Raw genomic sequence first — 141772 nt, 5'->3', positions numbered from 1 at the left:
TTTTGCCCCCTCCTTTCTGTGAAGCAAGTGTATAAGCCCCAGGCAGGAAGATGAATTAGGAGTTTGGCATCTCAATAAATTTGTACCTAAGGAAGCTATTAAAAGCCAAGAATGTCACTGTCCTGCAGTTAAAGGTTGATGTCAGCCCCAAGGTCGTCTTCTTCTTCTTCTTCTTCTTCTTCTTCTTCTTCTTCTTCTTCTTCTTCTTCTTCTTCTTCTTCTTCTTCTTCTTTTTGTCTAAAGCTTCTATGATTCACACACACACACACACACACACACACACACACAGAGCCCATACTTTGAAAAACCCAAGATCAAGCATGCGGTGGCACACAGCTTTGGCGCCAACCCTCTGGTGGTGGACGTGTCCAGACTTTCCGAGTTCGAATGCCGCCCCAGTGTCCCCGTGTGACTCTCAGTGAGTCTCATGGAAAAAAAAAAGAAAGAAAGAAAAAAGAAAAACCCAAGATCTGGTGGCTATTGTCAAATTCACCTTGTGTAACCCATCTTCATGAGCTTCACAAAATTTACATTCCCCAAGGTAGCTGTGGTATAAGAACAAATATTTATAGATTCGTACACATGAGGACCAGAGTTTGGATTCCTAAAACCCACATAAGAGCTGGACAAGGCAACACCAGTCTATAAGCCCAGCGCTGGGGGTGGGGACACAGATTCCCCAGAGTTTACCAGCACAGCCTAGAGCTCAGCTCCAGATTTTTAATAAGAGACGCTGCCTCAAAAAATGGGGTACAGAACAAACAACAGAGGGGGACACCCAGTGTCAACCTCTGCCCTGCACACACACACTCCCACCCAAAGACACACAAGCACAAATACACACAAAAAAATAACAGCAACAAAACCCACAGGTGGGCGTGTGTTTCTCGTCCCTCCTGAAATGACTGCATGCATCCTGGTGTGTATCACTCACTGAGTGTGTCACTCACTGAAGCTTGTCCTTCCTGCTCTCCATCCGACTTTTGATTATCTCGGTGTGGATTACTCAATTTACAGTTTATATCCACCGCAAATTCCTAATCCCCCAGGGTCCTTTTTAGCCAATCAGCACATATTTAGGCTATGTCCTCTTGCTTCAAGTTAATGTATGTTTGGTCATTTTAAGCAATATTAGCATTAGATATAATTAGGAAGAAAATTAACTTTTCCCCCTAATCATATAGGAATCGTTGTATTCTGTGCTACATTTAAACAATTACCCTTCTGTACTCCATCATTAATGTGACTAATCTAAAGTAGCTTAAATGGAAATTCTATCAGGTTTAAACAAAGCATTTTACCGTTGTACCTTTTAGGAATAGAAGACATCTTAAGAGGGGCTCAAGAGCTGGATAACGTCATCAAGCAAGGATACTTGGAGAAAAAAAGCAAAGGTATTACTCAGACCCATGAAGAGCAGAACATTTCAGGAGAAGAAGAGGGAGGGACGGAGGAAGGGAGGGACCGAGAGAAAAGGGGAGGGAAGGAGGGACGGGGAGAAGACAGGAGGAGACGTTGCTAAAATATAGGATGTCTTCCTGGGGCCCAGTACTGTGCTAGGCTCACATAAGGCAAAAGCCAGGAAAGGAAGTAAGTGTGGTGTTAGTGTGTGTCAACTAAAGAGAGAAAGCTCAAATCTTCAGCATATTGTGGGCTTCGCTGGCATTGTTTCTGGCCAGTTTTGGTAGCAGACACCTTTAATCCTAACACTCTGGAGGCACAGACAGGTGGATCTGTATGAGATGGATGGATGGGTGGGTGGGTGGGTGAGTGGATGGACGGATGGATGGATGATATCCTTGTCCTCATCTCTCAGTGTGCTCCTATAAAGAGTCAAACTGTAGCAGAAGGAAGGAAACACACACGCCTTTGATCCCAGCACTTGGGAGGCAAAGACAGATAGATCTATTGGTTCAAAGCCAGCCTGGTCTACAGAGTGAGTTCTAGGACAAGCAGGGCTACACAGAGAAACCCTGTCTCAAAAAAAAGGAAAAAAAAGTGACAGTGTTTTTGTTAAGATGTAGTCTTTCCACATGTGAAGCAGCCGGGCAGTGGTGGCGCACGCCTTTAATCCCAGTGTTTGGGAGGCAGAGGCAGGCGGATTTCTGAATTCGAGGCCAGTCTGGTCTACTGAGTGAGTTCCAGGACAGCCAAGGCTATACAGAGAAACCCTGTCTCAAAAAACAAACAAACAAAAAAAAAAAAAAAAAAAAAAAAAAAAAAAAAAAAAAAAAAAAAACCAAAAATTCACGTGTGAAGCAGCCTGCTTCCAAATTTCACAGATGCCCAACTCTGTATGTCTCCAAAAACAAAGATATCATAGGAAATTTGAAAACAGCAGGGTGAGGTTTCATCCTAAAGGATAGAAAGTGAGTTAGATAAAAAGACAGCCAAAAAGCACGGAGAAGCAGCCTTACTCAGAGCCTGGGCCTGTGATGGAGTTCATCCTCGCCACTCAGTCAATATGGGATAACCTGTGGGAGTGAAAAGGAGGGTTTTACAGTCCATTAACTTGGGAAATAAAACAATAACCCACTCGACTGTGTTGTTGGATTTTACAGACTCTTGGGCGATTCTAGTTACCTGAATTTATGTCTCTTCTCACTCCTCTGTGTAGATCATAGCTTCTTTGGGTCGGAGTGGCAGAAGCGATGGTGTGTCATCAGCAGAGGGCTCTTCCTCTACTATGCTAATGAGAAAAGTAAGTGTGCTCCATTTACACAGCGGCATCTCACTCCTGGATACAAGCACTTCGTAAATTCTCAAGCACTTAGATCTCTAGATAACGGTCCTTAACTAACACCTATAGCGAGACATGCTTAGGAAAGAAATAGGTTTGGGTAACTAATACCTTGCCCACCACCAATAACACAGGCCAATTTAGCATTTTTTTTCCTCCTTAAACACTAAGTGTGGTCAACATATCAAAGGGTTATAGTCTATTATGACTCATTACACATTATCAGAATGGTTTAGCCTTCATTGAAAAAATAAACCTATGGAAGGAAGCCTTGGAAAATGGCTCAGTGGACAAAGTGCTTGCTGCATAACCATGAGAACTTGAGTTTAAACCTCCAGAGTCCTGTAAAGCTAAAGTAATAATACAGCTCTGTAACCCAGTGCTCTTACAGTAAGGGGTTGGAGAGATGGCTCAATGGTTAAGAGCACTGACTGCTCTTCCAGAGGTCCTGAGTTCAATTCCCAGCACCCACGTGGTGGTTCACGACTGTCTGTAATGGGATCCAATGCCCTCTTTTGGTGTGTCTGAAAAGAGCAACATGAACATAAATATACATACATATACATATATCTTGCAGGGAGGGGGAAAGAAAAGAAATCCCAGTGAGATGGGAGGCAAGCACAGGAGAATCCCCCAGAACTGTTAGACCAGCTAACCTGACATACACAGCAGCATGAGAAAACAGGCCTCTAGTAGAGGGAAGACAAGAACAGACATCAAAGGCTGTGCTCTGACCTCCGTGTGTGCACTGTGGCATGCATACCCCCTGTACTCACATATGGGACCACACACATACATACTTGCGTAAGTGAGAACACATACACACACACAAAGATATTAAGACAAAACACAGTAGCAATGGTATGGTAGCACGCTCCTCCAATCAAAGCTGAGGCAAGAGGATCACAAGTTCAAGGCTTGCCTGAGATATAGAGTAAGACTCTGTCTCCAAAGCCAAGAACTGGAGATATAGCTCAGTAGCAGAGCACTTGCCTGGTGTACACAAGGCGCTGAATCCAATTCCTAGCACCACACACAAAATAATACAGTAATATACTAATAATAACTCTGAGAAAGATTTAACTGGTGTTAACAATGGCCCAGAACCTTAAGGTTCAAACTCTCTTAGAGTACGCTCATGACTATTGGGAAGTAGTGGTCTAGTAGACATCCCTAGAGCCATGGAATGTTAAAATCTAAATGGTGATTGTACCCAAGAGACACTCTTCAGCCAGATGACAGCTGCAGCAGCCAAGTGTTGACTAAGAGGCAGTTTCTTAATGAGCCACCACGTGCTAACACACTTGCTCAGTCCCTGAGAAGAGAGAGAGGATTTAAACACAATTGGAGGGAACTACATATAATAATAATAAAGTTAAAAGTTATTATCGTAAATGAATGCTGTCTTACTGTTCTGTCGCTATCAAGAGACACCATGACCAAAGCGACTCTTACAGAGGAAAATATTCAGTCAGCAGGAAGCATGGCAGTGAGCTGGAGACGGGGCTGAAGAGTTAGTTCTACGGCTCATCCATAGACAGCAGAAATGAAGGCCACACTAGGCCTGGCTTGAACATATGAGACCTCAAAGCTCTCCTCCACAGTGACACACTTGCCTTAAATAAGACCCCAACAAGGCCAGACCTACTACAATAAGGCACACCTCCTGATAGTGGACCAAGCAGTCAAACACTTGAGTCTATGGCGGCCCTTCTTATTCAAACTGCCACAAGGCCAACTCCCTGGGAGAGGATACTCTTCTACAGATTGGGATCAATAGGAAGAGGAGATAAGTGTTGGAAGGGGCTCCCCTGGGGCCTCCCACCTTCATGCAGAGGCCAGTGGTGGCTCTACTAAAAAGGCCTCTAATTTACCCTCCAGCCTGTTCTGGTTTCCTTCGCCTCCTTTCTAAATTGTGTCTTCCTAGCCTGGAGAACAGTCTCCCTCACCTTTGATACAACCAGGGAGCTGCAGTTTGCTAGGGACCTGGGACCCTTAGGATTTATTTGCCCCTGGCTTGTGGCACTTGCCTCACTCTACCGCTCTTCCTGCTACGGTGGCACGGATTTCACCTTGTGGCCATCTTGGATCCCTCGGAGTCCTTCCCATTGGAGCTCACCTCGGCATGCTCAGAAAATTCAGCAACAAAAGTACCCTGTCCTTCTAACCCCAGTCCAGTTGCAAGTCCAGCAAATACCAGTTCTCCCCTAAATTCTAGACCTGGGCTAGTGGTCTGGCTCCATTGGTAGGTGCTTGCCTGGCATGCATGCCTGGCAAGCCCTGGGTTTGATCCTCAGGCCTGCATAAAACCAGTGTGATGGTGCATGCCTGTGACCTCAGCACTCAGAAGGTGGAATCTGGAAGGTCAGAGGTTCAAGGCCATCCTCAGCTATGTAGGGAGTTAAAGGCCAGCCTGGACTATGAGACTCTGTCTCAAAAACTAGGAGAGTCAAAAATTTGATTAATTAATTAGCAAATTAGTTAATTAATTCTAGACCTACAAGGCCAACAGCCATCCTATTCTTCAAACTAGTATGCTATCTGGACCACTGTGAAACCACTCATCATTTCCCTTGTGTTTAAATAAGTAGTTGGGGGACTGGTGAAAAGGCTCAGTGGTTAAGAGCACTTATCGCCTTGCAGAGGACCCTAGTTCCTAGCACCCGTGTGGTATCCCATAGCCATGTGTAACTCCAATTCTGAGAGACCCAACATCCTCTTCTGGCCTCTGAAGGTACCAGACATGCACATAGTACACATATTTACATGCAAGCAAACCATCCATACACACAAAATAAAAACAAATAAGTCTTCAAAAAACAAAGGTGACGAGTGTTGTCGTCTCTGGGTACAAAGCCATGTGTGTTCATTCAGAACTCGGTCTTACGGTGAGAGAGGAGGGGGCGACGAGAGAGGGAGAGGCTTGGAGACTTTTATTGACCATTTTGCTGTCAGGGTGAAATAAAATCTGGTGACCGAAGAAACAACAAAACATTTTAGTGGCCAGTTAGAACAAGGAGGGATACTTTAACAAAAAAGATTCTGGTGTCAGAAAGCACTGTTGCATGGTTCCCCTCTCGACACTTACTCCTTATTGTGCCCAGGACATTTTCTCCGTAGTTATAGTGTTTGTGTGTTTCTTTTAGCTCAACCAGGTAAAAATAGAACCTTTTCTGTCTCCCTCACTCCCTCCCATTCTCCCTCCTCATCTTCTCTCTGCATCTCCATCTTTCTTCCCTCCCTCCTGACCTCCTTCAAATCTTCCTCCTCCTCCCTCTCCATCCTCTTCCCTCCCTCCTCTCTCTCCTCCTTCCTCCCTCTTCCTCCTCCCCCTCCCCCAGTTTGTCCTTCATTTGCTATCATTATCATCCAAAGGCATCTGAGGCCCCGGGTTCAATCTTCAGCACTAAACGAGGTAAGGGAAAGATTCAATATCAATTCACTCCACTTGACAGAGGGCACCCTCACCACCCAGACCCTGCAGTGGCTGCCCTCTGTCTGAGCTACAAAATAGACACAACCTCTCTCAGGAAAACGGGGAGGAGCCCAGTGTTGTGTTTTGTTTTGTTTTGGAACAAATGTTGGGCTTCCCCCATCCCTGCCAACGGAAGTGACAGGCAGTGTGGTGTCTTCTTTGCCTCATTTGAGGTCTGTCTGTCACCTTCCTCATCCTCTGAAGATACCAACACTACTTGGTTACTTCCCAGTTTATCTCTAGGAAGACGATGCTACGTTTGAATCATCCTTCCTCTAGCATAAGTTCCCACCTGACCTGCAGGGGAGGGTGGGTATTTGAAGTAGGGTATGGAAGGAGATTCCAGGACTTGGGAATACCCAGCTGCCCCGCCCCTCCTTGAAAGTGAACTCTGCTGGCCCTGGTAATAAGGGCTGGGCTCTGTAATAGCTTTCAGGAGCCCCACTTGTGCAGGCTCTCTCACTGTAGTAGTAACTCCTGCTGTCTGTTATTGTAGATCTCTTAACATTCTAACACATTTCCCATCTTCCTTGTACACTTTCGGTAAAATAGCCTTTTGTGTTGCATTTCCCTTGCTTGGCACTGATCTCTGCCTGACGATGGCAGTAGCCTCTTCCCAAGCACCCCTAAGAACCTTTCTTAGACAATCGTGATTCCTCGAGGATGCAACAGCTGTTTGGTGCTTTTTATTTTCCATCCCAGAAAAGATGCCTTCCCTTCGCTGTTGTGTCTCTCTAGAGACACAAGGAGCTTTGCTGTTTTGCAGGCAAGCAGCCCAAAGGGACCTTCCTCATTAAAGGCTACAATGTCCGGATGGCCCCTCACCTGCGAAAAGATTCCAAGAAAGAATCCTGCTTTGAACTAACCTCGCAGGATAGGCGCAGCTATGAGGTAAGCCTGGTATTTTCCTTGCTGCTGTGTGTGAGCCAAGGTGGCTGGTGCTATGATGGATTCCACCCACTGTGCTACCCGCTCATGTCTCCCCACCAGCCCTCCTCCTGCTCCTTCCTTTGTTATGCAATGCCTTTTCTGTCTGTTGCTATGTTCTTCCTTGATACCCCCTTTACTTGTCTTTTATGGCTTCACCCCTCTCCTGTCTTCCCACTCTCGTCCCACAGGTGAGATTCTTGTGTATTACAACCCACAGTTCAGTTCTTTATGCACATACTGCTTTCACAGCTATAGCCCCTATTCTGTCTGGTTTTCCAACTGGTCATCCTGATGTCCTTCCATGAAATCCAAAACATGTTTGTTTGCATTATGCAACAGATGTATGAACTCAGCCTGTTTGTAAGTTGTTTTTATTATTAAATTATAATACTTATCCAGATAAAATATATATCCAGATAAAAGTTTTATGTGAGAAGTTCAAACCATTGTCCATAGAAACACTTTATAGAATTGTGTGGTTTTCAGGAACTATGACTATGCTGGAGAGATGATTCAGATGAAAACCTGAGTTCAAATCCACACAACTCATGGAACAAGCACGGTCTCAAGCACAGCTTATCTGTGCACTGGGGAGAGAGACCCAAGGATTGCTGGGGCCTGCTGAGTGCTAGCTGTGCCCAAAAAAACAGGAGCTCAAGGTTCTAGGAGACACTCTGCCTCAAAGGGAATAGTGAAAGAGGAAAACACCAGTGCCCTCCTCTGGCCTCTGCTTGCATACAAAAGAATATATATACTTGTGTGGTGTGTGTGTGTGTGTGTGTGTGTGTGTGTGTGTACACACACAGAGAGAGAATAACAATAAAGCATGAACCTACGTTTCTTACGCACCATGAACCTTTATCAAACCGTAATGATCATAGAATTAAAATGTTCTTTCATTTTAAGTTGACTCATTTTTAAGATTACAAAGGGTTAGTGCTTGACTGCTATTTGGCGAAACAATGCGGTCTGTTTTGATGCCTATCTCTGGCCCATTGAATCCAAACCATCCCTCTGGGCCATGGAGCCTTTCTTTGGCCCTTTCCTCCTCTCCTTATTTAATCCCACAGCCATTGCAGTAGCTAAATTCCTGTCACTTCAGCCAGCAGGCTACTTCAACAGCTTCCTAATTGCTCTCCAGTCTCCAGACACCCCCATTCAAACTCCTCCTAGCCACAGCTACTGAAAGAATCACCCAGTCTTCGGTGGAACTGGTAGTGGCTTCCTGTCACCTACATTTTAAGTCTAGTAAGAGCCTTCCTGTCCAATCCTCTGCTCCCCACCTGTGCTTGTACTTCAGCCCACCTGATCTGCTTAGATGTCACACATGATGTTTTCATGCTCACGTGGCTCAGTGGTTAGGAGCACTGACTGCTCTTCCAGGGATCCTGAGTTCAATTCCCAGCAACCACATGGTGGCTCACAACCATCTGTAATGGGATCTGACGCCCTCTTCTGGTGTGTCCGAGGACAGCCACAGAGTGCTCATTTACACAAAATAAATAAAATCTTTTTAAAAGGAAGAAAAGAAAGGAAAAGAAAAGAAAAACAAGTGCCCCTGCTGCCAAAGGCTCCTCCCTTGTAGTATTCTGGTCTCACATCAATACCACTTTGCTTCTCTTTCCACAAACCTTTTCTTCAACAAATCTTTGATGAAGAAGTGATTGAGTGAGTGGGTATATGTGGACATCCACGTCTGGACTTAAAGAGCTGTTCTCTCTGGTGTGTGAAATTGTGGAAGGCACAGCGCGGCTGCGTGAGATGTTCTGATGTTTTTGGTTTTGGTTTTGGTTTTTCTCAATGGCAAGAAGACAGAGAACCCTGAGGTCTGGGCTCGATTCTGAAACTCAGGCTCCTTTGAGTCTGTCTAGCAGCAGTTGTGAGCACTTTTAGTGATGGATACATGAATCCTCTTGTTTTTCCTCTAGTTTACAGCTTTTAGTCCAGCTGAAGCCAGAGACTGGGTGGATCAAATAAGTTTCTTGTTAAAAGGTAAGAGGCATCACTTTAAAAATATATGCTACACGAGTGGGCTTGCAGGTGAAGTTGTATTTTAAGAGTTTAAGCTAAAGGTTTCCGTGTGTGTTTTTCTCCTGGCTCTCTTACCGACCCTACATGGCCTTTAAATATAGCAACAAATAGTATCCTGTATGAATGGGCAGACAAGCCGGGCGGTGGTGGCGCACGCCTTTAATTCCAGCACTTGGGAGGCAGAGGCAGGTGGATTTCTGAGTTCGTAGGCCAGCCTGGTCTACAGAGTGAGTTCCAGGACAGCCAGGGCTACACAGAGAAACCCAGTCTTGAAAAAAAAAAAGAAAAGAAAAGAAAAAGAAAAAAAGAATGGGCAGACAAGGCAACCATCTGCCTGGCGGTCACCCTTGATGTCATTGCCTACTCACTGACACCGTGTAGAGAAGCCACTAATCATCATTTGGGAGAGGTTCAGAAAGCTGCTTAGCTCAGGTCCCTGTCCTACCCCACCCCACCCCTTTTATCCTGGAAAGGTAATTAATTCATAATAGCCATCATGTCATTGAGATCCAAGTCCCTCCTCTCCTCTTTTATTTTTTCCTTTTTGTTTAAAATTTGAGTTTTAAACTCATCTAGGTGGCTGTCAGGGACCTTGGACATTAAAAATAAATGGTGGTTTCCCAAGCCACAATAAAATATACCTTGCCTTGGGATGGCCTGAAGAGGTCAAACGGCTGTTCTTAGAGTGCCCTCTGCTGGCCAGCCTGCAGCAGCCACAGTGGCCCAGGAAAGCATCCCCCTGAGAATAGCCAAGCAGGTAAGCTTTGGCCTAAGGAGGACCTTCATACACCATCGTAGCAGGACCCTGCCTCAGTAAGTTGCAAGAACAGCAACTCCATATATGGCCCATATCTCAAGGAGAAACACATCCACCTAAAAACACCAAGCTTTCTCATCACGGTTTATTATTCCGCTGTAAGATTTTATGGTGGATAAAAAGAAGAAAGCGCCCCAGCCTTAATTACAAGAATTGCCTCTTTTCCTCAGTCTTACCTCTGCTATCACAAAAAACAAACTACTGCGTGCACCAGCAGCAACACGTATAATAGGCTGGAACTAGGCAGACACGAGCGTTGATGGTGAGGCTACAGGGTACACTCTCATCTAGGTGCCTAGGATTTATGCGTGTAATATACCCCTAAGTGTGTAAACCTCAATAAAACTCAAAGCAGCTTTATTGAGCTGTACCCTGTGGTACTTTCAGAATCTCACATTGAAGAAATTATTCATTCCATTTTATTTTAAAACAAACAAAATAATAACATATGGTTTAAGCCGCAAATGTGCCTTTGATCCTTTCCTCCTATGAAGTCGCCAGAATTCAGATGAAATTTGTTGGGGAATCTTTATTAAAAGCCTAATCAAGCCAAACAGTTTTATTGCGTTTCGAAATGAACTGTTCCTGTCTCTCCATCCTTCCCTTCCCCAGAGTATGTCAGTGCGCACACGGGGTCCTTGCAGAGGCCCCTCAGTGGGGGTTTCCGGGAGCTAGCTGAAGGCAGACACCGAGTTCCCAGCCCCCTACCAGAATTGAAACCAATCTTTCTCCCCGCCCTGGTGCTCACCAGTGCTGTAATGGCTAAACACCCTCTCCTCAGTGACCCACTTTAAGGTCAGCCAGGCCGTAAAAGGACATGGTAACTGCTGTTTGGCCATTCCGTCCGGTCACACCACTGTGGTGTTTTCCCATGCCCCTATTTCTTTCCTTCTGCTGCTTTTTCCCATTTTTTTCTTCCCTCTCCACAAACAAATTTGTCTGAATTCCACAGTGAGACGACCAGGAGATGAGCATCTGAGAGCTCAGACACCACCATATTGCCCTGACCCTGTCACCCTAGCCAACTTAGAGCCATCGCTCACCCATCCGGTTTTCTGCTTGGTGAGCAGAGCATGGCACCCAGGCAGTGCCTCGTCTGGCCTATTTTCTTCCCTTCACCTTGCGTTTTCATTCACACACCCATACTTTTCAGGGCTGCTTCATCCTGACCACATTTTATTGCCAGGGAGGATTTATGTTGGTGGGTTAAGTCTGACACAGTACCGGGCTGGCCTTTTCTGTAGATTTCCTGCCACCGAGGCCCGCATTAGAAATAACAGCCCTTAACCTAGTGTTTCATTTTCTCCTGACATGTTTTATTCCCATCCCTCCTCCTCCCTTGCCTCCTCCTTTCCCAGCCTTCTTCTTCTTTTTTTTTTTTTTTTTTTTTTTTTTTTTCTATCTTTGCTCATTCTTATCTTTGCTCCGGTGGCAGATCTGAGCTCCTTAACCATCCCCTTTGAAGAGGAGGAGGAGGAAGAGGAGGAAGAGAAGAAAGAAGAGGAAGAAATGTACAATGACATCGATGGCTTTGACTGCCCAAGGTCTGGTTCCCAGTGCAGAGCCGTGGCCTTGCCTGAGCCTACAGACAATGAGGAGGACATTTATGAAGTCCTACCAGGTGAGAGACTTCACCAGCTAACTACCCACCTCCCGATACTAGCAAAAACTCTTGACCTAGTGGAAGAATGAAACAGCCCCCAAGGTTATCCCCATCTAAATGTCATTGTCTGAAGGAGATGGTGTAGGAAGCCCTGTGGCTCTACCGTGTTCTGGGAACAAGATGAAATACTCTTTCAGCTGTACCATGTGATGGGACATCACTTACCAAGGGTAAAGGCTAGAGACCACTCCCTTTGGTTTTCATTGACTCACTGTGAGTTTGGGGGTCCTTCTCATAACTCTCTCTAATCCCTGGCTTATTTTTCTGTAGAATCCAGAGAAGGACAAAGCATTGTCTCAAAAGGAAGGGAGGAGTTCCAAAGTCTGCGTTGTGCAGATGCCAACAAACCATTTTAGTAATAATGTTGTAATCTGATAGAACACAACCGGTTATCACCCTAAGTCAAATCTCATCTCCTAAGAATAAACCTACCCTGCTTCCCCTCTCCCCCTGCTAGGGCAGGTTGAGTCTGGAGCCCTCTCCTTCAGAAGAAGGCGGGCTCACTAGCATCTCAGAAAATGCAAAGTCATCACTGCTCCCTCGGAGCCACTTCTGGTGGGGATCCAGCAGCTGGTGAACAGTACAGAACACAGTGGGGGTCAGACTGGAAAACCAAAGCCTGAGCCTTTTAATTGCGAGGTATTTAGATAATGGGAAAGTTGAATCTTCCAGTCCATTCAGGAAGTGCTCCTGTGGAAATTTGCCAGGAGTTTAGTACTCTGCTAAGAAATTCAAATTAAGCCAAAATTTATAGCAATTTAAACCTGCATCCCAGATGAACCTGGGAACTAAGGTGAATCCAACACTTAGGCCCCTGAAGACAGGGCCCCTTGCTAAAAGCAGCATCAGTAAATAATTGCATTTCAAGGCTCCCTAAGAGGAGGGCCCAGCCCTCTTAAGTAGGCATTCCCTATTTGTCTCTTGCCTAAGAGAGAAGCCACGTCATTGCTCTCTGAATTAAGTTGCAAGTCTGTGTCCACACAACCCCATCAGTCCTTCCCCTCCATCCTCCAGCCTCTACCAGACTCCACTTCCGCAGCTTTTTTGGTTGTTGTTGTTGTGTTTTATTATGCAAATGATATCTTGGTTGAGGTCGAGCCATTTCTTGTGTCTGAAGTTAAAAAAAAAATGATAATTTCCTCAGCAAGTCATCGTCGTTAATGAAGTTTTACAAAAACAGATACAACCAAAGGAAAATAAAATTTCACAGGTGATAAATTTTTCCAATTTCCCTGGCAGAATTCGATAGGATTGTTAAATTAAGAGTGAAGGTGTCTGTTAGGAAGCAACGAGCAGTGATGGGTAATTTTATAGAGTGGAAAATTGAATCAAATTGCTACATTAAAACAGAGCTCCTCTGAGAATCTTCCTCCACAGCCCATGCCATTGCAACAGCAGGGTGCAGAAACGGATCTAATTCACCACACTCCCTAAAAGGAGAGGCACTCCCCTGCTTGGCCAGAATCTTCCTAGAGAGCTCACACCAGCCCAGGTTCAGGGAAAGATGCTGGTGAGGTTCCAACTCTTGGAAGAATGTTCTGGGGAGCATCTCCCCCAAGCCACTGTGCCTTCTGGGATGCAAAGAAAAGGTGTATGGTACTCAAAAGAAGCCAGGGAGGATGAGTCTGATGCTCTAGGACGGGGAGTGGAGGGAAAGAGACCTCAGAAAACAGGATGGGTTTGAGGCCATCCCCTTACTCAGGGTCAGAAGCAAGGACTGTTCCACCAACCTCTGAGTGACCAAGTCCATCTGGCCTCCTACACTCCTACACACAGCTGAGGTCTTGGGAACTCCTCCAAACCTCCCACTGCTTATATACAAGAATGGACCCAAGGGCATAGAGCTTAGTCAGCCTCCTCAAACAGCTAACCCTGTGCCCACAACTCTGATCCACAGAAACTGAGGGAACCACACTACAGAAAAGGTGGAATCTCTTTCTGCAGGTTAGAGGGATGGCAACTACCTTGCCTGTGCATCCAATGAACGAAAGCCACTATCCAGCACAGCTCTCACAGACAGCATGGGGCGGGGAGGTATATAGTCGTTTAATTATCATGTGATTATTTAGCCACGTGTCTCCATCATCCAAGCTTTCTAGCACCCCACCATTGGTGCTTCTGAAATTGCTGTATGTGTTCTGCATGTGCCACACCACTGTCCTAAAGAAACAGAGAAGGAATGTGAGGGGACCAGCATCATCTCCCCTTCCACCCCACCACCCAAAGCCCCCCCCCCCGCATGCCAGCCACTACCTACTGAAAAACAGCATGTGAGAGACAGCTAGATACACCAAGCACAGAGCTGGCTGTAAATGTGCTAGCTGTGAGAACTGGAGTAAGCTCCTTGCCCTGTCTAATTGTCTACTTGTGAAAAGGGCAAAGTGACAAGGTAGCTTCCTAAAAGGATTTGAGGAGGAGCCTGGGAGTGTTATGTGTGCACTTAGCGTGGAGCATGGGCAAAGGGACACTCCACATGTGACAGTAGTGTGGACCTGGTGCCGTTTAATAGGAAATATTACTTCCTCAAAGAGTTGGGGGATGGCTAAGGTCCTACCCTCACCAGCCAGACCCAAGACACTCTAGCTAGACACTTGTGGCTATATGGGTGAAGCAGGTGTGAACCCGAAAATCCTGAACAGATGGAATGTGGAGAACACCTTCTGCTCCAGCCCTTTTTTTAACCAAGAGGCCAGGTGCTGGGTGGAGGGACAGCCAGTAGTAATACTGGATTGTGCAAGCACTGCACACTTACCAGTAGTCAAATGGCTTGAATCTCTAGCGTCCATTTCATTATAACAGGTGAACATGCTTTGTGAAAGATGTTTAGTATTGGCAGGCATGCTGGTCCTGCTTTTGGGGGTGGAGCCTATGGGAGTCCTCACTGTGCCTATGGGGAAAGCCATGCAAGTGAGTCTTCCCTAACCCAAGTGTATTATAAACGGGCATCTAGAAAACTGAAAAGAATATGCAAAATAACAAGTCAATAAAAAAAAGTTTTCCTAACCAAAATAATATATGGGCCATCAAATTAAATGCGTGATAACCCATTAGTCATGAGGTGATTAGCGTTTTACTATATGGCTAGCACTCTTGTTCGCAGGAGGGAAGCCAGAGCACTCAAGGTTTTCAGCCAGACCACAAAAAAAAAAAAAAAAAAAGTTAGTCCAGGCTGGAGAAATGACTCAGCTGTTAAGGACACTGGCTGCTCTTCTAGAGGTCCTGAGTTCAATTCCCTGTACCCACCCACAGAGTGCCTCACAAGAGTCTATAATGGCCAGGCGGTGGTGACGCACGCCTTTAATCCCAGCACTTGGGAGGCAGAGGCAGGCGGATTTCTGAGTTCAAGGCCAGCCTGGTCTACCGAGTGAGTTCCAGGACAGCCAAAGGCTATACAGAGAAATCCTATCTCGAAAAACCAAAAAAAAAAAAAAAAAAAAAAAGAGTCTATAATGGAACCTGATGCCCTCTTCTGGTGTAGAGACATACATGTAGACAAAGCACCCATCTGCATAAAATACATAAATAAAAAGAGAGGGATTTGCAGGGGCTTGGGAGCTGGAGAGATGGCTCAGAGGTTAAGAGCACTGGCTGATCTTCCAGAGGTCCTGAGTTCCGTTCCCAACAACTGCATGGCCGCTCATAACCATCTATAATGAGATCTGGGGCCCTCTTCTGGCCTGCAGGCACACATGCAGGCAGAATGCTGTATACATAATAAATAATAAAATCTTTATAAAAAAAAAAAAAAAAGTTAGTCCTGGAAAATATGGCTTCAAAGTTGGTATCCACTGGGATTCTAAGATTCCTGTTGAGAATATGGGGGCCCTTGAGTTTTACGATTTCATTTGTAGTAGATTAAATTTCAGAGAATGGCCTAAATGCAGTATGAAAGCCAGATGTTAAACTTACAGGCTTTGGAGCTGGAGAGGTAGCTCAGTGGTTAAGAGCACTTGCTGCTCTTCCTTCCATAGGACCAGGGTTCAGTTCCCAGCACCCACCTTGGACAGTTCACAACTCCAGCTCCAGAGGCCTTGATACCTTCTTCTGGCCACCATAGGAACTTGTACATGCTATACACATCACACACACACACACACACACACACTAAAATAAATCTTTTTTAAAAACATTTTTCTAAACATTTTCACATCTTTTTTGAAGTTATTCTGCAGATGAGCGCAGTCCTAGATTCAAAATTCCATATAAGAACATTTTTTTTTATCAGATCCTGCATTGTCTGGGGCCTCAAAGGTAGAAGCCAGTAAGGCATCTGAGACCTTGGGGAGCAGTAACACTGCCCCACAAGTTATTTCAGACACAGAAGCTAAACTGCTTTATAATAAAGCATATAACTAGGTTTCTTTCTTTCTTTTTTTTTTTTTTAATTAGAGACAAATGGAAACAATATTCTGTGGGATTATCTTTCCCCCTGCATAGTTGTCCGGACACATAGGAAGAAGGAACAGTGATAGCTAAAGATCTAAAGAAAGAAAAATGCAAAAACAAACGCAAGCCCAAAACACAAAATATATGAAGAAGAGTCAGTACAGTCCCCAGCCTCTTTCTAGTCTCTTGGCCTCTTTTTTTCCTCATCCCTGGTTACTCTATCTTAACTGTCTGTCTGTCTGTCTGTCTGTCTGTCTGTCTGTCTGTCTGTCTGTCATTCTGCCTATTACCTCACACCCTGAGCAACAGCCAGCCACAGGGGCCAGTTGGAACCATGCTATCTATGTCTTCTACCTAGCATGCTCCTCTAGTCTCTGCCTGTGAAGTGCTGCACACTCTGCTCAGATGTGTCCTCAGATGTGACACCTTCTCAGATGCCACTGCAATTAAGCTCTGCCTCTGACCATGCTGGTTTGTAGCCTTGTGTTTCTCCCCAGTTAGTAGGTATTCAGTTATTATTTGTAGAATTAAATTCTGTGCCTCCCAACTGTTGGTATTAACACAAACTGAGTTTGATATCTTATAGATCAACCATATCATAGAGATAGGATAGATGTGTTGCGAGGTAACAGTTGAGATTACCCAATACACAGCAGAGAAGAGATGTTACAGCATACAGGGGTCTATGGCTTGTCTGGGCATGCCAGGGAGTGGTTCATTCCTATTCTTCTGGATGGCCCCTTTACATATCAAGTCTCCTCCCTGTATTTCTCTTGCATCTGTCACCAGAGCACCTTGACATCTGGCTGCACATTAATACACTAGGCATTTTCTTATAGCTGTTGTCACTGTTGGGAAAACTGCTTTTCCCTCCTTTTGACGTAATCATTTTTTTCTCCTGTTATTCTTTCTGGTATCAGTTTCATGAATGTCAAGGGTGGGTGCCAGAGCCACACTTCAGAAAGGACTTGGGTGTCAGAAGCAGCTAGCACCTCACTGTCCCTCCTAGGTGGACTCAGTGTCCTGTTCCTCTCAGCCTCTCATTAGTGTCCCTGACACTGTGCCAAGAATGTTGATTGAAATCGACTCTCCCAATTCAGATGCTCATTTGTGATGCCCCATGGTTCCCTCACATGTTCACACAGTTAACAGAATCTTCTTCAACTGTTTTCCCAACTGAGATGAGATATTTGGGGATCAAGTGGAGCATTTAATGTAATAAGTGGGCAGTAATCTTCAGAGGTTAATTTGTTTAAAGCCTGTGTGAGATTGGGGTCCCATATGCCCCGTTAGGAGCCAGGACCGTTATAATCTATTACTGTTTAAAGTTGAGCTAGCACATAAATTTTAATTCTCTCTTAAATGAAGATGTATTTCCATGGATGTGATGCTAAAACGCCCAAGAATATTCTTATAAAGAAGTCCAGTGAGCTCTTTAACCTAAAGAAAGATTTTTTTTTTCAAAATGGGCTTTTAAAATGAAACCCTCAGGCCAACAAGATGCCTCAGTAGGTAAGCATGCTTGCGTATGATCCACACGGAAGAAGGAGAGGAGCAACTCTCCCAAGTTATCCTCTGACTTCTGACATACACCCTGGTGCGTGTGAGCACACGTGTATGTACACACACACTTAATAAGTAAAAATAAAGCTTCTTTTTGAGGAGTAACAAAAACAAGAAAGTTAACTCCCTAACCCACCTGTATTTTTAAACAGGAAGCCTTTTTTAAAAAATCCCAGTTACATGGTAATTGTCTTGACCTTGGACCTTGTGAGATACCAGTTTGGCTTCACAGAAGGGTCCGAAATCAATTGTATGAAACCCTCTCAATCTAAGAAGGTACCAAGAGCAGTGCTCGTCATTAACCAGCTGTAGAAGGGGCTTCTTCTACTGTGTGACCCCCAACCTCAGTCCCCCACTGTGTGAAGGGTTCTCAGCCTCAGTCCTGCAGTGACCCCTGAGACACAGCCCACGCCCAGCAGTAAGAAGGCTTCTTAATGGAAGGCCAGTTTCAGCCACCGGAGGACAAGGCAGATAGAACAGAAGTGGGGGATCAGAGCTTCCCGTTCACATCCATCCCTGTAAGGCCTGGTAACGGTGGCAAATAATACACATACTTAATGGCCAACATTTCTCTTTCTTTCTAGGTGACTCCAAAGTTACAATGGAAATCAGAGAGTCTGTTCTGAGACTGAATAATGCACATTTCTATTTTTTCCGTTGGTTTTTTTTTTTTTTTATCATGACTAGATTAAGTGCGATTGCCTGAAAGGATAAAGGAGTCAGGTTTTAGTTTTCATTTTTATCATTGCAAATACATTTACATTCTCCTTTTTTACAAATGCAAAGAGCAGGCAGGCCACTTTCAATAATTTATTTTAAAATCAATGCTAATGAGGTTATGTCTCGTCAGTGGCCGAGTTTTACAATAAAGTCTGATTTATTTAGAAAAGATCTTTGGTGTAGCTTCCCATCTAATGGCGGTGGGAAGGAGGTGGAGCAGCAGGCACGGTGACCCTCCAACTTCGGATCCAATTTGTAATTCACAGCGGAGATCTGACCCAATTTACATTGATTAGACTTGGGAGGAAGAGACAGCTGCGCACGGACAGCAGAGGTAGAATAAACGCTCTCTGCAAAAGTGCCTAAGCACAGCACATTATTGGTCCTTGTGATTGAGTTGTCTGATACCAGGAAAACAGTCGCTTGCTGCCCAGATTATTGGGCATCTCTACAAGGAGGATGCACCAACTCACGATGTAATATTGTCAGTCCTGAAAAATTAGCCCCACAGAAAAAAGGAAAAACATCATAGCAGAAGAAAGGAGCAGAAGAGAGCACGGGAAAGACGGTGTGAGAAGAATGGGATTTGTTTCTATGTGCCCTGTTCCCTACATTTGACGTCACACCTCCCTTACTTCATGTCTTTGTTCTTGAGGTGGGATTGGGGAACTGTACAGGCAGTGACAGGGAAAGCCCTTACTGATGGACTCTACACAGAAATAAGAATCCTTCAAAGAGATGGAGAGCTGGCTCAGAAGTTAGCACTGACTGCTTCTCCAGAGGACCAGAGTTCAAGTCCCAGCACCCACATGGCCACCACAAATGTCTTTAACTCTTGTCCAAGGGGATCCAACATCCTCTTCTGCAAGCACCCAGCAGCACGCATGTGGTACACTTACATGTATACAGGTGAAATATTCATACACATAAGATAATTTAAAATTTTTCTTTCAAAGGGGTCCCTTTTCTACAGGTCTATAGGGCAAGCATGTGAATGCATGTATCTTAAATCTTGGTAACAGGTGAGTTACTTCTCCAGAATGTTAAACTCTTAATTTTTATTTTTCAGAGGACAGTATCATTTTTATGAACATAAAATCAGGAAGTGGCTTGTGTTTCTTTGTTTGAGACAAGGTCTTACACATAAGCCCAGGCTGGCCTTGGACCCACCTTCTAAGTGGGATCAAAGGTGAGAGCCGCCACAACCCTTTCTAAACCAGGCATTTTCAATGCTCTGTAGTAGCCTAACACATTTTGTGCTGTTTCTTCTTCCCTTTGACCTTAGGACTTACTTACTTAAATTTGACATTTTTTAAAAAGCTAGAGGGAGACTGTCCCCTGGCCATCTCTTCGAAGATTCCATTTGTGAAGAAGTAAGGCCAGTGTGTGAAATAAAACCTAGGAAGAGGAAATCAAGTGTGCTCAGGAAAAACTGAGTAAAAGGCTCTCAAAACATGGCTCACTGTGCCCTATCCCCCCCCCCCCGTGTGTGTGTGTGTGTGTGTCTGTCTGTCTGTCTGTCTGTCTATCTGTCTGACTGTGTGTCTAAAAGAAAAAGAGAGGTGGGCTAGTTTATGAAAAGGCCAGTGAGCCTATTTCTGCCCCATATCTATGTATACATGCATTATAATTCTATCTCCTAAAATAGGATTATTAAATGTGGCTCTAATTCTCATACTTTCTTAATAAAGCTCCAGTTCCCATTATATCACATAGTATGAAGCCTGAGATGAAACAGGTTAATGAGGGTAAGAAACTCAAGCCAATCACATTGTGACGTTGGCCATATAAACACTTGACTGGAGTTAGACACTAGCGTTGACTTAGAACCCATTGTGAATCCACAGCAATTAATTAAAAGACCATTCCATCTGCCCTCAGGAGCCTATACTCTAATGAACAAGGCAGGCTGAATAAAACAGTAAAAGAATAAAAATAAAAATAACTACAGGCCTCAAGTACTAGGAACATAAAACTATGTTCATGACCAGCCTCCGAAACAGCTGAACAAAAATGGGTATGTTAAAGACTAATTAATCACAGAAGGTTTAAAACCCACTTCCAATCACACACGTGCATGCACGTGCACACACACACTAACTCACACATACTAACTCTGGATGACTAAAACCAAGATGTCTACATGGAGATAACAAATGCAAGCAAGAATTCCACAAAGAGAAGTGAGGACTGAGGAAAATAATCGGGTCCAATAAAAAGCCCCCTGGGTGATCCAGTTGGAATTGGGTAGGAAGTTCCACCAAGACAGGAACCTTGGCATGCTCGCCTGATGCATCCCTGCTCCCAGTGCAGCTCCCCGTATACAACATGTGCTTCAGAATATTTCAAAACCAGCAATGAATAGAAGGGGAAGGAGTGGAGGCCCATTCGAAGGTGAGAGATAACTGAAGGGAGGAAAAAAAAGAAGAAAATGTGTTAACTAAACTTCCCTTAAAGGAGAGTGTTTCCTAACTTGACGTGATAGCACAGTCCTATAATCCTAACTCTTGAGAGGCTAAGGTAACCGGATCATGAGTTCAAAGCCAGCCTGGGCTCCATAGCAAGGCCCTGCTTTGAAACACAAGAAAAAAGAGGGGGTCAGTGAGCTCAGAGAAAGGTGACACCCTCAAAAGAAAGAGCACGATAGACTGACACCCCACACACACTGACGCTAATCCTGATTGTTTGTCCCCTCAGATGAAGATGATCTAGAAGAGGATTCGTGTGGCGCTCATCGGCGACGAGGTATAAGACAGGGTTGCACAACACTGGGTGGAACCATGGGGCTTCTGGTTTGAGAACGCACTGTCATTACTGGTCCTGGTACATGACCCCAAAAGCCCAAAATATAGTGACTGGATAGAGAAGTGCCTTAACTTTAAAAGCGGACACCCAGTCACTTTAACCGATGTCCTAGCACAGCCAAGATTTGTCTTCAGAAGGTAGGAAGCCAAACCAGATATTTATTCTTTTTCCTATCAGTATTTCTTATATCAGTGCAGTGAAAATAGAATTGTCTCATAGGAGATCAGAGGATTGAGAATGGAAATGTCTCCTATCTGAGAGGCCCGGAGATTGCGAGTTGAGAAGGGAATAGAAATGTGTCAGATCTGAAAAGTGAGCCTGGGGTGAAGGATAGAACGACGGAGGGATGCTGACCTCTGATGGGCTGGTTTGATTCCAGGCACATTTGGAAATGAATATGTAACAGGTTTGTTGAATACAAAATTACATCTTATTCATCCCTGCCTGTTAACCATGCTTCAGGCTCTTAGTGAGCCCATCCCTCCTAAGGTCACATGGGCTTGGGAGTCTCCTTAAGTGGACCAAGGACTCACTCCTTCATTGTCAGTGAAGGAGTGTTGCACGTTGCTTGGGCCACCTCAAGGACATTCATTCTATCAGCAGAGTCGGATTCAAGAGTGATTTAGATATGAGCAGATTTTTTTCCTTAGAGTCTGAAATTCGTAAGTTTAGGAGTTCTTTCCCGTTTTCCCTCCCTGCTCTCGGTTTCTCTGGCCTTTTGCTTGTTCTCTTCTTGCCTCCCTCCCTCCTTTGCTTTAGACTTTTCTTCTCACTCATAGTCACTTAGTAAGTCCTCTTTTCCCTTTCCAGTCGCTGCAAGAAATGGGCGCACGTCCATGCGTGCGTGCGTCCGTGTGTGTGTTTGTGTGTGTGTGTGTGTGTGTGTGTGTGTGTGTGCGTCCGTGCGTGCTTGCGTCCATGCGTGCTTGGGAGCATGCGAGCATGCATGAGAGAGGACAATCTCTGGTCTTGGTCTTGGTCCTAGCCTTATACTTTGTGTGGCAGAGTCTCTTTGTTGTTTTGGCCCTGCACCATTTGCCTGACCTGCTGGCCCACGACCTGCTACCCAGGACTCTTTAGTCTCTTATCTTGCTATGGAAGCCCTGGGATCACAACCATGTGTAACCTCTCCTGGCTTCTAGATAGGTCTTCATGCTGGCTAGACAAGTGCTTTCCCCTGCAGGAAATGACTCTTAAAGGATTAGCGAAGAACTCAGGTTTGCAAAGACCCAACTTCTCCCTGGGAAGAGGGAACACAGAGGTCATGAAGCGGAAGGGAGAGCACTTGGGATGCGTACACTTGGATTCGAGGATGTTAGCTCCTAATGATAAGCCCATGACATTAAGCCCTCTAAAACCGCATTTCTGAAGTTTGGTTGTGAGCCTTAGCCTTTAACGGCTGAGAGCTCTCTCTAGCCCTGAAACCTAATTTCTATTGTTCCTACTTGCCATACAGAATCCCAACAGAAAATCTGTTCTGACCTAGAATATCCCAAATAAGGCTTTTCTCTACCAACTTCCATCACAATCATAGGAAGACACTCCCTCATCATGGACACCTTGGGTGGGATAACTAGAAGCTTTCTGTGGCCAACACTGTATTAAACTCCAGGAAGTGTCAGCATCCTAGCAAAATCTCACTTTCCCTCCCAGACTCCTCCCTCCTCTCATTTTCTCCTGCCTGCCCCTCCCCTTCGGTTCTATCTGGGAGGTGCAAGGAGATTTATTTTTTTAGCTATCCCAACAGGTATAATTCAATTAGGATTTTTTTTTTTTAAAAAAAGAAGTCTTTTGTTCCTCATACATCCTGCCTCCGGAATAGGTGTCGTTAACATGAGGCTAGCTCTATGTTCCCGAGGCTTGTACTTTCCACCACTTATAATGATTGGTGACTCGCTGATTAAAACACAGGAGGACTTTTCGCTCTCTCTGCAGAATCCGAGGCAGTGATTTTTATTATTTGTGTTTACTTATTTATTTATTGAATTTACACAGTGCCTTTTCTCCAAAGGAGCTATAGAAACTGCAACACATATGTAACTTCCCAATGTCATCTCTTAGTTTTATAGCCACAAAATATAGAGATCTGGGGGAAGGGCCAACAGCCTGAATGAAAGCATTTAAAAGGCTGGGACAGAGTAAATTCTTAGGTCATAGAAAAGCAATGTACGTTTCCGTGTCTTTTCGTTTTTCTCAGGTGTTATGTGTTTGCAAGGGAAAGGCCTGTCCCGGCTGCCTTTCCCCTTAAGGTCCTGTGGCTGACGCATCTAGGACTCTTCTCTATCCGACAAACCCTGTCACTTGATGCTGCACTTTCTCTGACAGAACTGCTAACATTTTTCAAACCCACCTCCAGATCTTATCCAAAGAGGGAGAGAGGAACAGAATCCAGTTTATCCTTATTGAGTGTTAATGACCCTGTAGGATGCAATTTCTTTTATTTTATTCTGTTACCTAGAAAATCTATCACAGCCTTGTAGTATTGATTGCCCAATCTATAAAGAGCTCGCTTTACAGCGTGACTGTTAGTAACACGGTTACTTTAATGAGTGACTCTTCAACACCTCAGATTCTCTCTAAATTCCAGTTTGGCAGTCCCACAGTGGATCTAACACTGAAGGTCTTTAGTGGTGAGATCGTATTTTCCTGCTTTGCTGTGAGAAACTCTGGGTAGCCCAAAGCAGGACTCACTGTGAGCTGTTGGTATAAAATTTTCCTTTGCTTGGGTGTGCCATGCCATAGAGACAAGTCACCCTTAGACACATAAAGTCGCTAGCCAAAGGTCTTCCTCCCCCAACCCCCACTCTCTGTCTCTCTGTGTTTGTCTCTATGCCTCTCTGTCTCTGTGTTTCTCTTTGTCTCTGTGTCTCTGTGCCTCTGTCCCTCTTTGTGTATCTCTGTCTCTATGTGTCTCTGTCTTTGTCTCTGTGTGTCTCTCTGTCCGTCTGTTTGTCTGTGTGTCTCTCTGTCTCTCTGTGTATCTCTGTCTATTTGTTTTTCTCTGTATGTCTCTGTGTACCTTTATGTGTCTCTCTCTCTTGTGTCTCTCTCTGTGTGTGTCTTTGTCTCTCTGTCCTTCTGTTTGTCTCTGTGTGTCTTTCTCTGTCTCTCTCTCTCTCTCTGTGTGTCTCTGTCTTTCTGTCTCTATGAGCATACCAGGCTTGGTCTTATAAACATCGAGTCATGTTGAAAGAGCAAAAGAGTGGTCTTTCATAGGCTTTCCATCCTGGAGACCCTCTGCTGGCCCACTGTGGTGCCCGCTGACAGAAAAGTCTTACACCAAACCAAAGGGAAGACACAGGCTCCAGTAGCTCTTGTCCTCTGTTTTTCCAGGACCAACCCTGAGTTGAGCATCACCCGCTAACATTTTAACCCAATAAAAGGAACCGATGAGGTGAGAACCAGGACCTGTGATTGTTCCCCATTCATAAATCATACTTACAAAATTAAGGGGCATAGTAATTTCATAACTCAAGATGAAATGGGCTTGAACATAAGCAAATGGTATGGAAAACGAGCAGAAAATATTCTTCCTGCTCTGGTGTCACAGTGAGTGGCACCTGGCAAGTTTCTTCATCTCTCTGAAATCGTTAATAAGGTAGCAGTGGGTGTCTGCTTTGAGTGTACTTACCATGGCGGCCCCTCCTGGCTTGGCTTAGACTAGAGCATTCCAAGCCACTGTTTACAGAGTTGGTCCAACTCTCACTGGGCCCTACTGTGGTAGGTTTGTTTTCAAGGCTTTGTCTGGTATCCCTAATTTAAACAGCTGTGCCTAATGCCAGACCTCACTGACACGGCCCCTTTACTCATCAAGAAAATGTAAACACCACATTGACCTGATTTAGCCTCTTCTCCCTGGTCACGGCTCGAATTCTGAAGCTACCCAGTGCCCCGCAACAACTAAGCTCTGGGAGAACAGTCATCTCCTGTTGTCCCTGAAGACAAGGAAAGCCAGATAGGTGTCCTGGTCCTTTTACTTGGTGCTTCCATTGACTCTGTCACCAGTAACACCAGCCTGGACTTCATAAAAGGAAAAATGCCTATCCCCGTCACAAAGAACCAGGTGTGGAGTGACATATGATTTCTTATGACCACCTGGAAAAGGGAAAGACAATTCTGTCAGTTGTCTTTGTAATACTTTGCTCACTTGAAGCTTGGCTCCCCTCACATGGGATTAGAAAGAATAAGACACTCCTACTCCCACCCCACCCCACCCCCACTCTCTCTAGAAACACTCCTTCCCAGCTCTGCTTGCAATTTAAATGCAGTGATCATAGCCATTAGCTTCCTATCATTGTAATTGTTGTTAATTGTTATAACTGTTTTAGTTATTAGTGTTGTCATTATTGCTCTAGGTCCTCTGTCTGTTTTATGCTGAATATATTAGAGCTTTTGCTTTTGAATTACCAGGCTTTATTTAGTGTAGAGTTACTTTTTTTTTTTTTTTTTTTTTTTTTTGAAAGACATTGAGAAATGCTGGCATTAAGCTTTCATTCTTTTGTCTTTCATTCCAAATGGACAGACTAGGGAAAAAAATAATTAGATGGAATAATGTCCTCAAAATGAGAATGAGGATGTTTTGAATTAATTAACTGGTCAGAAGATTGCATCATTTCTGACTCAGGCTGTTGCCAGTATAGTGGAAACCTATACTGAGCCAAAATTTACGGAGTCCACAGAGAAAACCTTGCTCTCAGGCTCCTAACTCCTTTCATTGCCCTATAGGAACCAGTATCTGCCCTCGTTCTCCTGTCTGAGGATAAGCAAGCCTGGTTTAGGGCACAGCTGGAAGTCATGGTGCAGACCTGCAGACCTCCAGGCCCTTCCTAAGGCCAAGCTTCAGGAATGAAGTCTTGCTCAGTCTCGCCTCCTCCCAACTTCAAGATCTCTGTGATGCTCTGCAGCTCAGGCTTATGTAGACAGCTGAAGCTTCAAAGAATCTTCCCCTGACCACTAAGACTCTCTGCTAAGTTCTCTCTTACACATAGCGACCTCGACCTCCTCAGTCCTGAATGCTGGTATAATAACTCTGGGCCACAGCACCTCCCTAACTAGAGGGTAGCCTTGAGAGCAGGGACTATGTATGACCCGTGTGGAATCCCCAGTATCTAGCACAGCCCCTGGTGTTTAGTTAATTGTTATGCACAGGCCTGATGGATGCCAAGGAATGAATTCATGAAGTTGCCTATACACATATGCATAAATATGAATCTCATGAGTTAAACAAGGACCTTGTACTATGGGGGTCCAATCCTATCCAGCTAAAGAATGACTCCCCTATTGGTCTCCTTAATACCAAAATACTCTGTGGGCAGCAGGTTGACTGTGTTCCCCAGTTTTTGCTTTATCATTCTGCTTAACTGCTCAGAGCTGTTTGTCATGGTCCTTAAGTGTGGGCTGGGCTGTCTCCCGGGTTCCCGAACTCCAAAGACCTTTCTGTATTTTTTTTGTGTCTTAGAAAGCTCAGGTCTATGGTTGATATCTCCCTGTCTGCCTGTCTGCCTGTCTGCCTGTCTGCCTGTCTGCCTGTCTGCCTGCCTGTCTCTGCCTGTCTGCCTGTCTCCCTGCACCCCAGCTCCCTGTTTTTTGAGACAAAGTCTCTCTTGCCATATAGCTCAGGCTAGTCTTGAACTTGTAGTCCAGTTGGCCTCAAACTCAAATCAATCCTCCTGCCTGAGCCTTCTGATTGCTGGAATTATGGGTGTGAACCACTGTGTCTGGTTTGTAATGTGCCTTTAGCTTAGGTCTTTCCCCACGTGGTCTCCTCCACCATTATCAAGGTGTGGTAGGAATCTCATATTTATCCAAAAGGTACCTTAGGAGCTGTCTCACACCCAAGCACACTGTGGGGATCAGAAACTCAAAGTGACTACCCACTAAGCCAGAGAAGGCCAAGGTCGCTCTGCCAGTCTTCCTACCTTTCATAAATAGCCAAATTGGGGTTTTGATATCTGTTTTTTATAAAAAACAATTTTTTTCTCTGCCATCTACAAATCCACAGAGAATATTGATGTCAAGTGGCTTCTCATTCCTAGACCTAGTCAAAGTCTCGGGATGATTTATAAACTCCCTTACAACTGAGAATGTATAACATAGCCTCTGGGGAAACCGCCGTCACTTTTTAAGGTTGATATTTCTCTATCATTTCATGCACTGATGTCCCCCCAAAATATATGCTTTCTCTTTTCAACAGTTAGCATTTTTCTCCCAATATATTTTTCTTCCCGACGTGTTCTTCAGTCGATGGCAGCCGGTTTCCTTGGCAGTTACTTTGTATGCTGCCCTCTATTGTCTGCTGCAGAGACAGACAATTCTCTGTGTAAAGAAAACACACCCGGGTCTCTATGGTTGACATTTTTATTTCTGTTTGCAATCTGCTCTTACCCAAATGAGCCAATCTCTCCTCGGCTTTTGTGCACTTTAAGATGCGTAATAAGAGTCTTTTACAAAGACGTAACAGAAATCTGTTCCACTGTGCCTCTGTTATTTGAATTATTCATAAGTTAGGAACAAACCGGAGAGGGAGCAAGTACAGCTAGGTCCTCTGTGGTGCCTCACCGGCCATTTGCACCCCATCTGTTGCTGTCAAGAACAGCCTTAGAACCATGGATGCTCATGAGAGAATCCAAACAAATTCAGACCAAGTAGGAATCAGTGAGACAGAGTCCCTAGAAATCACCAAATTTTTTTGTTCCATATTTCAAGACAGGGTGTCACAGTGAAACCCAGGCTGGCTTAGAATTCATGATCCTCCTGCATCAGCCTCCTAGCTGAAAATCACATAGATTTTCAACTACATCTCAGGACTCCTGAGTCCCGTCATTCAAATTTCACTTTTGCCAGGTGCTTGGCTCACAGGTCTAGCATGGAATATTCTAAGAAACTTTAAGTATCCCTGGTCCAGTGGGCATTAGCTCTCCCACCATTCAAACCCCCACATGTTCGCCCACTGTGTACGATGGTGTTTAACCTTTCCGGGTAGAAGAGGATCAATACAAATTCTTCATTGTTAAGAATCGATGGCTGTCCTGTGGCATCACTGCCATCTAGTCTGGCTTAGGAGCCCTGTAAATCTCTCCTGTGTTGTCTAAAGCTTGGTTTGGTGTCTTCAGTTGCTTTCATTTTTAATGCAGATCAGTTTGGTTTCTGTTCCCCGGGGGCTTGCAGATAAATCTTGGCAGACATGTTCAGGGTCTACAAATGAGATGCTGGGAAAGGGCCAGCCCAGCCCACCCAGAATTTAGTTGTAATGGATGAGACACCCCCCATGGCTCCACTTAAAGACTGGGCTATTCGTTTCAGTATTTATTGGTGACTATCTCATAAGGTACCTGGAATGAAGCTCCTGGGTAACAGAGGAGGCCAAAATGTGAGGCATGATGCAGAAGAACGCTGGGTGACTCAGCCTCTCTTGTGGCCAGGCAGAAGGATCTGTTCCTTCAGATGCTTAAAGAAGAGATGCACTCTGGTGTTTGGATGCCCTGGATCAAGAAATCTAGTGGGAAACATCTTTGTGCTGCTTGTTTGCAACCCAACTGAGAAATTATGTGCCTGGTTTTCTTCTATTAATAAATACATCTATTACCATATTGTTGAGTAGCATTCCTACTAGGGGTGATCTGTAAATATTTCATGTGAGTTAATGATCTTGTCCTCCCATAGTCCTTTGCTCTGCGTGTTTGTCTTCTGGGGCCCCCTGAATCTTAAGTTTCCTGGAGGCTGTATCAGAACCTCGGTTTCCATTTGCAGCCAAACTGATTCCTTTTATCTTTGCTTTCTCTTCTCTTTGATCAGTGGACTATGCCGATTATTACCAGGGCCTATGGGATTGCCATGGTGACCAGCCAGATGAACTGTCCTTCCAGCGGGGTGACCTCATCCGCATTCTGAGCAAGGTAAAGATGTAGACTATAGGGCTTTGGGTCCAAAGCTATGTTTTCACTCCTGTTAGTGTACTTAACGTAACCATAATAATCCCATGCTATTAGACCTCTCTCTCTGTATATTACATGGCTTTCCTTACACACAGATCAAAATCCCCCTTAATGTAAAATTGTTTGGGAATTTTTTAATTAAAAATTGAAGCCCAGGAATCATTTTTTTCACATTTAAAGATACACTAAAGCAAATTTATATGTATATATATATATATATATATATATATATATATATGTAGATACAATACTAAAATTATGCCAGTCAAAATTTGATGTTTCCTGAGAACTTATGATCTTATGATATACAAAGGTCACACTATGTACATAATTTATTACCATATAATACTATTGAAAACATTCTAGCTAGGTAAACTAGATTCTTATTTCATTTCTAGATAAATGAGATGATAACATAATTACCTGTGGGAGGAGGAGTCAGAACCTGTTAGCTCAATTGGTTTGAGCCGGTGCTGATAAGGCCAACATCCTGAATTCAATTGCACACAGGCCAGCTAACTTTATTCTCTTCTTCAAGCATAAGCCAGCCCTCGACTCAGCTAACACATGCTATTGTTGACCATAAAGCAACAGGGCTTTTTTTTTTTTTAAAGGGATAGATTATTGCCTGCCTATCATAAAAGAATTTTCTGGAGTCACAGGCTACAGTTTGAAGAAATTATTCATCATCATCCTGTAAACAAACCAACAAAAAGACCACACATATTATGCAGCCAGACTAAGACAACCTGTTTTATTCCTAAGAGAATTTATCACAGAGGCTGTTCTCTATGTAGCCCGTCAATATCTACAAATACAGTTTTGAAATAGACATAATTTGCTCTTTAATTGTTGAGTACATGAACGCCATGGAAGTGAAAAAGAAACCCATTGTGTTATGAACATCACATTTGCTGTTTCTCTTAGTCTATGACTGGTACTACTTATACCAAGGGTCTGTTTGTGCTTGAGATATGCTGTGAGCTCCTTTACAAAAGACCAAGGGGCAGGCGAAATGGCTCAGTAGGTAAAGGTACTTGCTGCTAAGACTAAAGACCTGAGTTCAGTCCCAGAGGTGATGTGGAAGGAGAGGACTGACTCCTGAAAGTTGTCCTCTGACTTCCACATGTATATTGTGGCATACACACACACAGCAAATTAGTGAACAAAAGTGTAATAAATAAATAAATAAATAAATAAATAAATAAATAAAATGTAATTAAAATATAAAATGTAAAGCAATGAAATAAAATGTAATAAAAAAAAAAAAGAAAGAAACAGACCAAGTCTAACTCCAGATGTCTTCCAGAGATTCCAATGAATCAGGTCCCTTTAAACAATAACTAAATTCAGACCTAGCCCTTTGCAGGAAGTTAAGGGCTTTGTAGGCCCTGCTGGATGAGATCTCGATGTTCTAGTGATTTCTCCTGTGACTCTAACTCAGCACCACCCTTCCACAATTTCGGTGCAGCTCCAATACACCAAGAATAAATTGGAAGCAAAGAAGGGAGTGGACACTGGCCCGATTGGTATTTCAAATGCCCGAAAGCAAGGTTTGCCGTGTAATAGAATTTGTGTACATTACCGTGCTGGCATTATGGGGTAATCGAGTTATCCACTCAGGTGTGACCAGGCCTCTGTTTGCCCAGAGCCTGCAGGTGAACAAATTAACTGTTTACATTGTCTAGAGGTGCCTGCAGCAGGAGGGGGGACTGCAGAGCCAGACTGGCGGCTGGCCTTCTCTCCATCGTGATTATTTTGTTTGTTTTACATGTCTTTTGCCTTTGTTAATGGCTTCTCACTGGGGGTCCCTTCCCTCCAGTTAGATCTAAGGGGCTGTGCAGTGACCTGTCCCGCAATATAGAGTGGTGTGTGGTTACCATGGCTGTGGTATTTCTATGAGATGCCTAAGAACGTTAGACTGGTCTTTTAAAATCCACCTCTGTTCCCCTCCTCCATGACTACATGCTAATGCATCAGAGTTTAATTCAGCGAAAATGCCTCACTGCCTTAATTCTATCAGCTTCTTTCTCCACTGTTCCGGAAGGTTCTAAGTCTATCAGTATTTCTGCCCCCTAAGCTATGCCAGGTGCCTCCCTTCCTCATATTGCTAATCCCTGCAAATCAGAGGGAATGAGAGGGTTGTAGGTCAAGGAACATTCCCTTTGCAAGCGTCATTCTGTTTAACGTTGGTTTGGGGAGTGTCTGGGATTGGATTTACCTTGATTCTGTTAATTACCTAACTCGATCAGAGCCCTTGGATACAAAGGTGCCTCAAAAGACCTCCCTTCCTATTTACTTGTCTCTAAAAAAAAAAAAAAAAAAAAAAAAAAAAAAACCCAACACACACAAAAATGAACCAATTCATACAGATAGAAAAGGAGATTCTGGTACCATCTAGATGTTCAGCCATTCCCTGCTCTCTGGAATTCTCTCTCAGGTTCATCCTATCTCGGCCCCAGCTGGCTTTCTTTGCTGGAATGAGCCTGCCTCTCGAGCCTGGAGCAAAAGAACAAACTGACACACACTGAGTTTAGTCCAAGAGAATGGCATCTGGAGTACTCCATAGTTCTTCCCTCCGAAGGCCAGTAGCCCCTTGGCTGAGCAAGGAAGGCCTCTGTCTGGAAACCTGCAGAATGTTTCCCTGCAGGATGCACAACACTGCTGTACAGCTCAGCCCAGTGGACTTGTTTCCTCACCTGTAAAATGAGGGAGTTGTTATTTCTCCCACCCTAGATACTTCCATTCTAAACACGGTGGGCCTGACATTGCAAAGCTGCTCGAGAAATCCACACGGCCCTTGATGGCAGCTTTAATTACTTGCTCCATTTGAACGACAAGCATTCCAACCGCCACCTGTTTTGTCTTCACCCCCATAGGTACATCTGGTTTACCTCTCTCAGAGTAAAACTTACAGTGCTAAGGATCAAATCTAGGGCCTTATGCATGCTAGGCCCTGGATAGTCTACTACCAAGTTAAATCCTTATCCCTTTATTAAGGAAACACTGTGCTAGGCTTGGTGACTCTCAGGAGGCAGAGGCATGAGGAGCTCTGTGATTTTGAGACCAGCCTGATCTACATTTTGAGTTCCTGGACAGCCAGGGATACATAATAAAGAGACCCTGTCTCAGAAAACAAAAAAGAAAAAAGAAAAAGGCTTCGAGGAGAGTCTGGAAGAAGGAGATTCAAGGCAGGGAAGTGAGATGAGCAGAGAGAAAGAGGAGGATGGCAGCTTTTAACCCTGGGCTCCTGTTGTCCCTGCTGGGATTGGGGATGCATACATGCTTGCTTGCTTGCTTGATTGATTGATTGATTGATTGTTTTATTAAACATGTATTGGTATTTTGGCTGTACATATGTCTATGCCCTCAGAGGCCAGAAGAGGGCCTTGGACCCCCTAGGACTGGAGTTACAGATGGTTATGAGTCACCATGTGGTTGCTGGAAATTGAAACTGGATCCTCTGGGATGGTAGGCAGTGCTCTTAACCATGGACCCATCTCCAGCCCTGTAATACACACATACACACACACACAATATATATATATGTGTGTGTGTGTGTGTGTGTGTGTGTGTATATATATGTGTATATATATATTGTGTGTATATGTGTCTGTGTATATGTGACTGTGTGTGTTGGTGTATGGATCACTTTTCACAGAAAAAAAATAAATTTTAAATATATATGTATATATACATATATATATATGATACATTATATATATGGTACATGATCTATAGATAGATAGACAGACAGATAGATAGACAGATAGATAGATAGACAGACAGAGAAATGCACTTCCTAGTTATCCTAACAGCCTACCACTTGTCCCGTTCTCAGGTAGGTTATTTGTGTAACCTTGAAAAAAGTGACTTAAACTTCTTAGGCTTAAATGTCCCTCTCTGCTTACATAATGACAACTTCTATATTCTTCTTTCCCATCCACTAACTCTAACACTAAAGCAACCCTCTGTGCTGGGCATTTCCTTGTCATTTCAATAAATCATTGATATAGTAGAGCAAAATGAGGGCCAGAAAGATGGCTCTGTGGGTGAAGATTCCTGCCACCAAGCCTGCCCCTTGAGTTCCATCCCTGGGACCCACATGGCAGAAAGAAAGAACCAACTCCGAGAAGTTGTCCCTGAGCTCCATATGCTAGAATGTTGGCACAGGCACACACACATACACACACACACATACACACACACACATACACACACACACACACACACACACACACACATACACACACACACATACACACACATATACATACACACACACATATACACAAACATATACACAAATACACACACAGACATACACACATATACACACACACACGCACAGACACACACATACACACATACACATAAATAAATTTAATTTTTTTCTGAGAAAAGTGATCCATACACCAACACACACAGACACACACATATACACACACATACACATAAATTTAATTTTTTTTCTGAGAAAAGTGATCCATACACCAAGAACCCCTCAGAAGCTCCATTAGTTGAGACACAAAGTTCTCTCACATAGCTCAGAACACTCGCTACCCAGTGAAGAGGCCTACGTGGAAATCCACTGTGTCTTTGTGGTTTAGAAACATCATCACTGACACCAGAAAGTCTCCAAACCTCTCTTCCAGAAGAGGTTTGAGCCATGTACCCATCTCAGGAGCAGTAACAAGGACACAGCCAGCAGAGAGCCCTCCCGCTGAGGGCTCCTCAGCACATCCAAACATTCCGAGGCCCCATGCAGCTTCATGCCCACTTAACTCGCTGACTTCTAATTTGGATCTTAAAATATATTAGTGAAAGATTTTAATAACGAAGCGGATGTGAACATCCAGCGGATGCTCCTGCAACTCCTTTTGGGCCCAGAGATTTCTGAGTGGCTTTTTCTGGTAAGAGCCTCCCTCCCTCCCCCTGGAGGAGCCAGGACACAGCTCAAGCCCCAGCAGGGTGTTTAGCGCTTTTTCAGTGGCTCCAGATTGTGGCTCTGGTGCAGGTCTCCTCATACGTAACGGATCACTCCTGAGAGCCTGCCTCTCGTAAATTACTTCCCACGATGCCGGCGACCACCGCAGAATTCAAGTTTGAACAGAGCAGGGAAAAGGTGTTTGAGAGGCCTGTTCACTCAGCTGCATTTTAATTTCCTTTTCAATCTTGTCCCAATTAATTTCACAGAATTAATCTCACAGAAGCAAACTCGGCGGCACTGAGGCTGTGTGGTTTTAGTGTGGCGGTCGCTCTGCCTGAACATGAAATAGGAGCTAATATAAAAATCCATCTGCTGTGTTTGAAATACACACCGGCTGCCGCTCGGTCCTGTCTGACATTCCAAGCATCAACAGCAGGGGGGAAAGTGATTTGGGGGTTAGTGGCCATCAGTACCTGGCAGGGGCTCAACAACAGGTGTACTCCAAAAATCCATTCTGTTTGAACACCATGCATGACAGGGGAGGTGCTGAATCACTCGCAGTTCGAGGACACCATGCCCTGGCTTAGCTCCTTGTATCTGAGGACTGCAAAGCCCCCTCTGGAATCCAGCAGCACGATGGCCTGCCTCTCAAAGGATAAGTAAGATGCCTCTGTTTGGATAAGAGAAGTCACAAGCTTCCTTTCAGGGAAGTGACCTGACTTCGAGCCAGTAAGGTTTTCCCCTAGAAAACATTCCTTCTAAACAACATAGGTGCTTCTGCTGTCTGAGATACCACATAACTGAATGGCTATGATGGGTGGGGGAGTGGAAATCAGCCTCCAGTTTCAGAAGTAATTTATGGCAGTAACATGAGCGATCCAGCAAATAAAAAAGGAGAAACTTTATAGGGTGTGGAGCCACATGCCTTTAATCCCTGCATGCTGAGGCAGAAGCAAGCAGATCTCCGTTGAGTCGGAAGCAACCTGGTGTACATAGCAAGTTCTGGGCTACCCAGGGACATTTATTGAAACTGTCTCAAGAGAGAGAGAGAGAGAGAGAGAGAGAGAGAGAGAGAGAGAAACTAGGTTAATTGGAAAGAAGAACCACATACCCCTTACCTGACTCAGTTTAGGTAAACTGAGTCAGAAGGCTGCATCTCCTGAGCTTGTGTTGTGTCCTGCACCAGTGGATGTCAGAGACCTCTAAGGCCTCATCCAGGCACTTATTTGCTTGGAGATCAGCATCAGAGCAACAAATTGAGCATTCTTTAGGGTTGATACTTACGGCTTAGCCAGGATAGGAAGGTCTTTTCATGGCTCCACCATGCCAGTCTTTGGGCTGACCTGGTGGAAACAGTTTATCATGAGGCACTTCATGTGGGTAGATGGACTTTATATGAAGAAGGATAGATTCATTTGTCACCTGGGATGGAACAGCTGTTTCTGGCTCCAGCCACCTGAGTGCAGCAGGGCCTGGCCGGGCACACCTGGGCTATGTTAACATAATGCTTGTTATAATGGGATTTTAAAAACCCAAGGTCCCCCCCCCCCTTACCTTCTCAAAGGACTACTTAAGAATATAGACTTTTCTCACCAGACAGTGGTGGTGTACACCTTTAATCCCAGCACTTGGGAGGCAGAGGCAGGTGAATTTCTGAGTTCAAGGCCAGCCTGGTCTACAGAGACCAAGTTCCAAGACAGCCAGGGCTACACAGGGTAAACCCTGTCTCGAAAAAAAAAAAAAAAAAAAAAAAAAAAAAAAAGAATATAGACTTTTCTCTTTCCTTGGGCCCTTCCTTCTTTCCTTTCTATTAAAAAAAAAAAAATCTGTATTTGAGAGAGAGAGAAAACATGCAATGATACTTCCTCTTTGAGGTGTGTTTAGTTGAACGTGACAAGACCACTCATAAAAACCGCTAAGTTAATCCCTTCCATTGCTTTCAAGGAAGGATTTATTTATTTATTTATTTTTAATTTCAGGGCTCTGAGGGAAAAGAGGTGTTTGGTGACATCTAGTGTCCATTTAGGACTTCCTCAGGCGTCTTACCCTCTGCTTGACTGAGTGGGGGATGGGCTAAGGTTATTTGGGAGGTAATTTGGGAGTCGTAAGTGGGGCAATACAGGCCTGGGGCACAGACTGCCCAAACAGAGTGATGAAACTGATCAATGCCTGTCAAAGAACTGGTATTCACCTCTGACCTAACCAAAGGGGTAGGCAGGGGTAGACCATCAGAGAATATCTTTTCTTATTTATAATGCAATGGGGGAAACGCAGACGGTGTCCCCGCCACCCCATTTCATGTTAACAAGCAGGTCAACACCGTGCTGTGATGACGAAGATGATGATGATGGTGGTATTTTCTCTCATTAATAATCCCTATGGGAGGCAGGAGTTAGGAGGATGCGAATAGGATGTGGGGTCAGCTGGAAGGCAACGGTCATACACCGGTCAAATTCAGTAGAGGCCATTCCTTTCCCCCAGACAGGAACCAATCGTCTAGAACAAACCCTGGCAGCCTCATTCCTTCCAGGTAATTTTTATAAATGAGGGGATACCCATTCCAAGAGAGGACAAAAGGGAGAGGGTGTTTGTGTGTGTGCATATGCATGCATATAAGCCTGCGAGCAAGGGGCCCAACTGCAGGACAACACTGTCCCATTGAATCCTGGCTCTTTATTATAAAAATCCTTTAAGAGAGAAAGAGAATAAAACTGTATTTTTTCTCTTTAATCTCCTTATTTTGAAACTGTTGTCCTTCCTTCACTTTCAAAACACACACACACACACACACACACACACACACACACACCAGAGTCAGGTAGAAAGTCCCACACCAGATGTTTACACAGAACCACATAAGCCATGAAGGGGTTAGGTTAATGCTCAGAATCACCCGGTGCTTTACAAACTCCAGCAAAAAAAAAAAAAAAAAAAAAGCCAGCCATTTATTTTGCAGTGAATTTATAACAAATGCTGTTAAAGGCTTCGTCTTTTGACAGAGGTAATAATAAATTCACTGTTAAAGACGGTAGTTTAATTCCTTACACCTCCAATACTGCACAGAGTAAACCATATTCATCACCAAGTAATTTTTTACCACATAAATCTTTAAAACTAACTGGCGAAGGCTGTTGAGGCTGAAATATTGTGAATTTATTAGATATATCCATGTAGTATTGGATTCAGAGGTTTCCATTCGAATATATTACAGGGAAAATTTGTGTCTTTAACTGTGACATTCCCTCTATTTCCTGCCACCAGTCCTATAACAAGCAGCTCCTCCAGAGTCAGCTACACGTCTAATAGACAGAGATTTAGTAATAAACTCCTCGCTAATCTGCCAGAGAGACTACATGACATTTCAGTGACGTGCCCTATTTAAAAGAGTCGCAAAAGCTTTGTTTCTGTGTAATTACGTTCTCAGAAGGAACTCAGTCTCTCTCAGCCTCTCTTGCTAGGGTTTCTTGATATCGTACGGATTCAGCACTCAGACCAAACTTGCAAAATACTGAAGCACATTATAGTCTCGTTGCAAATATACAGAGCAGTAATTTCTGTCGAAGTTGGAAGATTCATTACGGGAGGTCAGGGGCGACAATGAGAATACAGAAGGCAAGAAGTTGCTGACATCCATGGACATAAGATATTTAATACTAATTAAAAAGATTGTATTGATTCTCCGACCAGAAATAATAGACGATGTCTTCAGAAAACTTGCTATTTTAAAATTTTTCATGTGACAGGATATATTAATGACAATTAAATCCTCAAATCCTCAGATTTGAGCCCCCTCCCAAAAAAAGAATTCTTTTACCCTACTATATCTTGAGTGAGACTCTGAACTGATAAATGAGAAAATTTCAAATTTTTTTCATAATTTACCAATTAAGCAATGTTTAAACTATAACAAACTGGTGATATCAAATTATATTTCCAGTTCATGTAGGGGATGCTAATACACTTAAATTTAAAAGATTTTTTTTTAATTTAGAGATGCACTTTTTTTTTTTTTTTTTTTTTTTTTTTTTTTTTTTTTTTTTTTTTTTTTTTTTTTTGCATAAAGACACTTCTCTCTCCTTACTAATTCACTGTGTTTGGGAGGAGTTCCAAATCCAGAAACTTCCATGGAGCTTTTATGAACTTTGTCATTTCTTTTTCAAGAAAATGAAACCAAATAGGCTCCTAACCACTCAACAAAGAAGACTCTCTTGACAGTTCAGGACTGCAGCCCATCGAGATAATTGTTAAAAGACAGGACTTGACTGCAAAGATAAGCATAATGCCAGCAATTAATATTCAGCATTTCACATTCTAGTCGAGAGGATGTGTTTTTCTTTGTGATGTGGCTCATAAACTGAGAGTGTTTTGAGCCAGATTCCTTTTGTGCATGAGGATTAAGGGGGGAAAAAAACAAGCAACAACAATCCTCCCCCATCTGTAACTGAATGAACATCTTGATTTTATAGCTATTTGCTTTGTAAAACTGAGAACTGAAACAAAAATTACTGGATGCCTAAGTAACACTTTAATTCGGAATTCATTTGCGCCGTAGCTATGGAGTTGTCACAAACCATAATGCAGTATTTAATTAAAATAACAGAAGTGCATCTAGATATGTCCTGGGGTAGCTATCACCAAATGATAGTCTGTGCCATCAGTATTTTGTTTATGAAATGGCAGATTCTAAGGTGCAACTAGGCTGAAGCGAGAGCGTAAACATTTTAAACTTACATTTTTCGAAAGGTTCTTTTTTTTTTCCTGCTGCATCTTTAATTTTTTTTTCTTCTGTGGTGTGTGTGTGTGTGTGTGTGTGTGTGTGTGTGTGTGTGTGGTGTAGGGGGGTCGCTTCTGGGATTGTTTTGCTGTGGATAAAGGATCTCTCTTTCTAACTCTTGCTTTTCAACTATTGACCTCCCAAGTCTTCTGGCTGTGAAATCCTGTCTGTTGTCATGGAAAGGTTCGTGAGGTTCACAGGAGCCACAGCAAGTGTGGGACATCTTAGGCAGAACTTGGACGTGGATTCCTGGAGGGTAGGCTCTCTGTGTCGGTTCCCACCGTCTTCCTTACACCTTTTCTATCCGTAAATGTGCCCATGGTCGCCTGCTCTACCTTGTGGACGCTCACCGCGGACGCCTTCCCTTTTCATAAACGCATAGCATCTATCTATCTTGCACGCACCTGCCATCTATCTCCACGTTCACGTCGGCTGTCCCCTCCACCTCCTTGTCTGCAGAATTATGTTCAGCAAGGTCCCGATTTATAGGAAATAAATAATGAAAATGGAAGAGACTGGGAAAGATAATCGAAACATTCAAATTGTTATTTTTTCACTGCACTTTACACAAACGGAGCATCTGTAAACACCTAGAGAAGGTGTTGGCTAGTCCCTAAAAAGCTATGCCTCCAGAATACCCTGGCCAAGTCTGTCTCTGCCTGTATTGCTTCATCTCTGCTCCAACTCTCCTGCTCTTGGAGGCTCCCGCCATCTGACCTTTTTAAAATGGTAATTCATACCCTCTATTGTTGTCTTTCTATCTGATTCTTATTTATCCTGCTTATAATGGCATGTTTGTCACCACTTACGCTCTGTGTGATAATCCTAAAGACAGTAACAGAAACAATCATGGCAGTCACCTTCTTAAAGAAAAAAAAAAAAAAAAGTCCTTGTGGTTGCAATACCAAGTATTCAGATACTCTGAGACTGGTCTCACAGCCCAGTCCTACAGCTAGGGTCTCCTGCAAGGAGAATTTCGTCTACACTTGTAATTATTTTAGCCCCTTTCACAGGTCACATAAAAAGTTAATTTCAATCGCTGCTAATTTCCGTCCAACAAGAGCACGGTACTTTAAACCACCCAAAATAATTGGATTCAAAACAAATTTAGGAAATTGAGTGTGTTAGAAAGCAAATAAAAATATCCTTTTGGTAGGCAGGAGGGGTGAAAGTAGTAAAAATGGCCTTTTCCCCCCCCCTCTCCCTTCTTTCCCCTTCACAACTTTGCCATTAAAGTTGCACCTACAGCTAGAAGTTTGTCCGTGAAAAATGGTCATTTTGTTTCTCTGCTCAAAGAATGTTATTAAAATGCTAATTTAAAAGAAAAAGGAGTTAAATATCTAGCGATGGTGCATTCTAATTGCAGCCATAATGAGCTCTCTAAATGTGCATGCCCCTGACACACACCAAGCATAAACAGCAGTAAACAGATCATTAGTATCCGCGTTCATTTATTCTGGCGACCTTACCATGACCCCACCGAGGGTAGGGTGAAAAGCAGGTGGATCTGGCTGTGACACCCCCTAGAGGGATCCAGGAAATGAAGCTATAAGCTGTTGTCATGGAAACGCCTATGTGTGCAGATGATGTAACACACCGACAGGCTGTAGGGCCCCGGCAACTGGGACGTTCGCCTTTCCCTCGCCGGAACAATCTTGAGGATTAAATTATTCATTTCTTTAATTCACAAAGCAAAAGGAATCCTAATTTTCTTGGTGATGTGCAACTCTCTCCCATTCATCTGGGGTCTAAAACACAGTGACTTGTCCCCCTCTTTCTCCAAACCCACATTCTTAGCCCCAAATAGCTGAATTTGGCAAAAAAAAAAAAATCAGGTGTGGATATGCAGCGGTAATCCAACACTCAGTATCTGCAATTAAAGGAGAGAAAAACCTAAGGATTTATGCCCAAATTAAAAATATAAAGTGTCCTTTTCTGATGAGGGCATGTTGGACAGAGATTAAATGCGTACTGCTTTGTTTGTTGCAAAGCAGCAAGCCCTGAGAACTACCAAGCCAAATTCAGTGCCATGAGAACGGAGAGCCACAGCCCCTAATGAGCACCTCACCCTAGCAAGGTGCAAAACAGAGATGAGAAGGCAAGCAGCTGCTCACCCCTCCCACGCTCTATTGAGAGAATGGAGATTAATAAATATAATTCTTCGGAGAATGATTCCACTCTGTCCTACCCTGTTTTGCACCAAACAACCTCAATAACCTTACGGCAACAATAGAATAACTTTTCTTCTTCTTCTATTTTTTTTTAAAGGAAGCAGAAAAGACGATCTCTGGAAATTATTTTAAAATAAAAAATCTCCCAGTCTGCGCCTCCCTCCCGACCCCCCTCCCCATTGCACTTTAGATGAACCTGTGATATTGTAGCAATGGCCCTTGAAGTGCAGTGGGGAGGTGATTTAGGAGAATATTAAAGGCAATGTGGAGATTCAAGGCGCCTCTCTCAGGGAGATCTGGAGAAATACGCAGCACAGATGGGCCGAGCAGATTAAACATTTCCGTCACATTGTTTCCAAATTGTGTTGCGGTGCCTGAGGCTGGTACTGCGGTCAGAGCAAAACAGAGTGGTGGAGCTGGGAGCTGCACAGTTTATAGAATACATATTAATATGCCCGTCTCACATGGTATCACAATTCTATCAGCTCTGAAATGGGGCTGCCTCTATTGTTCCTGAATTCTGCACCCGGCACCTTGCTTCCTCCCGTCTGTAAATGTTTACCTTGCCTTTCCCCCTTTCTTCTGTAGGTGAAGTATAAGTTGTCTGCAACATTCCTGTCTCTCTTTACAAACCTACTTCTCTTTACCCCTCCCTCCATGATTTCTCTGTCGCCTCTGCTTGGACGCACATAGTTTTCCACACATATTAACATCGCCAAGAGCATCTGGTGTGCACAGACCCTACACACCTCCCTGGCCTTGACTGCACTGTCATGTGTTCACTCACACCCTCTGTAGGACGTGAGCTTCCCACTTGAGGTTGAATGTTCCCTCTCACTCAGGTGCTCCCAAGCCCTCCATGTGGATCACACGGTCTCCCCAGAGCACTCAGTTCTTAAGCTGGCCTGGGCTTTGTAGACTTGTCCTTGTGAGCCCCCAACTGCTTTTGCTGACCCACCTTCCAACGCTCCCTTTTTTTTTTTTCTTTTTTTATAATACCTATCTCCTCAGACAAGCAGGTCCATCAATCATCAGGATAGCAAGTTCCCTGAAACGTAACAATAAATAAAACTGGCTCAATTGGAGCAAATTTAATGACTCATTTGTGTTATGATCTATAGACCAAAATTCTGAATAATGGAAAAAGAGAAAATGATTGCCAAGAACCTTAACCACAGTGTAGAATAGCCTGGAGAGGCTGCCAAATGACTCAAGGTTTTAGCGAAGTGCTAGGCTCCCATCCTTTCCAGTGTCACAAAACCACCAACTAACCAGCCAACCATTTCCTTATCCCTCCAGGAAAAATCTCCTCACAGAATGGTTTGTGCTGAAAAATGGGTATGTCTGTCTTTGGTAAACAAATTCTTCTTCCCAGCTTTCTGCTTCCAGCAGATGGGAATTTGCTGAGCTAAACCCTTCCCCCCACTCCCCCCACCCCCCACACGTTCTCTTAAAGCTTAGGCTATCTCAAAGAAAATTCCCAAAGCTGAATTTTAGGAGTTCAGGATTTGTAGGCCAATCCAGTGTGTGTGTGTGTGTGTGTGTGTGTGTGTGTGTGTGTGTGTGTGTGTCTGTGTGTCTGTGTGTGTCTGTGTGTGTCTGTGTCTGTGTGTGTTGATCTTGGCATATACAGTTTACTCTGCTTAGGAATTCAGATTTCACGTCTTTACTAATGATAATGTATGCTAAGTGAACTCTATTAGGAGAAATAAGCAATCATAAACCAATACCTCCATGATTGATTGGCTTTTCCCATACATATATCAAGCACTTATTGATCTTTCGTGTTCGAGGCTGATTGACTGTTCTCTTCAAGGGGGAAGTCCCTTACTTACAACACTGGTACAGTGAACTTGGATGGTTAAGAGAGTAAAAGTCTGAAGCGTTTCAGGGACTCTTGTTGCACAGAAGCTTAAAGACCATTTTGATGTGAAAGAGGAATGTTTCTCTTAGGAACTCACCCAAGGCCCCCATAACAGAGCTTTCTCAACAGAACTAAGCACGTCAGAGGTTTGCTCCAGATGCCACTGAAAGCTATGAGAGCCTGTGAAGACAAAATGTAAACGCTGGTCCCTGGGACAGGCAAATATGGTCAGGAAAGGACAAGATGCAGGATATAGGGAGGGACCCACACCTAGAAACCCAGCAATCAAGGAACAAGGATTCTTGGTTGTTGTTAATTATATTTTGTTCAATAAAGTAGTAGATGTGTATACTAGAATGAAGTCCAGACCTAGGCCACTGTCTTTTCCTCTAGGGTGCTAGTCTGTAAACTGGGGAAGGTTCATAAACCCTTTGAGGATCTAGTGAAGACTCCAGGCATGGGACCCACATATACATCCACACAAAATTTTATGCCAATTTTGAGAATTCAAAAAGTCTTTCCCATCCATCCATAGACAGGTTAAAGGTTGACAGATTCCAGTGTAAGACTTGAAGCCTTAAGAGGCTGTGAGCTCCTTCTGTTGGAACAGCCTAGGATTCACTGAGCCTAGAAATTGAATTCTCATCCCAAGACAGGATGGTCATTCCAGGTCATGTCTGTGCTATTCCAGGGGAGCCATGGAAGAGCTTATACAAATAGGAACCAGCAGGGAGGAGAGAAATTAAAATGTAGCAATCATGGGGTAGGGGTATTTAATCTCTTTTAAGGCTTATGATAGGCGCCTGCTGGTTTTCCCCCTGATATCCCCTGACACCTACTGACAGAGTATTTACAGCACCACACAGGGGCTCAGGGCCCTGTGACAGGAGGATCACCGAGGAGGCCTATGATAGTCTTGAAACCATAAACAGCAATAGGAAGCCACTGGAGGCAGAGTCAAACTGTGTGACACGCCTCTTGTTGATGACCAGACTGCTTTTGGTTTATAGAATCGGCTGTTCTTTTTATGGTAGGTTTGGTGGGTTGGGGTTTTTGTTGTTGTTGTTGTTGTTGTTGTTGTTTCTCCTTGTTGACTGTAGTCAGCAGCATAAATCCTTTTAGGGCTGTGTGCCATTCCCCATAAACCCTTCTGATTGTGGGTGCCGGTGAGCACTGTGTCCATCTCAGGTTCATTCAACCTGCCACTCACCCAAGCCAGTCGTTCCTCTATCCTGATAATGGAGTCCAAACACCAACTTGCATTTTCAAAACCTCTTCACTGGGAGTAGAAGGGGTTCAAGGAGATTTGACAAGGTTCAGGTTGAGAGACACAGACGTTTGATCATAAGTGGGAAAAAAGCAACTTTTCACACTTATTTCTTCCAGACGAAGAAGATGTGATGCGGCGCAAGACGCATGAAGGGTTTTGTTGCGGGGACTTGGTTTATTTGTTTGTTTTGGTTTTGGGGGGTTTGGTCTTGCTTTTTTTATCTAGAACATATTCAGGTAATAATTCTGTACCATTGAGACCATTAAAGTCTCACCTTTAGCCTTCACAGTATACGGAGTCACGGAGTGGAGAACATGTATAGTTCGGATGCCCCAATACCATACACATTTATGGGTGTGTGCCCCAGTTTGAAGGTAGAGACATTCCTGCATTGAAGACGACTGCAGGTCTCCTGGGAGCCTCAAAGCACTCTTCCCATTTTTTTTTCCAAACAGCTGGGCCAAGAGAAGTTCAGATTTTATGGGGAAAAACATTGATCCCAGAAATTCAGTTCAGTTCAATCCTAAAAACTAAAACTCAAGAATCAGCAACTTAATAAAAAAGCTGTAAATTAGCACCTCTAGACAGTAGCAGGGTTCATTCAGAGCTAGGGTCTGCCTGGCTGAGCCAGTATTCTCTCCATTTTAATAGTTTAATAAAAATTAGCATAATTAACGAACATCTGTATGATCCAGAGTGGTGCAATTTGGCACTTGGAAACGAGGGCTTAAACATGATTGCTGTGAGTTTAATGTTGTTTTAATTCTTTTTGGCACTGTGCAGTGAAATAAACGTTTGGTGGTGATAGTTCTCGGCCGGCTCTCATTTGCATTTTTCTCCCTTTGATTATGAGCAATTGTGGACTCCCCAGCAATTCATCAAAGTAGAAATTATTTTAAAATACCTCGTGGTGTTCAGACTGGGCTGGAGCAATGCATGGGGGGTGGTAGTGGGAGAGAAGGCTAGAAATTTCCATTCATGCTTTAAACGCAGCCCTGCAGCCCTTTTTCGGTATCCAGCCAGGGGATGAAATCTGGAAAAGACAGTCAGATCCCAGGACCTGTAGGTGCTTTGATTAAGTTCCCAGGCTTCCACAGTGGGACACATATGGTCTTTGAGACTATGCTATCCTCTTCACTCTTCTGCTGGCTCTTTTGTTTGGAAGGGGGAGAGAGCTGCTCTCAACCCATTTATTTCTGTTCTCACCCCTGTGCTGAGGCGACTACATCTGTGGTCGGCAGGTCAGCACTCCCCTCGAGCAAGAGCAACCTGACTGGGAGCCTGGCCTTGGCAGGTGCCCTGCTGAGCCTCATCTGCTTCCAGTGGGCACCCTCTATGAGTTGGCAGAGAATACATTTCCAAGGCTCCCTACTCCTGACATCACAGCCAAAGGAGTCTGCAAAGTGTGAGTCAAAAGCCAGGGGTCATCGGTCTCAGCTAATCCCTGTAGGCCCAGTGCTTTCTGGGAAGCCATGCATACCTCGCTGACACAAAAGCTTAACTTGAGGGAGTTGACTTTGATCAGAAGACAACCCAGCAGCATCGTGCTCACCCTCCACCTCCGAGAAAGCGAAGGAGCTAAGGCTAGTTCTTATGGGTTGCTGTGAGAGAGGAAGTCAGAGGGTCACATCGAAGCCATGCAGATGGAGACATTCCCACAGCTTGGTGCACGTGGGGCAGCTCTACGAGCAAACCTAAGACAGAAGGCATGGAGATGCAGTTCAGACTGAAAAACAAACTAAAGGCAGAAACTGGCCTAACTTCAGCATGGGAAAATGGACCATGACGTCATTTGCATTGAGCTGAGCTTTGAAATGTCCTGTCTGACACAGACTGGGGAATCCTGAATATAGAGTGAGGTCGGTCACCTGGCGGGAAGAAGAAATGAGGAATAGTACAAAGAGTTGTAGACAGACGCATTCAGTTATATAAGACGTTGTTGTTGTTTGGTTTTTTTTTCTGTTTTGCCTGTGTATGTGGGTGTGTAAATGTTTCACATGGGTATATTACAGGTACACATGCAAGTGTGTATGTGTGCATATGTGTAGAAGCCTGAAGTAGATATGAAGTGTCTTTCTTCGTCTCTGTTTTTTGGTTTGGTTTGGTTTGGTTTGGTTTGGTTTGGTTCTTTGTATTTTGAGCAGGGTCTCTCTGTATAGCCCTGACTGTGTTCCACCAGGCTGGCCTTGAACTCACAGAGCTCCATCTGCCTCTGCTTCCCGAGTGCTGGGACTAAAGGTGTGCACCACCACGGCCGGCTCTGGGTAGCTTTCTTGATTAATTTCTACCTTATGCATTGAGGCAGGGTCTCTCCCTTGAGTCCAGAGCATGATGACTGTACTGCTCTAGCCAGCCTCCTGCTTCTGCTTCCCATGTGCTGGGATTACAAGCAGGGTGCCATGTGGCATTTATGTGGATGCTAAGATTGGAACTCAGGTCTTCATATTTGAAAGAGAGGTACTTCACCTATTGAACAAGCTTCCTAGCCTCTATTGAGTTTGGGTTGGGTGTGATCACGTGTATGTGTGTTTTGATTTGGGGAGGGGATGGTTTTAGGTTTGTTTCATTGGTGGTAGTTTGGCTTTTGATATTTATTTATTTATTTATTTATTTATTTGAGACAGGGTTTCACTTTGTAAACCAGGATGGCCTTGAACTCACAACAATAACAATCTTTACTTCAGGCTCTATAGTGTGAGCTATCACACTCAGCTCCTTTTAGGACCTTTTAAAATTCAGTCTTGGAGCTGGATAGATGCTTAAGCACTGGCCTGGTTGAGAGTGTCTGCTATTCTTACAAAGCATCCAAGTTTGGTTCCCAGCACCTACATGTGGCAGCTTACAACTACTTGTAACCCCAGGTCCAAGTGATTCAACACCCTCTTTTGGTTTCCATAGGCACGTGTACATAGATACATAGATAGAATGATAGCTAGATGATAGATAGATAGATAGATAGATAGATAGATAGGATATATTGCTATGATATGATTTATATGATGTCATAATCTTAATGAATTCCAAGGTAACTTAAGCTAAAAGTGAGAGAGACTCTGCTCCAAAAGGAAACAAAGTCCTTAAAGGATTAGTTCAGTAGTCACTGTCTCATGTCTGTGGCATCTGAGATTTAGCAGGTAGGAAGCCATTTGGGGCCACTGTCTCCAAAGGCAGTTGGTCTCTTTCTACCACAACCAGTTCAGTCACTGGGGGAGTATCTAGAGGTTAGTTTAGATGCAGTCTGTTCGGTTGAGAGTGCAAATTCTTACTGCCCCATCAGTTCACCAAGGCCTCACTTAAAATGCATTTCCGTGGACCCACCCTGTACTTACTGCTGAGAGCTCAACAAACAAAACCAAGAAGGGCCAGAATCTAACCCGTATCTGTCTTAGCATTAACTGTGAACTTGACGTAGTCTACAATCCTCTGGGGGTCGGGGGGAGTCTGAATTTAATAATTTTCCTTATCACATTGGTCTGTGGTCATATCTATGACAGATTGTCTTCATAGGCTTTTTATGTGTAAGAGTGCTTTGCTTGCACATATGTCTATGTACCTCAGTGGGTGCCTGGTGCACGCAGAGGTCAGAAAGAGGAGTTGGGTCTCCTGGAACTAGAGTTATAGACAGTCATGAGCCACCATGTGGATCCTAGGAATTGGACCTGGATCCTCTATAGGAGCAGTCAGTGCTCTCAACCACTGATCCATCTCTCCAGCCCTGCCTTAAGGGTGCCATCCAAAGGCAATGGTTGTAGCCGCCTGCAGCTACGGGAACCGGGTTCACCTGAGAGGAAGGCTGGGAATGAAAGGGGAATGGAGGGCGAGAAAAGCATGGGGCCAAGACAGTGTATTCTGATCAAGGCCTGAAGTTTAATATTTTGCTTTCACATATAAAGGATAAGCCCCCACCCCCACCCCCCAGAGTCTCTTCTAGGTTTAGCCCAGGGGCTGGGTAAGGAGATAGTAGCACAAAGGTGTCAAGGCAAGCTCAGCAGACGGTCCATTCTTCTTAGCTCCTGTAGGGCGCCAAGGCTGGCAATGCCATTGTCCAGTTGTTTGGTCTACTGTGGTAAATGACTTGGGCCTGGGGGAAGGGGACAAATGGTCATGGCCAATGAGCAAGCCAATCGGTGAGCCAGGAAGCAGCATTCCTCCATAGTTGCAGCCTTAAATTCCTGTCCTGGCTTCTCTCAATCATGGACTGTAATATGGAAGTATAATACAAAATAAACCCTTTCATACTTGTCTTAGTTACAATTACATAGCTAAGAAGAGACACTATGACTAGGGCCACTCTTATTTAAGAAAGACAGACAGACAGACAGACAGACAGACAGACAGAAAGAGGAGAGGAAAAGGAAAGGAAAGAAAATGCATTTAATCTGGGCTTGTTTACAGTTTCAGAGGGTTAGCCCATGATCACCATGCCAGGAAGTAGACAAGCTGGGCTCTGGACTGGAGTAGGAGCTGAAAACTTTACATCCTGATCAACAGGCAAAGGGGTAGGAGGGCAGGAGAGCGACAGAGACAGAGACAGACAGGCAGAGAGAAACAGAGACAGAGAGAGATAGACAAACAGACTGGAGAGAGACTGGAGGACCAGGCAAGAGCCTTTGAAAGCCTACTCCCAGTGACACTCCTTCTCCAGCAAGGCCACACCTCCTAATCCTTCTCAAGCAGTTAACAACTGTGGACAAAGCATGCAAATACGGGAGCATTCAAACCACCACACTCCCCTAAATTGCTTTTGGTCAAAGTGTTTTCTCACAGCAACAGAAGGAAGCTAGGGTAGTGGTAAACATCTGTAGTCCCAGCACTCAGGAGGCAGGAGGATCAGGAGTTCAAGGTCAGCCTGGGCTACACAAGCTATATAAAAAGAAAAAAGAGAGAGCACTTTTGTGGTGAACTCTTTCCTGGGAAAGCACAGGGTCCTCAATGTAGATAATAGAACAGAACCCTCAGACACAGTCAGAGAGGCAGGGGGCTGCATCTTAGAACATAACTCGGAATGGAAGTCTTAAGGCTGCTTGACATGGAGACACAGAGACTATAAAAACAGAAGACAGGCTCCAAGCAGGAGAGAACCTGTAGCCTGTGGAAGCAGCCTAGGAGAGTTCTGTTCTACTGAGGAGTTGGGTGACAACACCTAGCACCTCACAGGAGCCTCACCCACCCTTTAAGAAGTTGGAAGATGAATGCGTGCTCCGGCAGAGGGTTGTGTTGGTGCTCACGGTCTGTGCTATCACCAGAGACCATGCTGAGGTCTGTGGCACAGGCCAATGCCGGAGACCACGTGGAAGTCCATGCTCCATGATCCCACTGAGCATAAAGGGCGGGAAAGCTACTTTTGCAGTGGTATCTGCAAAATGATGACTACAGACTCACAGTTCAGAGAAGGCTTAGAAGGCTTTTGTACCAACCCCTATCTCCCTCTCTGTCTCCCTCCACTCATAAAAAGTAACAGTCTAGACAGGAAGCCATCGGAGAAAACTCTTTAAAATTGTGATAAGGACTCTGAAGTGTAGCTCTCCACAGCTGAGGTCTTTGGCAGGGATGCAGATGGAGAAGGACTCGGTTTTCTTTAAGGGTCTGGCCATGTATGGAAAACACAGTTGGACTTGTGTTTGGGGGAGGGGGTTGGAACTTGAGGGGGATCACAAAGGTGGGAGGCTGATCTAGGCAGACTGGGAAGTGAAGTGGGTATGACCAAGATACATTATGTGAAATTTCCAAATAACCAATAAAAATACTGGGTTTGAAAAACAAAGAATTTGGCAGGAACCAGGCATTGTGGCACATGCCTTTAATCCCAGCACGCAGGAGGCAGCAGCCGTGGATCGTGAGCTCGAGCCCAGCCTGGTCTACAGAACGAGTTCAAATACAGCAAAAGCGATGTAGAGAGAGACCCTGTGTCAAAAATACAAGTTGTCAAGGGGCAGTGAGAACCCACACACGCACATATATACAGTAAAAGGTTCCCATGCAGTAGCAGCATTCTCTGTGCAATTATAAGTCCTCCTGTAGGATGAAGAGTTGGTGAAGAAACTAGGGGTGCAGGCACAAAGAACAACAACTGTGGAGTGTTTCTGTATCCCCCGTGAGAGTGTAATGTGACTCTAGGGTATTGGTAATGGACAAGTGAGCAGATTTCAGTCAATTTTTGGAGAGGGAACTAATAGCACACAGGACTGATTAGAAGGGACTGGTGACATTGGGAAGGACTTGGGTTTCTGGCCTGAATAAGTGAGGGTCACTAAGACTCACTAAGGTCAAGAGCCTGGGACAGAAGCTGGGGGTGGAGCTGGGGTTGGGAGCAGGCTGATGGGTTAGATTTAGGGCAGGCTGAGATCCGGCAGCTTGGTGGACACGTACTTGGTGTTTTGCTTTCTGTTTGTTTGGATTTTGTTGTTTTGTTTTTCAAGACAGGGTTTTTCTGTGCAGCCCTGGCTATCCTGGAATTCACTCTGTAGACCAGGCTGGCCTCGAACTCAGAGATCTGCCTGCCTCTGCCTCCCGAGTGCTGGGACTAAAGGTGTGCATCACCAAGGTCCAGCTCGGCAGTTTACCTTTTAAGGTAAGCAACAGAGTAACACTAGAAACAAAAACATCACCAGTTAATTAAAGCCGGGGAGCCTAATTGGAACGCGTCCCCAATCTGCTCTTTGTCCCCTAAACCTTAGTCACAGCAGTATAAAATGTGGGTAGCATGTGCTCCCCCACACCCAGTTGAAATAAAACATCCTTGGGTCTTTTCTTATTCCCGCCAATCGTTCATTACCTTCCTGTTGTTATAGATATGCCTGCCCACCCCCCCACCCCCACCTCTTCTAAGCACACTGTCCTATCCCTGTGGTCCCACTCCCATCCTTACTACATGGAGAGGGAGATACAGCCCCACCCCTGCAGATCAGGAAGGTAAAACAAGGAGAACCTGAGGCCACATGGTTGCCAAATGGCCAACTGAGAATTTGCTCCCAGCTTATCTGACTCCAATAGCCATTACTCTATCCCATAAACTCCCAAAGAGCAAGCAGGGTTTTAAACCATCATTCTATCCCTTGAGGAAACCCAGATAGAACTCTGCACAAGGAAGACACTTGATGGATAGTATTGATTTGAACTATGACCTGTCACCCCAAATACCTTTAATGTTCTGGCATTTCAGCTAGTGTTCAGCCTTCTCTGAAGAAGCCATAGCATTCACTTGGTTAAAGGGAAGGAGTCTAGAAAGATGGGTCAGCATCTAAGAGCACATACCGCTCTTCCAGAAGACCTGAGTTCGATTCCCAGCACCCACAGCAGGTGACTCACAACCACCTTTAACTCTCTAGGAAGATCTGACTCCTCTGCCCGCCAAGGGCACCTGTACTCACATAAGTCCCCCCACCCCCACACATAAACACACACATGATTAAAAATAATAATAAACTTATTTTTAAAAGAAGAAAAGTAAGATGTAGTGCTTTATGCCTTTAAATCTGCACTGGTCTATATAGTGAGTTCTAGGGCAGGCAAGGCTACATAGTAAGACTCTGTATCAAAAAGAGGGAGGGAGAGACAGACAGAGGAAAGATTTTTTTTTTAAAGCATTTGTGTGGCAGTACGTACCTAAAACTCTAGCCCTCAGGAATCTGAGGCAGGAAGATCAAAAGTTCAAGACCAACCTGGACTGCATAGTGAATCCCTACCTTTAGAAAAATATAAAGCTGTTAGGGGCTGGAGAAACAGTTCAGAGGCTAAGAGCACTGACTGCTCTTCCAGAGTTCCTGAGTTCAATTCCCAGCAACCATGTGGGAAATGAACATCTGTAATGTCATCATATCATCTGATGCCCTCTTCTGATGTGCTGAAGACAGCTCATAAATATAAGATAAATTTGTTAATGTGTTTGTTTCTATTAAAAAACAAAAACACTTGCTGTTCTTGCTGAGGACCTGAGTCTGAGTCTGCCTCCGAACATCCTTGTAAGCAGCTCACAACCAACCAACCCCCTGTAACTCCAGCTCCAAAGGATCCAATGCCTTCTTGTGGCCTCCACAGGCACCCAAACACACACACACAGACACACACACACACGTAATTAAAAATAAAAATTTTAAGCTCTTAGGTTCAGCAGTGGCATCAAGTATGCTCAATCATGCTGCGGTGAGGATGACAACAAAATGAACATGCTTCTTTTTCTCCTCTGGATGGCTTTGTTCTAAGATGAGCTTATGTTCAATAGATAATCTTTTTTTTTTTTTTTTTTTCCAGAGCTGAGGACCGAACCCAGGTCCTTGTGCTTGCCGGCCTTGCGCCCTCCCACTGAGCTAAATCCCCAGCCCCAATTTTATGTTCTATAGATGATCTTGGGAAGGGTGTTCACAGTTCCTTCTGGAAGCCAGCAAAGAAACCAGCCACTGCCTCTCCCAGCACTGTCACAGTGTAAGATTTATACAAGTGTTTATCCAACCACCACCATCTCCTTTTCCCTTTTCAGGAGTATAACATGTATGGCTGGTGGGTAGGAGAACTGAACAGCGTCATCGGGATTGTTCCAAAGGACTATCTCACCACCGCCTTTGAAACGGAAGGAAGATGAAGCCCAGGTATCAGCGTCGGCATCTGAGAGCTGCCCTTTAGTGGAGTTTGTTGGGCATAACGTCACTAGCTGTGAGGTCGTCAATGAAGCAGCCTTTCTTTCCTCTCCAAAAATGATATTAATAAATCAGATGAAAGGGGGCAGGTGTGAACAATAACATGTATAATATTCTCAAAGATTCAAATATACTAAATAAATAAGTTAAAGTGAAGAAGGAAATGAGAGCCAGGCAGTGGTGGTGCACGCCTTTAGTCCCAGCATTCAGGAGGCAGAGGCAGGTGGATCTCTGAGTTCAAGGCCAGCCTGGTCTACAGAGTGAGTTCTAGGACAGCTAGGGGTACAAAAAGAAATCTTGTCTTGAAAAAAAAAAAGAAAAAGAAAGGAAGGAAGGAAGGAAGGAAGGAAGGAAGGAAGGAAGGAAAGAGAAAAAAGAAAAGAAAATGGGTAGACTAGAGATGCAGCTCAGATGGGTTGGTAGACTGCATAGCTGGCATGCTTGAAGCCTACGCTCATCCCCAGCACGACATAAACATAAAACTGGACATGCTGGCACACACCTATAACCTAAGCCCTTGGGAGGTAGAACAGAAGGATCAGAAGTTCAAGGTTATCCTCAGCTACATAGCAAATTCTGAGTCAGCCTGGGCTATATGAGACCCAGGGTCAGGGGAAGAGTGTAGAATTGTGTTTTCCTAAGTTTAGGGACTGGGTCACTTAGCACTGGACTCAACCAATAGTGGAAGAAAATTCAAAATAACAATGACTTGATCAATGAATTAATGTTGTCCCTTTGGATAAATTTAGAAGCAAATGGCCAGAGGCATTTGGGTTCTGTGAAGCTTCTCCTTGGGCCCCACTGTGTATGGCCAGTATTCCCCAGGCTGGCCAAGATGGATGCTTCAGCTCTGCTTCCTGTGTTGCCATCCTAGTCGGTGGAAAGATGATAAAGGCAGCGGAAGGGCAGGGCACACCTCTCTGAGGACACTTCATGGGCTTTCTACACAACTCTTCCACTCCTGGACTGCCTGACCATAGAAACACTCAAGCTGGACACAAAAAACAAACTTTGCTCTAAGTAAGCTTGTGTCCAGCTTCAAAAGGGGGTGTCTCACTACTAAAGATACAGGCATGGTGGCATGTCCCTGTGCTGCCAGTGCTAGGGAAGCTGCAGCAGAAAGATCGTGAGTTCAAGGCCAGCATAGCCTATCCTGTTGTATAACACTGGAGAGCCAGTGAAGTGTTTAAGAACATGTACTTCTCTTCCGGAGAACCTGAGTTTGATCTCCAAGACCTGTTTTAGTGTTCTAGCATGTTGGTTAGTACCCAGCAGTCTCTAAGGAAGTCATAGCATTCTGCTTGGTTTAGCAGAGAGGGAGACAGGCTGTAGAGATGGCTCAGCATTTATAAGCACTGGTTACCCTTCCAGAGGACCAGGGTTCCATTCCCGGTACCCACATGGCAGCTCACAACCCTAGTTCCAAGAGATTCAACGCCCTCTCCTGACTTCTGTGGACTCTGCACGTACGTGACACACAGATGTATCTACAGGCCAAACAACCATACATATAAAATTCAATCTTTTTTAAAGAAGTTGGAAAGCAACTCAGGAAAAAGAGCCAACACTGACCTCTGGCCTCCACATACGTAGACATATGTACATGAGTACCAGCACATACATGTGCACACACCTACACCATCACATTCATAACACTGCACACCATACCCATAGAAATTTTCAGTCTTTTATTAGGATTCCTAGGAATATAATCAAATTAACTTTTAACAGCTACTTGGGAGGCTGAGGCAGGAGGATCTTGAGTTCGAGGCCATCCTGGGCTGCAGATCAAGACCCACAATATATAGAGATGTAACTTTTAGGTAATAAAGAATATGCATTAAGCTTTATGAGCAAGAACACCATGATGTGGTAGGTTTTGGGTTTTTTTTTTTTTATTGTGTGTGTGTGTGTGTGTGTGTGTGTGTATGTGTGTGTGTCTGTACGTGTTACTGGGAATTGAATCCAGGACTTTCTGCATACTAGTAAAGTGCTCTGTCACTGAGCTGGCTGGCCCCATATGGTGTTTTAAAGTAGCAGGAATGCTTGGCTTGGGTGGGGTAGCAATGGAAGCCACTTTGGTGGTCAGTGGGCTTAGAATTTAGAATGGTAAAGGAGAGTATTCATGACTAGCTTGACATCAGTATTTCCATCTTCCGGCTGAAAATAGGGTCAGCCTTTATTGCAGGGAAATACCATCAGTGTGTCAGTGATAGGATCTATCCATGGAGTCTTCCCACCCAGGCCCCTCTATAGCTGCAACAGCGGAGTGAACTCATTCAGGAACATACATAAGACAGACCTTGCTGCTCCCGATGCTCTTGTGCGGTCACAGAGCCCCAGCTCAGGCCTGTTGTCCCAGGTTTGACTTCATGACTTCCCCAGAGAGGACGGTTTACTGGCCACAGACACACAGAGGTTGAAATTTTTCTGCCAAATCTAAACAGAACACTTTTCCCCCACTTTGCCATTTATTTAAAATGCGGCTCTTCATTCCCTCTAAACCTAACACTTCCTCTTTTAGGAGCCCGTGCCACGGCTGTCCTTTGCACACATGCCAAACGGTGCAGACCTGAGCACGGGCATTTGTATAGGAAAGGATTAGAGACAAACTGAATTCCAAAGGAACAGGCAAGAAACTGTAGGGCATTTGGAGATTCGAATACTCCCCAGCAGTAAAAGCAAAGGGGGCGCTGTGACAAATAGGTTTCAAGATATATCAGTGAGTACAAAGGTCAGCCATGGTGGGCAGGTCAACCGTGCCTCCTCGCAGCGATGGGGAGTGGAAAGCTGTTGTTTATGGCACGTGCCTATAATCCCAGAAATCAGGAGGACTGACCTAGATTCTAAACCAGCCTCAGATGTGGCTTGAGTAACAGAGCAGCTGGATTACAGAGTGAGACCTTGTCTCGAAAGACCATGCACAGTAGATCCACAGAGCTATTTGTTTATACATATATGAAACACCTCTGGAAGGAGAAAGAACAGAATCACCTCTAAGGACAGAAACACACACATACACACACACACACACACACACACACACACACACGACTCCGAGACTGGGAGTCGTAACAGGAAAAGGGTTTACTGCCATTTGTAAATCTATCTTTTAAATTTTTATTTTTATTACTTTTTAATTATGGGGGTTGTAGACATGAGTGTAGGTACCTATGGAGACCAGAAGAGGGCGCTGGGTCCCCTGAAACTGGATTAATGAATGACTGTAAGCCACCATGTAAGTGCTGGGAACCAAACTCAGGTCTTCTGCAATAGCAGGACATGTCCTTGACCACTGAGCCATCTCTCCAGACTTTTCTCCACCCCCCTTTTTTTTTGGGGGGGGGTGTTTTTTGTTGTTATTATTTTATATATATAATTTACTTTAATTTTATGTGCACTGATGTTTTGCCCGCATGTGTGTCTGTGTGAGGGTGTCAGATCCCCTGGAACTGGTGTTACAGACAGTTGTGAGCCGCCATGTGAGTGCTGGGAATTGAACCCAGGACCTCTGGAAGAGCAGCCAGTGTTTTTAACCTCTGGGTCATCTCTCTAGCCCCATTATTTTTTTGAAACATGATCTTATATATCTTAGGCTGGCTTCAGTTACTTGCTATATAACTGAGGATGACATTAAACATCTGATCCTCCTGCCTCTACCTCCTGAGTACTGGAGTGAGAGATGTGCACCCCTATACCCAGTCGGTGCCATGCTGGGGGCTGACTCCAGGGCTTCTCATGCACTAGGCAAGCACGCTAGTGGCTGAGCTGCACCCTACCCATGCTTCTATATCCTAGTCATAAAAAGAAAATTTCCCTTTCTTATCCTTTAAGGAACATATCTTCTATCCTACCCTGAGGAAGAAACAGACCATCAAAAACTCCCATTCCCTACCCTGGCCATGGATTCTTCTCTTCGCTGAACAGAGCCAAGACTCTGCTGCTTCATGTGACTTTAAGCCACTAATAAGACAAGTAGGAAGAAGACAGTTCATCAAACCTGTTCCTCAAGCAGCCAGCTTCTAGCTTATTGTCCTTTCTGTGTCCTCACACCCATAAGCCTTTTCTACAAGCCTGCTACAAAGAAGACAGCAACGAAGGGAATCATGGAAGGAAGACGTCACCGGTGGGTCGTGGCTTGCAGAGCACAAATAAAGTTTGGATTTGTTTCTTTGCCTTGTGTGATGGGGCTGAGTTCTTTCCTGATATAATATCAAGGGTTGGCAAGATGGCTCAGTGGGTAAGAGCACCTGCTGCCATGGAAACCTGATGGCCTGAGCTCAGTCCCCAGGACTCACACAGTAGGAGAGAACCTGTTCCCACAAATTGTCCTCTGACCTACACACGTGTACCATGGCACGTGTATACCCACACACATGAATGAATAAAACTAGGTAATAAGCAAATGTTAAGTTTTAATGGTATCAACATGCCACTGTTAAGTATTCTTACCATCTGCAAAGTGGGAAGGGACAGTCAGAGTGAAAGCAAAAGCCCAGACAGGGAAGGAGATTTTTTGACTGTCTTTCAGGACAGTCATCTCTGGAACCCAGGACAACTAGTGTCTGTCTGGTCAGGTCCTCAGACTGTCTTTGGTTGGCTACTTTGTTGTTTCTTCTGTGATGAACCTCTGAGACATAGCAGCGCCTGGAAATCAGCGCGTTGGAGAGCACCTTTGTGCGCACTGTGGTCTTCAGTGATGGAGTGCCACATGGGCTGAGGACAAGAGGGGCTCTCTAATACAGGGACTCCTTCTCCCTTAGCGTCACCTGCACCTAGTTCTGTGCATTGACAAGGCAACAGAACAGTGGTTGGGAACACAAACGCCAGAGCTTCATAACCTGGGAATAAATCTCATTTTCCCTTGTATGATGTGTTGGCATTTGGTGCCTCCGTTTCTTCTGTGAAGAAGAGGTGAGCTTTCCCTCTCAGCAGGTCACTGGGTAATTAGGGAGATGAAGGGGTTTGTCAAGTTCTCTGTACTTGGAGAAGAACCTGGCGCGTGGTAACCGCTCAGTAAGGGCTGGCTGTTGTTGCCAGACTCTACACGAGACATTTTGCAAGACAAGCACCCGAGCAGCTATAGAAATTGTATATCAAAACTGCATATGCGGAGCACCCCTGCATTGGCAGAGGCCTTTCCCACCTCTGTCAGGGACACATTGTAAGCAAGTTCTCATCTTGCCATCACCACAGGGGAGAATCCAGGCAGCACACAGGGGTGGCGGGAGATTCCAAGTTTGTCAAAGTGGAAAAAAAAAGACAAAAAAAACCCCATATGCTAATTACTCACTTCCAGACCCAGAGATTAAAATAAAGGGAAACAATTTATGTATATAAATAAGGAGGTAAGAAGCATGGGACAGTTTGGGTCTAGGGGGTCTCACTGAAGAAGTATCTATAACATCCCCTATTACCCAGGGTGCTAGAAGGAGAGACAACCACTAGGTGGCAGTATATGAGCAGGTGAACCAGAGAGAACCAATTGCCTACTGCTTTAGGAACCTTCCCACCAATCGCAACCCACAGGTAAGAACAATGGGTATTGTTCAGTGTTTACCACAAACATCTCCTATGCCCACCCATCCTTCCTTGGGAAACCCCCAGAGTCCCACTCTGAAAGACTAGGTAGGAAGAACATGACTGTGGGACTTCTTTGAGTCAGATACCAGAAAGGGGGATCCCCCACCCCAGGAGAGAGGGTGAAGTGGGGAGTTGAAAAGGGAAAGAGAATGAGAAGACTCCATCACTCCCTGCACTGGCCCATGCTCTTAATCACGGGGACATATGGCCATTGCTTCCGGCATTTAAAACAGTCCCTTAGTAGGGTGATGCCTTCTGCACCTTACAATTTCTATAGCTAAGGAAACCATCACTTGCCTAATTGCAAATGTCTCTTTTTTCTGTGCACCATAGGAAGATAACCATACTCAGACCTCTGGTCTTTCTAACAGTTAAAATTTAGGGCAGGAAGGGAGGGAGGGAGGGAGGAAGATATAAAGAAAGCATCATCTTGGGAATCTGTCCTCAGCAGGGCATGGTCTACAAACCTATAAGCCCAGTACTCTGGAGGCAGAGGCAAGAGAATCATTACAAAGTTACAGGCCAGCCGGGCAGTGGTGGCGCACGCCTTTAATCCCAGCACTTGGGAGGCAGAGGCAGGCGGATTTCTGAGTTCGAGGCCAGCCTGGTCTACAGAGTGAGTTCCAGGACAGCCCGGGCTATACAGAGAAACCCTGTCTCGAAAAACCAAAAAAAAAAAAAAAAAAAACAAAAACAAACAAACAAAAAAAAAAAAAACAAAGTTACAGGCCACCCTGGTATGCTGGTATGCATGGTGAGTTCTGAGCCAATCCAGCAGGGTGGGAAATCTAGCCAGCAACTGTTCTGACCCTGACATTTAAGGAGAGGTGAAGCGGGTTTGGTGAGATGATTCTATCCACAAGCTGAAGGGTATTTTCTGTTGGAAGAAAATCCTGAAGGAGGCTGATTTAATTTTTGGGTTTCCCCTCCCCCCAAGGGAGAATTGTTTTATGTTTGTGGGTTTTCCCCCCAGAGAAAATTTAGATTAAGGAAAAGTGGAGACAAACCCTCAAGAGTAAGGGGCTCCCAGGAGGGAATACCCTAAAGGAGAGTGAACCTTAGGGAAACAAACTCCTACAGCAGTTGAAACTAAATCTCACACAATAAACTACGCCCCAGGCAGCCCAAGGTCTCAACCAACCCTCTGAGATGGCAACTGCCCAATCAGACATCCATTTCTATGTTTGACTCCACTAACCCAGTCCCCCACCTTGCTACCTGCCCCTAACTGGATAACTAGGACATCTGGCCACTGAAATGGTGGCAGTACACATAGGATGGTTTCTTAACCAGTTGTCCCTGTGAGTGAAACAGAGTGAAGGATTTTCCTCCCTTGACATTATGTTAAAAAAAAATCTAAGATCCTAAATTTAGGAGGCAAATGTGTATCTTTATTTTACAGCTATTTCTGTCGTTGGGCTTTCTTTGTGACAGGGTCTCACACAGCCCAGACTGGCCTCAAACTCACTGTATACCCAAGGATGACCTTAAACTGAATGTCCTGCCTTCGCCTCCAGAGTGCTGGGATCACAGGTGTGGATGACCACGCTCACCCCACAGGCAATCTCTTATTCAGAATTTACCAACCCTCACCCTCACCAGAGACTCTAACTCAGAACTAGAGCGTTGGTCTGCATTGTTCGGGATGTTATGAAATCACCAAATATGCTTGAAATATTAAACATAGCCAAACTGCACTACATAGTGTGATTCTGTCTAGAAGAGGCAGGGAAAGTAAAGAAAAAAAAAAAAAAAGAGTAACTTCTTTGTATATTAAGAACAAAACTCGGACATCAACAGTTTTATCTTTGGCAAACAAACAAACAAAAAAGTCCCATCCCAGCCATGTGGTGCAGACTTCCTCCCCCACCCTAAGCTGCCAGCAGCAGTTCTGGAAGGATGAATCGGTAATGTTGAGTGGTGTGAATTTGTCGACTCCCAGAGCAGTGTCAAAATCTGGAGGCTGACTTCAGGAAAATCGGCCTCTGCTCAGAGGCTCGTCAGGTGGCACAGCCCAGTGACCCAAACTCATTTTCTAGTGTGTAGATTACCCTCGTTCCTCCCATCCACCTATTGGGTTTCCCATTGGGATTTACAGACATTTCGAGGGAGTTTCAAACTCCCACCTTAAAAAAGAAAAAAAAAAAAAATTCTCTTTTCCAAGGGATTTCAATTATGTACCCCAGTCAGAAAACATGCCGTTGTGAATTGATACCACCATTGAGATTGAATCGCTGACTCTTTTCCATCTTAAAATTATATTTCCCAGGGGAAGGTGTGAGGTCACAGAGCCCAAGGCCAGAGGACAGCTTACTGGTGTTTGTTCACGCTTCCCACCTTGTGGGTCCCGAGAATTGAACTCAGCAGGTTAGGTGGGGCCATCTCACAAGCCCACACCTCAGTCTAAGGTGTACCCCTTTTGGTACAAAAATTTTACATACGTATAATGAAGGAAAAACATTGTTAGGAGAGAAAGGTACAATAGAGTGTTCTTCTAGTTTCATAATTGAGACAGTTTTCTGCTGTTTTTGAGGTCTCACTGAGAAGCCCAGGCTGACCTCAAAATTTGAGATCCTCCTGCCTCTGCCTCTCAGATGCCAGAATGACAGACTCTACCACTTTGCCACATCCCCCTTTTGAGACAGGCAGGATCTAAGCTGCCCAAGATGGCCTTGAGTTGATGGTCCTTCTGTTTCTGCTCCCAGAATAGCTCAGGTGACACAGGTACACCACCATGCCCAGATCCAAACTAAGACACTTTTGAAAGTGGAGGAGGGTGCTAGTGTTTACTGGGATGTGTGTGCACAATAAAAATAAGACAAACTGAGCGTGGGCGTCAGGCACTAGAGATGACCCAGCTCTCCTGGCATGAGGCCTGGCAATGTCCCTTCCAATGAAGGAAGTCCTTTCTCCTGCAGGGCTGGCTTCTCAGTAAACTTGCCAATGAGGCTTCCTTTTCCTGACGGCCAGGCTGTTCAGAGACTGCTGTCTCTGGCATGGGGCTCTTGTGGAGCTGGCCCACAGTCAGCAGCTGTGTGTGTTCTGTTCCCTCCTGGGGTCCCATTACAACCCTCCACATTTCCACCTGGCCAAGTGCCACTGAAGGAAAATGGCTCGTGGCACCGGGCAACAGTAGGGCACTTCCTTGCCTCCTGTGACCGGAGAGCGTTCCAAGAGGTTTCTAGTGCTGCTCCTCAAAGAGGGCATCTGCTCCCCACTGCAGACACTCTCCACCTGATGGTGAGCAGCTGGTCATCATGGAACAGAAAGCAGGCTGCAAACGTTTCCCTTTCATCCAGTGGCCATTTGGCCTCGTTGTGATGTGAATTCTGAGGCAGCGTGCACACACCACTGCCCCCCAGGGCTGGCACCCTCTAAGAAGGCACCTGGCGCTTGGACACTTGGGTCATTTCTTCAACATCTCAAGTTGAGGGGCAGCAGAGTCGTGTTTCTCAACCTTGGCATGCTGAGTTGTAAAGTGTTGTTTTGTTGAGCCAGGCTAAAGTCACATTCCCTGTATTGCTGAAGATGGCCTTGACTTTTTAACCCTTCAGGCACATGCCACTACCACCCCATTTACGCAGAGCTGGGGCCTGTACCCCAGGACTTCCTACATATTAGGCAAACACTGTATCAGGCTACATTCCCTTGCTTTTCTTAGAAATGGGATTTCAGTCTGTAGTCCAGACTGCTCTGGGATTCAAGACATAGTCCAGGATAGCCTCATACCCACGGCGATCCTGCTTCAGTCTCCTTAGTGTTGGGACTGAGGGAGCCACCACATCTGGCCATAGGTCAGAGAATTCTGTTTTGTTGAGGGCTCCAGAGGACATTCAACAGCATCCCTGGTCGTCACTATCATCTCACTGCCTCCAACCCCTCACACACCCTCATTTATGACAACAACAACAACAAAAAAGATTCCAGACATCGCCAAACATCCCTGGCATTGAAATTCTACCCAGCCCCACCTGCACTTGAGAAAAGTCTCAAAGCCAAACCCTGCCTTCTAAAAGTTTGTGCTTTAGCCATGAGATGATGCTCACAGAAGTGGTTCACAGCAGAGCTTGACGACAGCACATAAGCCCACAGGTGCTTCGGGACTGAGGCTCCATGCAGGCTTCTGCTCCATGCTCAACTCACCAGCCCCGCACCGCTGCAGATTCAACCTGGGAAAGTGGCCAGGGTCTGAATGACCAGGGCCACCCTCAAGGGTTCATTCAGTGCTGCAGGCCTGTTGGTCGGAACTCTGTGGTCACTTCTCCTATCTCTCTCTTCCATGGCAGGAATTGGAAGGGTAGCATAGAACACTTGACTGGGACCGAAATACTACTTCAGAGCAAGAGGCAGAGACCCAGCAACATTTTTATGCAGCTCAAAGGATCATGTCGCCCTGGAGCCTTTCGAATCCCTGAGCTCAGTGAGACTGGTTCTGCACGTAACACTTGGGGTTGCTGACTGCAGCACCCCCCCCACACACACCCACACCCACATCCACCCCTGACAGAAGAGGGGGATTCGAGGCAGGCTTGTTGTCCCGAGGTTGTGATTTCCCCGGGTCGGTCGTCACTGTCACTGTTAGTTTAGAAGAAAGTTTTCTCATACAAAATGACTCCCAGGAGCTCTGTCAAGAACCAAAACACAAAACAAAGAAACAAAACAAAACAAACAACAACAACAACAAAAAAAAAACAACCAAAATCCACCACCCTCTCAGGAGACCCAGAGACAGGATGAGGGTCTGGTGCCTTTGTTGTGTTTGCCTGTGCAGACCACACAGGAGGGCCAGCGCCTGCTGCAATGCCAGCCAGAGCCCTGTCGATGCTGCCTCCCCTGGGCACTGAAGCTGAGGCACCTGGAAGGGTTATTAGCAGGATTGGAACTCATCCCTCTGCTGGGACTAGATCATAATTACAGTAATTTTCTAACAGAGCTCGGCAGTAGGACTGTTTAATCAGCATCTGACTCCCTGGTGCTCTCAGCCCTCATCACTCAAGGAGAGGAGTGGGATGGCTCTTAAAGAGACAGTGCCCGCCTTTCAGCATTCTGAACAGATGTGCCCTAATTGGCAGAATATATCTAAGTCTTGTAGCTTACAGCGGGCAGGTTGCACTGCCTCCAACACTGCCTCAAACAGACTGCCTGGGGCTCTTGCTATTCTAGGCCTTCTGCCTGAGGGCCTCAGGTCAGGCTTGCTGGTGGGCCAGGATTCTCCTACTTACGTAGCCACTAAGGGAAGAGACACACAAGCTTATCGTATTTATGGGAAGAACTGACACACTGGCCCCTTTGGAATGAGAGAAAAAGTGGTTAGTTAGCTAAAGTGCAGGAAAGACTTGAACTTCTAGTTGGTGGTTTCCCATAATCAAAGAAGCTCTCATGAGGAAAACCCCTTACCAACTCTCCAGTGATCTCTTACCACCATGCAGTCTGCCTCTGTTATGCTCACCCCCTTCTGTGAAGTGCTGGCCATCCTAGTACCACTATAGTAGGCTTGTCGCCTTTGCTTAAGGAAGAAGACTCATCTAGCCTGAATCGGAGGAAAGCAACCTTAGTTTCGCTTGCTGAGGGCTCTCGCTAGCCTTTCAAGTGGAGGTTGCCTGTGGATGGAGCAGTTAAAGTTGTGGAGAGAGCTGAGGTCGCCAGCTTCCCCTCTACATCTAGTCACAGCCAAGGTGGGGCTGTCTCTCTCTCTCCAGACACAATCTCTCTTATGATGTCAGGAGTGGCTCTGTTAGAAGGGCTAAGGTACACTTGGTCTCTGCAGCCATTTGCAAAGCAGTTCCTTTAGAGAGGAGCTTGTGGGGGTGGGGCAGCTTTCAAAGTGAGCCGAGGAAACCTTTCAGGAAGTACATCGAGAGACTAGGAAGCAGGGTGTTTACAGTCCAAAGGTTTCTGTGAGCCAGGCTCTTCAGAAACGACTCCCTTCTGGCAGAGGCTGCCCTCAGGCTTAGGGTCACTGCCCGCTGACCACACTTGAAGAAGGAAGTGGCTCTGACTTCCCAGAGCCTCAGCAGCCTGTTCCTCTTACATCCACAAAGGCCAGGCCAGGTGCCCCAATTCCTGCAGCCTTGGTGAGTCAGGCCAGGGGTTGCTCAGATCCCATTTCTATATTTGACACAGCCTTGCACCTTGTGACCCGTTTGGAGTCCCCCTACATCAAGAATACTAAGCAAGAGTTGTGGTATACAAACAAATTCACAAACACAGAGCTAATTTAATCTTGTCTGGTATGAGACAGAGCCTCTGAGCAAAGCTATCAGAGGTAGGAGTCATCTAGGACTCGGTGGTGGGGGACCTAAGGCCTTAGCAGCCAGCAAACCAAGGACTGTGTGAGTTTTGTTTCCTGTTGTTCACTTTCTCACTATAGCCTAGTCCTTGAAGACCCTCTGTAGCCCAGGCTGGCCTTAAACACACAGCGATCCTATCGCCTCAGCCTCTCAAATGCTGAGAATTATAGATGTGTGTCACCACACCCTAGTGCCAAAGACCTCAGAAAACACTTCCTACAGAGATCAGACAAACTGGGTATAGAAATGACACAGACAACCTGCAGGTCCTGGTCAGGCATTTAAAAACTGCCTTTTACAAGTCTTCCTCAGGGAGAAATGGAGTATGACGCTCGCCTACCCTACGACTCCGATCAAATCAAACAACTTATATCAAACTATTTTGACACCAGAACTTTCCTGCCTTCACTGTCTACCCTCTCTGAAATAACCTTCCTCTCAGTCCTCACAGGCACACCCTACCGACAACACAGTTTAGGGAGCTGACTAGACGTGGGTCATAGAACTAACTGTGACTAAAGCAGGCACCAAACTGGCCTCAGAGCTCAGATCAAAATAAAGAGCACTTTGATTCCACACAACTCAGTGGGCTATTCCCCACAACTAGCGACTCATCTCTCACTCAGAAGCCATCCAGCTGTGGAGGCTGGACTTCCGCACGCACACACTGGACAGAGAAAAATGCGGAAGGACTCAGGCACTGCCTGAATGAAAAGGAATTTTCATCGATGCTTGCTGTTTTTCTGGTACGTGGGCCCAGGCTATTAGGAAAGCTCTCTCCTTCGGACATCTCCAGCCAATACCCAACTCAGCACAGGACTGAGATGAGCCGGCGCCTGGCCTCACATTAACTGAGGTGCTGCTGTATGCACTGCTGCTAATGGATCATTAAAAAAAACAGGAGTCTGAGAAACCACAGCCATGTCTGCAGAGTGCCTGCTGTCCCCGCAGCCCAGTCTGCTGGCAGAGCTGGCTGCCTAGCACCAACTTCAGGAAGAGAGGGGAGAACAGAAGAAGGCCAACCCAGCTTGCTGTTTTTTGGCTGAGTAGGGAATTGACACAGACCACCTCCGGCTCCTGTCTGGAAGTTTTGAGATCAGAGAGCTTCAGGCACAGCTGGGTTCACAGCTGCACCATTTGGAGCATTGGACTCATTAATATTCATGAGCCATCCCCACCAATCGGCAGAGTGGATGCCATTAGCCTAGCATCTGTCGGGTTTTGTGAGGGTTGTGTATGGAGTTTTTTTCCCCCTTTTAAATGAACTTCTTTTGACATTTTGGATTTGCCTCTGTAGGTTTTCTATCCTGGCTTCGCTCTGATGCATCATATAAGGGAAAGACCCAGGGGAGGCGGGCAGGAAGGAGGGAAGAACAGCAGCCAGCGCTTTGCATCTGCCTGTTGACAAACTTTATTTCTCTTTTAGCACCTGGCACCTCAGACAGGCTTCGAAGATGGAAGCAACATCAGGTAAATTATACCTAACAAGGTTCATGCCCAGATCTGTGAGAAGATCTGCATCCTAGCTCTCTGGAAAACCGTCCCTCCTGCAGTGGTGAACTTGAGTCTCACACGCAAGGCAGGAGAGCTCCGCGCACAGTTCTACAGCGGTATTTCCACACTGATAAATTTATGATTTATGAAAGTAACTCCTGCCAGCTCTCACTCCCTCCTTCCCTGCTACAGCTTGTTAGACACAAATTGCAACAACAGTCTTAAATACTTGCATTTTATTTCAGGCCAAAGCCCCTCAACTCTGAACTAAATGCCATGACAATCCCGCAATGCAGGCCAGTAGTACCACACCTGGGGTAGACCCCACAACTGGGGTGGGTGCCCAGAGGGAGAGAAACACACACAAACCAAGAACAGAGCAGCAGCAGCAACAAGGTGAGCTGGGCACACAGCCCACCCTAGTACTCCAGCTAGCAGCCCCTGTTCTCTGCAGAGCTGATTTCAGCAGCAGGAGACAGGAATCGCACTGTCTGAAGGACAGACAGCTCATGGCTCCTTATCTCCATCCCCAGAGCCCTCACTTCCAGGCTGAAACAAAGCCTGTGTGCCCCACTGACTGAACTTCGGCTTCCCAGGACAGCAGCAGAAGGCCTAGCAGTCAAAGCCCTAGGGGCAAGGAGTTGTTATTAAAAGAGGAAAAGGATCTAAAAAAGGGAAACCACTTTAACCCTGCAGAAACACCAGCTCTGCTTTCTAAGCAGAAGATGGGCAGCCCAGAGCCACCTCCGACCCGTTCCTTTCCCTCTAGCTGTGGCCCACCACTTTGCCTGAACAGGCTTTAACTGCCTGCAAGATCTTAGGCCCCACTCAACCAGGCAAGGTCTTGGAAGATGCTGGAAACCTCAGCAAACAGTCACATCAGGGCCATTTACTGAAAGGCAAGGAGGTGGGGAACACATCTTTAGCACTCTGTCCACACAAGAAGGCAGGCAGGCAAGAGGTCAGCCTCCCACAGCCAAGATGCTCCAGGGGCTGGAGCAAAAACTGAAGTCTGCCAAGCAGGGAAGAGAACAATAGAAACTTTCTGTTGGGACAATGTTCAATATGGCAGCTAAAAATCTGTCATGAAGGGGTTCCCCAACCATTCACCCATGGCAGTTCTCTTTAAACAAACACCTGAAGAATCTCACCTCCTGGGAAAGTAAATACAGTTCTATTTAAAGCCAACAGCTTGTGGGCCCTGTGTTTAACTCACAAACTCCAGTGTGGCGTTTTTCCCAGGGAGAGATATAGCGGGCAGCCACAACCTCTGCATAACAAACCTGAGTAGATCTGACTGGAAGACGCTCAATGGCCTGACTTCCCCTACACCTGCCCTGTCCCCAATCCCACCTGAATGTGACTGCGGCCTGCACCGTCTCTGCCACGCAGGAGAACATGGAGAGCAGCCACAGCTCACCTTCCCCACGCTGTGTCTAGCTGACCAGGATCCAAAGGCACAGCATGGTCCCCTGCCACAGCCCTGCCTGCAGGCTGGGACACAGAGAGTCCCTCATCAGGTCTTGCAGGATCGCAGCAGGCTGGTGAGGAGCTGGGTGGCAGCATGGGGCTTTCTAAGGACGGGCCCTCAGAGTCGATCACTGGAGCCCACGTTTCTAAGTGGTCCTTCTCGTCACTCAGAGGCGGCGAAGGGGAGCTTCTCCTCCCCGATCTTGGAAGAAAGCAGCAACTGGGGAGAGAGAGGAAAAGAAAGACGGTGTGAAGAGATGATAAAAATGGAGACGGGCATAGACAGACATACAGATCGCACATCTAGGGAATAGAGAAACCCTGCCTCAAAAAACAAACAATTTAAAGCATTATGCTGAATACACAAAACTACCTGCCATACAACTCTGTATGTTTGAAATGTCCAGGACAGGCAGATCCAGACAGAAAGTACACTATGGTTACCAGGGGCAACGGAGAGTTGATGCTCACTGAGAATAGGAGCCTGGCCTAAGAGCTGAAGACGTGGCTTGGAGGTAGGACACATAAACACAAGTGAAGCCCCCCAGGCTTTGTTCCCACTCAGAACCACAATAATTAATTAATTTTTAAAAAGCCTGCTACGGTAGTATACACCTTTAATCCCAGCATTCCGGAGGCAGGCAGATCTCTTGTCAGTTTGAGACCAGCCTGGTCTACATAGCAAGTAGCCTACATAGTAAGTAGGTCTATACAGCTGGGGCTACACAGTGAGACCTGTAAAGGAAGGAATGGAAGAAAGGGAGGGAAGGAAGGAAGGAGGGAAGGAGGAAGGGAAGAGTGTTCTAAAATTGACAGAGCGTTATTTAGACACCTAGATCCCTGAGCTCAAGTCTGAGGGAGAAAAATCACCAGAAGAGGAAGCCTGGCATAGAATACAGTGAGCTCCCGGCCAGTATGGGCCACAGAGTAAGAATCTGCCTTAAACAGGAAGAAAAAGCCAGCCAAGGAAGCCTTCCCTTCTTTCTCCCTGAGTTTCAACAGGACCTCTAGTTTCCCACTCAAGAAAGAGAACCAGGCCTTTCCAAGGGTACCAATGCTGTGATATTACTTTCCCCAGCACGTGGGCATCCCAGTGGGTGTCAAGTGTCACTGGGCACCTAACAGCTCCTACCTGTTAAGTTGGTCTCCTTTAGCCAGGTGAGAGGAGCTCTGCCTCTCCTCCTGGGCCCAGCCACAGTTCGACATAGCATAGGAAAGAATGGCGTCAGACACAGTCATGGAGCCCCGGCCCTGGACACAGGCTTCAATCTCGGGCACGGAGAGCTGGCTTTGGAGGAAAAGATGCAACTGACTGTCTGACAGAAGAACCACGCTCTGCAGGACCCTGCAACAGAGAGTAAACCACAGGACAACACGTGACGCACAGCCTCCCCTCCCCCTCCCCCATCCCCATCCCAGCTGGGCTTTGGCTTCATGGAGCACTGGAAATGGGAGGCGTAAGGAAAAATGCTAGAACCATGGTTGTATGAGCAAGACAGGGGTTGCATACAGCCTTCTTGTGACCCAGCCTCCATAATGGCAGGCTGTCTTAATGTCCACTCACTTTTCCAGGAAATGCTGGAGACCTTGACGTCGCTTCTCAATAAACTCATCAGAGCCGCCAAAGAAAGTGGACTTCCCAGGAAGTTCTGGTACAGGTCTGTGGAATCATAGTGTATTACCCAAGGTAAATGAAATATCACCCCAACCCCACCCAAAAGAATCCCTGAGAAAGAGGGCCAGTCAGTATATTTGGCTTTTAGTAAGGAGGCTTGACAGAGCTAACACTGATTGATGGTAGGCCTTATGGCAGGCACTTTGCATGAAATGTCCACAAACATGGCTTTTAATCCACCTAAAAACCCCACGAGAAAGCTATTAGTGTCCTCCTGTTAGAAAACCAGAAAGGGGGCATGTTGGGGGCCGACTTTTAGCAGAAAGCGGCTATCAGCTTTGCAGCCATCTTGAGCCATATACCCTGACATGAGACTTGGATTACAATAGCCTACAACAGCTGAGAACACTCCGATAATCTTGGTTTAGATACCTTGAGATTAAAGGTGTGTGAGATTAAAGGTGTGTGAGATTAAAGGTGTGTGACTTAACAGTATGATTTAGGAGTATAGAGATCAGAGTTAGAGACAAGACCTAAGGGCATGATTAAAGGTGTAACTTAGAGGCGTGGCTTAGAAGTAAGACATATAAAAGGCAGAGACAGAACAGATCAGAAATCAGACTATAGAGGGAGAATCAGACAGGAGACACTTAGAGGAAGAGAGACTGAAGAATAAACGGGATTGAATCACACCCTGTCTGGTCTCCATTCTTCGAGTCTGCCCTCACCCTCGCTCTTGCTGAACCCCGACCCGCGGACTGGAGCAGCAGCTTGGGCCAGGATACAGTAGCAGGCAAACATGGGTCGGCCCAGGCCTCAACATTTTGCCTGGGCTGCGACGTTTTTTGGCCGCCCCAACATGGGGCTAGTGTGGACCCCAACATTATTTTGGCGCCTGAACAGGGACTCGAGCTTGGGCCTCAACAGGGACATGAAACTCCAGTGTCACATAACAAAGCTAGCAACCAGGTCTATGATTCCAAACCCATGCTGCTATGGCACTCCACCTAGTGTGCCACCCCCCACATCCCGGCACTCCACCTAGTATGCCACCCCCACATCCCGGCACTCCACCTAGTGTGCCACCCCCCACATCCCGGCACTCCACCTAGTGTGCCACCCCCACATCCCGGCACTCCACCTAGTGTGCCACCCCCCACATCCCGGCACTCCACCTAGTGTGCCACCCCCCACATCCCGGCACTCCACCTAGTGTGCCACCCCTCACATCCCGGCACTCCACCTAGTGTGCCACCCCCCACATCCCGGCACTCCACCTAGTGTGCCACCCCCACATCCCGGCACTCCACCTAGTGTGCCCCCCCCCACATCCCGGCACTCCACCTAGTGTGCCACCCCCCACATCCCGGCACTCCACCTAGTGTGCCCACTCCCCACATCCCGGCACTCCACCTAGTGTGCCACCCCCACATCCCGGCACTCCACCTAGTGTGCCACCCCCCACATCCCGGCACTCCACCTAGTGTGCCACCCCTACATCCCGGCACTCCACCTAGTGTGCCACCCCCCACATCCCGGCACTCCACCTAGTGTGCCACCCCCACATCCCGGCACTCCACCTAGTGTGCCACCCCCCACATCCCGGCACTCCACCTAGTGTGCCACCCCCCACATCCCGGCACTCCACCTAGTGTGCCACCCCTCACATCCCGGCACTCCACCTAGTGTGCCCACCTCCAGCATCATTTGCTTTTGTTCTTCTTTTTTATTGGTGGTTGGGGGTCTCTTAATATTTTCTTTTTTACTTATGTATACATGCTTGCTTGGTGTTGTGTGCACCATGTGTATACAGTATTCATAGAGGCCAGAAGAGAATGAGATCTCCTGGAACTATAATCACAGGCAGTTGTGGCCAACCTGATGTGGGCTGCCAAACCCAGCAAGAACAGCAAGTGCTCCTAACTACAGAGCCATCTCTCCAGCCCCTTCTGGGACTTTGTGACACATGCCTCGATAAGCTATCGCCCTGGCTGATCTAATCCTCCTGTCTTTGCTTCCTAGGTAGGAGGACTTCATGGCCTGCTCCACTTCACCCAGCTCTCCTGCCTTTGTGCTCTGCATTGGCGTGGGGGAGCGTGTGCATGCACATGCACGTGGAAGCTCAGTGTTGACACAGGTGTCTTCCCCAATCGCCTTCACGTCGTTTGCTGAAACTGAGTAGTCTCTCACTGAACTCAGAACGGATCCGTTAGCCAGCCTAGCTGGCTATCAAGGATTCACCGATTCCCCATCTCTGTCTGTCAGCTCTGGAATTACAGGCTTTTTACATGGGTTCTAAGGATGTGAACTCAGCTCATGTTTTACAACAACCATTTCACCAACCCCCACCTCCCCAGCACCAGCTCTACACAGTGAAATGCAGACTGCTGCATCCTTTCATATGAATTAGAACTACTCCAAGTCAGACATATTGTCATGTGCCTATAATCTCAGCAACTCTGAAAGCTCGGGAAAGAATCTGGGGCATTTGAGGCCAGGCTGGAGCTTTACACACAGGCTCTATCTCAGAAAACAAAACTAAATTAAACTAAAGGAGTACTCCAGCCCCCAAATTTTCTAAAAATGAGGTGAGTTGTGGCAAGTTACTGTTAAATGTTTTCAGCTTCTGTTATAAAGCATACAGAACATTATTTTAATCATTACGTGCGAGAAGGGAAGTATGTGTGTGTTCACTTTTTTTCCCGTTCATTCAGTTTTGCTAGGTCCAATGGCATGAACAGAGGGAGAAGTGCTGGTTTCCTTTCACTGACTTAAACACCTAAGTTCAAGCATTTCTCAAGCTCCTCAGCCTGGCTCATTCTATGTTCTTCTCCCTCTAAACTCTAGCTCCCTTGTAATCCATTCAGACCTGAGAAGGCACAAGAGCGAACTCACACCAAGCCCGCGTTCCTCTGTAGCTGCTTCCTCAGCCACACAAACTCACGGTAGCGCCGGCGCACACAGGAGGTCTTGGCAGTAAAGGCCTTGCTGTTCGTCTATAAGGAAAAGTCCAAAAAAGAAGTTTAAATGGGGAAAGCCTTAGTCCCACATGAGTTCACAACCACCCCACTCATTAGGGTGACAGATTATCAGGCTATTGGGTCCCGGACCAAGACGCCACCAGGCAGCCTGAAAGCAGCATTACCCTTCAAGCTCCTCCTCTCCCCGCTCCTCTTGTAAATCTTCTGTCTCACAAATCCTTTCTACCTCAGCACAGCCCATAGCCCTGCAGCTGACCCCATTACCAAAGCCTGACTCACATGGAGGAATATCTTGTAATCCACGTAAGAGTTCCAGGAGCCTTCATTCTGCACCCTGGGGTCCTGAACTCGAACTGTGATCACCTCCTGCAGGTTAGAAAAAAAAAAATGTTCCTTCAACTTTAGTTCAGCTCCGCCACACACAGAGAGTGTTGTTTGGTTTGGATTTGGAGTCCCGGCTGGCAGGAGCTCATGAGGTAGACTAACTGCCTTCATCAGGTGGCAATTCAAGTACGACTTCTGTCTCCTCAGTGTTGAGATCAATGAGGCACCACACCCAGCTAGCAAGGCAGCTCTGACCACACAGTAGCAGGCAGAGTTTCTTAGTACCAAACGTCAGTCATTTCTCCATTCATTCAACAAGCATCCCCTGAGCATGTCAGGCACTGTGTAAGATAGAACATAATCAAGAAAACAAAACTCCCTGTTCTTCAGGATATTATAGTGAAGGCCTGTAATCCTACCTTGGAAGGCTGAGCACATTCCAGCACATTCCAGAAAATGGAAGAGGTAGTCAAAATGGAGGCTCACTTTTCGGCACACACAATTGCTACTCCTTTCCCTCTCCTAGCTTTAATTTGAGCCCAAGAGAAACCCCAAGAGTATTAACAGGGGAAAAAGCCCCGCAAACGACGCCCTGCCAGCTGTGTCCCCTCCTCTAAGCGGCCCTCCAACTCTGACCCACCTGGAGACCTTGCTTACCTCCGGCTCTTGGTTCTCCAACATCCTACACCAAAAGCACATGTGAAGAGAACATCTGAAGTGGAGCAGAGGACATGGGAAGAAACACAGTTAGATGTCCTTACCAGGCTCTCTCCGAGCAAAACCCCCAAAGTTTTTAATAGATGTCCTTTGGGGAAATCCAGATAGGTAACTTTCTCCCAACCCAGTTATATGAAAAACATGAAAGAGGAAGGGGGGAAAACCCACAGTAGTTAGCCTCAAGCTGAAAGCCCTGGGGAATTTGCCTCCATTCAGACTACTGCTGGACCCTCTACAAGGCCACCTCGATCTAGAGCTCCTAGGGACATAAGGAGAGTGTGTGTGGCCAGAAAGGCAGGTGCATTCCATTGCAAAACTTTTGCCCGAGGACTGTGGCTTAGCAGTCTTGTGGAACACGGCTTTGAAAAGGAACCTACCAGCACCCCCTCCTGGTTGTTTAGAGACAACTTACAAATACCAATCTCTCTTTGTCTTGCTAACCAAAGTCACCTCCATAGAGGTGAGTGCTCCTAGGAGCACCCAACTGAAGAGCCCAGGTTCAGTTTACCACCTTCCCTTACCAGCTCTCCAGAACTGGAGCCAACCATTATCATCAACTGCGATCCTGCCATGCCATCCGGTTTGTACCTCTGCCCAAGCACCCCACAGCCTCTCAGGTCAACTCAGGATGCATTCCGCTCCTTTGTAAAGATTCATTAAAGCCTAAGCCACTGATTTCCCCCAGTGTGGTAGTTTATGCGTACAGCGACATCGCCCACTCCAACAAGGGGACCATGAAGGCTGTAGCACAGGGTTACTGGATTCCAAAGGGGCCCATGATGTCACCTTCTGTTAAAATACAGCACTAATCTTGTTACTCCTAGAGCCACTCCAAAAGCATCCACCCTGGCTGCCGCCCCCACCCCCTTCCTCTCTCTTAAGAGCAGAACAATAAGGTTTAATTTCCCTTTCCAATTTACCTTGAAATGAAAACTGACTTCAGCCAATATGTACTGCCAACAAATGATCCGGGCTGGCTCCTGGGAAAACAAGACTCTGTCTAAGCTCTCCCTCTCCTCCTCCCATGCCCATTCGCACACCCACTCATTTTTACAGTCCCACAATTAATTTTAAACACATTCTCTTATTAGTTCTGCCTTACCATTAGAAGAGTGCATAATGAGCTTCCGTCTATTTTATGTTTTGCTAACATAGGGCTAATGTTTCAAAGGAAGGAGAACTCGTTTACAGCATGAAATTAGCAGAGCAAACAGCTTTCGTAATTCTTTCCAATATCCCAGAAGGTCTCTCTACAGACAAACATTAAGTGCAGGGACAAAGCTACACGGCAGATGACAAAATGGAGCTGAACTGTGGAGCAAACCCAAGGTTTTGTGATTTCAACACCATAATAAACAGCATTCTTGCTGACAGTCTGATTTTTCACCCGCAGCAATCACCACCTCCAAGAGGCCCTAAGCTGAAATGCAGAAAACCTCAATTCCCCAATAACCCAAGCCGACAGTCAATACGACAGTCCAGACAGAAGCAGACAAAGATCTGTGACCAAAACCAAAAAGTTTTCTGTGAATAATTAACCTGATGGGATTCTCCCCGCTTCTCTTTTTAGGTACTTGTTAAACTGCCAGCAAAAGAACAGAAAGTTAAATGTTCTGAAGTGGTTTATTTTATTATTATTATTATTTTAGTTTGGTTTGCGTTTGTAGTACAACAGAAACGATGACAAGAAAGAAAGTCATCTACACACTTAGGGAGATCACACCTCTCTGCCTGAAAAAGTCTGTGAAATTCAAGTCCACTAACTAACTGTTCATCATGATATGTTTGGTCTAAAGAAGAGTTTGCTAGGGGCCTGCAGCACCCCCATGTGGAAGTTTTTCTACTTTATTTTGGAGCTAACGTCACATAGAAACAAATAGTCATAAACTGGCTTTTAAGACACTCCAAGCCTCCTGAGACTCTGTAGGCTCAAAGCTAAGTGTAAGGGGGCACTGAAGAGGTTCTGGTTGTCAATTTCCTTAAAACGCTGGAACTGCAAAACCCAGACTCCATTCCTAACAACCACTGCTATCCGTCAATGTCCCTCCCAACGACACCACTCTTCGAAAGAAAACGGAGCTCTCAGTTCCATCCCTAGAGAAGCATCAAGTTCTAAATTAACTCTATGACCTGTCCGAAGAGGTGGATCTGTGCATCCATTAGGGAAAAGACAGAATGAAATACCCTCCAAAGGTTAGGAAACTTACTTAATGCTAACTACATCTCCGGGGCCTTTTCCATCCCATCTGAAGTGCTCTCTGCTTCCCTCAACAGTACCAGCACCAACAGTCCAGGGGAAGAGCCAGGGCTTTTGGTGTGTACAAAGTCTGACGCATTGTAAAGCTCACAACTGCTAATTCAGGGAAGCAATTCAAAGCCTTCTCATTTTCTCTGCCACTTGAACTACTTCAAGGGTCACATTAAAAACACATCAGGCTGTTAAAAAAAATGCACCAAGGAGCCTCCGCCCTTCCTTATTCCTCCTAGAACCTTTGGTGTCAACAGACAGCAACTCGAAAACCTCGCCTTCCTAAATACCCACAGGTGTTCGAGGAAGCTCTTCCGCCTGACAACCTGTCCATCAAATAGCTGTTTTCACCTTTCAGTCGGTAACCCACTCCTTTCACCTGCAAGTAACAAAGGCGAGCATAATTTCCAGTATCTGCGAAAAAATATCTGCCATTTCCTTCCACTCCTAAACTTTGACTCCGGCCACTCCTTTCCATTCATTAGCAAACTTAGATGGAAACCAACCAAATGGTCCTTCTCTTTAAACTCAGAACTAAACTTCTCTTTAAACTCAGAACGGAAAGATACCTTCTAATTTCTAGGTATATTGAAAAGCCAGGCTTCCTTTCTTCTTTGGGTCCCAGCAAACCCTCACTTTCACACCGGGCGGTAAGACAGCCCCTTCCCTAGAGTGTCAACCGAGGCCATCACTCAAATGCCACCGCTACAGCTCAAGCCGGCATCCCACTCTCAAGCAGCACCTACGAGCCGCGGCCCCACCCACGCCCCCTCACCTGAGAGCAGCAGCAGCAGCTCTCTACAGCGACACCACCAGCACCGAACCCTATAGCCCGACCCCGGCTTCTCCTTCCGGGTGAGTCGCCGGTGCCCCGGTGCACGACGGGAGGCGGCTCCCGACGGGCCAATCCTGAATCTCCAGGACGCCCCACCCCTGCAGACCAGGGCTCTCAGTGGCGATCGCCGGTCAGCGGAGGCTCTCCGCCCCGCCCAGGCCTGCGCTGAAATGCGCATCTTTCCGGAAATCGCTAGGGGGCGCGGGAGGCGGAGCGCAAGGACGAAGAACCCCGCGAAGTCCACTCCGGTGCCGCGTCCCGCCCACCGCCGTCAGGCAGGCCAATCAGCGCTCAGGAAACGTCTTTAAAAGCTGGCGAAGGCGTTTTGGGATCCCAAGTATCTGCGGGGTGTAAAAGAACAATTAGAGTGGGAGGTTTCTCGCGTTCGTGAAACCTTACTAAGCTCTCTTGAACCTCGAAGGTTGCAGTTACCCACCTGAAATGTCAAGGGCACTGCTAGTTAGATTTGGAAAAGCCACAGATTATCCCAGCAAAAAACAGACGAGAAACTTGTCAGCTCAACAGTTGTCAAGGCCAAAGCAGAATCATGCAGTTAGTACGCAAGAAAAAAACCGGTGAAAATGCTAACTTATGGAGATATCTAAATTCCTCTTAAGCCAATAGAAGTGGCTCATGCCCGGAATCTTTTTTTGTTTTTGTTTTTTTGTTTGTTTGTTTTTGCTTTTCGAGACAGGGTTTCTCTATGTAGCCCTGGCTGTCCTGGAACTCACTTTGTAGACCAGGCTGGCCTCGAACTCAGAAATCCGCCTGCCTCTGCCTCCCAAGTGCTGGGATTAAAGGCGTGCGCCACCACTGCCCGGCATCATGCCCGGAATCCTAACACTTGGAAAGTTAAAGACTTAACGTGAGTTCCAGGATACAGAGTAAGGCTGTCTGAAGACACAAACGAAAAGCCTCTTTGATCTGTTAAAAGTTAATTTTACATCTGTAATCCCAGCACTTGGAAGTAGAGGCAGGAATTGAAGGCCAACAGCAACTAGATAGTGAGTTTCAGGCTAGCTTGGACTACCTAAGACCCTGTCTCAAAAACAGCAAAACAGGGGCTAGAGAAATGGCTTCAGAAGATGAGTTCAGCACCCACAAATTCAGGCACCTCACAAATTCCTGCAAGTCCAATTTCAATGGATCTGAGCCACACATACACCAAACATGAATATTTATTTCTTTTTATTTTGCGTAGCTGAGTGTTTTGCCTATAAGTATGGATGTCTACTTGAAACCCTCAGAGGCCAGATGAGGGCTTTAGATCTTCTGGAACTGGAGTTACAATGGTTGGAAACATTGCATGGATGCTGAGAACTGAACCCTGAACCTATACAAGAGCAGAAAGTACTCTCAACCTCGAAGTCGTTTCTCTAATCTCAACTCCCCTTAAAAACTTATGGGCTCAGGCTGGGGAGATGGCTCAGTGGTTAAGAGCATTGACTGCTCTTCCAGAGGTCCTGAGTTCAATTCCCAGCAACCACATGGTGGCTCACAACCATCTGTAATGAGATCTGATGCTTTCTTCTGGTGTGCATGAAGACAGTTACAGTTATGCTCATACATAAAATAAATAAATTATTTATTTATTTTATTTATTTATTTATTTATTTATTTATTTATTTTGGTTTTTCAAGACAGAGTTTCTCTGTGTAGCCCTGGCTGTCTTGGAACTCACTCTGTAGACCAGGCTGGCCTCAAACTCAGAAATCCACCTGCCTCTGCCTCCCAAGTGCTGGGATTAAAGGCCTGTGGCACCACTGCCCAGCATGATCTGTATTTTCAAAGACAAACAAAAAAACAAGAAGAACAGCTCTATGTTACAATTTTGTATATCTCTTTAGTATCTGGCTTAGTAGAGACAACTGGAGTCTTATTTGCTTTTTCATTTCTTTTTCATGCTCTATTGTTTTGGTAGATGAGGAATAACAAATGTGCCTGGCGGTGGTGGCACACGCCTTTAATCCCAGCACTTGGGAGGCAGAGGCAGGTGGATTTCTGAGTTCGAGGCCAGCCTGGTCTACAGAGTGAGTTCCAGGACAGCCAGAACTACACAGAGAAACCCTGTCTCGAAAAAAACAAAAACAAAAACAAAAAAACAAAAAACAAACAAACAAACAAAAAAGAATAACAAATGTTATGGTGGAAAAAAGGGTATTTTTAGGGTTTTTTTGGGTTTTTTTTTTTTTTTTTGATAATTTATTTATATATTTTTAGCTTTCTCCAGTTTTTCCAACCGGAAAAACTCCTTTGGTATAACAAAACACATCAAATATCACTCTCCCTCTCTATCTCTGTCTCTGCTTTCATTTTGAGATAAAAGCTTTGTTATCCAGCCTGGGCTGGCCCAGAACTAAGTATATAGACCAGGATTACCTCAAATGTAAAATGCACAACCCTCCTGCCTCAGCCTCGAAAGTGCTGATTATACAGGTCCACCATTACACCCAGCTGACAAGTACTGATTTCTTTGTAAAGGGGTGTGTGTGTGTGTGTGTGTGTGTGTGTGTGTGTGTGTACTACTTGTGTATGCGGATACCCATGGGGGACAGAAGAGGACTGTTGAGGGGTTTGGTATGTTGCTATGTATTGTAATGCTAAATTCTGTACTGAAAAGTCCAGACCTACAAGCTACTTGTCGAGTTAAACAAGCTTTTGTTGTGCAAACCTTAATCCTCGGTTTCAAACTACCGGTTAAATAAAATTGGCTAAAGCTGATTGATTCCCAGAGGGATTAGAAGTAGGTGGGGTTTGAATTACTGTTTGGGAGGTCGAAAAGAAAGGAGAGAGGAAAGAGCAGGTAGAGGAGGAAAAAGGAGAGAGGAGGAGGAAGCCTCCATGAGGGGAGATGAGCCATGAGCATGTGGCCAGGAGAAACAGCAAGGATCTGGAGTACACCACCAGAGAGGCAGCCAAGCCAGCAGTTAGAAGAGTAGATTAGGGGTTACCCTCATACCCTCCAGTAATTGTAACAAAATAACCACACACTCATTTATTTATAAGCCAGTTGGGGATAAGCTTAAAGTGACTACAGTACACAGGATGTCAGATCCCCTGGAACTAGAGTCACTCATCCAAATGCAGGTACTGGGACCTGAACCCCAATCCTCTGCAAGAGCAGCACAGGATTTAAACACGGAGCTGTACTGCAAAGCTCCCACCAAGTGATGGTTCTTTAAAAAGTTGCCTGCAGAACAGAATCTGAAACTGTATCCAAGCTATGAGCTCAAAGTCAGATGTGGTAATAGATCATGTTTGCAATCACAGCACTTCTCCAGAAGCTGAACTACGAAGATTGCCTCACCTTTAAAGGCACCATGGGCTACACAGTGAGTTCTAGAAGAGCCTGACTTACAGTGTGATAGCCCGTCTGGTTCCCATGTTGATGCATTTCATTATTCTTATTTATTTTATGTACAGAGTGCTCTGTCTGCATGTCTACCTGCAGGCCAGAAGAGGGCATCAGATCCCTTTACAGATGGTTGTGAGCCACCATGTGAGTGCTGGGAATTGAAGTCAGGTCCTCTGGAAGAGCAGCCACTGCTCTTAACCACTGACCCATCTCTCCAGCACTGAATTTAAAATAATCACATAAGGGGCTTGTGAGATAGCTCAGTGGCCAAATGCATTTACCACTAAGCCTGGTGACCTGAGTTCACATGGTGAAGGAGAGAACTAACTCCTACAAGTTGTCCTCTTCACGGGTACACACATGGGGTGGGAAGAGAATACATATACATATCCTATATATGTATGTGTGTGTTATCATATGTATCCATACATATATATATATATATATATATATATATATATATATATATATATCATTCATAGATTAGATAGATAGATAGATAGATAGATAGATAGATAGATAGATAGATAGATCCACTGAGGTCAGAAGAAAGTGTTGGATCCCCTGGGGCTGGAGTTACAGGTTATTGTGAGCCACCCAAGATGGGCACTGGAATCCAAACTCAGGTTCCTTGCTAGAGCAACAAATGCTCTTAACTACTGAGACATCTCTGCAATTCCATTTAAAAAAAATTAAATCATGTTAATATCATCACTGATCTCATCAAGAGCTTGTCAGCCTCACTCTGGTAGATACTACATTTCCAAAGGTAAAATTTTTGCTTGAAAGAAAATACTTCCATTTTCCTTTACATGGCCAACTCTGTGCTCAGATACCTGATTAGTCATCTCTTTTCCCTTGCCTTTTTTTTTTTTTTAAAGCTAGGTTTTTATTACATAGCTCAGGCGCCCCTGGAATTCATAATTCTTGTGCCTCAGCCTTGTAAATGCTGACATTATATGCATGTGCCGCCTTGCCTAGAAAATTTTAACTGTTAATGTTAGGGACAATCTTAATACAAAACAAGCACAGTTTCAAACAACTGAGACAATCCACATTCAAAATTACTTACAACATAGTGAGCACCAGTACCCTGGCTACAGAGATTTCATGCAGGTCTCAGTCAGAATGCAGACATGCTAAAAATACCTCCAGACTTTGTGTATAAAATATATTTAAGGACTGGAGAGATGGTCCAGTGGTTAAGAGCACTGGCTCCTCTTCCAGAGGACCAGGGTTCAATTCCCAGCACCCATGTTGAAGCTCATAACTAACTCCATGTTAGCCTTTTTTTTCTCTCTCTCTACTTTATTGGGCTCCTATCTCTCTGCCTCCCTTCCAACCCCTATTCCACCCTAATCACTTCCAACCCCCAACACTAGGTAGAAGAGAAGAAGGGTGAGAGGGGAAAGGGGTATTGACCTCTTAGATTACTACCTGGCGATTAGCGGCCTTGGCTTCCTTGGGGCAAGTCCAATCTTCATCATCAGGAGATCTCCAGCTTCTCATCTCTTTGCTCATGGCCACTTGACAAATCACAGTAACAACACCCAGAAGCAGCAACCACCTTCTCAAGACTCTCCCATTTATACCTTGTCCAGAATCCCCAGAATTAAACTCTCTACAGATAGCAAAAATCACACCCCTGCTAGTGCATGAGGCAAATCACAATCATGTGCTGTGAGGCAGTCTCTCAGCTCATACCTGGGATTAAAACAAAAACATTCAGGTAACATAATTGGGTTTTTTAGAAACCAAAATTCTCTAGGCTGGAGAAATGGTTCCATGGTTAAGAGCACTGGCTGTTCTTCTAGAGATCCTGAGTTCAATTTCCAGCAACCATATGGTGGCTCACAACCATGTATAATGGGATCCAGTGCCCTCTTCTGGTGTGTCTGAAGACAGCGACATTGTACTCACATATATAAAACAAATAATTCTTAAAAAATAAAAGAAAGAAACCAAAATTCTCAGTACAACTCCACTTACAGGGGGGAACCTGACAGAACACCAATGTACATTTAAAAAAAAAAAAGCTAGACCTTTGACACATGCCTATAATCCAGTACTGGGGAAGCTGATCATGAGTTCTAAAGTCAAAAAGACCCACAGATAAAGAAAGAAAGAAAGAAAGAAAGAAAGAAAGAAAGAAAGAAAGAAAGAAAGAGAGAAACCAGAATAGTCAAAGTCAGAGGCATGTGGTTTAAAAGTACATATTTTTGTCAAAGTCTATCAGGAAATCAATGTGAAACATCTCTTAAATGCATTACGTTTTATAAGAGAGCATATGTTAACCCCGAAATGAATAAATCTTTAACAATTGGATTTCAGGTGGCTGGCCAAACTGTGCCTGGTGCCTCAAAGCCTAGTAATGCCAATTCTTTAGAGGACGAGACTGGAGGATCAGGAACTCGAGATTATTGAGTGGAAAAAATAAAGGAAAAGGAAAAGGACATGACTTACTCCTAGGTGTGGTGGAGGAGGAAGTTCATTGTAGCTAAAAGGGAGGGGGCAGCCAGTGGCAGAGACATCCAGGAGACTCAGTGAACATGCCCCTGAGCCATGTGAAGGGGGTGCATGGGGGGGGCAGCGTAGCCAGACCAAGAAGCCAGGACAGTAAAGGGTAGAAAAGACCCAGTAACCAAAACAGATCACAGAGGAGGGAAGGGCAGCTAGGGAAAGGACAGCCCAGCCCCTGGGCTGGAGAGGTTTAGTGTAGTAAGTGGGGTACACTAGCCAGGAGGGGCCTGTAACAGGTAGGGACTGAGGGGTGCAGGGAGAACTTGGTGATCAGTGTCTGCTTTAATATGTTAAGTAGATCCCTCAGCCATTAGTCCTGGATTTGAGACCTAACAGCTATCTTGGCTACACTAAGTCTGAAGCTAGCCCAAGCTACATGAGACCCAGGCTACAGGAGACTCTGTCTCAAAACTAAAACACCCAACACACAGGAGGCAAAGGCAGACACATTTCTGTGAGTTCTGGGCCAGCCTGGTCTACATAATGACTGAAGAACACTGGCTGAGCCTGCCATCCCCAAACCTGCCTCCCTTAGTCACATGACTGTCCTGAGTTAGGTTTTTCTAGGGCAGCAGCTCCAGACAGAGGACAGGCTCAACCTTGTGAAGATTACGGAGGCAGCTGCAGACTCAAAACAGTTCTGTCTGCAGAATGCTCAGAATGACCCTCTGCTAAGTGCAGTGTCTTCAAGCCCAAATCCCTCAGACTCCAGAAAGTCGGTTCTTCATTTTACTCGCATATCTTGAGGTTTCCCAAACCACTCTTCAAGAACCAGTGAATATTCAAGAGAACGAATCTGAAGGCTGAACAAAAGCTTCTCTGGAACATATACATATGTATACATATGATGTACAACCTTCTGTCATGGATTTCTGTTGCACAAGGTTTAACTATTTTATATACACTAGCTTACAGTAAAACAGCAGAAAGGAAGGAAGGAGGGGAGGGAGGGAGGAAGGAAGGAAGGAAGGGAGGGAGGGAGGGAGGGAGGGAGGGAGGGAGGGAGGGAGGGAGGGAGGGAGGGACTGGCTGCTCTTCCAAAGGATCCAGGCTCCATTTCCAGGACCCCCAAGGCAGCTCGCAAAAATCAGTAAACTCCTGTTCCCTGGAGATCTGGCGCCCTCGTCTGGTCTTAGAGGGTACTGTATGCATATAGTCCACATGTGCATAACCATTCACATGAAATAAACATGAAAATAAATCTTCTTTTAAAAAAAAGGAAAGAGCCTGGCAGTGGTTGCGCACGCCTTTAATCCCAGCACTTGGGAGGCAGAGGCAGGCAGATTTCTGAGTTCAAAGCCAGCCTGGTCTACAGAGTGAGTTCCAGGACAACCAGGGCTATACAGAAAAACCCTGTTTCAAAACAAAAACAACAGATAGATAGATAGATAGATAGATAGATAGATAGATAGATAGATAGATAAAATTAAAAAAAAGAAAAGAAACCTGGCAGTGGTGGCACATGCACTTAGGAGCAGAAGCAGGCAGATCTCTAGAGAAACCTTGTCTCAAAACAATAGAAAAGAAAGAAAGAAAAAAAAGAAAATTGTATTCAAGTGAAAAAAAGAATTCCCAACAACAGAGTGGAAAGAAATGTTTTTAAAAGTTCTGTACTTTCCTCACTCTTTAATTTACATTTTAGGAGATAGAAAGATGGCTCAGCTATTCACTGACTGCTCTTCCAGGGGTCCTGAGTTCAATTCCCGGCAACCACATGGTGGCTCACAACCATCTGTAGTGGTATCTGATGCTCTCTTCTGGTGTGTCTGAAGGGAGTGACAGTGAATTCACATAAAATAAATCTTTAAAGTACATCTTTTTTCTTTTCTTTTTTTTTTTTTCTTTTTTTTTTTTTTTTTTGGTTTTTTGAGACAGGGTTTCTCTGTGTAGCCCTGGCTGTCCTGGAACTCACTCTGAAGACCAGGCTGGCCTTTGAACTCAGAAATCCACCTGCCTCTGCCTCCCAAGTGCTGGGATTAAAGGCATGCGCCCGGCTTCTTAACAATTTTCAAAACGAATATTGTTAAACAGAAATCTTAGGTTTGTACATTTGAGCCACTCCTGGCAGATTTTCCGATTAGCATAAATCACCAGTTTCAGATTAGCACATGGTTTCACTATGTAGAAACCAAAGGTAGGTTTTGACACCCTGAATTCCTTTTTTTTTTTTTTTTTCAAATTTATTTTTATTTTATGTGGATTGGTGTTTTGCCTACACGTATGTGTGTGGGAGGTCGTCAGATGCCCTGGAACTAGAGTTACAGTTGTTAGCAGCCGCGAGGGTGCTGAGGGGAGGGGGTGTTCTGGAAGAGCAAGGCCAGTGCATTTATATGGAGAGTGGAATGTGGGGCTGTGTGGGGATAGGGGGTGGCAGCATTTGATGCAGACAGGAACACGATTTGATAATTAGAAATGCAATATATTTGGGATACTAATTCCCACCGCCAACCAAGAACTTGACCGATTGACCGGAGTGGAGTTGCACGTTAAATCTCAAACCTGGAGGCAAAAGGCTGAGGTGACTATTTAACACATCAAAGCCTTGCCGCCAGGTTCTCCCAGCATCCCTTTGTTCTGATGAGTTACCCCCTGGAACTCTTTAGACCCGGAACTGGGCTGCCCTTCCCCCAGAGGCTCTTCCCTATGTAATCCAGCCATTTTGGTTACCTACCTACTCCATTTTTAATGTTCTGCCATCTTGGTTTCTGCAAGTTCCCCTCTTTCCTCCCCTGAGCCTTCTCCTCACATGGTTCAGGGGCGTGTTCACTCTGGAACCCCCCAGAGGTGTCCACCTTTGACTGTGCTTTTTTTTTTTTTTTTTTTTTTGATTTACTATTTATTTTATGTATATGAGTACCCTGTCCCTGTTTTCAGACACACCAGAAGAGGGCATCAGATCCCATTACAGATGGTTGTGAGCCACCATGTGGTTGCTGGAAATTGAACTCAGGACCTCTGGAACCCCATTCAGTGCTTTTTACTGCTGAACCATTTCTCCAGCCCCCTACAGTCTTCTTTTTATCTATAATAAACTTTCTCTTTCTCTTCCACTACACCTAGAAGCAATGATATCCTTTCCTTTATATTTCTTTTCTTTTTTTAAATTCATCTGGTGCTGAAACCCAGTGTTCAAACTCTGAGACGAATGTCTCAGCCATTTGTTAATCTCAGCAGTTAGGGAGCGGAAGCCCGTGCAGAGTTCGCGGCCAAGGAATTTGTGTAGAAGACCCTGACTTTAAAATAATCAAAAAAGCAATTTAGCCGGGCGTGGTAGCAAACCCCTTTAATTCCAGTACTTGGGAGGCAGATGCAGCTGGCTCTCTGTGAGTTTGAGGCCAGCCTGATCTACAAATTGAGTTCCAGGACAGCCAGGGCAGTTGCCCAGAGAAAGCATGTCTGCAGGGGAAGGGGGTGCTTAACCTGTTCTGAAGGTACCTACCCTAGCTTCACAGTGCTTGCTTGTTACAAGGGTGCAGATTGAGGACCAAGAAGGGAAAAAAAGAAATCAGGATTCCTGGCAGTGGAGTACAACCGCAATCATAATGTCCTGAGCTTGGCATGTCGCTCACTAGTAAAGTGTTGTATGTCCAAATGTATGTGTGTGCAGCTGAGAGCTGAAGGAGTTGGGTTCCCTGCAACCAGTGTCACAGGATGTCTTGAACCACCACTTGGGTGCTGGAAACAGAACTCTGATCTGAGCAGCAAGTGCCTTAACCTTTGAACCACCTCTCCAGGCCTATAAAGAGCTTTCTTATCATACACAAGGCCCTGGATTTGATGCCCAACACTAATACAAGATAACACAAAACTACAAGTTTTATTAATATTCTCATTATCAAAGTTATTCAGAATGGGTGGGTGACCGCCTAGTTTTGGAAGCCCAACCCAAATACATTCAGGAAGAAGCGGTCTCTTTTAACTGATTTTTGTATGACATTGTGAAGCTAACCCTCTTTTTCTTTTGTCTTGTTTTTTTGAACAGGAAAGTTGTCACTGTCTTGGCCTTTTGAGACAAGCTCATTTATTCACTTAATCGCATATTCAATGAATTTTTACCAATAAATACTGAGAGTCAAAACATAGCCATGTGCATGTTAGTAACAAACACCAAGGACTTTACTGAGTGTTGTGGATACAATGAGTCATACGAAGCTTCTGTCCTTACTGGAGTTTCCAGCTCAGCAGTTAGCAGCAACCTAGCTGAATCAGAGCTAGCACACTTGTTAAAGAATGACAGCCGTGGTTTTTTTGCTTAATTCTGTTTCTCTAGACTAGCTTGTTAAGGAATGTTCACGGAGATGGAGAAATGTCCATGGATGTCACCCACCGGCAAGGACAATAAAGGGAAAGTTTTGCATGTGGTGGCCCATGTCTGTAATCTCAGCACTTGGAAAGTGGAAGCAGGAAGATCAGGCGTTTGTTTAAGTACTTCTTCAAGACCCCGTCCGTTCAACAAAACCAAAATAAAACAAGAATGAAGAGGAAAGGAGGAGTAAAGAAAATTCAGAAAGTGTCGATGGTGTCTACCTAGACGACTAATCTACTTTCTGAATGGAAGAGTGATTCAAGCTGAGAAGGTGAAGAGTTGATAAATCTCAGTTGGACAGATTTTTCTTTTAAATGCAGACGGACGAAACATCAAAGGATTAGTTTCCAAACCCGCGTGTCCTAAATTTATAGACTGAGCAAAGAATACTAACACATGCCTGAAATCCAACACTCTGACATTTGAAGCAAAAGAATGGCCGCAAGTCCGAAGCCGGCTGGGCTGCATACCCTGTTATTAAACAAACAAGCCCCACCGTTACCCATTTTCTAAACTGTACAGTTATGTGTTCTAAACAATAGTCGACTTCGTCTTTCCAGTTTAAAAAGGAAAACAAAACTACGAAAACTCCCTACAACCCTTGAAAGTGGAGGTGGGCGGCGCGGGATTCGGGCGGTACTTTGGGATTTGTAGTTTCCGGCCGACTCTGAATCCCAAGGTGCCCTGCGGCGGGTCGTCGCGTCTGCGCAGTGCAGGCGGCGGGCCGCGCAGCGAGAGAGAGGCTCTTTTGTTCGGCTGAGGGGAGGGCCGTTGGCGGGGCCTGCGGTACGCCGCTTCAGCCGGACGTTCGACTGGAGGCCGCACGTCTTTTTGCTCCTCTGGGCGCTACTCCCTCGGACCGCCCGAACCAACGCGCGAGTAGCGCGGCACCGATTCCTCTCGGACTCTCGGGCGCTGCTACGAGGTGAAGAGGCGGGCTGGAGGCGGGGGGGAAGGGAGGGGACGCGGCGACGGCGGGAGGCCGCGGGCGAGCGCGGGCAGCTAACGGAAGAGTGGAGACAGAGGAGTTGGGGGCGCGCCCGGGCCCGGCCTAGCGCCGGACGGGTCCGCTTCCCGCGCAGAGCTCGCGGGCTGCGGGAGCGTGGAGAGGGCGGGGCAGCGAATCCAGAGCCCGCGAGCCGAGTGGTTCCTGGTGAGCGGAGCCAGCGGAGGGTTAGCTTTTCAAGAATTGGACGAAGAGCGTGTGACCCGGCCGAGTAACTCCGGAGTTGGGCGGGAGAAGGAAAACTTTGGGACGTCCGTAAGGGGACAGGTGCTTTGAGTGTGCGTGGCAGGGACCACGACTTCGTACTCGAGAGGTTTAGAAGTGTAACCTGAGAAAGCGGACGCGGCGGCAATCGCGGGCAATCCCCGTACCACTTGGAGGAAAGAAAGAAGTAACCTGAGGGATATTGGGTCCAGTTGCCACTATCAGAGAAATTTCTCTTGCCAGAGTTATGAAGAAGTAACTTCCAGTAAACTTGGACAAGGCGGGGGGGGGGGGCTTGACTGCTCAAGGTGTGCTAACAGGGAAGAGAGTGGTTGAACTCGTCTGAGGGTGAGGGGTCGGACATTTTTTTGACCTTGTCTAAAAGTGGAGTTGCTGGGATAAGTAGGGTGGAAGTCTAGAGTGACCAGGTCAAATGTGGAAGAAAAAAAAGGGGTCCCTGGGGATGTACCTTAGTTGGTAGAATGTTTCCCTAGCCCGCTGCAAACCCCTGGATTCAGTCCCCAGTACCATATAAATTTGGGCCGGGTGTGATGGCATGTACCTGTTATCTTAGCACTTGGGAGTTGGAATCTGCAAGATGAGAAGTTTAAGGCCTTTCTTGGCTACCAGGGGAGTCAAGAAAGGAGAGGGTGAAAGGGCCACTTTCTGCCTCGTAATGGGTCTTTTTTTGTTTGTTTTTTGTTGTGTTTTTGTTTTTTTGTTGTTTTTGTTTGTTTGTTTGTTTGTTTGTTTTTCGAGACAGGGTTTCTCTGTATAGCCCTGGCTGTCCTGGAACTCACTCTGTAGACCAGGCTGGCCTCGAACTCAGAAATCCACCTGCCCCTGCCTACCAAGTGCTGGGATTAAAGGCGTGCGTCACAAAAGCAGGTGCATGCCCCCAGCGAAAATATTTTTATTAAAAAGCAGTATATGAAATATGGAACTCATTTCGGTGTGTGGTACTGAGGCCTTTGCACACATGCAAGTTGCTACCATGAGTTATGTTTCAATACCATAAAAGTAATTTTTTAAAAAAAGAGTTATGCTAGAACATAGGGTATCCTCTCCAGCTTTGTGTTAAGAATCATGTCATCATTTTGGAATAGTTTCAAAAGATCTAAGGTTTTCTGATATATGTATAACTACTCTCAAGAAATTGGTGCCTGTGCTCTTCCTTGGATGCTCTCTAGGCATATCTGGGAAGTGGTGTGTTGATCACAATTGGTGCACTCCTGGGATCAGCTAGCATTGGGAGGTCGAGGCAGTTCAAGGCCTAGGGGAAGGAGTCCTGTGGTCCTTAAAAGGTTTGGGCAGTGTAAGATTATTTCTGGTTTTCTGTTTGGTCACATTTTTATCAATAGCATTATGGTAGATGTTTTTAAACCTTCCCTTCTAGGTATTTTTTGGATCAGTTAAGAAAAAAAGAAAAAAACGAAAAACTGTGTGCCAGGCAGCAGCTTTTTTTTTTTTTTTTTTTTTTTTTTTAGATTTATTTAATGTATGTGAGTACATTACATAAACATTCATGAACACCAGAAGAGGGCAACAGATCCCTATGGTTGTGAGCCACTATGTGGTTGCTGGAAATTGAACTCAGGACCTCTGGAAGAGCAACTAGTGTTCTTAAAGGGGGGGGGGGGGCATGACATACTTATGGATTTCAGGAACAACTCTGGGGATGGGCATCATTCTCTTCTGTAACACTAGTTCTGGTGATTGAACTCGGGGTATTAAGTTTGTGAGACCTTTACCTGTTGAACCAGATTGATGTTCCCATTTTCCAATTTTGGGGACTAGACCTAGAAGTTGGTATGTTTGGATTTTATCATCTATATCCTAAATTGACTTGGAACTTGCTTTGTAGGCTAGACTGGCCTTGAACTAAGATTTGTGGGTGTGTACTACCATACCTACCTGACAGTTTTATGTTTAATGTGCGTATGTCTTTGCTTACTTTTTGGCAGTGCTGAAGAGTGGAATTCAGGGCCTCTTACATGTTAGGCAGGCACTCCACACTGAACTGTAGTCCAGTTTGGCAAGCTTTCTGCTGACGAGTTACACTCCTAGCCCAAATTTGGAAAATGTGTTGTGCTGGGTTTTTGTTTTGTTTGGTTTGGTTTTTGTTTGTTTGTTTGTTTGTTTGTTTTTGTTTTTCTGTGGTGGTAGTGCACTGGATTGAAACCCCAAACCCACATGCTCTGCCGCGGAGCTGTACTCTGGCCTTCTTAATGTCTTTTGTGTAAAGTTGTATAAAGTAAAATTTGTGTATAATTTCACAGGTAGGTGTGATGGCATGTGTCTGTAATATGTCAGGAAGGAGAGACAGAGTGGAGGATATTGCCTGGACCATACAGTGAAACTCTGGCTGAAGAAAAAAACAAAACAAACTAGACCTTTTGAGATGACTTGATTGATAAAGGCACTTCCCACCAAGCTTGACAACCTATGTTTGATCCCAGGACTGACTGGTAAAAGGAGGAATTGACTTATCAAAGTTATCCTTTGGCCTTGTGCTCCTTGCTGTAAACACTAAGTAAATAGAGGTGGCTGCAGAAGAAAGGAATCATGTGCTTGAGACCAACCTAGGCTACAGAGTTGAGATCCTGGCACAGAAAAGAAGCGCAGGATGTATGTGTGTGGTGTTTGCAAGGCTCTGAATTCAATCTGCAGCAACCAATTCTGCACCCCCATCCACACTACAAAAAATAACACAAAAACCAAATTATTACTCATGCTAGTTATGTATGTTGCACAAATTCCTGTTTTTCATTGAGTTTTGCATCTGGAAAGCATTTGTTTCATAAACAGCCAAATAACAAGCCAGCTAAAAACAGTTTAGAGTAAGAGTGGCACCTGTACAATGAGCACCTTCACTTGTGTTTTATCACTGGTGTAGTTGCCAATTATTACAGCAAAGATACCTTGGCTTGTCTTTGTTTTCTGTTCCCATTTATTGATCAGATTGGTCATTCCCTAAAAAGCTGGCAGCTTTGTATTTTTATGATTTGCACAGGACTCAGAATTCCAGTTGCATGTCTGACAGAAAAGTACAAACAATGCTTTGAGAATTCCAAGGAAAGAATTATCTGGCTAGACTGAGCCTTATGAGGGAAGTACCATTGAAGGTAGATCTGGAAGAAAAGGTAGGGTTTTGACAGATTGAATACAATATGGAAACAGGTTTTTAAAACTTTAGGGAAGGCCTTCTAAGGAGTGACATCTTACTCTGGGTGGGATAGCTAGCTAGCTTATCTCTATAATTTCAACACTCAGGAGGCTGAGGCCAGGATTGTAATGGTTTGAACTCAGCCTAGGCCACAGTGAAACCCTGTCTGGAAAAAGAATAGCCAGGCATTACGATTTTTACTTGTCATCTTGGTACTCAGTATGCTGTAGTAAGAAAACCCCTGGGTTTTAGGCTATGTTACAGATTGAGTTCTAGTTAGCCTAGGTTGAAGTAAAGCCCTGCCTAAAAATTTAAAAATAATAAGAATGTATTGGGAGGTATTTATCTAAAATAAAATAGGTGTGTGTTGCAGGATATGTGATCACATTGTGAACCCCAAGATTTGTGTTATTTACTGAAAACCCTGTTTTTAGTTGTGGTGTGGCTCAGCCTTAGCGCACACCTTTCATCCCAGAGCTTTCTGCTTGAATATTGTAAATGGGATTAAAAACAAAGTCACCCATAGGTCAAGAAGCTGAGCAAGCAACCAGTTGATAGTAAGTGTAAGATTATTAAAGAAAAAACCATAATTGAATAAGGGGACGTTAGGATGGATAGAGAGATGCACCGGAAGTAGAAGGGAGCATCGTTTGAGAGGGGATTTGTTCTGGAAGTCGCTGAGGAGGAAGGTCAGCTGGGTGCTGCTTTCCCTGCCTCTGAGCTAACACGATTTTACCCTAGCATCTGGTTCCTGAGTCGTCTTTGGTAATATCAAACAATTGAGATTTTGTTTAAAAAACAAAACAAGTGTGAAGAACTATAATGCCCAGCATTTGAGAAGCTCTGGCAGAAGCAGTTCTAAGTCAGTCTGCTATATAGTTACCCAACCACTGGCTCTAAGACAAATTGAGGGGGCTGGAAAGACGGGTCAGTGATTAAGAACACTGACTGCTCTGCCATGGGTCCTGAGTTCAATTCCCAGCAACCACATGGTGGCTCACGACCATCTGTAACAGGATCTGATGCCCTCTTCTGGTGTGTCTGAAGATGACAGTGTACTCGTATGCATTAAATAAATCTTAAAAAAAAAAAAGTAACCAATTGTGGGTTCTTCTGGTTGCTGAGGTCAAATTAAAAAAAAAAAAACAAAGTGTGGAAAGAGGCAGGGAGAAAAGGGTAGTAGAAGGAAGGCCATTGTTCACTTAGTTGGTTATTGGAAGTGTGTATCTAATACCTTAAGTCTGAAGTCATCACCTCTCAAATTTGTTATAGAACTTTACAGTATAGATCCCTAGACTGAGTTTATACTTACGTAGTAGGTCTTCAGATTCTTTCTGTAAGTAAATTATTTTGTTGAAAGTTTTCTATTATATACAAGATTTTGCTTCTTTACCTCTGTTACATGCTTTTCCCCACTGGATAATATTTGTATTTACTACACCACTTTTGTTATTTCAATTTCCTGCTTGTGACAGTGTTTTTTTTTTTTAAAAACAAAACAAAACAAAACAAAAAAAACACAAGAAGCCTTGCACTGGAAGTTTGTTGATTTAGAGTACGGTGCTAGGATTTGAGGCTTGGGTTTCGTTGTTGTTTTGGTTTGGTTTTTGGCTAGGCCAGCAGCTGCTATTACAGGCCGCAATAGCACTGTGGGCTTATGAAATGTGGGCTTTTAGTTCATGGCTGCTCTGGTGGCAGTATTATCTCTGGTTTCTTTCTTTCTTTCTTTTATTCTTTCTTTCTTAAAGAGATTTATTTATTTTATGTATGTGAGTACACTGTCTTCATGCACACCAGAAGATGTTTGTGAGCCACCATGTGGGTGCTGGAAATTGAACTCAGGACCTCTGGAAGAGCAGGTAGTGCTCTTAACCAGTGAGCCATCTCTTCAGCTCCCCTTATCTTTGGTTTCTTGTAGGTAGCTGGGTAAGCTGGTTGGTTTTCATGTATTAAATTTATTATTTTATGTGTACATGTGCGATTGTATAGTGTGTGTGTGTAGGAGGCTATTGAGGCCAGAGGAGGGAGTCAGGTGAAATCCCCTGAATTAGAGTTAACAAATGTTTGTGAGCTGCCTTGTGGGTGCTTTACTTAGGTTCTCTCTGTAAGAGCAGCAAGTTCTCTTAATTTCTCAGCTTTCAGCCCCCTGGTGGGCTGCTCTTGAGACCGGAGGCTTTTTGCAGGCTTGCCTCAGATTCACCTTCCTTAGCCTCCTGACTGCTGGAATTACAGCCGTAGTGCTCTTCTTCTGAGACTTCTATACTCTGGAACCACTCTTGAGAGCTGCTTGTGCATATCAATGGTTTTCTTATACAAAAGTAAAATTTTTTCAATTAAAATTCATTTATTTTATGTTTATTAGTATACTGTAGCTGTCTTCAGACCCTCTAGAAGAGGGCATCAGATCCCATTACAGATGGTTGTGAGTCACCATGTGGTTGCTGGGAATTGAACTCAGGACCTCTGGAAGAGCAGTCAGTGCTCTTAAGAGCTGAGCCATCTCTCCAGCCCCAAAATTCTTTTTGTTTGTTTGTTGTTTTTCGAGACAAGGTTTCTCTGTGTAGTCCTGGCTGTCCTGCCCAAAATTCTGAATGCACTGGTTTTCAGGTAACTATCCTTAAGTTAAAAACGCTGTATAATGAAGAATGAGGACATGAATGCCACTGAATAAACAGGTTAGACCAGGCTGGCCTTGAGCTCCTAGAGATCCACATGCCTCTGCCTTCTGAGTGCTGAGATCAAAGCTTGTACTACCACATCCAGCTAATACATAAAGTCGTTTAACAAGTGTATCTTGCATAACAACCAATTCTGGTTCAACAGTTAAGAGGTCTTGTTGCTCTTAGATGGGATTGGTTCCCAGCACAACTGTAAGGTGGCTCACAACCACATGTAAATCCAGCTCCTGGAGATCCCTTTCCTGTCCTCCACAGGTAATACCCACTTAGAGCTACCTGAACAAAACAAAACCCAACTCAAGGCTGGAGAGATTCCAGGAGTTGAGAGCACTAGCTGCTCTTCTAGAGGACCTGAGTTCAATTTCCATGTGAGTGCTCCTAACTCCTGGAATCTCTCCAGCCGTGAGTTAACATTTGTGAGCCTAGATCAGTCCTCTGGAAGAGCAGCAGCGAGCGCTCCTACCTACTGAGTCATCTCTCCAGGCCCTAGAATTAGATTTCTCAAGCTGCACAGAAATAGGTCTCCTAGAAGTTCATAAGTAGCCCTCACTGTGTCTGGCCAGAGGTCAGCCTTGGATTTCTCAGATACTCTCTGCCTTTTTTTTTGTTTGTTGTTTTGAGGTACTGTTTCTCCTTTCCCTGGTGCTCACTTAGTAGGCCAGGCTGCCTGGCTGCCCAGCAAGCTCTAGGGATCCACCTGTCTATCTCCCTTGCTCTGAAATTAGAAGCACACAACCCAGTGCCTGTGTTGGAAGAATTCTGGAAAACCAAGTCAAGTCCCGATGCTTGCAAGATGAGAACTTTACCAACTGAGATGCCTACTGTACCCTAGCTCATGTTTTTCTGTGCTAACAACTGGAATCTGTTTACACTGGCTTCATAGGTACACCTTCTCTATTTCTTTGAAAAGTTTATGTAATCTTCAAAGGCAAAACAGAATGCTTACTTTTGTGTCTGATACACATATACACAAAATAAATCAATAAATTATAATATAATATACACATATAAGTGCTGGGTGTGGTACACAGTTGTAGTCCCATTGAAGCAGAGGCAGGATGTTTGCAGTTCTAAACGAGCTGGGCAGTTTGACAAGATCCTGTCTAACAATAAGGGGCTAAGAGGTGGTTCAGTGGTAGAGGGTTTACCTAGCACATGCAAGGTCTTGGATTTAATCTCTAGTACCAAAATGAGAAAAGAAGCAAGCATTATTCGTCATATAAGTAGTGTATCAGTCAGGGTTCTCTAGAGTCACACAACTATATGGGCTGTCTCTATATATTAAGTGAATTTATTGTAATGATTTACAGTTTGAAGACCAACTAACTCAGCAATGGGCAGCTGTGAATGGGAAGTCCAAGAATCTAGTAGTTGCTCAGTCCAGTGAGGCTAGTTGTTTCAGCATGTCTTCTGTATAAACTGGAATCTAGAAGTAGGTTCCAACAGATGTGCTGGCAAGTAAGTACAAGCAGGCGAGGAGTGAGCCTGCCTTCTTTCATTGTCCTTATATAGGCCTTCAGGAGAAGGCATGGCCCAGATTAAAGGTATGTACCACCACACCTGAATTTGGAACTTGCCCTGTCCCAGGCTAGCCTTGAACTCAGGGATCTGTTTGCCTCAGTCTCTTGGGATTAAAGGTGTGTACTACTTTGCTTGTGCCTAAGTTTTTCATAGCCACTATGCTTCAAGATCTGGATCAAAAGTATGTGTCATCCCAAGTCAAGATCCAGGTCAGAAAGAAGCCTGTGTCTTTCAGTTGCAAGATCTTGGTCACAGGTGTACCCTCCATTTCTAGATTGTAGTTCATTCCAGATGTAATTAAGCTGACAATGAGGAATAGCCATCACAAGTAGTAAGTTTTATTTAGTGTGTTTATGCATGTGGAAATGAGATACCAGATCTTGGGTACAGACTCCATCTTAGAGAACCTGATCTAAGGTTGGACAAACTCAAGTTAACTTAACAAACTGGCACCTAGCACTAGTTTCCAGGTTACTCCCCAACAAATCTGCACCTCCAGGTTATGAGCCTGCCCCTGGCATTTTACTTCCTAACAACCATCAGTCACGAGGAAAGCAAAAGTTAAGTTTATGGTTTGGCTCTCAGCACCAGCCAATTATATTAAAGGCCATAATGGCCCCCAATCAGATGTGTACCAGGCTAGAAACCCCCTTGCTTGTTTGCCTCTATGAATGCTTGCCTGAAACTGAACTCAGGGTTACACCTTCCTGTTGGCAGGGTTGGCAGGGAGCTCAAGCTCGAGCTTACAATAAAGAGACCCTAATGCAATTGCATCGGAACCGACGCTTTGATGGTCTTTTCGGGTTAATGAACACTTGCTGTCACAACAGAAGTACGCATACATACTGGTCCATGGGTGAAGGTCTGTCTGGAGTTGGTTCTCTCCTGCCACCTTGTGGGATCTGAAGGTGAAATGCAGATCTTCAAGTTTGCAGCCCTTTTCTGTATAACTGGCCCTGGGGAAGTTGATGAGAAAAATCAGTGTTCTTCTCTTAAAAGAACTACATTTATACTGTTCTTGGATTCATTGAGCTATCAGACGAATTTGATGACTTAATCATTATTCTCAAGCTAAATGATGTGGTACACACTTGTACTATAGAGGGGCCACTTAGCACTACACAGTTTACCTTTAGTTTTACTGTTTTGTTTTCTAGACAGGGTTTCTCTGTAGATTTTGCTGGTAATTTTAAGGCTTCAGACCTTAAAATCAGAACAAAACAAGAAACACCTACCTTTAATCCTAGTACTCCGGATGTAGAGGCAGGAGGATCTCTTGAGTGTTCCAGAATAGCCAGGGCTACATAGAAAAAACTTGTCTTGGAAAATAACTAAGTAAGTAAATGGAAACAATTAAAACATCAGAATTGCCGGGCGATGGTGGCGCACGCCTTTAATCCCAGCACTTGGGAGGCAGAGGCAGGCGGATTTTTGAGTTCGAGGCCAGCCTGGTCTACAGCGTGAGTTCCAGGACAGCCAGGGCTACACAGAGAAACCCTGTCTTGAAAAACCAAAAAAAAAAAAAAAAAAAAAAAAAAAAAAACATCAGAATTGAATGGATTAAAGATAAGAGATTCAGGGAACTAGACTTTTTATACTAGAAAAAAAAACCCAAATATGTATTTTATGGGTTTCCTAATAGAATATTCTATATATACACAAGGATAACCTTTAACTCTTGATTCTCTTGCTAAGATCATAGGTACGTGTGCGCCACCAGGCCCAGTTTTTAAGGGTCAAGTGCAGGGTTTCATTCATGTGAATTAAGCATTCTACCAACTGAGCTATTATATCCCCAGTCATATTTAGGATAGGATTTTTTTTCCTTCTTTTTTTTTTTTTTTTTTAAGATGTTTTTACTTATTTTATATATATGAAGAGAAGCATCAGATTCCATTACAGATGGTTGTGAGCCACCATGTGGTTGCTGGGAATTGAACTCAGGACCTCGGGAAGAGTAGTTGATGCTCTTAACCACTGAGCCATCTCTCCAGCTCTGGATTTTTTTTTTCTCTCGGCTGTCTGCAGTGCTGGCCTACCCAGCCCTAGCTCCTAGAACTAGGATCAAGCAAAGCCATGGGCCTTTTTTACTAGAATCTCCTCTTTAGTAACACCCTGCAGACACACTTTTATTCTTTATAGAAATGTCATTCCCTAGCACCCTCCCTGTCTTTATCCATAGCAAAATAAATAGCTGCTCCCTCCAGAGGGGTGACAGCAGTCCTGGGGGGGGGGGGGGTCCAGTGGATATGAAGAACTTGCTGGAAGGCCTCAGTCCTGGCTCTTAGAGTCAGCTGTCATCCTCCTCCTCAGATTCTCCCTCAGACTTAGTTGCACTTGGGAAGATCATCATCCATCTGCTGGAATCTTCCCAACTGGGCATCCCACATGTATTGATGGTCACCTTGAATTCAGCCATCTCATACCCTAACAGCTTCAGGACACAGGCCTGCTCTGGGGTCAGCACGTCACCCTCCTTGCATACCTCATAGTCAGACAGCAGGGTCACCACACCTTTCTCAAGGGCAGTGGGCAGACCCAGCTGCCTCAGCTGTGGCTCCATGGAATGAGGAAACTGCTTCAGGGGCCCTGCATCCAGGCTTACAGTAAAAGTTGCTTTGTTCCCTGCTCAAGCAAAATCCTTTTCTGTATACTTGGTGAGCCACTCATTCACCTCCTTTGTGGGGTTGGTAAAACGGAGCCCAACTTGACCTTTCAACTTCTTGCTGACCTGATATAGGTTGTCTTTGTATTCGTCAACTGGGTTTTGACCCAAGGCCACCATCATCACCTTGTTTTTGCCAAAGAACATCCGGCTGTGCTTCCAGGCATTCCGGATGTCCTTCAGCTTGCTGTTCCTCATGTTGGCCACAGAGAAGATGAAGAGGTACTTGTAGGTATCCACACATTTCTGAAGCTCTTCTATCAGGTTCTGCTTCAGTTTCAAGCCTTTCTTGGCAGTTTTTGTTAGGGAACTTTCTTGACTCACTTGGATTTGGGCATCGCGCTAAAGTCACGTGCTGTGGAAGACCCGGCAGCCCCTATTTAGGATTTTTATCAAGCAAAGCCAACTTCAAATTCCCAAAACAAAAGAACAAGTTGTTCCACCCATACATAATTCCCTATATAGCCTCTTGGGGGGGGGGAGGCGGGGGGCTGCGTGCACGCTCGAGCACGTGTCTGGCTTGAAGCATGTTTTTAAAAAGAATAAGCTGAGGGCCTGCAAAGTAAAAGCACTTGCCATGCAAGCCAGGTGGCCTTGAGATTTTTATATGGGACCCATGTGAAGGCAGAAGGAGAGGACCAAGTCTACAAAAGTTGTTCTGCTTCAGAAGAGGGGGAAAAAGATAAACTATATTACATAGTTTATTATGTAATTATATATTATTATATTTATGATAGCTACTTTTCCCCTGACCCTTGCTTATTTTCTAAGTTATTACAGTTCTCTACCTTAATAGTTATTCTGCTTCCTTAAAAAAAAAGATTTATTCAATGTATTTGAGTACACTTGCTGTCTTCAGACAAACCAAAAAAGGGTATCAGATCCCATTACAGATGGTTGTGAGCCACCATGTGGGTGCTGGGAATTGAACTCAGGACCTCTGGAAGAACAGTCAATGCTCTTAACCCCTGAGCCATCTCTCCACACCCATTTTAATGCTTTTTATAAGCAGTTCACAGTCTAAATAAATTATTAAGTAAACTAGGTTCAATAAGAGTGATTTATGAGCTCAGGCTATAACTTAGAGTCTAGCATTCACGAGACCCTGTGTTTAATCCCTGGTACTACTAAAGGAAAGCAGTGTGGGCTGCACAAAGCCCTGTGCTGAGTGTCTTAGCACTACATAAACCAGATGTGACACACACTGACAATCCTAGCACTCGGAGCATCTGGATGAGGTTCAGTCATCCTCTGCTATATTTTGAGTTCCGGGTCAGCCTGAGGTACATGAGACTATCAAGGAGGCTCAGCCAAGCCCAAGACCCACATGGAGCTGACCCACAAATTGTTTCCTGATGTCCTTGACTCAGTACACACATAGTAAAAGAAAGTTTTAAGTTTGAACTGTGAATTTATGACTGTGTTCTAGAAAAGTGGAGTGAAAAATAAAGGGACTTTTTTCTTTTCTTTTTTAAAGCTGGACATGGTAGCATGCATCTGTAATCACAGTACTTGAAAGGTAGAAACCATATCAGAAGTTCAAAGTCAGCCTGGGCTATCTATATGAGACCCTCTCCCAAAAGAGAGTCAGATAATTCAATATATGAACTGTGATTCAACATAGTATTTTAGGTACTATACTTTGTGGCAAGAGGTATTAGGAGTTAATATAAATTAGATCTAGTATAAAAGTTGTAAATGGATATATTCAGAAATTCTTTCCACACATTATGATATACACCTGTAATTCTATCACTAAGAAAGCTGAGGACAGCTTGGGCTTCATAATAAGTCCTTGTCCAAAGGGAAAGAACAGAAAGGATAATAATTTGCTATGAGATTACTTGTAGCTTACCGCTAGCAAACAGTACAGCATGGTTGTGAGTTGGAGTAGAGCGTTATAAGCAGTATGCATCACCTGTGATTTCCCTGGGCTCCTCACCATCCAGATACTTCTCTAACCAGGACATGTGCCTGATGCCCTTTTTATTTCCTTTCATTGTTTAGCAGTGTCACCCTTCACACCAGAAAGCTGGCGGGTACTATGGGGAAAAAACAAAACAAGAAGAAAGTGGAGGAGGTACTAGAAGAAGAGGAAGAGGAATATGTGGTGGAAAAGGTTCTTGATCGGCGAGTCGTCAAGGGCAAGGTGGAATATCTTCTAAAGTGGAAGGGTTTCTCAGAGTAAGTTTCATTGACACAGGTAAATTCAGTCACTATAAGAAATCATATGATATGCTTACTAGCAGTTCTGTGATGGCTATACCTTGTTTCAGTCCTGACCTCAACAGCTGATAGTCTACTGAAGAAGGACTTACATGCAGAATATTATATGACTGAGTTTTTTGTTTTGTTTTAATATATTGGGGGAGGGGAGGCATGTTTGCCATGTAAGTTCTGAGATGTAAGTCGGGTCTTCAGGCTTGGTGAATGGCTCTTTTTTCCCATTTAGGCATCTTGCCAACCTGATCGTGGTTTCTGAGGATCGATTTGTATCAGATAGTCCACTTTTGCACAGTAGTCTTTCTTTGAAGAACGCAGGTTTCTAAATCTTGGTCTCTACACTCCCCTACTAGAATACCTCTTCACCTTGAACAAAAGTCTAGCTGTCGGTTATCATTTAACTCTTTTCCCAGACTAGCTCTTTTCTTAGTATAAAAATGTTGATCTGAATGGAAAGTATAACTTGCTGTGCTTGCTGCTTTCAGTGAGGACAACACTTGGGAGCCAGAAGAGAATCTGGATTGCCCTGACCTTATTGCTGAGTTTCTACAGTCGCAGAAAACAGCTCATGAGACAGATAAATCAGAGGGAGGCAAGCGCAAAGCTGATTCTGATTCTGAAGATAAAGGAGAAGAAAGCAAACCAAAGAAGAAGAAAGAAGAGGTAAGGCTAGAACTAGGAATCTTCACCAGCCAGGGGCCAGAGAAATTCTAGCAGTTGTTTCTAACTCCTGTCTCCTATCCATCACCTTCATCTTTTTCTTTTTAATTTTTATTTGTTTTAGATAAGACCTTGCATAGAAGCCTAGGTTGGCCTATAATTCAGTAGGTATCCCAAACTTACCTTAAACTTGTGGCAATCCTTATTTAGCCTTCTAAGTTTTGAGATAACAGATCTAACTGTTGAGATTATGGTATAAACTACCATACTGGACTTCCTTTGAATCTCAGAAGCCATGTCCTCTCTGTCTCTTCAGAAGTAAGCTAATGTTTTAAAGGGATACACACCTGTACACACTGTAATCCTGGCATTCAGGAAGAAGAGGGAGGGAAGACCATCAAGGATGAGATCTGGACTGCAGGAGACCTTGTCTCAGCAAAACATAAACTAAATGGAAAAGGATTTGGAGCTTACTCTTATGAAGCGATCTTACTTTTCATCCACAGTGCAGAAATAATAACATGTAACTATTAATGGAGACTTGTGAGAGTAACTGGATTCATTTCCTGTCAATAGACAGTTTCTGTTGTTTTGATCATTAAATATTTGAGATAGTCAATTCTAGTCTGAAATCCAGGAAAGCCAGGACTACACACAGAAAAACTCTGTTTTGAAAAAGTAAAAGAGGGGCTGGAGAGATGGCTCAGTGGTTAAGAGCACTAACTGCTCTTCTAGAGGTCCTGAGTTCGGTTCCCAGCAACCACAGGGTGGCTCACAACCATTTGTTCTGGGATGTGATGCCCTCTCCTGATGTGTCTGAAGACAGTGACAGTGTACTCACATATGTAAAATAAAATTTAAAAAAAAAAAGAAAAAGATTTGAGATGGCTGTTTTGTTTTATTTAGTATCTTAAGTAACGTACCTTTGAGGAGACAGTTGTGAACATTTCTCTTGCTTGGAGTGTATATCCTGTTCATGTTGGGAGGCCTCATGTACTCCAGACTCCTGACACATGGTATGGGAAGCAAAGGAAGCCCTGAGTGAATGTTGGATTACATCTCTTAAAAATAAATAACTTTGTTCTGGATATAGTCCTATGTCAATAAAGTCTCTACCCATCTGGTTTTTACAGTCAGAAAAGCCACGAGGCTTTGCCCGGGGTTTGGAGCCAGAGCGGATTATTGGAGCCACCGACTCCAGTGGAGAGCTCATGTTCCTGATGAAATGGTGAGTCTCCCAGCGGCTCTCTGTGCTTGTGTTTTTCCTTCTCCCTATCTGTTCTATGCCAGAGGAAAAGAGCTGGACCTTCGAAATTCCAGTCGCCCAGGTGTGAAATCTTTAAGATGACATAGTCCTTCGATAGTGACCCTCGGCCTGACTACCAACCTGGACTCATGAGTTACAGGTAGGGGCCTTAGGATTTTTCAGATCTTTGCTTTTTTGTTTTTGTTTAGGTGGGAGAGGCTATGGAGAGGAATCACATTTCAGTTCTGTGGGGGGAAAATTCTGAAATGTGATTGAATCACCCTCCTTCTTTGCCACCTCCTTAGTAAGGATCAGGCTAGCCCTATAAACAAGATCTGTTCATGCTTGAGGTTAGAAAAGAAAGAATTTATAGAATTTATTTTGAAAATTGTAAATTTACAGAATGAGCCAGCAGGGTTTCAGCAAGGCCTCTTTGCTGTCTTCTGCTCCTGAGCATATGGAAGTTCGTTTCTTTCTTCCATGTCTGAGTGGTGATGACAGCGACTTGCTTTAAGAAGAAACAGTGGGTACTGTTTGGTAGCAACAGTTTGTTATGGAGTTTTACCTGCTGAATACGCTTAACAGGCTGGCAGCATAGTAGTAGGTTTCTATGACTAGCGTGTAGCACAGTAGCACTAGGGAGTGGGGAACTTTTATCTGCATTATAATCTCTTGGGACCACTATCATATTTGCTATCTATTGCCGACCAGAACACACAACGACAGCATTTTCCAACAGTTTAATGAAAAGTAGTTCAAGTCAGGAAAAGTAATTCTCTTTGTTTTTTGTTTTGAGACAGTTTTACTCTAGCCTAGGCTTGCCTTGAACCCGAAATCTTCCTGCCCCAGACTCTGTGCTGAGATTACAGGGAATTGCCACCATTCTGGACTAGGAAGAGTAAGTGTTGAGCCATTACCAGTTACAATAGGATTCTCAAGGCTTTATCCTTTGATTGGTCTAGAAGTTTCGCTGAAATTAATATCTGTGGTAGTTTTTCTCTACGTGATGCCTGAAGAGGTATAGGCCTGTGTCACAATTAATCACCTATTGTTTTCCTGTGTGTACCCTCAGTATTTATTGAATCTGACCCTCATGTAACTTATAGGAGAAAAGAAAAAGTGAGTAATAGGATGTATTAAGTAGTCTAGGTAGTTCACACTTGCCCTGCATATATGACAAGTATGAGTTAAAGAAGTATCTCCATAGTGTGTAGAGTTGCATCCTTGGTCAGGTGTGATGCTGGACACTTAGAATCCAGCACTTAGATAGAACAGAAGTATCACCAGTTGAAGCCTGGCCTAGAGTACCATGAAGTCATAAAAGCATAAACACACAGAAGAGCCAGTCATAACTCATGTGTCATTTTAGCACTAGAGACAACTTGGAATATAGAGTAAGACTTTGCCTCAACAAGACAGAAAGAAAAAGAGGGAGGGAGGCGGGGAAGGGCATATGGGATTGCACTCTCTAATTCTTGCAGACTCACTACTATACCTAAAGGTTAAGATTTGGTTGTTGGGAACTAGAGAGATGGCTCAGTGGTTAAGAGCACTAGCTGCTCTTCCAGAGGTCCTGAGTTCAATTCCCAGCAACCACATGGTGGCTCACAACTATCTATATTAGGATCTAAATCCTCTTCTGCAGGTGTACATGCAAATAGAGCACTCATAAACACAAAATAAATAAAATCTTTAAATTAAAAAAAATGAGATGTTGAGCTAGGGGGTGTGACTCAGAAAGGGTTTGATCCTTAGCCCTACAAAATAACAAAATAATCCCAAACCTTTGAGATAAGAGATGTGGTTACTGATAGAGGGCTTGCCTAGAATGTGCAAGGCTCATGGTCTGAACCCCAGCACCCACTTCAAAACATTGAATGTTGATTGTAATCCCAAGTTTTAAAAAGATACACATGGCTAGGTGTGATAGTTGCACACCTTTGATCCCAACACTTGGAGGCAGAGGCAAGTAGATCTCTGTGAGTTTGAGGCTAGCTGGTCTATATATACAGTTGCCAAACAACATAGAGCTGCAGTTTTCACCCTGTGGGTCATGACCCCTTTGGGGGCTAAATGACCCTTTCACGGGAGTCATATATTAGATATCCGGCTTATCAGGTGTTTATGTTATGATTCATAACAGTAACAAAATTATATTTATGAAGTAGCAACAAAATTTTTTGGTTAGGGGTCAGCACAAGTTGAGGAACTGAAAGGTTGCAGCATTAGGAAGGTGGAGAAGCAGTGACAGACATGTCTCAAACAGAACAGGACTGATGCATGTATATGATCATAGTTCCGTGTATTTGTGAAACATGTGCATGTGGCTCTGGCTTCTATTACTAGTAACACATACATGCACATTAAAATAAGATGTGGGGCTGGAGAGATGGCTCAGCAGTTAAAATAACCAGCTTCTCTTCTTAAAGACACAGGTTCAGTACCCAGTGCCCACATTGTAGTTCACTACCTTGTAGAACTCCAGTTTCAGGGAATCTTGACACCATCTTCTGGCCTCCAAGGGCAAAAGACATACACATAAAAAATTTTTAAATTGCTGCATAGTTTTCCAGAAAAGTGGAGATAACTGTGTATTTCTAAAAATAGAAAATATTTCTATGTAGTGAAAGGACTTAAACTTATTCCAGGATTTTGAGTTGAAAGAGAGCTATGTGTTAGATACCCCATAGGATTAAATGCATTTCCCACCATCTTGGTGTGGTTTCTTACAGAAACTTAACTGTATCGGCTTATTCTGTGGTTCTCTGTGGCTTTCAACCCTTGTTCATGGTCAGGTTCTGGAGGTTTGTGCTGGTGCCTTGTCACATGCTGTCATGTATCTGTTTGCCTGTCCCATGCTGCTGCCTCTGTCTAGGACGGGCCCAGTGAGCTGAAGACAAATGGTTAGAGTTTATACTCCTAGTTAATGGCCTGTAATGTATATCATTTTCAATTTTTAATCTTGTCTAACTTCTGAAATTCTAATTAAGCTTTTTTGGCCTTTTCCAAAGAAATGGTTGAGTCAGATGACCTACTTTTTGACAAAGTTTCTTAGAGGGGATTTTTGTTTGTTTTTGTTCTGTTTTGTTTCAGTTTTTGAGACAGGGTTTCTCTGTATAACCCTGGCTGGCTTGGAATTCACTTTGTAAACCAGGCTGGCCTCGAACTCACAGAGACCTGCCCTTAGAGGAGATTTTTAACAGAGGAATATCTTTGAGGGAATCATGTGACAACACTTTGCCCAGCCTCCTGTTTCCTAATTTGTTTCTGGAGTTTATACTTTTCAAGCCCCATATCCTGGGTGGTCCAAAGCAGGAGACCACAATGGCTGATCTCAAAGTTTCTTTGTACTTTGTTCTACAGGAAAAACTCTGATGAGGCTGACCTGGTCCCTGCCAAGGAAGCCAATGTCAAGTGCCCACAGGTTGTCATATCCTTCTATGAGGAAAGACTAACATGGCATTCCTACCCCTCAGAGGATGATGACAAAAAAGACGACAAGAATTAGCCCTGTTGAGTACCACCAGCCCCTGTCACCTCTGACTGTGGGTTTCGAGGGGGAGGGAAGGAGTTGTACTTGTCTTGACATCTTAGAGGTGGCTTGAGAAGATGTCCTTTGAAGAACCAGCATAGTTTGTGCCCCGCAGCAGCCCAAGTGCTTTAAATTGTTCAAGCTGTATAGTTTGCAGACCCATCCCACTGGAGGAGAAAGGGTAAGTGTTTCAAGGCAACTGTTCTGCACTTTGCTAAGGAAGCGGTGGGCCTTCCGTGAAGGACAAAACCTGCAGAACTGGGATGTGGGATAGCAAAGATACTGTCGATCTTCAAAGAGCATCTCCACAACCCACAGCCTTCTTCCCAATAGTGTTAACTGCATTTTTACAGCCTAGCATGTGTGTAGTTTTTTGGCTATTACTGGTATATTAATTGGGGGTGGGAGGGTTGGGGCAGGGAGGAAGGGAGATGGGTAGAATCATTTTGGTTAAAATTTGGGGCCTGATTGGGGGAAATGGTAAAACAGTAGAACAGCTAACTAATAAATTGGTTCTATGTCCAGAATATTTTGCCTTTTCAAAAAAAAATACCATTGGCACCATAAATAAGGACTATGAGAGACTGTTTAAAAAAAAAAAATCTTGTTACTCCTAAAACCTACAGCCAAGGTGCTCCCAACCTGAGCTCAGAGTGGCCCACAAAGGACAAAGCCAGTTCTGAGTTACCAAAGCTGCCATTTGATGATGGAAACTGAGTAGAGAGGGAAAGTTTATAGAGAGTATATAGAGGCAGACCACTCTGCCTTAGAGGTGCTCATTCTTGAAATTGGAGAAAAGAAACCTTTTTCCAATTACAAAGTTATAAAATATCAGTTTGTCCATTTAAGCCATTGGCTCAAGTATTGCAGGAGGGCCTGTGGGAGATGGAAGAGGAGGGCCTCTGCTCTTAGGGTGGAAACTCTTGGAGCCCCTCTTTTTGGTTTTTTTTTGTTTTGTTTTGTTTTTTTGTTTTGTTTTTCAGCTTTGAACCCTGAAACTGCTTGTGGCAGGTTCAGTTACTGACAGCACAAATTCCATTGAGTCAATTCAAGGATTGAATGACTTCACAAGCCCTGGTCTCAGGAGATTAATTTTCATATTGGGGTAGTGGTTCACTTGAGAATATAAGATCTTCAGAATAACTGATGTCCAAAATATTGTCTTGAATCACAAGATCCATCAATTTTTAGTATTGTCTAGACCTGCAAATAGAACTACATTGTAAAATCTTTTCAGCATGTGTTAAGATGTATGTGAAAACTTCTGTTTAAGTGTATACTTCATACCATACTGTCAGTTTTTGTCTTAATAAAATTATAGATTTCTAATTCTTGCTTTCTGTCCTTTTTCCCCCTCCCCAACCAGGCCTCCTTCCCGTGTTGCTCAGTCTGGCCTAGAGCTTTGGATCCTATGTCTCCACTGTTTAGTCCTAGGATTGCACGGGTGCATGTCTCACTGCAGCAGGCATGACCATCTTACCAAAAGCCGTGACTATAGATGGACACTGTAGGCTCAAAATCTAGTACCCCAGTCTTTTAAATGGTCTCAGTTTATTACTGTCACACATCATTCTGTTTTTTATATTGCTGGGAGATTATTTACTTATAACACTTCCAAATAGAGTCTTTTGAAAACATGTTTTTTGAAGTAGCTTAATCACTTGGATGGCATTAGCAGATGCTATCACCAAAAGGTTTTAGGAATTGGCACTATGTTGTAAACACTGGTTTGAATGTAATCTGTCTTTTTGGGAGGGGGTAGGTTTTGAAACTTTTTAATCTTACTATATGGTGTTTTGCCTGTGTGCATGTCTGGGCACCACTTGTACATCCCGGAACTGGAGTTACAAGCTGTTGTAACATACCTAATGTAACCTACCTAGGAATCAAACTAGGGTCCTGTGGAAGAACAGCCAATACTTTTAACCACTGAGCCAACTCTGAAGCCCCTGTTGCTTTTGGCTTTGTTTTACTATATTAGTTTGTACAAGGTCAAAGGACAACTTTGTGGAGTTGGGTTCAAGCCGTCTAACCCAGGCTAGCCTGAAACTTACGATGTAGCTTAGAATGACCTTAAACTCAAGTAGGCTCTCTTGCCTTACTCTCCCCAAGACTAGGGTTACAGGCATGTGTCACAAGAGCAGTAAAACAGTCTCACTGGGTACCCCTGGCTGGCCTGGAACTCCCTATGTAGACCAGGCTGGTCAGATAACTTGATCCTCCTGTCTCTGCCTCCCAGGTGTTGGATTCATCATGCTTCATTTTATTTGTTTTGTTTAAACATGGATTGAATGATTGACTGATGGGGGATATACATGCCAGCGTGGTCAGGAGTTGGTTCTCTCTACTAAAGGATACTGGGGATAGAACTCAGGTCATCAGGCTTGGTGCTAAGTGTTCCCCACATTGAACCATCTTGCCTACTCATGACTATCTTTTTTTTTTTTTTTTAAAGATTTACTTATGTATACGAGCACACTGTAGCAGTCTTCAGACACACCAGAAGAGAGCATCAGATCTCATGACAGATAGTTATCAGCCACCATGTGGTTGCTGGGAATTGAACTCAGGACCTCTGGAAGAGCAGTCAGTGCTCTTAACCGGAGCCATCTTTCTAGCACCCCCTTTCATTTTTAATGTGTGAGTACAGGTGACAGAACTTGGATTTCTTTAGAGTTAGAGTTTCAGGTAGTTTTGAGCTACTTGAGTGCTTGGAACTGAATTTTGAGTCCTCTGCAAAGATAGTATAGGCTCATTTTGCTTGCTTATTTCTATATGGGTGTTTTTGAGTCCATGAATGTCTGAATCGCATGCCTACAGAGGTCAGAAGATAGCATTGAATCCTCTGTAACAGGAGACACAGATGGTTTGTGAGTTGCCATGTGGTGGATGCTAGGAATTGAACCCTGAGTCTTCTGGCTCTGCTTGGACTGCTGAACTGTCTGAAGTTCCCCACACTCCCAGCTTGTCAATTTATTGTCTCGTTTAGGGTCTGTTGAGAAGGATCTTGCTCTGGAGCCTAGCCCAGGCTGGAAGTGTTTTGTCTGTGTTTATGTTTGCATACCACATGCATGCTCAGTGTCCATTGGAGTCAGAAGGCATCAGCTCTTCCTCCCTGGTCTTGTATTTTGATGTTAATTCCACTTTCCCAGGAGGGGCTGCCTTCTGCCCACCTTAATTTGTAAAATTTGCTTGGTTCTGCTTTTGTGCTACGGGAACTGAACTTTACACCAAGTGTTCTCCCAACTTTCCAACTGAGTTCTTTTATGAATACACTGTTGCTCTCTTCAGGTACGCCAAAAAAGGACATCGGATCCCATTACAGATGGTTGTCAGTCACCATGTGGTTGCTGGGAATTGAACTCAGGACCTCTGGAAAAGCAGTTGGTGCTCTTAACTGCTGAGCAGTCTCTCCAGCCCCCTCCAAACTGAGTTGTCATCAGCCTTTTTTTTTTTCTTTCTAGCAAGGTCTAAGTGTTGGCCTGTCAGGTGCTGGGATTACAAGTGTAGGCCAACACACAAGACAATCTTGGTGTCCTGTAACTGTCAGCCTGTTAGAATCTTGCTCTTCCCGACTTCAGTTGAATTTGTTTAGTATTGTTAAGTGGACTATACAGTGACTACAGAAACACTTGAGGTTTTTGTGCACCTCTGTATATGTGTGTTGGGAACCACACTAGTCCCTGTTCGGGCGCCAAAAATGTTGAGGCCCCAGCTGCCCAACTTTGGGTGGCCAAAAATGTTGGGGCCCAGGCTGGCCCACTTTGGGCAGCCTAAAATGTTGCGGCCCTCTCCACTCCACGCTTGGCGGCCACTGTATCCTGGCCCAAGCTGCCGCTCCGGTCTGCGGGTCGGGGTTCAGCAAGAGAGAGGGGACGGACTCGAAGAATGGAGACCAGACAGAGTGTGTTTCAATCCCGTTTATTCTTCAGTCTCTCTTCCTAGTCCAAGTCCCAAGTCTTGAGTTCCTAGTTCCTAGTTGTACTCCTGTTGTTCTCTTCTAATGTCTACTCCTACTCCTAGTGTCTGAATCTCTGTTACTCCAAATTGTTCTCTAAGTTGTTCTCTCTAAAGTGTCTGATTCTCTGATTTTGCTTCTGCCTCTCGCCTGTATATGTCTCACTTCTAAGCCATGCCTCTAAGTCACACCTTTAATCATGCCCTTAGGTCTTGTCTCTAAGTCTGATCTCTAAGTTACATTCTTAAATCACACACCTTTAATCTCACACACCCAAGGAAAGTCCTGGGTATCTAAAGCAAGATGTTATCAGAATGTGCTCAGCTGTTGTAGGCTACTGTAATCCAAGTCTCATGTCAGGGTATATGGCTCAAGATGGCTGCAAAGCTGATAGCCGCTTTCTGCCAAAAGTCGGCTCCCAACATATGTGTAGGGGTATGCGTGTGTCCACTTAATTTTACTGAGGCAGGGTCTCTTGCCAAACTTACTGATGTAGCTTGTTAAGGTAGCCACTCTGCTTACTTGGTTTTCATGTGGGTTTTGGAGATCCAAGAACTGGAACTAAAGGACCACTCCATACCTGGTTCACACAGTGCTGGGGTGAAACCCAGAAGGGGTTCCTTCACATTGGACTCTACTGAGCACACACCCAGCTTCTGCTCATTTTGTTATTAACCTTGGACAATTTGGCATTTGCCTATGTGTCAAACACATCTTAATAGTCTCTTGTGACACTGTGAATCTGAACTCTAAAAGCACTTAATTCTCATAATGAAAGAGGACATTGTTGCTACAAAGTAATTTGCAGCTAGAATTCTGAAATACACTCCTAGTCTGTTACTCCCTATGTGTATGCACTAGAACTCAACAGTTCTGCCTCTGCCTCTCAAGTACTGGAATTGGCAGGTTTCATCACATCCAGCTTTCCTTCAAAATTTGAAATACAAAAGTCACTTAAGATAAACACATCATGCCGGGCGGTGGTGGCGCTCACCTTTAATCCCAGCACTTGGGAGGCAGAGGCAAGCAGATTTCTGAGTTCGAGGCCAGCCTGGTCTACTGAGTGAGTTCCAGGACAGCCAAGGATATACAGAGAAACCTGTCTCGAAAAACCAAAAAAAAAAAAAAAAGATATCATTACGTGGCTTCAGTTATGTGAGCACACTGGGTATTTCTTAGAACACTTTTTGTTTTTTTTTTGGTTTTTGAGACAGGGTTTCTCTGTGTAGCCCTGGCTGTCCTGGAACTCACTCTGTAGACCAGGCTGGCCTCGAACTCAGAAATCCTCCTGCCTCTGCCTCCCAAGTGCTGGGATTAAAGGCGTGCGCCACCACTGCCTGGGCCCCAAATGAAGTTCTTTCACTTATTTTTGAAACAGGGTCATGCTTTATAGCCCTGGCTATCTAAAACTTGCTTTGTATGTAGACCAGGCTGGGCTCAAGCTTACAAAGATCTACCTGCCTCTGCCTCCCAGTGCATGAAGCGGATAAAAAGGTATTCACAACCTTGCATGGCCCAAAATGGCTTTTAATTTGTAGTTAGCCAAGCTTGCCTTGTTTTTTGTTTGCATAGTCTAAGGTCAAGCTGGTCAACTTTGAGGCCTGACACTAATGTCCATTGTTTCAGTCACTAATTACTACTTCAGCCAATATCTGAGGATTGGAACAAAAAGCGCCTGGCAGTGGCAGCACACGCCTTTAATCCCAGCACTTAAGAGGCAAGGGCAGGAGCTGGGCAGTGGTGGCGCACGCCTTTAATCCCAGCACTTGGGAGGCAGAGGCAGGAGGATTTCTGAGTTCGAGGCCAGCCTGGTCTACAGAGTGAGTTCCAGGACAGCCAGGGCTACACAGAGAAACCCTGTCTTGAAAAACCACCAAAAAAAAAAAAAAAAAAAAAAAAAAAAAAAGGCAAAGGCAGGCAGAGTTCAAGAGTTCAAGCCAGCCTGGTCTACAAAGTGAGTTCTATGAGTCAGGGCTACCCAGAGAAACCCTGTCTCAAAAAGACTAAAACAAAAGCAGTGACTTTGGGGACTGGGAATGTTACTGTTGGTAAAGTGCTTGCCTACGGGCTGGAGAGATGGCTCAGCGGTTAGGAGCACTAATGAAGTTCTTAGTTCAGTTCCAGCAACCACATGGTGGCTCACAACCATCTGTAATGGGATCTGATGCCCTCTTCTGGTGTGTCTGACGACAGAGACTTTATACTCACATATATAATAAGATAAAAATCTTTTTTAAAAAGTGCTTGCCTACTATGTACAAAGGTTTGAGCCGAAGCACTACATAAACCAGGTCAGGAGACAGGAAGATCAAACATTCCAGGTCGTTTTTGGCTGCCGAGGAAGTCTTAGACTAGCCTAGGCTACCTGAAAAACAATTTTGAAGGAGCAGTGTAGAATGGATAAACAGGTCAAAGTGCTTGCTTCTCTTCTAGAAGACCTAAGTTCAGTTCCACACCCACACTGTGTAATTTTCAAAACTGTGATTCCAGGGCATCAGACCCCCTCCCTCTGGTTTCCATGGCCACCTGCACACACACAAATCAAAATAAATTTTTAGAAAGGCATGGTGGCATATATCCATATGCCCAATACTCGGGAGGCTCTGTCAGGATAGGCCTGAGTCGGAAATCAGCCTGGGTTTATATAAATACCTATATAAAAAGAAAAAGATAGAATATATTTTATTCATTCCTTTATTTTGGCTTTCTGAGGCAGAGTTTCTCTGTGTAGCCCTGGCTGTCCTGGAACTCACTCTGTAGCCCAGGCTTGTTGGGAGCCGACTTTAGTAGAAAGCGGCTAGATCAACTTTGCAGTCATCTGGAACCATATTCCCTGATGAAAGACTTGGTTGTCAAAAGCCTATAACAGCTGAAGCACACTCTGATAAATATATTGTTTATCCCACATAGCTTGTTTTGCTGTTTAGTGACCTCAGCTGTATGGTGCACGTGGTAAAATGTTTTCACCTGTGTTCTCCTGCTTGTGTATATAAATACCTCAGAATTCCCTCCAATAAGGGAGACTTGAGAAAATAGAAGAGAGACTTAAGAAAATAGGAGACTTGAGAAAATAGAAGAGACGGAATCACACCCTGTCTTGTCTCCATTCTTCGAGTCTCTTGCCCCAAGAGCCACACTCTCTCTTGACCAGAGAGAGCACTTAGCCGGAAAAGTGTTGAGGCAGAGTGTGGGCCTCAACACAGGCTGTCCTGAAATGTAGAGATGCACCTGCCTCTGCCTCCTGATGCTGGGACTAAAGGCTGGCACCACTACATGCAGCTAGTAAATTTTATTCAAAATAAAAACATTTTTTTTTGTTTAGGGTGACCTGGAGAGCTAGCATAGCAGTTTGCTGCTCTTCCAAGGGGCCTGAGTTCAATTCCCAGCAACCACATGGTGGCTCACAACCATCTATAAAGGAATCTGATGACCTCTTCTGGCTGGCATGCATGTGCACGTCGTGTAGACCTACAAGGATTAAAGGTACTTGGGAGGCAGAGGCAAACATATCTCCAAGTTTGATGTCAGCCTGGTCTACAGAGTGCGTTCTAAGATAGCCAGGGCTACATAAACCCTATCTGGAAAAAAACCAAACAACCCCCCTTTTTTTTTTTACTGCCAGATATGGCGGTACATACTTTCCTTAATCCCAATACTCAGGAGGCAGAGGCAGCCACATAGTGAGTTACACGCTAGCCAGAACTACACAGTTAGGTGTCAAAACCAAATAAATAAAAAAAAATTTTTTTTTTTTTTTTTAGCAAGCTCTGTGTTATCATTCTGGAAACAAGTTGTACACTAGGCTTTTTGTTGTTGTTGTGTTAACCGATGCAGGCAGACAGGAGTTTTCAAAGGAGTTTATATAAAGACAACTCTACCTAACAGGGACGCCATAGGATTCCTGCGTACTCAACAGCAAAGTTCAAACCCACAGGCAAGTATGCAGTGTGTGAGGGAGGAAAAGGGTTCAGGGCACAGACTCATCACCGCATATTGACAAAATGACAGGTAGGCACTCCTCACCTAACCACACAGATCAATGACAGGGAAAGCAGACTTAACCACTCCTACTCCTGACAATAGGGCATAGGATTCTGCTAGAGAACTTCCACACCTGGGCAGGTGAACATATACCTGGAATCCTAGAACTTGAGGGATAAAGGGAGGAGGTGGAGGCCATCTTGGGATACATATGCATACAAGATCTGTGGCTGGAGAGATGTCTGGGGATTAAGAGCACTTGCTGTTAGCTAGGTAGTAGTGGCACATGCCTTTAACCTCAGCACACAGGAGGCAGAAACATGAAGACCGGAGTTCACCAACACCTGGTCTACACAGCAAGTTCCATAAGAGTCAGGGCTACACAGAGAAACTCTGCCTTGAAAAAACAAAAAATTAGTACTTGCTGCTGTTCTGATTTGTGTTCGATCTGCATGGTGACTCATAACCCTTCTAAGGAATTCAGTGCCTTTCCTGACCTTTGTGGGCACCAGCACACAATGTGGTCCACAGACATACATGTAGATAAGACATCCATACAACATTAAAAAATTAAAATAACTTTAAATGTTTCCTTGCCTAGCTGGGGGCAGCCACTGGACTAACTGTATGTGGATCCTAACCAGTTCTCACTATACAACCCAGAGTAGCCTCAAACTTGCAACCTTAGCACCCCGAGTGAGCGATTATAGGTGTGCATCCACTATTCACAGTGGCTAGTTTCTTTTCCCAGATACTGAAATAGCCTGCTTCACTGGTGAAACCCATGTGGAGCAGTTTGATACAGAGGACCAGTCTCTTTTTATCTCTTAAGACAGAAAAATCTTTTGGGTGAAGTTTAGGGACTGCTGACCCAAGACAAAAAGGGCGCTTTCCCCATGCCAGAACCAAGGTCCTGCTGCAGAGGTATGTTGGTCAAAACTAAGGCCTGACTATCCCTAAGGTGCCACCACTTCTACTTTCTTAGGTGAGTGGGTTAATGGTAGCAGCCCTCTTAAAGGCCTAATTTCTGCAAGAAGCAGCCTAGAGGCAAAGACCAACCCTCCCTACCTAGAAATTGAGGGTATTAAGTTGAAGCAGTCAGTGAGTTCTCAACACACCAGGACTTCTGTCCTATGGCAGTACTTGACGGTTAATAGGTCCCATTTTCAGACCATGACTCTAGTCAAGTGCCCCAGTAGCTTTGCCTGCAGCACTGTCAGTCAAGCTTTAAGACTAGCTTGTCCTTTGAGAAGGCTCACCCGATGCACCAGGGAGAAGTGCACAGCACCAGCATGGGGTCCACTGCAATGTTGTCAGCCTCCACCCACCTCTCCCGGGAACTCCACCTTAACCACAGTGGCCATCTCCCCACACACAGGACCGGCTTCCTTGACTCTCATCCAAATTCAAAAGGGGGTGAGGGGACAGAAACTGCACTTAAGCTGAATCATCCATTTTATTTGATTTTATTTTGTCATGTGCTCACAGCATTTCTCTTTCTCTCCTCTCCCTGGCAGGTCACAGAGATAAATTAAAAATAAAATCTACAAAGAAAATAATTTATAAAAAGCACTCCCAGGCTCACGCTTCCTACCCCTACTGCTCAGTTAGGAAACCCCTCCTCCCTGCACAAGGAGGAGGGTCAGTGCTTCCCCACCGACCTCACCCCTGCTAGTCCGGGGCAGGCAGTACTCCAGAGCTGACCAAGATTGGGGGCGGCAGTGGCAGTTTAAAAAAAAAAAAAAAAAAAAAAGACACTGTAGTCCTGGAACCATCTGGCTATCTTGGCGCTGCCCCTTACTGCCTCCCCCAAGGCCATCTCCAGGAGCCCAGGCTAAACAGGCTGTAAAGAAGCTGTCTGAGCTGAAAGCCTAGGGGAGGGTCATCTCTGCCCCTTGCATGCACTTCTCATTTTCCTAGAAAAAAACCAAAAAAGAAATCAAGACCAGACCTCGGGACAGAGGAGAAAAATCCCAAGTGTTTACACAGTTAACACGGAGTCTTTATGGCAAAGAGAACATTTAGCAGCTTTGAATATTGGGGCATCTCCTTTTTACTCAACACAAGCATCCTAGGCCCTATAAGTGTAACAGGGCACACGCCCTAAAAAAATCAAAGCGCAAGAAATTCTAAGAGGACTAGGTTTTGTTGCTGGGGTTTATAGGCTTTTGTTTTCCCCCAGAGAGGAGCCCAGGTGTTAGTAGGCAGAGGGGCCTGAGGGAAGAGTCACTTCCCAGTGTTGTGCTGAACAGTGCCTGGATGTCACTGGGACCTCTCCTCCACACTATTGCCTTCCCTGTTTAGACCCTGCAGAGGAAGCTGTAGGCCAAGTTCCAGATACTGCCAGAATAGCACCCCACTCCAGAGCTGGAGGCAGCTAGTGAGGGTGGGTACCACAGAAGGGAGGAGAGTGGAAGAGGACAGCATTTCCATGCAGGCTCTGAGGACAGTGGGAACCTCAGCTTTGGGATGGCTAGGGAGGGAGGTGTCTGTGGCAAGGCAGTGAGTGACATGCTTGATGTTGGGGCTACTGCAACACAGGCCTCATTATCACTTCCTATACTCTGAACCTCCTCAGGCCGGCGAAAACCAAGTAGGTATTGGCCCCTACAGCTTCCCATTTTAGTAACTGAAAGATTACAGGTACCATCCAAGAGCTTCTTCCCCTTCAGGGATCAAGAGTTCAGGAAACAGTTACAAAGCCCTTCTGTGGCCCCACCACATCTGTGTTTCCATACCAGTACCTCTACCTAGGCCCACTGGAGTCACCTGCGCTCACTGCCTAGAATGCTGGCCAAAGCCCTTCACAGTCACTCTGGTTTTTCTGACTGCTTTGATTTTAGGGGGTTTCCCTCCTTTCCTCCTTCCAGGAATCAGCCTTTCGACTTTCTCTCCTTTTCCCTCTGTCAGCTTTGACTCCACACAGCTCCTTTACCTCCTGCATGCCAACACCACCCTTCCCTCAGGAGAAAGGGAATGGCTGGGGACCCCAATCACCCAAATAGTCTGGTCATCCCTGCCCACTCCCAGTGGGGCAGCTGAGCCAGACAGCGCCCGCGCCCGCTTCTTCGGTGCACTGACCCGCAGTCATCCCATCTGAGAAGATAGATTGGATTAGAAGGCATTTAAGTCCCCAACGTTAGGTCCAGGCCCAGCCCTTCTCCAGTTTCGGTCTTAGTGAGCGTCCACCCCCTGCCTCCCCAGGCTCACTTCCTCCGGTCCTTTGGCTTTCTCTCCTGTCGCCGGGCTTGCTGGTCAGCCATCGTGCGAGGAATGAGGAGGACACTGCCATCCCCAGCATACTGAAGGGCATACTGACTGGGTGAGTAGGGCCTCCCATTCTCATCCCGCAGCCGCCCAAACACCTCCTGGTACAAGCTTTGGACCTTCTGCTTCATCTGTCGCAGAGATCGCAGGAACTCTACCTTTTCTCGGAGCAACCGGGCTTTATCTCGCTGCAAGTCCTCCACGTCACGTTCTAGGTTCAGGATGGTGTCCAACTTTCGCTTGCGGCAGTTCTGTGCAGCCATCTTGTTTTTGCCCCGGCGCCGGATGTCCCGGATGAGGCTCAGCTGGGCCTCACTCAGCTGGTACTTGGACAGCAGCTCGTTGAATTCCTCCACAGGCAGGTTGATGATTTTGTCATTGGTGAATGGAATCTTCATGGCTCGGGCTCTGTGCTCATCTCGGCTCATCTGCTTGTCCAGGAAGTCGGCCTGCTTTTCCTTGCTACCTTTCTTGAGGGTGCTGGGTGGTGGTAGATCAGCAGAGTCAAGGGCACTGGGTGCCATATTGTATGTATGATTGTGGCCCACATGCTCTAAGTAGGGAAGGCAAGAGAGCTGAGAAGGATCCTGATAGCTCATGCGGCAGAACTTGGAGTATTCCGGCTGGTAGCCCACTGCACCCTCAGCCTCTTCTAGATCTAGGGTCTCAGAGTCAGAGCTGTAACCAACAGCACCCTCCTCAGAGAAGGAAGAAGAGGCAGAAGAGGAAGCGGAAGAGGAAGAGGAAGAGGAAGAAGAGCTCCCTTCAGAGCTGCTCAGAGAGGAAGGGCTATGGCTGGAGTCCAAGGAGAGGCCTGAGTCAGAGTCAAACTCCTCCTCGAGCTGGGAGGCCTGCACCGGGTTGAAGCCCTCCTCAATGGCCAGGTCCATCAGGCTGATCTCATCCAGCATAGCTTCATCTAACAGGCCCCCAAGGGGGTCAGGCAGCTCAGGGCCTGATGTGTCATTGGCCGTGCCATTGAGCTGGGATGGAAAGAAAAGCCCTGCTAGGTTGGTAGAGCCAAAGGTAGAGTTGAGACTGGTGGAGTTGCTGGGGACAAGTGGAAGCAGTGTGGAGCTGCTGGCTACAGGCAGGCTCTCCACCTCAGGGCTGAAGAGGGAAAAGTCCTGACTGCAGCCCCCCAGGGACGCCTGATGCAGGCTGACATTCTGATTGATAGGAGTGTTGGGCGCCAGGCTGTAGTTGGTGCTAAGAGGGTCTCCAGGAGGGGCATTGTACAGAATTTCACTTGCTGATGTATTTACTTCCATAGCCTGGAAGAGAGAATTGTACCAGAATTCAAAAGGAGCAGACTAACACCAGGTAACCCCCCAAATGAAGAACAGCTCCCTGGGCAAAAGAGGAAAAACCTGAACAGAAAAGCCCCCAGCTTAAACCAATAGGTCTGCCACAGTGATTCCTAGCTATGAGTTTCACCCGATGCAGAACTGACAGCTTCTGGGTGTGTGGCTAGATTCCCGTATCTTGGAGTGGAATGGAATACACAAACCGAAATATTCAAATATAGTTCTGAAAACCTGCTACAAAGCTTGCTGTGTGATCACAGTACATCACCAAACGTTCTGACTTCCCACTGCCCACATTTTAACAACTGAGGGCTAAAGGTAGCTCAGTGGTAGAGCATGTGCCTAGCAGGTACCCTGGGCTCCATCCCCAGCACTGCAAAATATGAATCTAACAGCAAAGGGTTACTAGGTGGCAGCAAGCCAAAGGAAGATGCCCATGGCTATAAAGCACTCTGTGAAAGTCAGCTCATCATGTGCTGCAGGAGAAGAAGGTGGAACTCCAGGACAGCCCATGCTCTGGAAGGCACCATACTGAGTTAGAACTCAATCCCACCCTGAAGTCAGCCCTCAAGTGTCCCTACTTTCCTACTGACTAGCCAGAGCAAACTGTCACCCTCTCCGGGAGGGGCATGTAACTACAAGCTGGGACACCCTACACAGAGCCTGCAGGCTGTGCTTTTCTGACAACCCTACCTGCATTTCCATGATGGACATGAGATCTTGCCACTGCTGTTCCAAATCAAATGGTGATTCTGTCCCCGTCAGAAGAGGAGAGAGAAGGCTGTTCTGAAGGGCGGGAGACTCACTCTCACTAGGCACTGCTTCTGTGATGCTGGAAACATCGGCTGGGAACTAAGGCACGACACAGAGTTGAATGTGAGGGTATTACCTTCCGCTTTCTCCTAGTGACTCTACCACCTGGCTCCCCGTCTCTTTCTCTAATTCACCCTCAGCAGCCAGGCTAAGGCCAGAACCAAGAGCTGGCCCTGCAGCTAAGGGTTGTGTGTTGTGCAGGTTGTTCAGAGGGCTCTCTGGTCCACCTCACCTAAGAATTCTCTCTAAAGGGCAGGTGACTGCCAGCAGCCTAAGACACTTTTCCAATGACAGGGCTGTCTGGTCCTCCCCACTAGGCACCTGTGGCAACAGCAACTGTAAGTCTGACTGGCCTAGGCCCTGGCCATCTATAACAACTGTAAGTCTGACTGGCCTAGGCCCTGGCCATCTATAACAACTGTAAGTCTGACTGGCCTAGGCCCTGGCCATCTATAACAACTGTAAGTCTGACTGGCCTAGGCCCTGGCCATCTATAACAACTGTAAGTCTGACTGGCCTGGGCCCTGGCCATCTATAACAACTGTAAGTCTGACTGGCCTGGGCCCTGGCCATCTATAACAACTGTAAGTCTGACTGGCCTGGGCCCTAGCTATCTATAACAAACACCTTTTTTCCAGAACCACTGTAGGTTTGCAGTGTCCCAGCCATTCTGAATGTCAGACCTGAGTTCCCTATTCCCAGGACAACAGAAGGAATGGAGAAGTGTTCTGAGATGCTAGACACTTTGCCTGTCCACAGTATTTACTGTCAAGACCTAGTACTTCAAGTCCATTATCCAATGTGCCTTTATAGACCCCAAGCCAAAATACAATCAGGTCGACTGCAAAGACACAACTCTGACCCAGAGCAAGTTTTGTGGAAGTGCAGCAGCATGATAAGTCTGGGGAGCAGGGGGCCGGTGGGAGCACAGTACCTGTGCAGGGAAGCTCTCCCCAGTCTCTCCGTCTACTAGCAGGTCCCGGGCCAGAGCTTCCGCGCCCTCGCCTGACCAGGTGTCCTCTTGTTCTCCTCCATCTTGCAGTTCCTTATCCACATCCTGCTCCTTCTGGCGGTGACTGTAGTCAAAAACCTCGCGCCCAGCCCCCAGATCAATATCCTGTCGCCAAAGGATGTCAATCAGATCTATATCCTGAAAGACAGACCAAGATGACTTGAGCTTTCAAGTAGCCCCCGACCCCAGGGAGAGAGCCCCCAGTCCTACCCCTCAGAGGTGCCCACCTACTGACACTCCAGTTAGTCCTGGGTCACACCCAGGCCTGTGCCTGTTAGCTTTCCTCCCCTGCTTCCTCTGCATCAGCAAGGCATCATTCATTCCCAGGCAACCTTCCACCAAAACAAGAGCCATTACTAAAAACTACTAACATGTCTAGCATCACACAGGTTTTCAGATTTAGAATGTGGGCCAGAGTCACACCCAAGTGAAAGGGCAGGGCTGTATGGCCTCTAAAAAAGAAGAGGAGGAAGCAAGAGACCCCTCTCATTTTAAGAGTAGGAGACCCTGAAAACACAGACTGTCTGACCATGGCAAGCAAGGGCAAACTGCCCTGTGGAATTGCTTAGCAGTGACCAGGCTTGCATCAGCCTGTGGTGCCACTGCATTTGCATAAAGGGGTGGGGTAGCCAGGAGAGGAAAATCCCTGCATTTCCAACCACCTGATGCAACCAATGACAAGGGCTGTCTCCAGCCTTTCTACAGTCATTCCTGTTCACTGGCTGACAACTGGAGTAAGCTTGAACATCCACAACAATTAAAGGCCCAGCCTCACCTCATGATCTCTGACAGAATTCAACTGATCCTAGCAAGCTGCCTCAAACCCAAGGGAACCTCAGACAGTTAAATGATCCCCAGTACATACTCCACCCTTGCTTAGGCCAATCTCATGGTATCCCCTTACACCAGTGCTCCCTCACCCCTCCCATACCACACCCCAGCGCTCACCAGCTCCCCATCAGTCAACCCACTCAAGGACATAACTCTCATCACTGCTGAGCTGACTGCAACCTTGGGCATTAAAATGCCTCCTTTCACTTTGTTCTGTGGCTCCTAGACAGTTCCTGCACCAACTGCCATCCCCACTGACATCAGCACAGAACCCCAATAGAGCCATTTGAACTTCCTATATATACCCCTCCCTTTAGGAGTCTTCTCAGCAAACCTGAAGGGACCCTTAAGTGTTGCCTTCCTTCCAGAAATTTAAAAGCACACTTTCCACTGAAAAGTATCTTTAGACCAACCCCGCCACTCTACCCAAAAGCAGGGACCATACTCTTTCCTACTACCACCTACCCCATCCTAAGACCCCCAAGACCGCCCACATGTGCCTCTCCCTTCAGTCTCCCACCGTACACCAACCTGAACAGAAGCCCTGGACCCAGGAGCAGAGGGGGGCTGGGCCACCCGGTGACCAGCCAGCCAAGAGTTAAGGGGCCTGTCTTTGGCATGGCCCCCACCACTGTGAGAGCTGCGGTCCAGGCGGGTCATGGTCTGCGAGAGGAGCCCCAAAGCAGCCGGTGCCGGTAAGCCGGACAGGGGGCTGCAAGGAGCTCGTGGCTTGCAGGAAGCACACCAGGCTGGAAGGGTGGCCCCTTGGTAGCTCCGAGGGGCCCGAGGAAGGTGCCCCGCCCGTGCTGCTGCCTGGGCGGCCCAGCCCAGCCCCCTTCCTCCATCCTGGAGCAGCCCCCTCCCACCTCACAACCCCAGTTCCACTCAGGCGCCCAGCAGCCCCCACCCTGAGCTCACCGCAGAGGCTGCAGTGAGTCGGGACTCCCACCCCATGCTCCGCGCTCACGCTGCAGAGAAAAGCAACTCCCTCCTGAGCCTATCCTCCCGCTCCTCCCTCTCCCCCTCCCCACGCCCCCCAAACTTGTTACCTAGGCTGCCGCAAGGAGCCAATCCCCTCCCCCTCCCACCCCGCAGGTCACTGCTGAGGCTGCAGAGAACCAATCCCCTCCCCCAGGTCAGCAGCTGGGGCTGCGGAAAGAGCCAATCCCCTCCCACTGTCGTTACCTAGGCTGCGCCGCGAGCCAATCTCCTCCCCCAAGTCTCCGCTGGAGATGCGGAAGGAGCCAATCCCCTCCCACCGCCTGTTACCTAGCTGCAGAAGGGAGCCAATCTCTGCACCAGGGCAGCTGGAGAAGCTGCCGCAAGGAACCGGCCCATCCCTGGGCCGCCTCCGTCTCCTTGAGGAGATGCACCCAGGGGCGGGCAGCCCCACCCAGCCCAGTCAATCAGCTGGGGTGGTGCAGTGAGAGTCCTGGGGGAAGGGGTACCACTTTCATCCCTCCTGTCTCATCTTGCTCTTCCAGCCCACTCCTGTGACTGGGCAGACACTCCTCCAGAAGCTTCACTGAGAAACTAAATTCTTCGCTGGGAAGTGGAAGTTTTCCCATTCCTTAAGAAGGCTATGGCTAAGTCCTCAAGGCGAGATCACAAGCCAGCCTGGGCAGGAACCCAGGACAACCCAAACCCAAAACAAACAAACAAACAAACAAACAAAGGCCCAGGAGCTTTGTCACCCTACAACAGGCCAGACTGGAGGAAAGGGAAAAGCCATTATTACATACATACAGCATGTCAGTGCAGGCCAGGCCTATCCCCTACCAAAAACAAAAAAACAAAACAAAAAGTAAGAGAATTCTGAAGCCAGCACCTAGGAAGACAGGTGCTGAGCGGCCGCAGATATGCCATTTATCCACTTTCATTTTAGCTTTTTAAAAGAACAATTTGGGGGAGGGACTGGGGGTCAGGAGGAGGGAAAGAGAGCATTTGGTGCCCAACCCTGACTAGCACCTCTCCTAGCAGGGATGCCTGGGAGTAGGGTTGGGGGAGAGGGAGGTAAAACCCGACAGAACTGGAATTTAAAATCCCACTTCTGCCTTCCTGGATTGCTTTCTCAAGGGAGACAGAAATTTCTCGTCACTACAACTCCCCCAGAGCCTAAGGTCAGGCCAGAGAGACAGTGTGTTCTCCCTTGGTTACAGCCTGCTTCTAACCCAGGAAGAGCTGTAAACAGGCCACCCTTCGCTCTGGGCAGGGTGCCAACCTGGAGGGGAATCCTATCCCTGACAAGAGCCTAAGCTATGGCTGCCCATCGAACAGGCCTGGCAGCAGGGAGCCCTACCACCCCAGGGATAGTACCGGCTTCCAGTGCCTGTCACATGCTCTGGCCCTGGGTATTTTTATCCCCGAGCTGAGCTGCGGAGGAAATGTTGTTCTAGGCACATCCTAATCCTCCCTTCCCTCCTCCCCAGCCTGGGTCCCTCAAGCATGACCCACCCAGCTTCCCAAAGGGAGCTGGTAAAGGCCAGGTCAGAGAAAACACAACCTTCTTTATGGCCATGAAAGGAAAGCGGACACCACGTTCCATCCTATTCTGCCCCAACACACCCAGTTACATCCAAAAAATTCTATATTCCCCAAAAAACTCCCTGAAGGACAGCATCAGTGCTAACCCTATAGGGATCTCAGGAGACCTGCCCATGCCACTTGGGGCAGGAACAGGATTCTTCAGATCTCTGGACTTCAGAAGCCCATTTAAATGAGTAAAAGAGTAAGGAGAAGCAGAAAAAAGGAGATGCCAAGTGACACTACAAGACTCTAATACAAAGCCAAACAGTAGAACATGCCTGTAATGTCAGCAGCCTGTAATGTCAGCATTTGGGAGAGGCAAAGGCAGGGCAAGAGAACTTCTGTAACTTCAAGGCCACCCAGATCTACATAGAGCAAAATACAGGCTAGCCAGACCATCTCAAAAATATTAAAACTTTAAAGAAAGATACAAGACCAAAAGCTCCAATAGGCAAAAAATGCTCCAGACCCCCATGACCAGACAATCCCAGTTTCTCACACAGATTCAGTCGAGCTAGCTGATCTGCTTTCCCAATCACAATCACTAACAATTGGGGTGAGATAAACTTATAGTTAGGCTGCCCTGAGCTGTTTACGACCGGCAGCAACACTGCTGGTCTTGCCTATCAGGTGCCAGTAGCATCCTTCCCACAGCTGAGACAAGAATCACCCCTAGATGAGGACCATGGATCGATCTAATATAAGCCAGCCCCCTTTCCAGTCACTAATAATCAAGACAGCCAAGATATAGGCTCAGTGCAGGAAGGGAGACACAATGTGGTGAGATGGTGGGTAGAGGGAGTCACCCTCTGCGGCAGCTTCCCACACTAATCAGGGCAGTGCATAGCCAGTGGTCTTTTGGAGGCTCCTAGGAATAGTGGTTAGTAGTAGTTTCACTATTCAGGTAGTCAGACAGGGCAGCAATAGCTATTTGCATCACTGAAGGAAAGGAACTGCATCCTTCTCTATACCCATAAACTGCCAGCCCTGTGGCAGGAATTCAGATCACCTCTAAGCTCAGACCAAGATGAGCTGAACACAGTACAGTTCTCTTCTAGCTTCCAGCCTTTCCTGCTCTACTCCCTGCAGCAGGCCTTTAGCAAAGAGTGTGAGCTTTGGCCTCTGTTGGCCAAGAATAACTACCAAAGTCTACCCCTTGGCTCAGGCCCAGGAGAGTTAAAGGGAGCTTACAACAACAAGCCTGACCTGGAGAACTTTAGGGTACAGGATTCATGTTAACAGTGTGTGTTGGGGGAGTGGAGGGAGTACAAGTCAAGAAAGGGCACACATTATGTGTCTTAGCAACAATATACACTCAATCAAAGCCCACCACAACATGGCCCCCTCCCCAACTAAAGCCTCTAGCAGTCATACAGAAATCTAAGCAGTAAAAACCCTGGTATGTTCTAGGCACCTTGCCCTGACAGTACCTTCAGAGGTGGGTCAATGGTTCAAAACATAAACATTTTCCCAGCTCCCAACCCTGAAGTCAGACAATTCAGGCCATTCCTATCCAAGTAGTGCAGAGGTCCAAACCCGACCCCAACCTATTTGGTTCCTCAAAGGACTCAGTGTAGAATCAACAATCTTTCAGAACCAGCCCATTCCTTCCCAACGCCCAGGCCCACCCACCACCATAGGGTCACTAACCTCTTTGGTTAGGTCTCCACTGACAGGAGGGGCTACAGCCCCCAAGTCCTCCAAATCTTCACTGAATCCCTGCTCCGTTTCGCTTTCTCTCACCCCGTTGTCTGGGCCTGTCACATCTTGGAGGCCACTGGAACTCTCGAGGGCGAGGCCTGAGTTGGGCTGGCTGCCAGAGACAGACCCCTCTGGGTCCCGGTGAACCAGCCAAGCATTTACCTCAGTGGTAGGCACCTGGAACCTATCCAGGGCCCTCACCTGACTAAGGAGCCGCCGGGCAGTGAAGTAATTGTCCAGGTCTATGCTCTTGGGGTGGATCCCATAGCCATCCAAGGTATTCCTCAGGTTGTGGAACTGGGTCTGGGTATAGGCAGAGCTGGGCCCCAGGATGATCTCCCGGAGAGGGGGGAGCTGTGAGGTCAGGTAAGTATCCACGTCCACCCGAACCCCAATCAGACTCAGCAGAATGGTGAACTGGAGAAGTCCTTCGGTTAAATATTTCTTCAGAGAAAGCATTGCTGAAGGACCAGAATACTTATGCTTTTTTGTTTTTAAATCTTCCACAAGACAGATCAAGGCCACTGCTTTGCCACTTCAGCCAGGTTACCCTCCTCAGTGCGAGACCCTGTACCCCACCCTGGCACAACACAGGGGCTGAGCTCCCTGAGGGCCGCAGAGGAAAGCACGCCCCAAGGAGCGAAAGCCACATTCACTTTTCCCTTCTGACACCTCACCTCACAAAGTTGAGCCTCCCTAACAAAGTCCAGGCTCAGGGCCCGTCAACTTACTTCACCACAGTCCGTACACAGTCACTTTCGGATTCACATTAGTCGTCCTGTATGGAGATCCACTGCAGGCTGCTCACACCAACAGCTGATGGATTCTTTCTTTCCTCCTTTTTTCCCCCTTCTCCTTCCTAAGGTTTATTTTCTTTGGCCGGAGCTACAGGTCTTTGTCTTAGGTCAGAGTGTCCCGCCTCCTCTGCACTTACCAGGGGGGTTTCCAGAGAACCCTGAAATGGAAGTCACAAAAACAACAAAATAAGATTCCATCCTCTTTACATCATGACCAGGGTAAGAACCTTCGGGGAGAAAGTAGGAAACGCATTTAAAGGCTACTTTTACACGGAAAAACCAAACCAAAACTACTGTACCAACTATGAAAGGAAAAGGAAACAAGCAATCTCAGTTACTAAATATTAAATCTTCTATGCTTTTTAAAAGGTCTTATTTGAAAAAGTAGACTGTGCAAGGCACTCAAAATTATCTTACACTTTGTCTAATTTACCAACACTCTTAATAGAACATATTACCCAGTTTCTAATTTTAGCACAAGAAGTCCATTTCCTATCCTTAAAAAAAGTTGGTTTCCCATGTCATTGTCCCTTCCAACTCTAAAGAGGAGAGAGAGATTATTACTGGGAGACTGTGAAAAATACATGGGAATGTTGAGGCCTCCATTTCACATGCCTTTTTGTTATTCCAACTTTGAAATCTCATTTCCCTTTCCTATCATTCTTTCACTAAAAAAAAATTTTTTTTTTTTAAATAAAGGACCAGCCTAATAGCACAGTCCACTCAGAGTGTTGAATCATGAAGATCGGGAGGTTTGAGACCAGCACGGACAAATTAATAAGACCGTTTCAATAGTAAAAGTAAAAGAATGTACGGGTCAAGGATACAGATCAGGGGTGCCTGATTAGAGGCCCTAGGTTCAATCCCCAATATGGCAAAATAAAAGAATGGGGTGGGGTACAGGAGGGCAGTGGAAGATGGTGGGGCCCTGTTCCAGCTGGAATTTGAATTCGCAGGTTTTATCTTTATTCGCATGACCTTCTGAGCCACAGCAGAAGGATACCGCCAAGTTCTCAATCTAAATTGCCAAGTGGGGAGAAGGTAAATTTGCCTTTCCATTTCTGATTTCTACTTTTGAGCTTCCATTAAATTCATAAACTCCTCTGTTGTGATCCACTATCAACATCGTTCTAAAGGTGAAGTGGGAGCTACACGTACGAGACAGACAGACAGACAGACAGACAGACACACACACACACACACACACGAATACCCTCATTCGGCTGAGTAAACATCCCTGCTTTTGAAACCCGCCCGTCCTCACGCAATTTATTACTAAAACTTCCAAGGGCCACTTAAGTTTGAGAAACCAGACAAAGTTCTTCAAAGCCAAGAAGGCCAGAGAGAGCGAGCTCTGGCCCCAGTCCGGTCCCACCCCGGCATACCCGAGTCTGGCTGGGACCAAGCTGCCATGCCCACTCTCGGCGCCGCGGCTCCAAGCTTTCTGGGACACCAAGCGACAAGTGCTACTTTGCTGGCCTTGACCCACCCTTAAAAGCGAGCCTCACCCCGCCCTCCGTTCCCGAGGCCCCACCCCACTCTCCAGCCCAGCCTCACCACGCCCTCCCAGCCCGAGGCCCTTCTCAGTCCAGCCCACCCAGGAACACGCTTTCTGGTCGGCCCCGCGTTTCTTTCCGCGTTTCTTTCCGGCCTTGTCCAGGGCCCGAGCCCGATCAAGACCCTTCTCGGCCTCCCGGGTCCCGCCTCCTGCTCCTCAACCACATCTCGCCGCCCCTTATCCCACAAGCTTCGGCCCTGTTGCGCCGCCGCGGCTATCTCGTCAGGAAAGGGAATATATCAGGTACCCGCTGCTGAGGTCGCAGTCTGATGCTGCTGCCACAGCAGGCCCGCAGCCCAAGTCCCGGCCTCGCCACCGCCGCCACCACCGCCGCCACCTCCGGCCGGCCTGGAGCGCCCAGCCTCGGCTTCCCTCCCCGCCCCCTCCTTCCACTGCACTCGGAAGCCCGCCCGCCACGGCCACCCCAGAAACAGTTGATCCAATCAGCTACCTGGGACTATTGCCGTCACCGGATGTCATTTTGATTGACAGCAAAGAAAACCCAATAGCCGAGTGTGTCTTCTCCTTCTCGGCTCCGTCTTCCGGAGACTGACGTGGAGAGAAGTCCAATGAGTGTGCAGGCCCGCCCCTCGGTATGGACCCACCAATGAGTGAGACGAAGGCCCTAGTGGCCGGCGTTCTGAACCCCTCCGCTGCTGGTCGGAGGCGGGCGGTGTTATAAGTTAGGTGATTCTAGCTTATTGTGTGCCTAGGAATGAGGTCTTTTAAGGCAGATAATGGAGCATTGATGCCGGAGCCCGAGATTCCGTCCTTGAGGGTTCCCACGGTGACTTGCAAAAGCCCAGTGAGACCTGAGGGGGCCGAGGCGGAGCACGAAGCATGTGGCTCTAGTGGTGGCGACGTTCGTGTCGCCATCTTGAGCGCTGGCAGCGGAAATCGGTATTCCCCTGTCTGCCTTAAAGCCTGGCGTCGTAGCCTGGGTCGTCAGGCGGAAAGGGTGGCATCTTGTAGCCCAGGCAACAGTCAGATCGCGGAAACTGCGGGTCAGACAAATTGTCAGGGCCGTAGTGGAATGTTGGTAGTGTGATAGATAGGACATAGTAACCATTTTTGCCATCAAAGAAACACCGGGAAGAGCCCCTCCCCTTTCTCTAACCTCGTACACTGCTTGGTTTTTGCTTTTCAGGAATGTTCCTTCGTTGCCAGAGTTCCCCATACAACTATACTGCCAAACCATATTTTGTGAGTCTCAAATACAAGTCTGTTCTCAACATCATTTATTAGATTCCAAATTACAAAGCCTTTGAGAGATTCTTGTTTAGTAACCCTGGGGTCCGAGCCTGATAACGTTCCTTCTTGAGTAAGTCTGATACAGCTGGTCCGAAGACCACATTTAGGAAATCATTGTATTGGAATTTGTACTGTGGGACAGAGGTGAGGTGCCAACTGAGTTCTTGTCTCCTTTTAAGTGGCCATAATCTAGTTGACAGTCGATTATTCATTGTCCTTGTGCAATTAAGGACAAGGCCAACTGATAATACAGCAGATAAGTTCACGTTGTGCTTGGAGAGTTAGCACGAAAGTGGGGAGGTTCACCGAATGTGAAGTACTCTTCACAGATATAATATGCACCAAGAATTCAACTGATTCTTGCAAAAATTATTAAGCTACTACATACCTTTTAAAATGGAAACAAATTATTTTGAGCTAGTTTACACTTTCAAAGACTGTTTTTACCTCATCGTTTTTAGTGTGTACCAATAAATTACTAGCATATAAATTTTATGAAGACTAGACATTTGTGTATTAATTGTTGGGTCTTCAAAACAACAGGCATAGTGGCCATGCCCTTAATCCCAGTACTCGGGAGGCAGATCTTAGTGAATTCAAGGGCAGCCTTGTCTACATAGAGAGTTCCAGAATAACTAGGGCTATCTAGAGAGTTCCAGTGTTGGGTTTCAGACCCGGAAACAAAACAGCTGAGGGGTTATTTAACTTAGGAAAGCAGACCTGGCCTCCAGGTTCTCCCAGCATCCCTCAGTCCCTACCTAGCACACTCACCCATGGCACAGACTGCCCACAGGCTCTTCCCTACATAACCCAGACATTTTGTTCTCTTGGCCCCTCCCTCCTCTTTTCACTCTCTCTGTCTGCACTTGCTTTCTCTTTCTCTTCTCCTCTTCCCTCTGTCTCCCTCCCCCTGACCTTGTGCCTTGGGGCCAGTGAACTCACCTGCCTGAAAACAGTTTCCCAATAAAACTGCTTTATATACTCTGATCTAGCCAAAATTGGCTCATTTCACCGCTGGAGAAATAATCATCCAGAACAGCCATCACAACATAGAAAGTTCCAGAACAGCCAAGGCTACATAGATACCCTTTCTCAAAAACAAAACAAGCAAACAAACAAACAAAAATGCATGGAAGCATGGAACCTAGATGTTAATTACAAAAAAAAAAAAAGTGATACTTACCCAGCATGCAAGAGGCACCGGGTTTAATCTGCTGTAATAAACAAAAGACTGTAACAATAGAAAAGCATATAGACACCGTAATTCAAAGCTCCTACAAAAATAGAAGCATTTTCAGAGTACAGTAGGTTTTGTTTTCTCAGTTTCTCCTTCTATAGCCCCAGGCTGCCCTGGAATTTAGGGCAAGCCTCCTGCTTCTGCTTCTCCAGTTCTGTATTACAGGTGCATTTCACCACCCTCAGACAGAGTACATTCTCAGCACAGGCAAGGTCCCGATGGCCTTAGAGGCAGACATACACAAAAGTAAAAACAGACAACCAGAAAAGTTAAAAAAAAAAGAAAGAAAGAAAAGAAAAGAAAAAATCAAGTCACTGAGTTCCCCTTCTTAAAAGGGAGAAGAGGGTCACTTATGACAAGCTTTTAAAACTACCTTTGTTTTTTGTTTTGTATTGTTTGGTTTCTTTAAGCCTCAAGTCCTCACTTGGACTCACAAGATAATTAAAAGCAGAATGAAAGCCGGGAGCTTCTCCCTCCATTTTATATCTAACCTGTTTAGTTAGTCGGCTAACTAGTTAGCAGCTGTACCTGTTGCAGACGCCTAAAATGCGCTCCAGTCAGATAACTAATCAAATGAGGCATTTCTCAGTTAAAAGTCGTTGCTTTTCACCATTACTTGCAGTGGTTTGAATGAGATGCTCCCCCCCCCCACCCCACCCCCACACCCCTATAGTTCTGGGCATTTGAGTACTTGGTCCCTAGTTGAAGTCTATTTGTAGAGGCCTGGAAGGTGTGGCCTTTCTGGAGGAAGTACACCACTGGGGCCAGCTTTAAGGTTTCAGAAGACTTTCCATTTCAAAGTCACTTGGGCTGTTTGCTGTTAGAGATCCCTCAGTTCTCAGCTTCCGGCTCTAGTTGCCTTGTTTGCCTGGTACCACACCTCCCTGCTGAGAAGGTAATAGACCTCTGGAACTGTAAGCCCCAAATCCTTCTGTAAGTTGCCTTGGTCAAGGTGAAATATCACAGCAATAAAAAAAGGTAATTATTCATCCAGGGGTGGAACACACCTCACTCTGCTTGAGGTGGTCATTTCTCTGATTCCAACCTCCACTGAAGACATGCAAACCATTGGTAGTATCTAAACAAGAAGGGAACAGGATGCCCGGGTGAGAGAAGGGAGATTCCCACCAGGTGATCTGCACAAAGCTTCAGTAGCTAGATCACCTGTCTCTACCTCCCAAGTGCTTAAAGGGATCAAAGGCATGCTCCACCCCAGCCAGGTTTTAGTTAGAGTTTCTGTTGCTGTCATGAGATACCGTGACCAAAGCAACTTGGGGAAGAAAGGGTTAACTTGGCTTATTTGTCCATGTTACTCTTTATCTTTGAAGGAAGTCAGGACAGGGCAGGAACCTGAAGGCAGGAGCTGATGTCCAGGCCATGGAGGAGTGCTGCTTACTGGCTTGTTCTCCATGGCTTGTCAGCCTGCATTCTTATAGAACCCAGGGCAACCATCCCAACAATGGGCTAGGCCTATTCATATCTATTGATTACTTACTAAGAAAATGGCCTACAGTCTTGCCTACAGCCTGATCTTATAGAGGCATTCCTCAACTGAGGCTCCCTCCTCTGGTGACTCTAGCTAGCTCAGTAGTTTTCCAGCTGTGGGTCACAACTGTGAGTCACAACCCCTTTAATGGGTGGAACGACCCTTTCACAGGAGTCACATACCAGATATCCTGCATATCACATGCTTACATTAGGATAACAGTAGCAAAATTACACTTATGTAGCAGCAAAGCAATAGTTTTATGGTTGGGGGTCACCATGACATGAGGAACTGTATTAAAGGGTTGCAGCATTAGGAAGGCTGAGAACCACTGTTTTAGCTTGAGTCAAGTTGACATAAAAGTAGCCAGCACTCTGTGTGTGTGTGTGTGTGTGTGTGTGTGTGTGTGTGTGTGTGTGAAGAATAAGAAAAATAATGAATGACTAGACAGTGGTGGCCCATTTCTTTAGTCCCAGCACCTACCTGGGAGGCAGAGGCAGGTGAATCTCTGGGTTTAAAGCCAGCCTGGTCTACAGAGTGAGCTCCAGGACAGCCAGGGCTACACAGAGAAACCCTGTCTCAAAAAACAAAGACAAAGAAAAAGAAAGAAAGAAAAAGAAAAAAAGCAAGAGATTTAGATACAGCTATTAAGCACAGAGTAAATCAAGAATTTGGATGTATTTTAAAATCATAGCAGTGAACAGTGTCTAACTGAGTTTCAGTATTGTGGTACCAGGGATTGAACTCAGGGTTTTCCACATGCCAGGCAACTATCAGTGAGCTATATCCTTAGCCTTCCTTCTGCTTTAGCCCCACAAGTAGCTGCTATCACCTTCTTTGTAATTGGCTCACTCTTTTGTCTCTATTTATTTCGAGGCAGGGTATCTCTGTGCACCCTGATGAGCCTGGAACTCATCATGCAGCATACTCACAGACATCCACCTGCCTCTGCCCCCCCCCCCCCATGCAACCACAGCTGGCCCTGTTTGGTCACTTTCAGTAATTCCTAAGTATTATACATTGAATAGCAGTGACTATCTTCCTCCATCCTGTCCCTCTGTGGTCCCAGGTGACAGGGGAGAGTGGCAGGTGCCGAGAAAAGAGGTTCTCTCCTTGGAGAAGGGTCAGAAAGTTGTGGAGAGATCTTCTACATTTTCCTACACGGTCTTGATCATTTTCTTTTACAACCTGGGATGCTTTGTATATGCTCGGCCCAGGGAGGGGCACTATTAGAAGGTGTGGCCTTGTTGGAGTAGGTGTGTCACTGTGGGTGTGGGCTTTAAGACCCTCATCCTAGCTGCCTGGAAACTAGTCTTTCACTAGCTGCCTTCAGATGAAGATGTAGAACTCTCAGCTCCACCTGCACCATGCCTGCCTGGGTGCTGCCTGGGTGCTGCCATGCTTCTTCCTTGGTGATAATGGACTGAACCTCTGATCCTGTAAGCCAGCCCCAATTAAACGTTGTCCTTATAATGTTGCCTTGGTCATGGTGTCTGTTCACAGCAGTAAAACCCTAAGACACAACCCAACTTCAGGTACATTGCATAAATGTGTACAGTAATTATTTGTGTGTATGAGAGAGAGAGCGACAGAGAGAGAAAGAAGAGATCAGAAACTGTGTTGTGGAATTAGATGATGTCAGATATGACTGTGGCAGGCTGGGGACATAACTTAATGGCAGAACATGCATGTACTTTACATGTCGAAGGCCCTGGATTTGATTCCCACAACTACTCCCAAAAAGGAGAGAGTATTTTAAAGTGGTTTGCTTCTCAGTAGCAAGGAAAGAGGGAGAAAAAGGAAAGCCCCAAAATTTGCTGAGATTTACCGACGACAACCTCAGTCTTAACAGCAGGCAACTTAGGCCTGGCAGAGTGCAGGCCTTAGGGTTATTGAATATGCATGAGTTGGGAGTGCAGACCAAAAGCCAGTCTCCACTCTCTGTCTAGAGTTCCAGAGCAAGTCTGAGCAGGTGCAGTAGCTCCTTCCCGGAACCTGCTGATTAACCTTGTAAAATCCAGGGCGCGTTCTTCACCAACAAAAGGATTGTCCTCCCTCCCCAGCCCTCCCCCTGCCTTCGCCTGGGATAGCTGTTAATAGGACAATTACCCAAGAAGCAAAGAAAGATCCCATGTTGATGTGTCATCAGTCCCGGTATATCCATTAAATCAGACCGAGAAGTCGGCTGGAAAAAGTGAGAGCATGCCCTTGCTCCCTAAGGGAGGGGCTGACAGGCGTCAGTAAAACCGGGCCTTGCTGGGTAACTACAGGCAGCAGTAACTGAGAAGAGCAGTGGGAAGCCGGGGTGAGAGAGTTGGCTGTAATGCACAGGGTTTGGGGGGTCACAAAAGGGGCCATCTAAATGGCTCACCAGCTAAAGACACTTGCCACGTCTGATGATCTGAGTTTGATCCCTGGGACTGACATGGAGGAAGAAGAAAAAACTGACTCCACAGAGTCGTCCTCTGACACCCACGTGGGTGCTGTGGTGTGTGTGTGTGTGTGTGTGTGTGTGTGTGTGTGTGTGTGTGTGTGTGCAACTTCGGGCACGCACACACAAGATAAATAAAAATTTATAAAGGGCCAGCTAACTCTGAGGCATACACTGCTGTGCCCACTCCTCCTTGGGATGCGTGTTGACTCCACCACCTCTCCAACAGGACAAGCTGCTTCTGTAGGCACCTCTGCCCTCTGGTCGTGCCTGAAGGATGAGTGAGGCCAGTCAGGAAGCCCCCAGAGAAAGGGCTGAGAGAAGGGAGAGTGGCTGGAACCTGCTTTGTCCTCAAGTGCTGCCTTTTTAAGTGTCCACTATCCTCCCTTCTTTAAAAATGTCTGAACGGCTGGATACAGTAGGACATGCCCACGGAGGCCGATCCCAGCTTTTGGAGCTGGAAGCCAGCAGATCTCTTGTGAGTTCCTAGCAGGTTAGGACTACCTGCTGAGACCTTGTCTCAAAACAAAATTGTTTATCTTGATGTGGTGATGGTTACCTGTAATCCCAGGAGGATGAAGCAGGAGAACTGAGAGGCAAGACCAGGTTACATGGTAAGACCCTGCATTTAAAAAAAAAAAAAAAAAAAAAAGTAGTCAGAACATACATATGAACATATATATTCACATATTATGTGAATGTGTTTTTGTTTAATCCCAGGTGTGAGCTATGAGGCTGCTTCAGACTGTCCTCCGCAGCTGACTAGAATGTGTCTCGTGCTCTGGCAGGGGAGTGATTCTGCCAGCTGAAGTTAAGTTTATGTTTGGAATTCTAGGGGCGCTTTAGAGGGTATAAAAATGCCAGAGCCCTGAGAGGCTGTGGCAGCTGTTGTCACACACACACACACACACACACACACACACACACACACACACACACCGGCTGCTGTGGTTTGTCTAGTGATCCGAGCAAAGAGAGGAGAAGAAGAAATTGGATATCCTAACCACAACAAAGGTTGGACTTGCCTCAAGGAACTGGATGCCCCCTAATCAGCAGGAAGTTGTCTAAAGAGACCTATGCCCCCCTTCCCTCTAACCTTCTTTCTTGTGTATGTAGTTTTAAGGGGTTGGAAGAGATTGGGGTGGAGAAGGGTGGTAGATATAAGACCCAATAGAGTAAAAAGTTAAAGTACATGGTGGTGCCTCTCATAATCCTAGCATTCTGGAGGTAGAGGCAGGAAGATCTGAAGTTCGAGGCTAGCCTCCTTATATAGCAAGTGTGAGGAGAATCTGTGGCTAGCCTGGGATACATGAGAACTGTCTTTACAAAACAAATTCATACATAGAAATGTCTCTCCCTTTCTTCAACACCACGTAATCCAGGGGAATGGGCCAGATGGCTGCCCGGGATTGCTTTCCTACAGCCCTCCAGAGAGATTATAGGAGTGTATCCTGTCAATACTGAAATGTTAGCATGTCTTACAAAGGAAATCAATTGGTTTTCCAGCTGCTTCAGACATCTAGTCCGTTTCCTTCTGTGGTACTCATCCTTCGAAAGTGTGTTCCCACAACCTGTCAGAAGAGGCAAACCTCCTTCACAGGCTGCCAGCTTCTCTCTTGTATCCCATCACCACAACGCTTCTCAGCTCAGAACACAGTCCCACCCCAGACTAATTAGATCATCGTCCACCATCCCCTTCGGAATTGAAAATCAGCTTTTTGTAAAGATTTCCTCAGATGATCCTAATATGTAGACAGAGTAGAGAATAACTCACTAGCTTGAAACATGAATCCAGGTATGACAAAGACAACAGCCGTCCTAATGCCCAGACTAGAGTCATCACCCGACTCTAGGACCTGCTCTTCTTAACGTCTACAATGAAAACACCTCATTGTTCATTCATGGCTCTGTAGAGCATTTTTTGAAGCTGAGATCAACTGTCCCATAGGTTTTCCAGAATTGCCCCAAACAAAATTGGGTAATGTTGGTTGTGTAGCTCTCGGTCTGAGGTGTCGTAATCAGGCAGGTGCATTGTGAGATGAGGAGAGAGGGTGTTTCACTTTTAGATGGGTTTAAAATCCCAGCTTTGTCACTAATTGGACTAGCCTTAGCTAAATGAAGACAACAACATACTTACTGACAAATCTTAAAACACAGCCAGGCAAGGGGGTGCCTACTCTTGGGAGGCTGACGCAGAAAAACAGCTAGAAGTTCAACGCTAGACAGAGCTGTATAGTGAGTTCCAGGCCAGCCAACGCTACATAGCAAGACACTGTCTCAGAACAAAGAAAAGACCAGAACATGTATGTAAAGCCATTCATAAATGAGGTTGAGGTGAGGATAAGATTTATGTATTGCCGGGCAGTGGTAGAACACGCCTTTAATCCCAGCACTTGGGAGGCAGAGGCAGGCAGGTGGATTTCTGAGTTCAAGGCCAGCCTGGTCTACAGAGTGAGTTCCAGGACAGCCAGGGCCACACAGAGAAACCTTGTCTCGAAAAACAAAAAAACAAAAACAAACAAAAAAAAAGATTTATGTATTTATTTTTTAGACAGGATCTCATGTAAATGAGGGTGGTCTCAAGCTTGCTAAGTAATCAATCGAGGCGACTTTAATTCCTGCCATTCCTGCCTCTGCCTCCCGAGTACTGGAATATAGACATGTACCACAATGCCAGGCTTCCTTTCTTGGCCACTTCTCTCTCTCCACCCACTCTGCAGCTTTGTCTCAGAGAAAGCAGAGGCTCTGAAGAAGTGAGAGCTGTCTCCAGAACGGTCCACCAAACCCATCCTGCAGACAAAGCAGGACATGTTCGGCTTCTGCCCAGCACAATACACGCATGTCTCACATTCTGAAACATACTCCCCTCCCCCCTTTGACATTAGAGCAGGAAGGACTGAGGCTGGTGCTCGAGAGAGCTGACTCTTCTTGTCATACAGGAACAGATGCTGAAATCCCAGGACAGACAGCACAGACACGGCAGCAGCAGGGGTGACGCAGAGGAACTGGAATGATCTCCTCTCCAAGAACTGCCAAGACCCATGGGAGAACCCCACTGGAAACGCCTGTCTCAGGGGTGGGAGGCGGGCTCCAGAAGAAAAAAACAGTCATGAGTGCAGCTCTGACCTGGGCTCTGAATTAGAGAGGTACAGCCCCCCCCCCCCCCATCACACAAATATACAATCCTGGAGGAAGCAGAGGAAAGAGAACCCCAAAGACTACATGCTGGTTTTGTCTTTAAGGATTTGTTTTGAGTTTTACTCATGGTGTGTGTGTGTGTTTTTATGTGTGTTTGTGTGTGTGTGTAAGTGTATGTATGTAGTCCTTGGAGCTTTGGAGGTACTGCAGCTATGGTTAAAGTTACAGGAGGCTGTGAGCTGCCTCACTTCCATGATATACATTAAGCTACAGCATTCTGGAAGCTCTCTGCATTCATTCTCTCTCTCTCTCTCTCTCTCTCTCTCTCTCTCTCTCTCTCTCTCTCTCTCTCTTTCTCTCTCCCCCTTCCCCTCTCTCCTCCCTCCCCTCTTTCTCTGATTTTTCAAGATTAGGTTTCTTTGTATAGCCCTGGCTGTCCTGAAACTCATTTTGTAGGTTAGGCTAGGCTGGCCTCAAACTCAGAGAGATCCATCTGCCTTTGTCTCCCAAGTGCTGGGACTAAAGGCGCGCTCCACCACCTCCCAGCTTGAAGCAACTGGTGAACCATCTCTGCAGCCCTTGTTTTTATTTTATTATTATTTTGTTGTTGTTGTTTTGTGGTTTGTTTTTGGGTTTGGGGTTTGGGTTTTTGTTTTTTTGTTTTTTGTTTTTTTTTTTTTGGTTTTTTTGAGGGTTTTTTGTTTTGTTTTTTTAGACAGGCCCTTTCTATGTCATTCAGGCTGTCCTGGAACTCACTGTTTAGACCAGGCTACCCTCAAACTAACAGAGATCTCACTGTCTTCATCTCTCAAGTGCTTGGGATTAAAAGTGTGTGCCACCAAGCCTAGGCCTTGTTTTGCCTTTTGAGACAGAGTCTCCTTAATGTATCCCAGATTGTCCTCAAACTTGCAATCCTCCTGCCTTCTTTTCAGAAGCTAGGGTTACAGGCGTGTACTGGTACACCTAGCTCTCTGCCCCGTATTTTGTGAGGCAAGTGTGTGCTTGTTCATGTGTGTGCAGGTGCACATGAGGCCACAGGACAAGCTCAGGTGTCATTTTCAAGAATGCTGCCCACCTGCTTGATACTGGATCTCTCATTGGCCCAGAGCTCCCAGTTAGACTAGAGTGGCTGAGCAGCAAGCCCCAGGGATCCTCATACGGCTGTCTCCGAAGGATGGCCGTCCGTGCTTGGGACTTCTACATGAATCTGAAGACTGAACTCAGGTCTAAGGCTCGAGGCAAGCTCTTTATTGACTGACTACCTAGCCATGACTTCTTCACTCTGGGAAGATTAAGAGGCTAACTATGGGTGGCTGTACCTGTCCGCTTTCCAGGTCTGTCTATGACCTGGAAAGTCCTCTTCCGGTGAGACCTTGTGAATGACAGTGCCCATCATCTCCATTTGGGAGCCTGCATGTCTACCTGGAAGCTCACTAAAGGTACAACTGTCATGTCCGAAGTCCCCTCCCCCCAAATGGCAGTGCTGGTGACACTGTCCTAAATACAAGGACTCTGGCCCAGTAAACAAAAGGACTGTTATTAGGTGAACAAGCGTAAAGGTTTCTGCTCACTAGAAAAAGTAAATCTTGTAAAGGAGATTTCTGTGCACTGGGAACCTCCCTTGACCTTGCCCCAAAGGCCAACTACCTCTGGCAAGGGTACCTAGTTTCTGATCAGACAGCCTCTGTCAGCTCCGATTCCTGCCCTGCTGACTGTCATATAATGGCTCTCTGTTCAGCCATTTTGCTATTCTCTCTGCACCCCACCTCCACCCAAGAGATGGCCTTAACAGTTTGATTTCCAATAAATCTTTATTTCTGCCCATGAAGCAGTCTAGTTCGGTAATTTCTCTGCACCGTTGCTTATAGTAACCATCACTGAGAGGTGGTTTGGAGAATCCCAGGGGCTCCACTGAGGGCTTCAGAGGGGCTAGCATTGAAGAACATCTCATTTTTTAAAAATTATTTTTTCTTTATTTTATATGTAGGGATGTTTTGCATGCATGTATACTTGCACACCATAAACTTCCAGGGCCCACAGAAAGTAGCTGAGGGCATTGGAGATACAGACAGTTGGTAAACTGCCATGTAGGTTCTAGGAACTGAACCTGGGTCCTCTGGAAGAGCAGCCAGGGCTCTTGACCACTGAGCCATCTCTCTAGCCCCAATATATATCTCTTAGGATGTCGAACTTGAAGGTCCTGAACTTTCTGACTCATCACTGAGATGTAAAGTGACCTAGGTGACTGGCAGCAACAGCCTGGAGCTAGGGGAGTACTCAGGGTTGTGGCTCTGAGGTTCCTTCTAGCCTAGTCTCATTCCAAGTTCCCACTCCCTCCTGTGGAGTGCCTCCTTCATTGCCCCTGTAGGGTCACCTCCAGCACCCTCAGGCTCCTATCTCCCCAGGTCTTCTGTCTTTTCTTTAGAAGGTCGACCTACACCCACTGTGCATGCCATGTACCAAACAGAGGCTAGGAAGTGAATCCAGGAGCTTTAGATGCTGTTCTTGTACAGACGAACTCCAAAAATAGACTGTTACAAAAATATTAAGGTACTGAAAGAATCAAATCTTTTTTTTTTTTTTTCCTTAAGTTGTAAAATAATTTCTCCGTGTTTGGGGAGTCAGCTGTCATTCTCTCCAGACTTTTGGAACTGCTTCTGGGTGTTGGCAGCCTTGGTGACCTTGAACACACTGAACTGCAGTCTTGTTCAGGGGCCTGCTCTCACCCATAGTGACGATGTCACCTATCTGCAGGCCCCTGACGCAGGGGACCGGTGCACAGACATGTTCTTGCAGTGCTTTTCAAAGCAATTGTGGTAGAGATGTAATAGCCAGAGTCCCTGTGGTTGATCATGGTCCTCTTCATCCTCAACTTGGTCACCACACTGGGTGGCCATCCTCTCATGGTGGAGATATTACCAGTGTAGGGGACATTTCTTTTCTGTATAGGTGCCCTCCATGGATTCTTTGAATATCTGGAAGCCTGCACTGGTGTTCTTGTAGTACGGAAACACACACACACACACACACACACACACACACAAACAGGATGCCCCAAATATTGTTGACTATACTCACAATAACAACTCTGGTAGCCTGCAAGGAAGACGTGGTTACACCTTCACACAAAGGCTACTAGGGTGTCTTGTGGGCTCACTGTTACTTCTGTTCCAAGTTCAAGTCTTGTTTGTTTAGTTGGATTGTTGTAACATTTATTTCTTGTATATGTGTGTGTGCCTTTGTGTGTGCATGCCTCAGGCATGTCTTTAATCCCAGTGCTTGCTCTTGGACCCAGGTAGGGACTGAGGCACATATTTTACATACAAAAACAGACCTGGCCTCCAGGTTCTCCCAGCATCCCTCAGTCCCTACCCGGCATAACCTGCACCCAACCCTGAACTTTCCAGTTCAGAGGCTGGGCTGCCCTTCCCCCAGAGGCTCCTCCCTATATAATCCAGACCCCTCCTTTTGTGTTCTCTCTTTCTCTCTCTCTCTCTCTCTCTCTCTCTCTCTCTCTCTCTCTCTCTCTCTCTCTCTCTCCTACTTCTCTCTCTGCAGGCATGCACCCTTTCTCTCCCCTTCCCATGGCGACTTCCCTGACCTCGTTCCTTGGGCCCAGTGAACTGGTCTGAGAGCAGCTTCCCAATAAACCTTCGTTTAATATAATCTAATATGGTTTGAATTGGCTCATTTCACTGATAGAAATAACCTATCACCCAATACTCAGGAGGGAGAAGCAGGAGGATCTAAATTCAAGGCCAAGTTCCAGGACAACAAGGGCTACACAGAGAAATCCCAACTTGAAAAACAAACAAACAGAACAAACAAACAAAAGGGGGGAAAAGAAAAACAAACTTCGGGTCTGGAGAGACAGCTTAGTGGTTAGAGCACTGACTGCTCTTCCAGAGGACACAGCACCCACATGGTAGCTCACACCTGTTAGAGTCATTTGATGGGATGGCTTGTGCTCCACTCTATCCTGCATAGCTCCTGAATAAAACACACAAAAACTCGGTATTATTGTTACAAGCTATTTGCACTATACTGGGCGAGATCTGAGCTATTCTAACCTTCATCCCAGCCATCAGCTCTGCGTGACTTCCTGTTTGAGTCTCTCCCAGCTAGTTCTTGCTCAGGGAGAATTTCTCTTGGCCACGCGCTCCTGGCCCATCCAGCTCTCATGGCTACCTCCTCTTCTCTCCCGCTTCTCTGTTCCCTTCTCTTGGTCTCTCTGGAGACCCCTCACTCAATTCTAAGTCCCGCCTTCCTTTCCTTTCTGCCCAGTCATAAGCCCCAGCCATTTATTGACCAATCAGAGACTATTGGGGAACATTCTTAATTCTTAATACAGTGCCATGAGATCAGGTTACAATCTGGATAAGGGCACTGAACTCAGCTTCTGAATACATAGCACACAAGACTAACCCCAACACACATCCATCTGTAACTCTTCTGACACTCTCACACAGACAGACATGCAGGCAAAACACCAATGCACATAAAATAAAAATAATGTATTTTAAGTCAGAAGACTAATTGGTTCTTCCTCTCGCCGTGTCCATTCTGGGATTAAACTCAGGCCAGAAAGAGAGTGTGGAAACAGACTGCAGCGGTGAGACCCAGCAGTGAGAAAAAGTGACCAGCTTAGGAACCTTCTGATGAGTAATTTCATCATCATTGTCATCGTCATCATCATCATTTGGACTTTCGAGACTGGTTTCTTGGTGTAGCCCTGGCTGTTCTAGAACTCACTCTGTAGACCAGGCTGGCCTCAAACTGCCTGCCTCTGCCTCTGCCTCCCAAGTGCTGGCACTAAAAGTGTATACCTATACCACACCCAAATCACTATTATTATTTATTATTATTGAAACAGGCTTTCCCTGTGCAGCCCTAGCTGGCCTAGAACTTGCTGTGTAGACCAGGCTGGCCTCAAACTCACAGAAGTATACCTGTTTCTGACTCCCAAATGCTGAGATTAAAGGCATGCACCACCATTCCTGTTGGGGGCCGACTTTTAGCAGAAAGCGGCTATCAGCTTTGCAGCCATCTTGAGCCATATACCCTGACATGTGACTTGGATTACAATAGCCTACAACAGCTGAGCACACCCCGATAATCTTGGTTTAGATACCT

At 45.7% G+C, this 141772-nt stretch overlaps 4 protein-coding genes, 1 long non-coding RNA gene and 1 pseudogene across 11 annotated transcripts in view; 2 read left to right on the top strand and 4 right to left on the bottom strand.

Moving 5' to 3' along the window:
* The window catches only part of Skap1 (src kinase associated phosphoprotein 1), a 294139-nt gene extending 237458 nt beyond the window's left edge, over positions 1–56681 (top strand). Inside the window, exons 5-13 of the mRNA XM_076935898.1 lie at positions 1317–1394; positions 2618–2701; positions 6982–7106; positions 9074–9137; positions 11429–11614; positions 21023–21070; positions 28925–29025; positions 52550–52658; positions 56541–56681. Coding sequence (XP_076792013.1) covers positions 1317–1394; positions 2618–2701; positions 6982–7106; positions 9074–9137; positions 11429–11614; positions 21023–21070; positions 28925–29025; positions 52550–52651 — 788 coding nt within the window. The 3' untranslated portion in view covers positions 52652–52658; positions 56541–56681. The remainder of the gene's footprint in view (positions 1–1316; positions 1395–2617; positions 2702–6981; positions 7107–9073; positions 9138–11428; positions 11615–21022; positions 21071–28924; positions 29026–52549; positions 52659–56540) is intronic.
* On the bottom strand, positions 29791–40217 carry LOC143442685 (uncharacterized). Its single transcript, XR_013111069.1, has 4 exons — positions 40015–40217; positions 39173–39283; positions 35279–35485; positions 29791–35024 (listed from the first exon to the last, which is right to left on the bottom strand). It is a non-coding gene; the product is annotated as an uncharacterized LOC143442685 (long non-coding RNA).
* A 9613-nt stretch (positions 56682–66294) lies between the features above and the next one.
* Snx11 (sorting nexin 11) lies at positions 66295–76357 on the bottom strand. Of its 3 annotated transcripts, none has more exons than XM_034507298.2 (8): positions 76204–76357; positions 74101–74160; positions 73121–73175; positions 72419–72505; positions 72054–72154; positions 69108–69203; positions 68676–68888; positions 66295–67763 (listed from the first exon to the last, which is right to left on the bottom strand). In XM_034507298.2, the coding sequence occupies exons 3-8, from the start codon at positions 73160–73162 to the stop codon at positions 67490–67492; spliced, it is 813 nt and encodes a 270-aa protein (XP_034363189.1). In that variant the 5' UTR covers positions 73163–73175; positions 74101–74160; positions 76204–76357; the 3' UTR covers positions 66295–67489. The 3 variants fall into 3 exon arrangements, with proteins under 3 accessions (XP_034363189.1, XP_076792014.1, XP_076792015.1); XM_076935899.1 differs by lacking the exon at positions 76204–76357 and adding an exon at positions 74283–74481; XM_076935900.1 differs by lacking the exons at positions 74101–74160; positions 76204–76357 and adding an exon at positions 73702–73925.
* Positions 76358–87142: 10785 nt separating this feature from the next.
* Positions 87143–106674, top strand: Cbx1 (chromobox 1). Of its 2 annotated transcripts, none has more exons than XM_034507315.2 (5): positions 87143–87369; positions 99692–99868; positions 100393–100570; positions 101677–101795; positions 105177–106674. In XM_034507315.2, the coding sequence occupies exons 2-5, from the start codon at positions 99729–99731 to the stop codon at positions 105319–105321; spliced, it is 582 nt and encodes a 193-aa protein (XP_034363206.1). In that variant the 5' UTR covers positions 87143–87369; positions 99692–99728; the 3' UTR covers positions 105322–106674. The 2 variants fall into 2 exon arrangements, with proteins under 2 accessions (XP_034363206.1, XP_034363208.1); XM_034507317.2 differs by having other exon boundaries at positions 87145–87369; positions 101701–101795.
* Positions 97310–98031, bottom strand: LOC117711573 (mRNA turnover protein 4 homolog pseudogene; annotated as a pseudogene).
* An 8060-nt stretch (positions 106675–114734) lies between the features above and the next one.
* Nfe2l1 (NFE2 like bZIP transcription factor 1) lies at positions 114735–127479 on the bottom strand. 4 transcript variants are annotated; one of them, XM_034505178.2, is made up of 5 exons: positions 127344–127479; positions 124691–125696; positions 119606–119821; positions 118552–118710; positions 114735–117825 (listed from the first exon to the last, which is right to left on the bottom strand). In XM_034505178.2, exons 2-5 carry the CDS (start codon positions 125198–125200, stop codon positions 116491–116493), a joined length of 2220 nt encoding a protein of 739 aa, XP_034361069.1. In that variant the 5' UTR covers positions 125201–125696; positions 127344–127479; the 3' UTR covers positions 114735–116490. The 4 variants fall into 4 exon arrangements, with proteins under 4 accessions (XP_034361069.1, XP_034361071.1, XP_076792011.1 ...); XM_034505180.2 differs by lacking the exon at positions 127344–127479 and adding an exon at positions 126924–127062; XM_076935896.1 differs by lacking the exon at positions 127344–127479 and adding an exon at positions 126924–127062 and having other exon boundaries at positions 119606–119788.
* Between the last annotated feature and the right edge of the window lie 14293 nt (positions 127480–141772).

The sequence above is a fragment of the Arvicanthis niloticus genome, chromosome 6 (assembly GCF_011762505.2).
Source record: "Arvicanthis niloticus isolate mArvNil1 chromosome 6, mArvNil1.pat.X, whole genome shotgun sequence".
Lineage (NCBI taxonomy): Eukaryota > Metazoa > Chordata > Mammalia > Rodentia > Muridae > Arvicanthis > Arvicanthis niloticus.
This window is presented reverse-complemented; position numbering and strand designations above follow the sequence as displayed.

Bases quoted from the DNA above. Each gene is read 5' to 3' on its own strand.
- Snx11 (XM_034507298.2), bottom strand. From the start codon at position 73,162: ATGTGCTTTTGGTGTAGGATGTTGGAGAACCAAGAGCCGGAG. The intron at 69,204-72,053 runs GTGAGTTCGCTC...ATGATTCCACAG, and splicing joins CAGAGGAACGCGGGCTTGGT to ACCTGTACCAGAACTTCCTG. The intron at 68,889-69,107 runs GTGAGTGGACAT...TCTCTGTTGCAG, and splicing joins CTCCAGCATTTCCTGGAAAA to GGTCCTGCAGAGCGTGGTTC.
- Cbx1 (XM_034507315.2), top strand. From the start codon at position 99,729: ATGGGGAAAAAACAAAACAAGAAGAAAGTGGAGGAGGTACTAGAAGAA. The intron at 99,869-100,392 runs GTAAGTTTCATT...TGCTGCTTTCAG, and splicing joins AAGTGGAAGGGTTTCTCAGA to TGAGGACAACACTTGGGAGC. The intron at 100,571-101,676 runs GTAAGGCTAGAA...ATGTCAATAAAG, and splicing joins CAAAGAAGAAGAAAGAAGAG to TCTCTACCCATCTGGTTTTT.
- Nfe2l1 (XM_034505178.2), bottom strand. From the start codon at position 125,200: ATGCTTTCTCTGAAGAAATATTTAACCGAAGGACTTCTCCAGTTCACC. The intron at 118,711-119,605 runs GTACTGTGCTCC...GTCGTGCCTTAG, and splicing joins GGGAGAGCTTCCCTGCACAG to TTCCCAGCCGATGTTTCCAG. The intron at 117,826-118,551 runs GTAGGGTTGTCA...TCTCTCTTCCAG, and splicing joins TGTCCATCATGGAAATGCAG to GCTATGGAAGTAAATACATC.